The sequence below is a fragment of the Ovis aries genome, chromosome X (genome assembly GCF_016772045.2).
Source record: "Ovis aries strain OAR_USU_Benz2616 breed Rambouillet chromosome X, ARS-UI_Ramb_v3.0, whole genome shotgun sequence".
Lineage (NCBI taxonomy): Eukaryota > Metazoa > Chordata > Mammalia > Artiodactyla > Bovidae > Ovis > Ovis aries.
This window is the reverse complement of record NC_056080.1, coordinates 119,080,346-119,224,524: the sequence shown is the minus strand read 5'-3', so window position 1 is coordinate 119,224,524 and position 144,179 is coordinate 119,080,346. Positions and strand designations below refer to the sequence as shown.

General features: G+C 37.3%; 1 protein-coding gene across 3 annotated transcripts; it reads left to right on the top strand.

The window, feature by feature from the left end:
- The first annotated feature begins 35,955 nt into the window (after window positions 1-35,955).
- Window positions 35,956-136,073, top strand: PLS3 (plastin 3). 3 transcript variants are annotated; one of them, XM_012107495.5, is made up of 17 exons: window positions 35,956-36,021; window positions 84,182-84,266; window positions 87,314-87,394; window positions 103,117-103,280; window positions 109,107-109,236; window positions 109,972-110,104; window positions 112,962-113,043; window positions 113,814-113,979; window positions 115,896-116,038; window positions 123,582-123,677; window positions 127,311-127,506; window positions 129,038-129,116; window positions 130,137-130,251; window positions 130,434-130,567; window positions 131,401-131,524; window positions 131,748-131,872; window positions 134,828-136,073. In XM_012107495.5, exons 3-17 carry the CDS (start codon window positions 87,322-87,324, stop codon window positions 134,958-134,960), a joined length of 1,893 nt encoding a protein of 630 aa, XP_011962885.1. In that variant the 5' UTR covers window positions 35,956-36,021; window positions 84,182-84,266; window positions 87,314-87,321; the 3' UTR covers window positions 134,961-136,073. The 3 variants fall into 3 exon arrangements, with proteins under 3 accessions (XP_011962885.1, XP_042098405.1, XP_011962886.1); XM_042242471.2 differs by having other exon boundaries at window positions 35,956-36,036; XM_012107496.5 differs by lacking the exon at window positions 84,182-84,266.
- Window positions 136,074-144,179: the final 8,106 nt, after the last annotated feature.

Below are 144,179 nucleotides of genomic sequence, written 5' to 3'. Positions count from 1 at the left end.
AAATATTTAGCATGAGAACAAAACTGCTGGTACTTTAAAAAAAAATGCTATTTTAAGGCCTTTGTAATTATTTATAGTCTGCCCTGTGAATGCCTCACAAGTCTAAATCAGAAGACCATACTTTAAAAAAAAAAATGTTCTTTGCTTGCTCCTAATCATCTGATTTTGGAAAGTACAAAATTCTGGGGATTTTATGTGATTATTTTTGATATTACTAACACACTGTGGATGGATCTTTAATGCCAATTGACAATTAATACAATTATCTGAAATGACCCAGGCAAAAATCCATTCTTATCTGTATTTATAAAGCATTTTACTCTGCTCATCAATGCTGAAGGTGCAGTAGCAAGATGGTGTCTTAAAGTTTTGATGCTAATAAATTTGATGTTAATCTCACTATGTCTTAGAATATAAGTGTTATAAGTGGGATAGGAATAAGCATCTATTAACCACCTTATTGGGAGAGTAAGTTGGTGCAGCCCCTGTGGAAAACAGTTTGGAGGTCCCTCAGAAAACTAAAAATAGGATTACCGTATGACCAACAATCCCACTCTTGGGTATATATCCACACAACACTATAATTCAAAAAGATATATGCACCCTTATGTTCAAAGCAGCACTATTCACAATAGCCAAGACATGAAAACAACATAAATGTCCATCAGTAGATGAATAGATAAAGAAGATATGGTATATATAATGGAATATTAGTCATAAAAAAGAATGAAATAATGTCATTTTCAGCAACACAGATGGACCTAGAGAGTATCATGCTAAGTGAAGTAAGCCAGACAGAAAAAGACAAATACCATGTGATATAACTTATATGTGGAACCTAAGTATTAGTCAATTGTGTCCTTTTTGCGATCCCATGGACTGTAGCCTGCCAGGCTCCTTTGTCCATGGAATTCTCCCGGCAAGAATACTGGAGTCCCCTTCTCCAGGGGATCTTCCTGACCCAGGGATCGAACTTGGGTCTCCCGCACTGCAAGCAGATTCTTTACTGTCTGAGCCACCTGGGAAGCCCTTATGACACTAATGAACCTATCTATGAAACAGAAATAGACTGACTCATGGACATAAAGAACAGACTTGGTAGTTGCCAAAGGGGAGGGGGTTAAGGGAGAGATTGAGTGTGAGGTTGAGGTTAGCAGATGTAAGCTTTTATATATAGAGTGGATCAACAACAAGGTCCTATTGTATAGACAGGGAAATATATTCAATATTCACCATAGTGGAAAATAATATTTTTTAAAAGAATGTGTATATATAAAGTGTGTGTGTGTGTATGTGTGTGTGTGTGTATACCACCTAATTTCATAAGGGAGGAACTCAAGCCCAGAGAGGTGAAACGATGTGCTATATATCACAGAAGTAAATGCTGATACAGTGGGAATACAACTAGGTCTCCTGTTTTCCAGTGCAGTGTACTTCTGACTTCAAGAGATTGTCTCAAATTTTAATTGGTTACTGCCAAAAGTATATGATGATCTTTTTTTACAGAACTTTCTGATTTTAAAGTGATAGGAAGAGTAACAATTCACTGACCACCTGGTAGGTACCCCCTCTCTGTGCTAGTCACCTTATTAATATTTGGACGAACTGCCATCTTTGACAACATCATGTCTTCTGACCAATGAACACGGTATATCTCTCCATCTTTCATTTCAGACAATATTCAACTTCTTTTGGCAGCTAAGTAAAATCATTTCACTCTGAAAACACTGTTTTCTTGGCTTCATTTATTTCAGTTTTTCAGAACAGTTGCTAGGACATTCTGCTCTCATTTTAAGATGGAATGATAACCAGTAAGAATTCAGGGAAAATACAATGCGTTTATTCAGAGGAACACAATTGGCTCTAAATTAAGATACTTCTATGATATTCACTATAAAAGATTTTCAGGAAATAATATCATAACCTGATATTTAATTTTTAACATCTTTATTAGGATGTAATTTGACATTCCATAAACTAGATGCAATTAAATTTTAAAATTAAGTTCTGACACATGTGCATACACATGGAATCATCACCACAAACAACATAGTGGACAGGACTTCCCTCATGGCTCAGTGGTAGAGAATCTGCCTGCCAATGAAGCAGACGCGGGTTTGATACCTGGTCTGAGAAGATCACACATGCTGAGGAGCAACTAAGCCCTTGCACCACAACTACTGTGTCTTGCTCTAGAGCCTGGGAGCCACAACTACTGAGCCCAGGTGCTGCAACTACTGAAGTCTGCTCACCCTAGAGCCTATTCTCCGTAAGAGAAGCCACCACAATGAGAAGCCCGTGCACCACAACTAGAGTACCCACCAGTCACTGCAGAAGAGCCCAGGCTGCAACGAAGACCCAGCACAGCCAAAAAAATAAATATATCAAATAAATAAATAAATAACACTTTTAAAAAACATTGTTGTTGTTCAGTCTTTAGGTCATGTCTGACTCTTTGTAACCCCATGGACTGTAGCACACCAGTCTTCCCTGTCCTTCACCATCTCCTACAGTTTGCTCAGACTCATGTCCATTGAGTCAATGATGCCATCCAACCATTTCATCCTCTATCATCCCCTTCTCCTCCTGCCTTCAATCTTTCCCAGCATCAGGGTCTTTTCCAGTGAATCAGCTCTTCGTATCAGGTGGCCAAAGTATTGGAGCTTCAGCTTCAACATCAGTCCTTCCAATAATATTCAGGGTTGATTTCCCTTAGAATTGACTGGTTTGATCTCCTTGATGTCCAAAGGACTCTCAAGGGTCTTCTCCAGCACCACACAGTGGAAAAATATAGCACTCCTGAAAAGTTCTCTTGGCACCCCTTTGTAATCCTTTCCTAACGCTCAATCCCTCCTAACACTCAATCAGGCAACCACTGATCTGCTTTTGTTCACTGCAGGCTTATTTGCATATTATAATATTTTATATAAACATGGAATCATACAGTCTGAATTCATTTTTTGGCTAGCTCATTTCACTAAGCATAATTATTTTGAGTTCCATTCAAGTTTTTGCATGTATGAAAATGTCATTTCTTTTTAATACTGAGTAGTATTACATTGTAAGATATATCACTTTGTTTATCCTTTCATTTGTTGAAGTATATTTAGGATGCTTCCTGTTTGGGGCTATTTTACAGATAAATTTGTGTAAAAGAATTTTCATGGACATAATTCTTTAATTTTTCTTGAATAATTGCTTTAGAGTTTAATGGGTATATCATATGTTAAGTATATGTTTAATATTTTAAGAAGCTGCCAAACTGGTTTCCAAAGTGATTTTACATTTTGTATCCCCACAAGCAGTATATGGGCATTCAGGTTCCTCCACATCCTTGTCAAGACTTGGTATGGCCAGTCATTTTTATTCTAATACAGGCATACCCCAGAGATAATTGTGGGTTAAGTTCTAGACTACTAGGCTAATAAAGTGAATATCATAATCAAGTTAGTCACAGAAATTTTTAGTTTCCCAGTGCATATAAAAGTTGTATTTACACTATACTATAGTTTACTAAGTGTGCAACAGATTAAAATATATATTAAAAACTTAATTAAAATATTTTGTTGCCAAAAAATGCCAACCATCATCCAAGCCTTCAGTGAGTCCTAATATTTTTACTGGGAGATGATCTTGCCTTATGTTCATAGCCACTGACTGATCAGGGTGGTAGTTGCTGAAGATTGGGATGGCTGTGGAATTTTCTTTAAAAAATGATTAAATGAAGTTGGCTGAATTGACTGTTTTGTTGAAGTATAGTTGGTTTACAATGTTGTGTTCATTTCTGCTGTACAGCAAAATGATTCAGTTTTACATATATATGTATATTCTCTTTAACATTCTTTTCTATTATGGTTTATCATAGGATATTAAATATAGTTCTCTCTGCTATACAGTAGGAACTTATCGTTTTTGACTGACTGTTTCACTCAAACACTTAGAGGCCACTATAGGGTTGTTAATTGGCCTAGTTTTAATGTGGTTGTATTTCGGGGAATGAGAAGGCCCCAGGAGAAGGAGAGAGCTGGGGGAACGTCTGGTCGATGGACCAGTCAGAACACACAAAACGTTTACTGGTTAAGTTCACCATCTCATGGGCATGGTTTGTGGTGCTCCCCTCCCCCACCAAAAATTACAACCATAATATCAAAGATGACTGATCACAGATCACCATATCAAATATAAAAGTAATAAAAAATTGAAATATTTTGAGACTTAGCAAAATGACACAGACATGAACTGGAAAAGTGGCACCCTTAGACTTGCTAGACACAGGGTTATCACAAAACTTCAATTTGAAAAAGAGCGGGATCTAGAAAATGTAATAAAATGAAACACTATAAAGTGAGGTATGTCCTCACTATAAAGTGAGGATGTGTGGTGGTACCTTATTTTGTGGTTTTAATTTTCATTTCTTTGATGACTAATAATGAGTCTATTTGTCTATTTGCCATTCACATATTTTCAAATCTTACCCACATTTAAATTTGGTTGTTTGTTATTCTGCATGCAAGTCTTCATCACCTAAGTACAAAATGTTCACCCAGTCAGTGGCTTGTCTTTACATTCTTTTAACAGTGTCTTTCAAAGAGCAGAATTTAAAATTTTTGATGAAACCCATTTTATCAACTTTTGGCCTTTACGGATTATAAATACTTTTGGTGTCATATCTAAAAAATATTTTCTGAATCCAAGGATACAAAACTTTTCTCCTATGATTTCTTCTAGAAGTTTTCTATATTGAGGTTCTACATTTAGGTCTATGAACCATTTGGGGTAAAATTTCATTTATGACAAAGGTGTGGACCCGCATTAATCCTTTTTCATATATATGTTTAAATGTTTCAGCACAACTGGGGGAAAAAAACTATTCTTTCTCCACTGAACTGCATTTAATCTATTGTTGAAAGTCCACAGTATATATATGTATGGGCTTATTTCTTAACTCTCTATTCTGTTCCATTGACCTATATGTTTATAAAGATAAACTAGTGCAAAGATACTAGTACCATAAGGTTTTGATTATTATAAATTTATAATAAGTCTTGAAAACAGATACTCTTACTCCTCAAACTTTGCACTTTTTTTCAAAGTTGTTTTAGCTAGTCCTTTGTCTTTCCAGATGAACTTGAATATAACATATGGATCTTAAACATCAATTTGGAGAAAATTGACAAATGATAAAATGAGTCTTCTGGTCAATAAACACCATATATCTATTTATTTATAATTGCTTTAATTTTGTTTTGTAGTTTTCAGTATACTAGTCTTTAGCATCTTTTGTTAGATTTACACCTATGTATTTCATGTCTTTTTATGCTCTTGTCAATGGTATTGTTTTATTTAAATACAATTTCCAATTCTTAGTTACTAGAAAGGAGAAGGCAATGGCACCCCACTCCAGTACTCTTGCCTGGAAAATCCCATGGGTGGAGGAGCCTGGTAGGCTGCAGTCCATGGGGTCGCTAAGAGTCGGACACGACTGAGAGACTTCACTTTCACCTTTCACTTTCATGCATTGGAGAAGGAAATGGCAACCCACTCCAGTGTTCTTGCCTGGAGAATCCCAGGGACAGGGGAGCTTGGTGGGCTGCCGTCTATGGGGTCGCACAGATTTGGACACGACTGAAGTGACTTAGCAGCAGCAGCAGTGTATAGAAAAAAACATTGATGTTTCTATTACCTTGTATCCTGCAATGTTGTTAATGCATTTTTTATATCTAGTAGCTTTTTTTGTAGATTTAATATCTTCTATATAAATGATCATGTTATGTGTGAACAAAGACAGTCTTACTTCTTTCCTCCCAATTCAAATGCCTTTTATGTCTCAGCTTGTTATACTTATTAGAACATCCAGTATAATGTTGAATAGAAGTGGGAAGAGCAAACATCCTCTTGTTCCTGAACAATTAAGTGTGATTATATCTGCAGAGTTTTCATGGATGAGAATGCTTTCAAATTGAGAAAGTTTCTATTTCTAGTGTTCTGAGAGTTTTATAAGAAAAAAAACTTTTTGTTGTAGAATTATAAGAGATCTCAAAAATTTCTGAATACTGGACCCTTATCAGGAATGTGATTGCAAGTATTGCCTCCCATTCTATGGCTTGTCTTTTTACTCTCTTAATAATGTTCTTGGATGGAAAAATGATTTTAGTTTTGATGAAGCCCAATTTACAAATGTTTTCTTTTTTCTTTTTCTTTTTTTTTTTTTTTTTTGTGCCTTTGGTGTCATATTTAAGAAGCCATTGCCAAATCCAAACTCACAAAGACTTGGCTTATTTGTTTTCTTCTAAAAGTTCTATAGTCCTATCTTTTACATATACGTCTCTGATCCACTTTAGGTGAAGTAAGGGTCCAGTTTCATTCCTTTACCTGTGGATATCTAGTTGCCCCAGAACCATATGTTCAAATGACTATTCTTTCCTTATTGAATGTTCTTGGGGAAAAATCAGTTGATCATAAATGTGAGGTTTTATTTCTGAACTCTGTTTTCTATTCTACTATCTATATGTCGATATGTCTACTCTTATGTCTTTCAACTAATGTAGCTTTGTCAGTTCAGTTCAGTTCAGTTGCTCAGTCATGTCCGACTCTTTGCAACTTCATGAATTGCAGAACACCAGGCCTCCCTGTCCATCACCAACTCCCAGAGTTCACTCAGACTCACGTCCATCGAGTTGGTGATGCCGTCCAGCCATCTCATCCTCTGTCGTCCCCCTTTCCTCTTGCCTTCAATCCCTCCCAGCATTAGAGTCTTTTCCAATGAGTCAACTCTTCGCATGGGGTGGCCAAAGTACTGGAGTTTCAGCTTTAGCATCATTCCTTCCAAAGAACACCAAGGGCTAATCTCCATCAGAATGGACTGGTTGGATCTCCTTGCAGTCCAAGGGATTCTCAAGAGTCTTCTCCAACACCACAGTTCAAAAGCATCAATTCTTCGGCGCTCAGCTTTTTTCACAGTCCAACTCTCACATCCATACGTGGCTACTGGAGAAACCATAGCCTTGACTAGACGGACCTTTGTTGGCAAAGTAATGTCTCTGCTTTTCAATATGCTATCTAGGTTGGTCATAGCTTTACTTCAAAGGAGTAAGCATCTTTTAATTTCATGGCTGCAGTCACCATCTGCAGTGATTTTGGAGCCCAGAAAAAGAAAGTATGACACTGTTTCCACTCATTCCCCATCTATTTCACATGAAGAGATGGGACGAGATGCCATGATCTTCATTTTCTGAACGTTGAGCTTTAAGCCAACTTTTTCACTCTCCTCTGTCACTTTCATCAAGAGGCTCTTTAGTTCTTCTTCACTTTCTGCCATAAGGGTGGTATCATCTGCCTATTTGAGGTTATTGAGACTTCTCCCAGCAATCTTGATTCCAGCTTGTGCTTCATCCAGCCCAGTATTTCTCATGATGTACTCTGCATATAAGTTAAATAAGCAGGGTGACAATATACAGCCTTGACGTACTCCTTTTCCTATTTGGAACCAGTCTGTTGTTCCATGTCCAGTTCTAACTGTTGCTTCCTGACCTGTATATAGGTTTCTAAAGAAGCAGGTCAGGTGGTCTGGTATTCCCATCTCTTTAAGAATTTTCCACAGTTTATTCTGATCCACACAGTCAAAGGCTTTGGCATAGTCAATAAAGAAGAAATAGATGTTTTTCTGGAACTGTCTTGCTTTTTCCATGATCCAGCAGATGTTGGCAATTTGATCTCTGGTTCCTCTGCATTTTCTAAAACCAGCTTGAGCATCTGGAAGTTCACGGTTCACATATTGCTGAAGCCTGGCTTGGAGAATTTTGAGTATTACCTTGCTAGCGTGTGATATGAGTGCAATTGTGCGGTAGTTTGAGCATTCTTTTGCATTGCCTTTCTCTGGGATTGGAATGAACACTGACCTTTTCCAGTCCTGTGGCCATTGATGAGTTTTCCAAATTTGCTGGCATATTGAGTACAGTACTTTCACAGCATTATCTTTCAGGATTTGAAATAACTCAACTGGAATTCCGTCACCTCCACTAGCTTTGTTCGTAGTGATGCTTTCTAAGGCCCACTTGACTTTACATTCCAGCATGTCTGGCTCTAGGTGAGTGATCACACCATCATTATTATCTTGGTTGTGGAGATCTTTTTGGTACAGTTCTTCTGTGTATTCTTGCCACCTCTTCTTAATATCGTCTGCTTCTGTTAGGTCCAGACCATTTCTGTCCTTTATGGAGCCCATCTTTGCATGAAATGTTCCCTTGGTATCTCTAATTTTCTTGAAGAGATCTCTAGTCTTTCCCATTCTGTTGTTTTCCTCTATTTCTTTGCATTGATCGCTGAGGAAGGCTTTCTTATCTCTTCTTGCTATTCTTTGGAACTCTGCATTCAGATGCTTATATCTTTCCTTTTCTCCTTTGCTTTTGCTTCTCTTCACAGCTATTTGTAAGGCCTCCCCAGACAGCCATTTTGCTTTTTTGCATTTCTTCTCCATGGGGATGGTCTTGATCCCTGTCTCCTGTACAATGTCACGAACCTCAGTCCATAGTTCATCAGGCACTCTATCTATCAGATCTAGTTTCTTAAGTCTATTTCTCACTTCCGCTGTATAATCATAATGGATTTGTTTAGGTCATACCTGAATGGTCTAGTGGTTTTCCCTACTTTCTTCAACTTAAGTCTGAATTTGGCAATAAGGAGTTCATGATCTGAGCCACAGTCAGCTCCTGGTCTTGTTTTTGCTGACTGTATAGAGCTTCTCCATCTTTGGCTGCAAAGAATATAATCAATCTGATTTCGGTGTTGACCATCTGGTGATGTCCACGTGTAGAGTCTTCTCTTGTGTTGTTGGAAGAGGGAATTCTGACAGAATGTTGTCCACTGGAGAAGGGAATAGCAAACCATTTCAGTATTCTTGCCTTGAGAACCCCATGAACAGTATGAAAAGGCAAAATGATAGGATACTGAAAGAGGAACTCCCCAGCCTGGTAGGTGTCCAATATCCTACTGGAGATCAGTGAAGAAATAACTCCAGAAAGAATAAAGGGATGGAGCCAAAGCAAAAACAATACCCAGCTGTGGATGTGACTAGTGATGGAAGCAAAGTCCAATGCTGTAAGCAGCAATATTTCATAGGAACCTGGAATGTCAGGTCCATGAATCAAGGCAAGTTGGAAGTGGTCAAACAAGAGATGGCAAGGGTGAACGTTGACATTCTAGGAATCAGTGAACTAAAATGGATTGGAATGGGTGAATTTAACTCAGATGACCATTATATCTACTAATCTGGGCAGGAATCCCTTAGAAGAAATGGAGTAGCCATCATGGTCAATAAAAGAGTCCGAAATGCAGTACTTGGATGCAATCTCAAAAATGACAGAATGATCTCTGTTCATTTCCAAGGCAAACCATTCAATATCACAGTAATCCAAGTCTATGTCCCAACCAGTAATGCTGAAGAAGCTGAAGTTGAATGGTTCTATGAAGACCTACAAGACCTTTTAGAACTAACACCCAAAAGAGATGTCCTTTTCATTATAGCGGACTGGAATGCAAAAGTAGGAAATCAAGAAACAGCTGGAGTAACGTGCAAATTTGGCCTTGGAATATGGAATGAAGCAGGGCAAAGACTAATAAAGTTTTCCCAAGAGAACGCACTGGTCATGTAGCTTTGCAGTAAGTTTTAAAATCTGGAAGTGTAAGTCTTTCAACATTGTTCTTTTTCAAGATTGCTTTGACTATTTAGGACCCCTTGCAAGTTCATATGAATCTGAAAACTGGTTTTACATTTCTGGGAAAAGGCCATTGACATTTTGGTAGGGATTGCATGGAATCTGTAAATCAGTTTGCGGATAACTGCCATCTTAACAATATTGTGTTCCAAACTATGAACATAGTCTCTCTTTTCACTTATTTATAGCTCTTTGTTTTCTTTCAAAAGTATTTTGTAGTTTTATATGTATAAGTCTTTCACTTCCTTGGTTAAATTTATTCCTAAGTATTTTACTCATTTTGATGCTGTTATAAGTGGAATTGTTTTCTAAATTCCGTTTTTGAATTGTTTATTGCTAGTATATAGAAGTACAACTATCTTTGGCATGTTGATCTTATATCCTGTAAATTTGCTGAATTCATGTATTAGCTATAACTTCTTGGGGATTTTCTATATATATGATCACTTCACCTGCAAATAAAGATACCTTTACTTCTTTCTTTCTGATCTGGAAGCCTTTTGTTTCTTTTTATTGCTTAATTGTTCTGGTTAGAGCTTCCAGTGTGTTAAAATATGAGGTTCTTATGTTTGAGAATGTACATTAAGTTAAACTAAGCTAATCAAGTTTTCATTACAAAGCTCTGTCAAGACATTTTTTATTAAAAAGAATATTTTATGGTCAGTATATTAATATATAATTTATGTATATGTGTGTGTGCATATATGTGTACATGCTCAAAAGATTCTCAGAATACATGTGTTAAAGATTATGGACCTGATTTAATTTGCTTGGTAAATTTTTTAAAAAATAATAGTGAAAAGATATACTTATGGCTAACCTATAACTAACTTATCATGTATTTTGTGTTATTAGAATCTTAGTTACTGTGGTTTTATAGTACATACTTATTTAAATGCCGATATTTTTGTCAGATATATATATTTCATAGTGTGGGAAATTTTTAATTACCCTTAAAATATCTTTTTATCTGCATATAGGCATATATTTAAATTTAGTTATTATAAGTGAAGCTCCCTTGGACAAAAGACATACTGTATAATGTATATGGTACAAAGTCACATACAGAAAAATGTATTTTAGTCAACACTGAAGCTCTATCTGAAAGTATGCTTTTGCTTATGTCAGCATCTTGAGGACATGATATCTTTTCAAGCCCGTATAGTGTTTTGGGGGCTGAGCAAAAGATTTAATAATCATCATAAACAAAAGCACACCAATATTTTTTGATTAAAAAATTCCTGAGAGGGCAGATAGTATATGCAAAACTGCCTAACTCATTTCTAGAGGCAACTGAGGTACTTATCACTGTGTGTGCTTTTGAATATCACCTACTCTCTCTAAACCTCAATATTTTTCATCAGTAAAATAAAATAATATTACCTACATAGCTCAATAACTCATGGGGTTTCAAGTATAATATACAAAATTGTATGTTTTAACAAATTATATAAACAAAAGACAGGAGTATGTAACTCATTTTAAAATTAAAAGAATAAAGATTTATAAGAAATGTTTGAAAAGCAACAATTTAAACCTTGAATGTTATATTTAAGGTTATTTCATTATGAAGATTATCTGTCATAACAGAGTTGAAACATTGATAAGCTGTCTCAGGTTTCATTAGAAGGTTTTCTTATGAAACAATAAAGAAACAACTGAAAATCTCTAATATTTCTTTTCTTATAAGTTTTGATTTGCATAATTTGATGCCCCTCTGAAAATTGTTATAAACTTAGTTAACAGCCCATGTTACTGAGATTCCTTTATACTATTTTATCATACTTAGAATCTGTTTTCGGAGCTAGCCTGATGTGGAGAGGGAACTAATCTTTTTTTTGGGGGGAGGGGATAAGAAGTAATGCCAGATGCCGACATCAAGGTATTAAAATGTGAAGAGTGTATTTTTCCTTGTAAAATTATTCAGAACTAAATGCAGAACCATCAACTTTTCAGACATTTTTAAACCTTCTGATGGAAGTGTGAATTAAATGCTCATTGAAATTATTAGCACAGGTAAACTAGCTGAGTTTTAGTTGAGGAGGTGAGATGCTTTAAAATAAAGGAAAACTCCAAATGAGGTGTACATTTTGGCTCACTACATATTCATTTTGGGTACATTCCAAATTCTCAATTTAATATATTTCTACTTTTTTTGACCCAGCTCCTAGCCTCCTCCCTCCCCTGCCTCACCCCCACCTCATTCTGGTTGAGCCTTTATACTAAGAAGTATAGAATGAGGCACTTATAGTTAAGACACTTATCTAGATGATTCAACCCAGATCAACAAGTGAAGAGCAACTGGCATGACACAAAAAAGGGCTTTTGGTTCATTTTTTTTTCCAGAGGGATGCAGGGCTTTAAAATAATTCATTTATGAAATGAATAGTCTTTTTCACTGAAGATCTTTCCATTCATTCAAATAAATCTTGTATGCTGAGCAGACATGCAGAAACAGGGAAAGATGAAAACCCAGAGACTAAAAGCAAACAGGCCTCCTAAAAATTAACCAGCCCACTGGAATATTATATAATCAAGCAACACCCTCTAAATAACGTTAGAGTTGCCAAGTATGGTGTGGGTCATAATAATACTAAAAAGTTATTTTGGTATCTCAAATTCAAGTTTAACTGGGCATCCTTTAATTTTATTTACTAAATCTGGCAACCCTATTAAGGTGCTATTTTATCACATCTATGGCATTTAAAATTCAAAGTCAGGTTTTATAATTAAGCATTCTTTCAAGAGGGCAATGCAGGAGATGGGGGGTTAATCTGTGGGGGCGGGGGAGATCCCTTAGAGAATGAAATAGCAGTGCACTTCAGTATTCTTGCCTGGGAGATCCCATGGATAGAGGAGCCTGGTGGGCTACAGTCCATGGGGTTGCAAGAGTCAGACACGACTTAGTGACTAAACAACAATTCTTTGATGAACAATAAAGTGTTAAATCATTACATTGTACACCTGAAACAAATATGGTATTCTAGTCAATTCTATCTCAATAAAAATGTCATCCAAAAAAGTTATTCAATAGCATACTTGAGTTGATAATGTCTGTACAGAATATCAACTATTCATTCAGTGCTTTTGATAATTCTCTACACTTTCCTAGGAACTTGTAGTTTTGGAGAAGCTTGGCTTAATATTTAGAAGAACTAAAGAGCCTCTTGATGAAAGTAAAATAGGATAGGGAAAAAGTTGGCTTAAAACTCAACATTCAGAAAACTAAGATCATGTTATCTGGTCCCATCACTTCATGGCAAATAGATGGGGAAACAATGTAAACAGTGAGAGACTTTATTTTGGGGGGGGCTCCAAAATCACTGCAGATGGTGACTGCAGCCATGAAATTAGAAGACGCTTGCTCCTTGGAAGAAAAGGTATGACCAGCCCCAAGCATTGATGTATGGCAAAACCAATACAATATTGTAAAGTAATTAGCCTCCAATTAAAATAAATAAATTTAAATTTAAAAAATAAACTATAAAAAAAGAAAAGGTATGACCAACCTAGACAGCATATTAAAAAATAGAGGCATTACTTTGCCAACAAAGGTCTATCTAGTCAAAGCTATGGTTTTTCCAGTAGTCATGTATGGATGTGAGAGTTGGACCATAAAGAAAGCTGAGTGCCAAACAATTGATACTTTTGAACTGTGGTGTTGGCGAAGACTCTTGAGAGTCCCTTGGACTGCAAGGAGGTTCAACCAGTCCATCCTAAAGGAAATCAGTCCTGAATACTCATTGGAAGGACTGATGCTGAAGCTCAAGCTCCAATACTTTGGCTACCTGATGCGAAGAGGTGACTCATTTGAAAAGACCCTGATGCTGGGAAAGATTGAAGGCGGGAGGAGAAGGGGATGACAGAGGATGAGATTGTTGGATGGCATCACAGACTCAATGGACATGAGTTTGAGTAAACTCTGGGAGTTGGTGATGGACAGGGAGGCCTGGTGTGCTGCAGTCCCTGGGGTCACAAAGAGTTGGACACGAATGAGCGACTGAACTGAACTGAAATGACTGAAAGGGGCTTCCCAGGTGGCGCTAGTGGTAGAAAACTGTCTGCCAGTGCAGGAGACATAAGAGATATGGGTTTGATCCTTGGGTCGGGAAGATCCCCTGAAGAGGGCACAGCAACCCAAATGTTCTGGGATCCCTTTCATTATATGGTATTTATCCCTTCCAGTATTCTTGCCTGGAAAATCCCATGGACAGAGGAGCCTGGCTGGCTACAGTTCATGGGGTTGCAAAGAGTCGGACACAACTGAAGCAACTTAGCACTCACAGAAATGACTTGGGAAAAAAAAGAATAGTCAAAGAGTTCTTACACTGCTATGTGGGGAAAAAATAAGTTTTTTTTTTCCACGACTGTAAAAACAAAAAATTTGAAATCTAGCTGTTCCATTACTTTTCTAATAATTTAGGATGGTAATAATTTCATATATAGAATTCAGATTCTAAGTTCCCATGCAGTGTCAACTTCAGTGTTTTAGATTTATAAGTTTTCTGACCATCCATGGATCCTCTGCCTTCTCAGTAACGGCTCTCTATTAATACTACCCTTTCTGTTTCAGTGAACTGGGGGAAGGGGAAAACCCAGAAACACCCCTTGCTATTAGTCCTGACTCAGTGTGCACAATATGGGCTCTGTGTCTGCTTCATACTTGCTGAGCAACAGAGGGTTAAAATCTTTTACAATATCACCACTCAAATTGCTGTTTACCATGTAAAGTACAGGGTACAGAGTGAGGAGAAAGGCCACAAAGGTCATTATGCTTTGGTGGCAAAAGAGCTATCATTATTTTCATTCTATCCAGTGCCAAGAAGCCATTTATTAAAGGACAAAATTGGAAATTCTCCACTTTGCTCTTTTTGAAGACTGTTCTATTTTATTTCCACAACCTGAGGAAAAGAAAGAAAGCTTTACAAACAGAGCACTGCAATTGTCAGGGTCTTCTGGTGCCCACAGGCTGCCCTCATACAATGACACTATGCTCATTGTTGAGATAATTGAATTTCATTTTTTCCTTATATTAAATTGAAATATATTAAATCTTGTTGCTGAAGCTGGTTTCATGAGACTGTCTTACCATTTGGTCAGTCGCTGAGGGAATCTAATCACATGAGGTTTTCAGCCTGGAGGAATCTCTCCCCTCTCTGAAGATACATTCTCTTTCATTTGTATGGCATTTATCCCTTTATGCTGTGTATTATAGTTGTTTGTGGCTTATCTTCCCTATTCAATAATAAAAACTCTGTGAGATTTCAGCAGGGCCCATGTCTACTTATCCTAATCCCCTTGTCCAGAACTTTACATTGCATATTGTAAATTCTTGATAAATATTTGCTGAATGAATGAATGTGTGGACTGTTTCTATTTTGTACTAACTACAGCTATATAATGATCATACCCAGATGTGTGGGACTTCCAAGCAAATAGAAAGGACTTTCTTCCCTTTTCTTCACTCACAATAAAAGACTTTGCAGTTCTGTTATCCAAAAGTACTTGGATGCAGAAAGGAAGAGGAGAAAGATTTCGGCATTTTCCTCACTGACAAAGTCTAAAATATAAGTAATTCTCAGTAACTAGATTCCTGGGCCCTTGTGGATAAGTGGAGAGGTTTAGCTGAAGTTAGTATTGACTGTGAGTACAGGGTAGCCTAGAGTCTTAATACAGGCCTCTTATCATCCTCTAAGCCAAGTGGTGAAAGCTCCAGACTGGTTGGGATCTCATCCATAATTAAGTGGGTTTTAGGTCAGTGTGTTTTGCATCTTTGTAGGAAGGCTTGAATGTGGCTAGAAAAGGATGACAAACACTGAAGGGCTAGAAAAGTTACTCTGGAACAAGTAGGGAGAAGAATTTTTTTTTAAATCTTTGATATAATAACAGGATAAATCATGCAAAATAAGGAAGTGGCCATGAAAAAAGTAGAAAGCTAATTTAGAAAAACTTCTCTGAGTCAAAAACCAAGGGAATATATTCAATATTCAGGAAGCTAAGGAGAGAATTTTTCATCTAGAGAGAAGTGGTCCTAGATTCCAGAGCACATGAATCTTGATTCCTTAGAAATAAAGGTTGGAGGGAGAAAACATAAAAGAGAAAGAGATGGATCAAGCAAAAATGGCTAAAGTTGAGGAGGAGAATTGTGGACCCCATAGGATCGGGGTAAAGGAATATGGCTAGGCCCTCTATTAGAAAATCAGATAATTATTGAAATTTGATTAATCAGTTAAGCAAGGATACCAGTCATTGTACCAGTTTCTTTTGCTAGGTGATCTGATTTAATCCTTCACTAACTATTCAGGTAGACATTTTTTATCTCCATTTGCCAGATTCTATAGATAGTGGCTCATATACAGTCATATTCAAGATCACACAGATAGGAAGAAATTGAGAGAGAATTCCAGCTCAGGGGTAATTTAAATGGTTCCTGACACATGGGAGCCCATGCTCTTTCCACTACACTTAATGAACAGAGTTTGCATGGGCCTGGTTTAAATAACTATATCTGTATTTACTGCTATATATTCTATTTGTTGTGCTTCCCGATGGCTCAGGAGGTAAAGAATCTTCCTGCCAATGCAGGAGATACAGGAAACTCGAGTTCAGTCCCTGAGTTAGGAAGATCCCCTGGAGAAGGAAATGGCTACCCTCTCCAGTATTCTTGCCTGGAGAATCCCACGGACAGATAAGCGTGGTGGGCTACGGTCCATGGGGTCATAAAGAGTCAGACACGACTGAAGCGACTGAGCGCACACATATACATTCTATTTGTTACCCTGAGGTTTCAATATTAATAACACTGGAATGTATTTAATCTCACAATAAATAAAGGTGAATGAAATCCTTCAGAGGAGAGAAATCAAAAGAGAAATTAGACTATCTGAAGGCCTATGTCCCATTTCATGAGGTTGTGACAAGAGAAGTACGTACTTGGACTCCTGCCACTTCCCTTCATCCCCTGTAGCCCTCAATCCTCTAATTCAAGGAACAGTTTAACTTAGTCACCTCTTATAGGTGAGCCTCACCTCATACCCTGGCCCAATCCTGATTCTAAATGGGGTTGTGGGGCCAGTGTGAGGCCGGTCTCACCTTGCTGGCCTCACATCGCTCAGTGAGACCGTGACCACTGAAAGAGCCACTGGAGACTTTGTTCCTTCTCCCACGTAGGCCTGCAAATAACTTGTGCTCCTTCTTCTACTTTAGTCCTTCTAATGTTGTCCTACCTTCTGTCTCCCCTGACATCCTTGCCTCCAGCTTCAAATCCTTCCAAGGACTGGGTTTGTGGACTTTGAACTCTAATAACTCCAATGACTCACTGGTACCCAGTGCCATATCTTACAGATGCTGACCACCACCAGCACTTTCTGTGATTCTATTATTAACAATGAAATCTGTGAACTTTACAAAGCATTGTTACATTTGTTTATTTCTCCCAGTCCTCACAGTCTTGTATGCTTGGGTACAAGCATTTTCTTACCCCCATTTTAACGATAAGAAGCCCGAAGAATTTTCACTTACCCTGGGTCACAAGAATATAAAGTAGCAGAGCTCCATTTTCTGATTTTCTGACCAGTGCTCTTCAATCTCTGCCTTGTTGCATTCTGACTATCCTTTCTGTCCACTGGCTGATACACTTGTTTCAGATCTATCTTTGACCTCAAGTTCTCAAACATTTGCTTTTTTATTTTGTGTCTGTGGGTCCACTTCTTAAACTCATTTTCCTCTCTAGCCCAGAGATTCTCAAATTTTCTGGGATGCCCGTTAAAATGTGGCTTCTGAGGCCCCAAACCCAGGAGATGTGATTTAGTATGTGTGAAGGGAGAATGGAGGAATCACCATTTTAACAATTAGTCTAAGTGATTGTGATGGAAGGGAGTCAGAGACCACCCTTTGAGAAATGCTGTTTTAACTATTCTGAAATAAGGCTATAGGCAGACAATCCTCAAAGTGAAGACTGCTGGGGATGCTTGAGTTTGAGTGTTGTGTTGCCTTGAGTTACAGAGCTCTTACACAATGTGATGTGAATAATGTGGAACATTCAATCAACATAGTTGTTCACTGCAATAAAATGTCAACATTTCAAGTTGTTTTTTCAAAAGCCTTCTAAAGAATCACTCCATCTATACATGGTCCTGTTTAAAAGGAATTACAGCTGCTCCAACTTTTGTAACTAACACTTCCAAATCTGTCTATAAAATATTTAAAATGAACAAAGTATATCTACAGCTATATCTGCAGTAATGTAGAACAGATCCATTGCCTTCAAAATTATGTCTGATTAATTAAAACTAACAGAAAACTTTACTGAATAAGAATGCAATTTTTAAGCATATAAGCAATGGAACAAATCACAAATGGAAAAATCAATAGATTTGGACTACACAAAAATGGAAAAACTTAAAGCTCAAAAGCCATTATTAAATAAGAAAACCTAAAACACAAGCCACAAACTTGGAAAAATATTTGCAACAAACATTAAAAAGGGATGACAGATTTGAAATACTAAATAGCCCACAAAAATCAAAAAGGAAAATGTGTAAAACACAAGAAAAGAGATAAAAACACATGAGACAAGTTCAAGAACCTAATGGCTAGATTTCTTTTACAGGTGTTCAATATTTTAAAATACTTTTTTTTGTCAATCAAATTAGGAACTTTTAAATGATTATTTGGGAGACAGTTCAGTGTAAAGGACAGGCACATTTAAACTGTTGGTGGCTGGGTAAATTGATACAACCTTTCTTTAAGATATTTTTAAAGTTCTTATCATGTATGTTTTTTGGGAAAAAAAATTACATACTTAGACCCACTAAGTTCCTTTGTAGGACTCTAGCCTAATGAGATGATCGGAAATTCAAAGATTACAGAATTATTTTTAAGATGGAAAAATTGGGATCAAACTGAATGCCAACAATAAAAGTATGTGATTTTTAATAAACAACCCATGGTATATTCATATGACAGAATGTAATATAACTATTTAGACGGGTGTTTTCAAATACTTAACAGCACTTGAAAATATTTCAAATATAAGGATACTTTGAAGAGCCAAGACATAGCATTGTATGTATAATATAATCCGAATTTTTTAAAAAATAGTTTATATGCACTTTAAAAATATGTAAGTAACTACATCAAAATGCTAACAGCCGTTATATCTGGGTATTGAGATTTTTGCTCTTTTCTTAGTACTTTGTACTATCAATTCTCTACAATGACCATATGTTACTTTTTAAATCAGAAAATGCAACAAATGGTATTTCAAAAGTCCTTCTGAAAGCATAACATAAAGAAGGAAAAGTTGTCAACTTAATTAATTTATAGTTTGCAAGTGACAGAGAACATTCACCACTTGTTTCTGTAGCAGGCACTGGAATCCATTTATGGAATGCCAATGACCTTATATTCTCAAGACAACTGCTTATCTGTCTCCCTAATTGAAAGAGAGGGATATGGACTCAAGGCAACAGTCTCTGGGAACAGATGTCTGAAGGAAGATAAAACGATTATCAGGATAAAGAAAAAGAAAATTTTTACTAACATTCCTTGATTAACTATATTCTAATTTAGAACTCGTAGACCAAAACATTTCTTGTATAATCCACTACCCAAATTGACCAACATAACATCATAAATACTTATAAGATTTTTTTTAACAGAAAAGACTCCTTCAAGATATTTAAGTTGTAATTATAAGAGAAATGTCATATTCCATCCTTAACAGTTGGATGGTTGGGCAGGGGTTAATTTTGGTAATTAAAAGACTGAAAAGGAAGATGACACAGGCTGGGTACTTGACCCAACCCATCAAAGATCAACTTCTCAGGAGAAAATACCAAAGAATCTTAGGCATCCATATGAATTTTGTATGTATCACACTTGATAGACTGATGGGACAGTGATAATTTTGGTAAACTACTTGCTAGCTGAATACCCACCTAGAGGCCAAAATTCTTCATATGAAAATCAGCATGGAAAATGGTCTTAATTGGTTGCTGGGCGAATGAAAACAAAGCAGGGGTCACTTCAGGTAACCTGGAAGGGAGTTAGAACCAAACTTTTTATCCCAGCCCCATAAGAAGTCACTACTTGAACATTCCCAACTCATAGTAGGGAATTAGATTTGGTGAGTTTAATTCTCCATGTTTAAAAGAATAGGTTCAAAACTGAGAGATTTGGGGACTTCTATGTGGTCCAATGTAGGAGGTGCAGGTTTGATCCCTGATAGGGGAGCTAAGATCATTTATGCCTCATGGCCAAAAAAAAACTGAAGCATAAAACAGAAACTACTGTAACAAATTCAATTAAAGACTTTAAAAATGGTCTACACTAAAAAAAAAAAAATCTTTAATTAAAAAAAAAAAAAAAAAACCTGAGAGATTTTAGAGGTTGATGCACTATATCTAATTTATCACTGCTCTGCCCATGGCTAGACATGCCAATTAACACAATGTGTAGTCATTGTATACAATGTAATTTGAAAGATATTTTAAGGATTATGCATCCAAATCTCCCCTCCCCTATCTCCTCAAAACAGGTTGTCTTGAGGCTGGATATACCGCCATTCACCAAGGCATTTACTGCTTGGGAAGGATGGCAAGGAGTTACCTAATAACACATTAGCAGAGATGAGTTTATCTAACACAAACTTATCCTTTAGTACTTAGGGAAGAAAGCAGAGACTGAGAGCACACAAGGAAAGGCAGATATTGTAGGGATCTTATGAAGTGGGGGAAGAGTTACTCAAATAACAGAAAAGAATGCATGAAAGAACCCTAAAGACAATTTTGCCTTCATGAACTCAACTGACATCTGTTGAACCAGGTACTGTGTCAGCACTGCAAATACAAAGGAAGTGGCCTTCCCTTAGATTTCGTGGTATAGTGGGAACTGGGGAATATGCAAATTTGAAAGTTAGTTGATTCTCACAATCTAGTAAAAGCTCTGGCAGACAATTCAGCCTCTTCTTCATCTTTTATCACACATTTATTTGCTCTATTATGTACCTGGGACTTAGAAACTAGGGACAGGAAGCCCAATAAGGTGGCATCACTGTCCTCAAGGAGCTTCCTATACCTAGTTTGGAAACATAGACAATCAACAATGACAGCACCATGCTCCAGGAGCCAAGCATGAGATGCTATGAGAGTACAGAGATAGAACTATTAGCTCTGCCTTGTGGAAGCTGGAGAAGTGCCCTTCAAAGATATATCATTTGATGTGGGACTTGAAGGATGGTTAGGGATTTGCTAGTTTAAAAAAGAACACAAGGGACTTCCCTGTTAGTCCAGTGGTTATGACTCTGTGCTTCCATTGCAGGGAGTGTGGGTTCCATCCCTGGTTGGAGGACTAAGATCCCTCATGTCCAGAGGTGTGACCAAAACTAGGGTTATCTCAGAGAGGGACAGAGGGCACTATTTACTGATAATTTATATATACTTGATCCTTCATTTTCATTCAATAACAACTAACTGAGCACATGCTATATAATATATACCTGGCACTATGCTCAGGCGCCAATTCTCTGAATTTTCTTATGAAGATACAAGGCATATGAAGACTAAATAACTTTCCCAAAACTATACAGCGAGCAAGAGACAGATTCAAACCAAGTTCTGACTATCCTTAAATACACATGCTTTCTATTCCACTGCCAAAACTGGATTGTATAGGAACAGGCATATTTGGGAAATGATGAAATAGCCGGTTTGGTTCAAATATAAGGTAATGTGTGGGTGGGGGGAGAAGTGGCAGCAGACAATTTGTGGAATGTTTCACTAATTTGCATGTTAAAGTTTATATATCTGATCATTTAGAAAAGAGGAAATAATTCCTTTTTGGGCCTTTTCAAGAAAATTCTGGAAAAGGTATAATCAACAGACTGGTTCCAAATAGGAAAAGGAGTACATCAAGGCTGTATATTGTCACCCTGCTTATTTAACTTATATGCAGAGTACATTATGAGAAATGCTGGGTTGGAAGAAGCACAAGCTGGAATCAAGATTGCCAGGAGAAATATCAATAACCTCAGATATGCAGATGACACCACCCTTATGGCAGAAAATGAAGAGGAACTAAAAAGCCTCTTGATGAAAGTGAAAGAGGAGAGTGAAAAAGTTGGCTTTTTAAAGCTCAACATTCAGAAAACTAAGATCATGGCATCTGGTCCCATCACTTCATGGGAAATAGATGGGGAAACAGTGGAAACAGTGTCAGACTTTATTTTTTGGGGGCTCCAAAATCACTGAAGATGGTGATTACAGCCATGAAATTAAAAGACGCTTACTCCTTGGAAGGAAAGTTATGACCAACCTAGATAGCATATTCAAAAGCAAAGACATTACTTTGCCAACAAAGGTCCGTCTAGTCAAGGCTATGGTTTTTCCAGTGGTCATGTATGGATGTGAGAGTTGGACTGTGAAGAAAGCTGAGCACAGAAGAATTGATGTTTTGGAACTGTGGTGTTGGAGAAGACTCTTGAGAGTCCCTTGGACTGCAAGGAGATCCAACCAGTCAATTCTGAAGGAGATCAGCCCTGGGTGTTCTTTGGAAGGAATGATGCTAAAGCTGAAACTCCAGTACTTTGGCCACCTCATGAGAAGAGTTGACTCATTGGAAAAAAGACTCTGATGCTGGGAGGGATTGAGGGCAAGAGGAAACGGGCACGACAGAGGATGAGATGGCTGGATGGCATCACCGACTCGATAGACGTGAGTTTGAGTGAACTCTGGGCGGGTGATAGAGAGGGAGGCCTGGCGTGCTGCGATCCATGGGGTCGCAAAGAGTCGGACACAACTGAGCGACTGAACTGAACTGAAAGGTTTTAGAAACTTATGACCCCACAATATTGAGGAGGAAAATAAATGAAGAAAGAATTAAAATTTATTCTCAATGCACCCATTTTTTACTTGCAATTAAAACAGCATGAATATTTATCACCCAACTTTCCAGACAATATGCCTGAACCCAACCACAAAGGGAGCAGTTGTCTAAAGCAAATATGAGGATATCAAATAAAGATGACAACTTTCATGTTGCATCATAGCTATATTGCATTTATGTAATTTCATGTTTTCATTTTCCAAAAACCATTGTCAAATTCTGCATATATCTTGAAAATTCATTTCTTAGAAAAATAAATTTCACTAAATCATCTACAACTATATTTAACAGTGTTATAGAAGAAAGTGTTTTGCGATGTTTAAGTTGTTGAGTGGTGCAAATCACCAGTTTCATGGGTTATCTATTAAGCCTTCAAGGCAATAATTGAAATGACCAATTTTAGTTACAATGGAAAAGAATTGTCTCCTTTACTGAGAATTAAGATGTTGGTTTTAAGTTTGTAGATGTTAATAATGTTTTTCAAACCTTCAGAGGATTTTCTTTCCTCCACACAGGTGGTGCTAGTGGTAAAGAATCCACCTGCCAATGTAGGAGATACGAGAGAGGTGGGTTTGATCTCTGGGTCAGGAAGATTCCCTGGAGGAGAAAATGGCAATCCACTCCAGTATTCTTGCCTGGGAAATTCCATGGACAAAGGAGCCTGGCAGGCTACAGTCCATGGGGCCCCAAAGAGTTGGACACAACTTAACAGATATACAAATAATGGGTTGATACAAATACTAATGGAAGTATTGATTCATTTTTGAAAAATTTATATTTAACTCAAAATGGAAAGTAAGATTGAGGAAAGACCTTAATGTTCTAAATCATTTCCAGTAAAATGAATGATGCATATTACTATTTTAAATATTCCAAGATAAATTTTAAAGAAGATAGACTCCTGGATAACTGGCTCTAGTCTGGCATATCCATTCATTTTGGGCATCTTGGGAACTCCAACACATAATCATATGTCATTGAGTGGTAGGAGAGGCTGGTATTCATATCTGGATGTAAAGGAAGTACTACCAACACTTTGCAGTCTATTACCTATGCCTCTCTTCTTGGTGGTTGTTTGACTCTGTTAAAAGTTGAAACTTACACTGCTCTAGAATGACTATGTCATGCACTTGATTAAGCAGTTCCTGCTTCAATCAAGGTAACAAAGAAATTGGAACCTAGAATCTGCTTCTCAGATTTGGTGAAGAGAAAGGGCTTACTCTCCTTTAACAAAAGAGAAGGACATTTGTATACTCAAAAATAAGGAAAGGAAGAAATGAGAATAAGAAGGCAAACTAGGTGAAGACTTTCCACTGTGGGGCAGAATGACCTGTCAAGTGACCTCTTTGCAGACATTGAATTCATTCCTGTTGTGAATAATTTACTCCAGCTTCCCCAGGAATAATGTAGTGACTTTCATGCCTTTTAGAATCAGAGTAATTAATTAGCGAAGGTAAAAGTGTTAGTCACAGAACTGTCCAACTCTGCAACCCCATGGACTGTAGCCCCCCCCCCCCCCCCCCAGGCTCCTCTGTCCATGGGATTCTCCAGGCAAGAATACTGGAGTGGGCAGCCATTCCCTTCTCCAGGGGATCTTCCCTTTCCCAGGGATCAAACCTGGGTCTCCTGCATTGCACGCAGATTCTTTACCATCTGGGCCACCACGGAGAGAGCAGACTTGAAAGAGGAGTCCAAACAAGAGATCTCTGCTTTATAGGACCTGTGCAAGGCATTGTCTCAAAAAACAGCAAATCACCTCTACACTAAGCTGCTTTCGGTTTTTCCTTGCCTTCCCTTGCTTCCTTGTCAAGCCCTCATCTTGGATTGGGTCCTTAAAACTTGGATTTGCATTTCTTTTGATTGACAAGGGTTCCTGATCTAGGTCAGTCCCAGTCCTACTTTTGCTCTGTAAGTGAAAGGCTTTGGAGACCCACTTACACCCTACCTGCTATCTGACATTAGCCAGTACAGTATTGTTGTTGTCTTCTCTTCACCAGGAAACTGACAGTTGGAAGGGACTCTACCCTGCTAAATAGCTTGAGTTAAGGCACGGTCACTGGAATGCATCAATGTGTAGCATATTTGCAAAGCCACACTTAAAATTGAATTACATAGAAAGAAGACTATAATCCTCAAAATGTCACTTGGTAAGGTAACTTTAAAAGGACTTTGAACAAACCAAAATATTATGGCAAGTTGTTTTGCGCCTGTGAGCCTCTGTTTTTAGTGAGTGAAGGGGATGGTCTTTACTGTTCCTTCCAACACAAAAATTCTATGATTTTCATTATCTAGCTATTTTAGTTTGTAAATTTGATACTTCAGGAGACCCTGTATTAGACAAAATTAAAGAAAATGTCAGCCATATGCTATGAGTTTTGTTATTAACACATTTATTTTAGAATATATTTCATTTGTTTAAAACTACCTCCCTCGAACACATATTGATTTATATAACCCAGAATTCAGAGTTCATTAGGTAAGACAACTTGGGCTATAATAGTGCATTTTCTGGATAATTTGATAAATTAGGCCTCTGTCTATATCCTGCCTAGAGGGTAAACTGAAAATCTGTTATTTTGTATTTGTAATAACAACTGGTTTGACTAAGCTTTTCACTGAAATTATCCTATATTTTAATATCCCTTAGAATATAGCCTGAAAACATTCTTTGCTTATAGTCTTCACAGTCCTGAAATATCTATGTTACTAATCCTGGACATCACCTAAAATATTATTAAAGAGGAAGACAGAGTTACACTCTTTCTGTTTCCATTGGCATATATTTCTATTTCATGGATCCACTGACTTACTCTTCAAAGTTGACAGTGTCATTTAGTGGAAAGAAAGCACCATGTGTAAAATTATAAAAATAAATACATGCTACTATACACAGCTAACATTAGATTCTGCATAAGTATAATAAACATGCCTTTTTATCAATGAGATTTACCATTAGTGGACTAATCAATTTTCCATGAAATTGATGATTTTAATCGGTTGTGCTCCTATGCTTTATTTCTTGGGACAAAGTATAGTGAACATTTCCTGTAAGATCCTATGGTTCTATTTACAGGCTGTAAATGTGAATGTATTCACACAGTGTAAGATGGAGTATCTATCTCATCCCCACCCCTACACCTCCCATCTTCTGCGTTACCATCCAAATGATCTTGGGCAAACATTACTAAATTCCATAAGCCTTAGTTTTCTCATTCTAAAATGGGGATAATAACACTTCCATTCATGGAATAATCATTAGCCTTAGATGAGATAATACATATAAAGTTCTTAGTACAAGTTCTGCCACATAGAAGGAGCTCACTAAGGGATAGTTGTGCATGGGTGCTCAGTTGCCCAGTCAAGTCTGACTCTCTGTTAGTTGTCATTTTTTCCCCTTGATGGAATTCTGCCATTGTGATGACATTCAAATTTGAAAGGTGACAAAGAAATGAGAGTAGAATACAGCTATCCATCAACTGCTTGGTATTAAAGATTGTGAACACCTAAGATTTTAATGTGCAAAGGGTGCTAATTTCTGTCTTAATCTGTTTCATATCTTCAGTCACGAACCAATTCTAATGTAAATACATACACCCCTTTAAGAATACAACTCCATCTGGATACCAAGTCCACATTGGGGCAAGCACAGGAACCCAGACAGTCAGCAAACTAAGTTGTTTCAGGCCCAGCCTTGTTTTTATAAATAAAGATTTATTGGCATATCACCAAAGCCATTTGTTCATGGCCATTCTCTATGGCTGCTTCGAGTAGTTAATAAAGACTATATGGCCTGTATTCCAAAAATATTTACTATCTGGCCCTTTATAGAAAATGTTTTTGACTCCTAACCTAGAAAATTCCTAGGAGTCTGATCGCATTTCACATGATATCCTTTCCTGAAGACTCCCAAATATTTTTTTAAAAAATTTAAAGCTTAGTTTAGTTCTAGACCTACTCCATTATAGCACTAGATGAGATGTATCTTGTAACAGTGCCAGTGTGTAAAAGGGAACCCTCTCTGAATGGACAGGTTTACACTCTACTTACACCTTTGTTAGGTGACCCTATGACACTGACAAACAAACCAGTGGATATATTCTTGGTCCTGAATTATCAAAAAGATGTTTGTTGGTTCAAATGAAACTTGTCTTCAAGAAGTTTCTGTGACATTTTATAAGGAAACTCTTGGCTATTTAGACCAAATGTCAAATTATCTTTCTGATGGCAATTAGTTACAAAAACATTTGCATGATTTAATCCCTAAATCAAATATAGTCACAAGATTACTTTAACCTTTCTAAAAGTATCAGAGGAGAAATACATCATTTTTTCTTTTTTGCTATCCAGGTTCTGTTTCTGGATTATTTGATTTGTTGAAATGTTTCTGCAATGTTTAACTATCTTTTGTAGTAAATTAAAGCACTTTGTCCTTTGTCCTTCTTGTAATGACAGTGGCAGACAAGGGATCATTCTAAATAAGATTTCAAGGTCCTTTTGATTTCCGAGTTTAGTTTTGTCTCTTGCAACATAGATCTTTCCTATACTTTCCTATACTAACTATACATGTTATATCCTCACTAGTGTGGTTTTCATGTGCTTATTAAGTAGCCTAATTGTGTCAATCTCTCTTTTTTAATACCAGCTTTATTCAGCTATAACTCACAATACCATACAATTCACCTGCTTAAATGGTACAATTCAGTGGTTTTTAGTGTACAGAATTGTGCAACCATCAATTTATTTTAGAACACTTTCAAGGCCCCAAAAGGGAACCCCATTAACAGTAACTCCCCATTTTCCTTCAAATCCACTGATCCCCACCCCAGCCCCCGGCAACAGCTAATCTACTCTTGGCCTCTATGGATTTTCCCTTTTTGTACATTTCAGATAAATAGAATCATATAACATGTGGTTTTTTATAACTAGCTTCTTTCATTTAGCATCATATTACTATTTTCAAAGTTCACCTATGCTGTAACTCTGTCAATCTCTTTTTAAAGTCACATTTTGCATGTTTAGTAGACATAGACTCAAATATTTATAGCATTTAACCAATAACCTATGTGGTGAAAGCTCTTTTTTCAGTCTCTTCATCCACCCATCTTCCTGCAAATATTTATAGCATTTAAAAATACTATTATATTCTCTCTCTCATACACACACACAGATACACACACTCTAATGCACACAGAAACTTTTAAATTCACCAAAATCTGGCAAACCTATTGGAAAATCAAACAAACAAGAATAATAGGCTAGGGGCTTCCCTAATGGTCCAATAATTAAGATTCCACACTTCCACTGCAGGTGGTGAGGGTTCTAGCAAAGATCCTGCATGCCCTGTGGCATGGCAAAAAAAAAAAAAAAAAAAGAATAGGCTAGACATTACTGCCTCTTTAGGAGCCTGATTAGTGTCATGGAAAATTATGGATAATCCCTATGAATTGGGAGATTTACAATTTATTCCAAGGAGTCTCTAGTATACTTTTGCCAGGCCCTTCTCATAGGAACCTCCAATATTTGAAAGACACTCTGGTGAAGGTTTAGGTTGGGTATTTCATTCAAAAGAATGCCTTTATAACCCAGACATACAAAATGGTGAAATCAAGATATATACGTGAGCCAGTGCATTCACCTCTCTTGCCCTGTAATTTCAGGCATGTTCATTTTCCCTCTAAAATCAAAATGTGATATATTCCAATTAGTTATGTAAACCTCATGGGGGATGAGATTAATATGGCTATGTCTAAAGTAACTGAGAACTGCTGTAACTAAAACCAAGACCTTCTGTAATTCGCAGTTTAATCATTATAAAACAAGATTTGGAAGTCTGTTCAACCTCTAAGTATAACAAATATTTTATCTCTTAAATAGTTTAAATAGGTGAGATCTCAAGCAATATTCTTTCCGTTGAGGTTATCACTGGACCTTTAAGATAAGCAAATTTGAAGCTCTTTGCATATGAGGAAGCAGAAGCCCAATCCCAGAAATGCCCCAGAAGCCATCCCTTTTGTTTCTCTCCAGGAATGGAATGCCTGTCCTTTCCACTTAACCTTACCAAGTCTTATGCATCTTTTAAACACTAACTCAAGTCCTATTATACAAAAGATGCCTTCTCTAATTACTTTAGCCCAATCATTTTGATTCTTTTCAGCACTCCTACAGCATCCTTTATATATTCTATCTTGAATTATTTTCTTATTATTTCACATGTTGCTTTTGCTATTGAATCATTATTAGGCTATTAATTCCATTTGTGTTGAGACCATACTTTTTCTATGTGGCTTGTAATATTGGGTGGGCGAAAAGTTCATTTGGTTTTAAGTAAAAATTAAAGATATTTTTCATCTTTACCAAGAACTTTATTGAACAACATATTCCCCACACGAATAAACTTTTTGGTCAACCCAATATTTAATACAATGTTGAGAACATGATAGGCACTTAAAAGAATACTGTTGACTAATTATATATTTAGCAGACAGTCAAAGTTGGGGGGGGGGCATTTTAATTTTGAGGATTTCCAGTGATGATAGTGATCTTCATTGGACCTATATAATAGAAGGTTAATGTTGATCAAATATGTCTTAATCCTAGTAAAGATGTCATTAGATTTTTGTCTTTTTTGTGTATGAGTAAGTTTCTTTTTAAAATTTATTTTTAACCCTTATGGCAGAAAGTGAAGAACTAAAGAGCCTCTTCATGAAAGTGAAGAGGAGAGTGAAAAAGTTGGCTTAAAACTCAACATTTAAAAAACCAAGATCATGGCATCTGGTCCCATCACTTCATGGCAAGTAGATGGGCAAGCAATAGGAACAATGACAAACTGTTTATTTTCTTGGGCTCTAAAATCACTGCAGATGGTGACTGCAGCCACACTTACTCCTTGGAAGAAAAGCTATGACCAACCTAGACAGCATATTAAACAGCAGAGATATTACTTTACCAACAAAGGTCCGTCTAGTCAAAGCTATAGTTTTTCCAGTAGTCATGTAAGGATGTTGAGAGTTGGACTGTAAAGAAAGCTGAGCACCGAAGAATTGATGCTTTTAACTGTGGTGTTGGAGAAGACTCTTGAGAGTCCCTTGGACTGCAGGGAGATCCAACCAGTCCATCCTAAAGGAAATCAGTCCTGAATATTCATTAGAAGGACTGATGTTGAAGCTGAAACTCCAATACTATGGCCACCTGATGTGAAGAGTTGACTCATTTGAAAAAACCCTGATGCTGAGAAAGATTGAAGGCAGGAGGAGAAGGGGATGACAGAGGATGAGATGGTTGGATGGCATCACTGCCTCAATGGACATGAGTTTGAGCAAGCTCTGGGAGTTGGTGATGGACAGGGAAGCCTGGTGTGCTGCAGTCTCTGGGGTTGCAAAGAGTCAGACATGACTGAGCGACTGAACCAAACTGATAGTTGAATCACAATGTTGTGTTAATTACTGCTGTACAGCAAAGTGATTCACTTACACATATATATATATTCATTTTCATATTCTTTTCCATTATGCTTTATCATAGGACATTGAATATGGTTCCCTGTGCTATATATTAGGACCTTGCTGTTATTCTGATTTTTTTGTCTTTCTTTTTTTTTTTAAACAAGTGGAAATCTGAAATACCCTTGGACATGTAACAATTATTTATGAAAACCTGCTTGTAATATGATTGGCACGTTTTAGGAGACATTCAGATTCATAGTAACCTTTGAGGTTTGAAAAATATTTGAAAGTACATATTTAAGGAATTAATGTATGCTTATATATGTGTACATTTTGAGTTGGAAACATGAAAACACCCCTCACTTAGTAAACAATGAAGACAACTGCTCAAATTTTTATATCCTATATCAAGAATTTTCCAGGTCTACCATGATTTCCTCCATGTCTAATATTTTAACAGTAAAAAACCTTTTAAAATGCCACTTAATTTTTAAAAAATTCCATTTCACTCTATGCTGTGGGCATTAAACTGCATTTTTAATAAGACATGACATGTTGAATAAAAGGAATAACTGATGATCCATCCAAGAACCTAAATATCATAACACTGTTAGGTAGGAAGTTAGGTATGAGCAATGAGGGGTGGCTTAGCAGAAAAGGATGTAAGCCAATCTCTAAACCCCATCCCAGACACATCTAGGAATCCTCACAGATATGGTACAAAAATAACCACAGAGAGTTTTCCAACTCCTGCACATGCTCTAGGCACACAGTAGATACAAACTAACTTCTTAATGTATCAGTGCAATAGGACTGATACATTGATGACATGTGCAATAGAGCCTGTTTTTATGTAACTTGCACTTGTCAATCAACCTTGAGCCTAGCATATTTGCATTCCCTTTCCTGATTGGTGGTGGGTACAAGCCCTATTTTGCACAGGGCAGATCCAAGAGGAAGAGATGGGGAGTATAAAAAGAGAAGCCAAGAGGAATCACGGCCACTCCTTTGGGGTTAGCCCACTCCCATGTCTTGGAGGTGTAATATCTGCTGTCTGTTTAATAAAAGATCTATCTGCTTGAGCTGTAACTGAGCTGTAACCAGCCTGTTGTTTTGAATCCTTGTTATGACAAGACAGGAGCTGAGAAATCCTGCCTACTTGAGCTGTAATTAGTCCGTTATTCCAAATCTGTTATGACGAGACAAGAACTGAAGGAGATAAATAAACCAACCTGACAACATGGAAAACAATTTCATATAAACCATAAGATGAAAGAAAAATAGATTGGTTCCTGGAAATGAAATGATATGTTAAGAAGTAATTAATTTAAAAATAGATTGGTACACAATCATACATTTAGACACTGAGAAAACAGATGAATTCAAAGAAATTATTTAGTATTGAACTGAACAAGAATCCTTATTTCTTACTTATACAATGGTTGTATAGTAAAGCCACATTTTAGTAGATCATAAAAGGAGGTTTTTTTATACAAAAGAAGTGGATAAAAAGGAAAAAATATAATTTACCCTAGGAAAATTTCTGGAAAAAACTCAGACTATGTGCACATAATAAGTTGTTTACTGGGCAGAGTGTTCATCGGAGCTATAGGAAAAAGAGCAAAGAAAGGATGTGCTGGTGGAAATGAGGAAAGAAAGGTAGACTGGATAAAGATAAAACCTATGGGGAAACTTGGATCCTCCTATGATATCAAAGGAATACAGGAAGAAGAAATAATTTTTAAAATTTTGTGATGTTGCTTTTAAGTTATTACAAAGACATGAGGGGCTGACAATTGGAGATGGAAGCAAAGGGAAAACATTTACGCTATTAATTCAAAGGATCTGTGGGAGATCTAGGTATAGAGCCTTTTGTTTTTGTTTTTATAAGAATAAAAACATAAAATATCCATTAGTTCAAAACCACTTACTGAACTCCTGTGTGCTAGGTGCTATGCATGGTACTGTTAAAGGTGAGTTAGAACTCATAATATTATCTAAAAGATAAGAAACAACAAGTGTTGGAGAGGGTGTGGAAAAAAGGGCACTCCGTGCATTGTTGGTGGGAATGTAAATTGGTACAGCCACTATGGAAAATAATATAGAGGTGCCTCAAAACACTAAAAATAGACTATCATCCAATCCAGCAATTCTACTTCTGGGTATTTATCCAAAGAAAACAAAAACACTAATTTGAAAGATACATGCATTTGTATGTTTATTGCAGCATTATTTCCAATAGCCACGATATGGGAAGGAACCCAGTGAAAGCCAAAGTCGGTCAGTCATGTCTGACTCTTTATGACCCCATGGACTGTAGCCTGCCAGGCTCCTCTGTCCATGGAACTCTCCAGGCCAGAGTACTGGTGAGGGAAACCGTTCCCTTCTCCAGGGGAATCTTCTCAAACCAGTGATCAAACCCATGTCTCCTACATCTCCTGCACTGCAAGCAGATTCTTTATCGCTGAGCCACCAGGGAAGCCCACAATGGAATATTACTCATCCATGAAAAAGAATGAAATCTTACCATTTGTGGCAACATGGATCAACCTGGAGGGTATTATGCTAAGAGAAATAAGACAGATAGAGAAAAACAAATACCATATAATTTCACTTATATGTGAAATCTAAAATAACAGAACAAATAAACAAAACAGAAATAGGCTTAGAAATACAGAGAACTAGTGGTTGCTAGAATGGAGGGGCATGGGGGAATGAGTGAAACAGGTGAAGAGGAATAAGAAGTACAAGCTTCCAGCTATAAAATAAATTTCATGGGGATATTATGTACATGTATAGAATATAGTCACTATTATAACAACTTTTGATGGTAACTGGACTTGTGATCATCTCGTAATGTATAAAAGCATCAAGTCAACATGTTGTACCCCTGAAACTACTATAACTTGTTTGTTAATTATAAATCAATTTTAAAATATGAATTAGAGTCAAAAACCTGCCTTTGAGCTTCTGAAAGAGACCCGGAAGATCATCTGTGCAAGATTCTTTTATATAAATAGAAAAAACTACCAACTTTGGGTTACTTTGTGAATGATTCTCTATGTCTTAAACTGACGGTTTGAAAGATCAGAATGAAATGCAGTTTTATTAGAGCTCTGAGTCCAAGGCCCCTTTCCTAGAGCAAAACACTAACCTCTGAAAAGGACTTTTAGATTTTGGGTAACACAAAAGTAGCTTAGTTACAGCAAAATGGCCATTTTAGGAATTTTCATTAAAATGGAGTTCTACTTGGATTTTATTGTTGAGCTTGTTAAACAGGAATCTCAACCACCATCCAAATAGGGCATGTTTTATCTGTTGGAAACTACTGAGGCAGTAAGATGCAGTGCTACTGTCTGGGCACCCCATGGCTTTGAAATTATGGCCACTGGACTTCTATTAAAGTGACATTTCTTGACTACAATCTCTTGTTGAATTCTGACATCCTTAGTATTAGTAAGTAAATTAAAGCTTATGTAAAGCTCCTATGGAAGGAAATGGCAACCCACTCCAGTACTCTTGCCTGGAAAATCCCATGGATGGAGGAGCCCAGTAGGCTACAGTCCATGGGGTCGCAAAGAGTCGGACACGACTGAGTGACTTCACTTCACTTAAAGCTCCTATGTAAGTTTTTTTTTTTTTTAACAAAACAAAACAAAACAGGAAAGCCTAAATAGCATATCCTTAGGATTCTTAATATTTTGACTTATTCTAAACTCTAACACTTGAAAAATATACTAAAATAGAATACTAAGGTAAGTAATTGAGACAACTATACCTATTCTTGAAAATTTAGCTTGAGTCCCTTCATAAGATATTCTAAGTCTGTAAATTTAAGTTTTAAAGCTGCTGCTGCTGCTGCTAAGTAGCTTTAGTCGTGTCCGACTCTGTGTGACCCCATAGATGGCAGCCCACCAGGCTCCCCCATCCCTGGGATTCTCCAGGCAAGAACACTGAAGTGGGTTGCCATTTCCTTCTCCAATGCATGAAAGTGAAAAGTGAAAGTGAAGTCGCTCAGTCGTGTCCAACTCTTAGCCACCCCATGGACTGCAGCCTACCAGGCTTCTCCATCCATGGGATTTTCCAGGCAAGAGTACTGGAGTGGGGTGCCAGTGCCTTCTCCCAAGTTTTAAAGCAGGTGGACTGTAAAGCTAGGGAACTCTACTCAGTGCCCTGTGGTGACCTAAATGGGAAGGAAACCCAAAAAAGAGGGGATATACATATACGTATAGCTGATTCACTTTGCTATACAGTAGAAACTAACACAACATTGTAAAGCAACCAAGCTCTAAAAAAAAATTAATCGAGACTGGAAGCTCTTCAGGAGTGATTTACAGACAACATAAAATGTAGAAAACTAAAGTACTGTATCAGTGTATCTAGAAATTTTGTGTAAAGAATTCCAGAAACCATACCAAACCTTGGGCTGATTACTGAAAATCAGAAATCTCATTTTGGAGCCTCTTGTAAATGTGTGTGGCGATATAGTGTACAGTTCATGCAACGTGAACATGTTAAAATCGGTACTTTTATGCTGACCCTAGCCTGACCCAGTGCAAAATCTCTCACACCAGAAATTTAATGTTTCTGAAAGCCTGATGATTGCCCTCTCATTTATTTTTCACCTTTCTGTGCCTTTCATATGTGCTTCCAGCTGGTTAATCATTAATTAATATTTAACAAGGCTTTTTCACAATGCTAATTCTTTCTCTGCTAGTAGAGCCTTTAGGCAGTATGTGAACTCTCCTTCTCTGCCCATTTAAGAAGCCAGGACACTCACTATAGATTAATTTCTCTCAAGAAATCCAGAACAGTAGATAAAGGGAGGTTTCCTTGACAAGACCATTCAATGTTTCAGGCCACTCTGAATTTAGTAGATTTTCCTAGTGCATATAAAATGAGATTGAGTTGAACCAACTTAAAATTCTTCAAAAAATTTTCCAAGCACACATTGCCTGAACAAAATGGTTGCGACTGAAACGGGAAAGGGTTTAGCCTTTCCGCTTCTTGTGCCACAAGCCAGTCTCTTGATTCCAAAGATTGGAATGCAGATAAGCAGGGGAAACCTCAGCGCATGTTAATGAAAGAGGTCAGCTATGACACAGAGGCCGAGAAGAAGGAAAGGTACTCTAGGAAGCAGGAGTATGTCTCCAAGTTTTCTCTGGTGAAAGGAGATTGATGAGAATTGACATCCGTTTACAGTCAACCAACGGGAACCACGTAACTTTCACGTCCCTCCCCACCTCCACCTCTCACTCCTTTCCGTATGGACAAACAGACCACACAGGTGACTTTGGCCAACAATTTACTTGGCATGAAACCCAAAACATGAGAGCCTCGTCCTGTCCATATATCTGTTCCAGATAACTAGTTAGAAAGGGAAGATTGCTGAGGTTTTCCCTCAGCGTTGCTCCGCACCTGAGCTGATTGGAGCCGAAGAGACTACTGATGCGTACTACTAACGTCCCCTCCCACGTCCAGATTCTTTTTATGATTCTAGGTTGAAACTGTACTCTCCAGACTTAAATAGGGTCTTGGTAACATTCAAACTCTCGCTCCCACATTCTCATCTTTTCATTTATTCTACACGGTTTTTGAGAAAGTGGTACCCCAGCCAGGTTCTGAGGACTTCTTCTAGTCTCTTCGGAGCTAGGGAAGGGGAGAAAGGGAGCAGAGGACCAATCTCCGCTCCCAGCCGCAGTTACAGTTCCCATCCCTCCAGGGCGCCCATCCCTGTGCCTTTTGTCCCAAAACCCCACCCAGATGATGTGACAGGCTCGTGGCCCAATCCCTTTCCTGGTTCCCAGGCCGACTGCTAGCACCACCCGAGCCAATGGCGGCGGCCGAGGGGCGGAGGGCCTGGCAGAAGGGGCGGGAGCGCTGGCTTTAGAACCACAGCCGCAAAGATTCCGAGCGGCAGAAGTTGTCTGAGTGCGTCGGGAGGAGGCAGTTGGGCCAGATCCGGTACTCTGCGACTTTCTGTAAGTGCTCTGCAGGTACAGGAGGGCACGAGGGGAGCAGGGTCCCTGAGCGTGGGCAGGAGTGGGTCCAGAGGAGAGCATCTCCAGGAACCTCGGCGGGAACATGCCTGGCACGGGGGGCGGGGGCCTGAGAGGGAGGCTGGAGAGATTTCTGTCCCAGCCTTGGGCGCCAAAGCGACCGTTCGCAGCAGGGATGGGTGGGAGTGACCGAGTGTTCCCCATGACCGCTACCCGCTTCAGACACGTTTTCTGACGTTCACTGGGGGAGATGGTGTTTGCTCAGTCGTTGCTCTTAACTTGTTGCCAACCTTGGGCTGGAGTCCTTGACGCCAACCCTTGCCCTTCTCCCCTTTACCGGCGGCGGCCCCGAAGTAGAAACCCAGCGTCTAAACTTCCCTCGACCGTCCTTCTCCAGCTACTGCCACCCTCCTCCCCCCGCCTCCGCCGGCTCTGGACTCAGGAAATCCCGGAGCCCGCCGCCTGCTACGCCTCCAGCCCCGGCTCGCCCACCTCCGGTGACCTCTCAGGCTCACCTCGGCCCCCGGCTCCTCGGGGTGCGGTGGCCCAGGGAGAGAACGAGGCTCTGGTTGCCTGCCTTCCGCTTGCTTCCCTGGCCAGTAGCGATCGCTTAGCGATCGCACCGCGTCTCCCTATGAGTAAGCACTTTTTTCCTTTCAGTAGCAGGACATCCCCATGCCGTTAGGACAGTACCTTTCCGTTCTTCACGCTCCCGATTGCTTGCCGCCCGGTCTGCTCCTTTCTCAGCTCCTCTGGCTCCGCACCCTCGAGCGCACACGGTCCCGGCGGCTCGGGAGACAGTCGAAAGGGACGGTGGGAGAGGGGCAACATCCCCCTTCTCCCACACAGCTGCACTTGCCAGTGTTTACTTTTCCGCACCCGCAGTACTTAGCGCCCTAATGAGAGGCGGGGGGGGGGGGGGGCGGGGAACGCCGACCACCCGCGCCCTGGCTTCTCGCCAGTCCCAAAGTTGCCGCCGCCGCCGTCGCCGCTGCTGCTCCTGGCTTTAATGTGCTGGCGGCTCCGACCGCCAGGCTTCTGGGCAGAAGATCCCAGCCTGGGAGGTGGAGTGGACTTAAGGCTTTATGACACTTCCCGTACGAGACGCTTCTTGCTCCACACCCGATCTGCACGACATCCCGGTTGGTGCTCAAGGTTGAGTTTAGAATTAATTCGCGGTTTAGGATCAGATAGACAGGATGCTGGGGATGCCCGACTTGTTACCAGGGATGAGGGTGGGGACTGGGAAGAGAGCCTGGCAGGCCGCACAGTAGGTACTTAGGTGAAGTGAAAAACTACTGAGAAATAAGCAGATAGTCTGCTTTATTAGATGTCACAGTGTATTTGGGCACCTAAACTTGATCCTGAGGATGCAATTTAGAGCGAATTCCAACATACTGGCGGAAGCCCCACACATGCCAATTGGCATCACGTGCCCCAAGTCTCTGATGCCCCTGGGGTCATGGTCACATGACTTCTTTTGACTTTAAAACTGGAATGTAATGGCTGAAGTCCATTTTCCCAAAAATACTCGACCAAAAAGGGGAGAGGGTGTGAACTAGCCTCTACTCAAGGGAATTCTACTTGGATGTGGATGAGAACAGAAAGGGAATTTGGTGCTCAGATTTTATCCAGAATAAAAACAGAAGCTGTTTTTAAAATAAGGGCTTGAAATATGTTTTGCTGGGATATATGTCTCCCCTGTGGCTCTTCAATCTAGTTATGGCTTTTCTAAATTTTAAAAATATCTTACTAATTATTTCCTGGGAAAATTGTCCTTTTATTCATGCCCTGTTTCATTCTGAAGTGATTGATTTGAAGCCATATCCCATAAGATAGTGTTTTAAAAAATTAGGCTTTGTCCATGTACCTAGGTCTGGCCTATATTCCAGTTGAACTGTTCTCTATATTAGGCATCTGCTTGAAAGTGGTGGATAATCTTTTGGCTAAAATTAACCATCAGTTACTGTGGTTTGAAATTGGATCAGAAATAAGGCACAAAAACAGTGGACACTAAATTTGAGAAATAGAGCTGATTGGGTTTGTGCCTCTCAATACTTTAGCAGAATAATGAGATGCCACAGAAACAACTTCTGTAATGACCAATACCCACCCAAGTGACCCAAGTTAAGACTACTGTTGGAAAAACTTTACGGTTTTTGTGATTTAGATTATGTATTGCAGAGTACAGAAATGGGCAGCAGAACGTCTGAGGTCAAGAGTTTAAAAGCTTTACTTATTTACAAAAATGGATCCAGTTGACACATATTCAGTCTTGAAAACAACTAGGGCAGCTAAAAATGAAACTGGGAACAGTTAAGAGATTTTGGCTTTGTATGCTTTAGCCAGAAACCCTTTGTCTACGTACTGCAGCAACCTCTGAATGACTTGAGCACTCCATTTTTATGCTGTGCATGGGTTTCTGAGCCTAAAAACTAGAACAACTTTAAAGCACATAGCTCTGACTGCCAGGCTTAACCTGGCAGCGCAGATTAGCTGGAAGCGGACTCAAGCTGCACCTGAGTTAATTGGGAGTTAAGGACACACTGCTAGATAGACCCCCCTAGTGGAAGTGAGGTGATAATATAAACTAATAAATATTTAACCTTAAAAAAGGAAAGAGTACAACTATCCAACTAGGTTAAAGTGATAGGGAGTTAAGTTCTTTTTAAAATAATATTAACTCATGTCAAAACAGGATCCTCACTAGGCTCTCTGTCCACAGTCTTTTGTCTCAGAGGTGTCCACTTGTTTAAAACTACTGACTTCATTTTTCAGTGGTATGATCTAATGAACCCAGGCTTTCATCAAAATTAGAGGATTACGAGTCTAATACTTAATTTCTATTGTTAGATCTAGAAAGTGATCAAACTCTTTGTCTGGGGTGGGAGAGCCAAATAAATTATGCTTTGCCTCCATGGGGTCGCAAAAGAGTGGGACACTCACTACTTAGCGACTAAACAACAACTTGATTTTACACAGATAATTAACACTCAGGTCGAAGGAATCCAATCTGATGGCATCATTTAGGGTCAATTGCTAAAAATGTCTAGGCTTAATACATTTTGGGTAAAAGGATTATTACAACTAGTGAGTAATATTTGGGTTGAGATTAAGTTTCTTCTACAAATGGTTACAAGTACATTAGACTTAACTGTGACTATTTCTACTGGCAGAATGTCAGTATCCAGGGCACTATCAGGAACTACATGGACATTTTTGTTGTTCTTAAGTCATGTCCGACTCTTTGCGACCCCATGGACGGTGGCAAGTCAGGCTTCCCTGCCCTTCACTGTCTCCTGGAGTTTGCTCAAATTCATGTCCACTGAGTCGATGTCTCTCCAAGGTAAACAGTGTGACTGTTACTGAAAAGAAGTGGGTAGTAGCTTCACCACGGTGTTTGAGGACTAAGGAGATTCTTTTTGGTGAAACTGACAGAGAAAAGGAAGGAAATCCACTTGCAATTTTTCCATATTCTGTTTTAGGCATTTCTGCTTGCCTATCCAAAAAATATACTGACATAATAATATTCTTGGCACATATGATAAATTTGTGAATTTGGTACTGTGTGACTAATGTTATTTCTTTAAAATATGGACCATTTCTGTCATTCCTTATCAGAATTTATCATAATCTAGGTGGAATGTATATGCCAAACTGTTTGTTTTTGCTGTTTAGTACAGATTCCAGAAGTAGCAGATATAAAATTGAAAACAAACATCTAACATCTATCAATACATGACGACTTGGCTATCTGTTTTTGGAATCACTTTGTAATTGCTCGTGCTGTTTTGGTGAAAAGTAATCTGGGGAGAAAGTTTGATGTCTGAAAATAATAAAACTCAGTTTAGAAGAAAACAGCTAGATCACATTTTGAGTCTGTATAATTATTCTAGGGAATGACATACCATATAATGTATGTTCAATGTGTTGGAGGTTTCAAAAGTTTTTTGGATACATTATACTGTTGGAAGGTCTTTTAGATACCAGTGGTCACGACTCGCTGTTTTTAGTTATGAGAGAGCTTTGGTTAAAATTATGGTCTAGAAATATTCAAAACAGTCTAATCATGAAATGTCAGTCTCAGGAAAAGATCTGATAATACTTGGGCCAACTGGTAGTTATGGAGGTGACAGTTTCCAAAATTTTAATAAGTTTAATAACATTGAATTTGCCTTATTCTTAGCACTTGAAAGACAAATATTGCTGAGTATAAACTGTTTTAGGGCTGAAAAAGCATTGCTGTTAAATGAAAATTATAATGGTAAGGGGGAAGTATGTTGGACTTCCTTCAGAAGAACTAGATTCTAGACATGGTTCTGCCACTGACTCATAATTTGACCTTGAGAAAGTCACTAAAGATTATTACATTATTATATAACATTGAGTACATACATGTGCCAGACACCACACATTTTCTCATTTATAAACAGAGGGCATGGCTCAAGGACGTTGTTGTGTCTTTTATATAGAAATAGTATTGCTTATTTCCATTTTATTTATCGGTTGATTTGTTTACCAATTGTAATGCGACTATATTGCATGCTAAGTCGCTTCAGTCATGTCCAACTCTTTGCTACCCTATGGACTATAGGGTGCCAGGTTCTTCTGTCCATGAGATTGTCCAGGGAAGAATACTGGAGTGGTTGCCATGTACTCCTCCAGGGGATCTTCCCGACGCAGGGATTGAACCCTAGTTTCTTATGTCTCCTGCATTGGCAGGTGGGTTCTTACCACTAGCACCACCTGAGACGCAACTGTATTTAAGCTAAATACCTTGTTGGAAAATTGGTAACTATACAGGAAGATGATCACTGGTGGCTTACGCAGTGACTAATGTTATTTCTTTAAAATATAGACCATTTCTGTCATTCCTTATCAGAGATTTTTGGCACATTAAACTTTCTGATTTTATATTATAAGAAAGCTTAATTTTTCTTAGCAGTCTAGAAATTGGTTTGATGATAAGGAGGTAGTATTGTTTACTGGAAAAAAATCCAGGGTCTTTTAATCCTCTACAGTTTGCACAGATAGGCCATCTTAAGTAAATTATGGAAGTTCTCTGTGTTCATATCTGGATTTTACTTTATTTGTAAACCATCTGTTTCTGATCTACGTATTTCACAGGGATGCTGAAAGGATAAATGAGCTATGTAAGCCTTGGCTCTTCAGCAGACAGGTGGTATATAAATTCAAAGCACTGTAGTAGTATATCATAGAAGCACCAAAGTTTTAACAAGAGTTTACAGAAATAGAGTTCTCATCACTTAAGTCTTGCCACATTTTTACTTGTCTGTAATAGTCTCCAACCATCCACTTTTACAAGCTAAGGAGAAGTAAAGCCAGACATAATATAATGAAAAATAAGAGAAATGGTTGATAACAAGAGCATTAAGCCCTATACATGTAATACTTTGTTATATTTTTTCCCCTCAAATATTTTGCCAAGTAGCCGTTAAAGCCATTAATGTGGTGTGGGTTTTTTTTCTTACTTTTCCCAAGCAACTATCGAGCAGTATTTTGGTGTTCATTGCTAAAGCTTACAAAGTACTTTGGCTTATCATACTTCATTCTTAGTTTTGTGATTGCCTGTTATAGGAGGTTTTGTGTAAAGTTGTGCATGAAAAATCAAATGTTTCTCTGTGTAATTGCACTCTAAATTGCATATGTGAAGTATGGAAAAGTGTATAATGAAGGAGATAATCTGTATGTTTAAGTGTCATGCCATCATTAACACAGAAAAGTGAGAAGTGAATGTAGATTTTCTTTTGAAAAAACAAACCTTGTGCTAGGTAAACTTCTGAGGGGTCATTTTCAACCCCCACCCTCAAAATTGTTAACTTGGAATTAATTTTCAATGTCTGTTGTCATCTTGCCAATTACATAATGGTTCTTTAACTCTGTCATTCTTTGCATTATCATATGTTTTATTTTATTAAAATTATGTTTGATAACATTTGTTAAAATATCATTTGTGAAGTAACAGTACCTAATGAAAATGAAATAAGCAGAAAGCCCTGAGTTAAAGAACTTTTTGAAATTACCTGGTATCGTGTGGCTAGTTCTGAAGAAAAGGTTCTTTTTGCTAAAATAAATCGTTTTCTTTTGTAAAATCTGATCTCATTTCTACCATCTCTGGTTTAAAAAATAGCAAATCATTTTTTGTAACCTTGTAACCTAGTCATTGAAAATAATATTTTGATTCTCTTAAGCTGTTTTTACTTTATATGTGTATATATATTTATATAAAATATAAATACTTTCTATAAAATAGAATTTGTGAGGACAGTAAAATAGCTTTGAATATTCATATTATTGCATTCTACCTTATATGCTCTAATTACATAGTGTTGTGCTCAGATTGACATTCTGCTATTGACACTGAATTATAATACTAATACATTGTCCTTTATAGATTAATGTAATTTTTAAGCATTTTTTCTGTATTTATTTACTTGCTTATATGTCCCTGTTTTTGCCATTTCTTTATGTCTTTTTGACATTTTGGAGCTTGTATTTCAGTGAGGGAGAATTTCCCTTTCAGACTGCTTTCTCAGAGGTAAAAGTGACAAGAGATGATTCCTTCAGTATATCTTATTGCTATAATAGTCAATAGGTATATTTAGCTAATCTGCTGGAAAAGTGTCTTAAGTAGTGTGTACTTCAGATGTTTTTAATCACTTTGCATTGGATTAAAAAATACAAGGCCATTGTAAAAGTATTAAAGCAAAAATTTTTATAAAGAATAAAAGTAAAGATTACTCGTAATCATGCCACTTGTTCATATTTTTTTAATCTGTTTCCTGTATAGAAAGTTAAATATTTTTTAAAATTTGGATCATGTTGTATATGCAGTTTGTATCTCTTTTTTTTCACTTATTATACTGTGAAAATGTTTTCACATAATAAGATATTTTTGAAAATATTTAAAATTACTGCATGAGATTTCATAATTCATTTCATTAATTCCAGGTTGTTGGAAAATTTTTTTCTTTCCATATGTTATAGATAATACTTCAGTGAACATCCTGGGGCAAAAAGCATTTTGTGACTCTGAGTATTTCTTTGGGATAGGTATTTAGAAGAAAAATTGCAAAGATTTTTGTTTTTAAAGATGAATTCCTTTGACAATCTTTGAAGTTTAAACACTGGCTTACCCAAAAAGAGCCCTGATTTCAAAGAACAGCACTCAGGAAAACAACAAGCCATTCTTTATATAGTGTTTTGTATGTGACTAAACTGGAGCTGGTTTAGGTAAATAATATGTCTTAGAAATATTGTGGTTTCCTCTGATCTAGTTAGCAGGTGCAAAGCAGGATGAAGTAGAATCCTGTGGGGTGCACAATCCTAGGAAGTTCTATTTTTTGAAATGGAACTGTTAATGGGGGAAGGGAGACAGGTTTGTATTTAATTAGCCTTTAGATTTCAGATTGCTGTAAAACTCTGTTCAAGTATGGAAACCTTATTTGTGACCAGAAACTTTCAGTATCCTAAAGAAACTTTTCATCATGAAGTTGATTAAATGGCTGTGTTTGGAGGTTCTTTTGGTTTATTAATTTATTCTTACTGAAGTATAGTTGATTTACAATGTTGTTAGTTTCTGGTGTGTAGCAAAGTGATACAATTTTATACATATGTATTCTTTTTCAGTTTCTTTTCCATTATAGGTTATTACAAGAGAGTGAGTGTAGTTCCCTGTGCTATATAGTAGTCCTTGTTTTATATTTTATATATAGCAGTATGCATATGTTAATCTCAAACTTATTCCCCCTTCCCCTTTAGTAACCATAAACTACCATATGATCCAGCAATCCCACTCCTGGGCATATATCTGGAAAAGATGAAAACTCTAATTTGGAAATATACGCATACTCTGATGTTCATAGTAGCACTGTTTACAATAGCTGCTGCTGCTGCTGCTAAGCCGCTTCAGTCGTTTCCGACTCTGTGTGACCCCATAGACGGCAGCCCACCAGGCTCCGCCATCCCTGGGATTCTCCAGGCAAGAACAGTGGAGTGGGTTGCCATTTCCTTCTCCAATGCATGAAAGTGAAAAGTGAAAGTGAAGTTGCTCAGTCGTGTCCGACCCTCAGCGACCCCAGGGACTGCAGCCTACCAGGCTCCTCTGTCCATGGGATTTTCCAGGCAAGAGCACTGGAGTGGGGTGCCATTGCCTTCTCCATTACAATAGCTAAGAAATGGAAACAACCTAGATGTCCATTGACAGATGAATGAATATGTGCTGTGTATGTGTGTATATATGTGATGGACTATTACTCAACCATAAAAGGAATGAAATAATGTCATTTGCCACAACATCGATGGACCTAGAGACGATCATACTAAGTGAAGTAGTCAGACAGAGAAAGACGAATATCATCAAATATGTGATATCACTTATACATGGAATCTAAAATATGATATAAATGAGCTTATTTACAAAACAGAAATAGACTCACAGACATACAAATGTCTCTGTCAAAAGGCTTTTTTTATCTCAGGTTGTGCAATTGCAGCTCAGTGATACATCAGTTACATCCAGACTACCACCATAATGTGAGTCACACCAATTTTTTTGACTTCCTAGCACATATAAAAGTCATGTATACAATAATGTAGTCTATTAAGTGTGCAATAGCATTACGTCTTTAAAAAGTACATAATTAAAAATACTTTATTGTTTAAAAAATACCAGTTAATCATCTGAGGCTTCAGTGTATCCTAGTAACATTGAAGATCACTGATCACCAATCACTATAACAAGTATAATGATAATGACAGATTGTGAAATATGGTGAGAGTTCCCAAAATGTGACACAAAATGAGAAAATGCTACTGGGAAAAAGATGCCAATAGATTCCTCACTTGATGCAGACTTGCCACAAACCTTCAATTTGTAAAAAGTGAAATATCTGGAACGTGCAATAAAATGAGGTGTGCCTGTACTTTGACACTACTCAATAAACTCAGTTATATATTTCATTCAACTTGCTTAAATAGCTAAACTGAGATCAAATAGTGGTAAAATTTCTGGTGCCATCAGTTAATTTGTGCCTAGATTCCATGTATAGTGAATCCCCCAATTACAACACATAATAAATATTTTGTATATTTAAATGTCTCATTGCACACTGCATCTCTCTCTCTAAACTTATCCCATGCTGCTACATAGACCCTTCCCGGATGTTTGTTTCCTTCCCCCAGTTCATTGGTGGCACTAAGGACCATGTTGTTCTGGACATCATCTGATGACCCAGAAGTGATGTGGAAAATTTCTGACCAGACAACTCGTTCTCATCACCTCTCTTTTTTGTTCTCAGAGGTATAATGTACATGCTATATTTCATAGTCAGACTGGAGTTTAGTATAAAATGTGGGTTCCCATGGTTTTGCTGTTTTATATCTCTGTGATATTGGGGAAGTTCTGTAACTCCTCCAAACCTCAATTTTACTATCTATAAAATGGGGATGGTATGACTTGTTTTAGTGTTGTCCTTAAAATTAAAGGAGAACATTTGTAAAGAAAATAGTGGGGACTTCCCTGGCGGTGCAATGGATAGGAATCCATGCTTTCACTGCTGAGAGCAGGGGTTGGATTCTTGGTCAGGGAATTAAGATCCCACAAGCCATGTGGCATGCCAATTTATAGGTCAATTAATGTTGCCTTAGGTGATCTTTATCAGGTGTCTGTAGCTACCTCTTCATTTTCCTCTGATTTACTCTTTTTTCCCTTAAGTATCACCACTGAAGATAAATAAGATAGGTGGTTTTTTTGTTTGTTTTATTTAATGGTATTGTGAAAATATGACTTCCTAATGCTTTGCATTACACATGTGGAGGATTTTAACAATGTTCCAGGTTGAAGAAGCCTCTTGACTTAGCTTAGAAACCCTTTTACCATTTGCCTTTTTATGAGGATATGCCATCCAGCAGCCTAAATTCACCCTCAAACGAAAATTGGAAATGATACTCTTTTAATATATTACAGACACCACTATAAACTCATTGCTACTAACAAATTTAGCTTAGATCAGGATGGAAGGTAATATAGGTAATGTTGATGCTTATTTGGGAGGATAGGAAAAAAAAGCTTCAAGTTCTTAAGTGTTTGTTTCTACAATAGTAGAAATAGTATAAACATGAGTGTTTAAAAGTTTGCCTTTGAAAAATAGGAGAAAAGAGAAATTAAATTAGTCAAAACTTAAAATGCTGGGGAAGGCAGAGAGTTATAAATTAAATCAGAATCTTAGTCATGGGTGAATCCAAAACATATTCGTTTTAAATTTACGATGCCTATTATTTCCTCTAGTGGAAGTTTTCAAAAGCTAAAACCAGGAAATGATGAAGGACATTGACACATTCAACAAATATTTTGAGCAGTTTGTGGCTCTCCAGTTTAAAGCTACAGTTGAATAGCTTTTGTAAGTGGTTATGAATAATTAAAAATTTATATTTTGTCTTATAATAATTAAAAACCAATATAGCCAAATTAATATTAAGTATAGATAGCCAAAAAGTAATACTGATAGAATAACATGTATAAAGATATAACCCAATCCATACATTTGGTATCTTTTCCTAAATCAAAGTTTTCTGGCATTAGTTGCCCCCCCTCCTGAAATGAAAACAAACTAGAATATATTTATAGGAGCAAGCAGATCATGGCAAACTTCCCTCTCTAGAGAGGGTTTGTGTAAAGATGAAGGGAATATTGCTATGTCAAGTACTTCAAAATGTGTAAGGATTATATAAAAGCAGGCCTATAAGGCATTTACAAAGAGATGTAAAACTCAGGGAAACTTTAAAATATGCCCAGAGTTCTAAGGTATATATTGCTGATAGTACAAACTACAGATGGAGTAAGAGTTAGCCAAATATAGTAACATGGACAATGCCTTAATTAGTCTATTTGTGGAATTCTTTCATCATTCAACTGAAATAAGTTTAATGAAAGCTGCTAAGTGCTAGGGCTACAAAGATGGTAAGATACTCCTGCAGTCTAGAAGAAAAGACATAATACTGGATTTCATAAAACCTAAAAATATTCTTACATGTAGAAAAGGAACTTAAATATGGCCTTTTTTCTCAACATAAAATAATTTCTAAATTTAAACCTTGTGTGAACAAAGACATTCATGTATAACCCAATATAATCAAATCTAAACTAAGAACAAATCAAGTTTAAACATTGTTATTTCTTTGCAATAATTATTGCATCCTAGAAAAAGTGCCCACCATGAGTTAATTTTACTTAAATAGAACATTGCTCAGCCTATAAATGAAGGTCAGCAGACACCAGTGTCTTGGAATAAAATAGCCCTTTGGCAAGAAAGTGAGCCACTCCCCATTTAGTTTTTACAAAAATAAAATTCTTTCCAGCTTTACTAAATTGTAGATGTTGTGCACAGCATGTACTTCTGCAGTAGTTGGTTCTGCAGCTGTGGAAATATCCATGTATGCAGAAGCCTTAAAAAACACTGATTCACCATTACTTCCACATGCAGCTCTCATACTTTCTATGGTACAGCATTCTGTTAAGTTTTATCTGAGTCAAGGATAATAGCCAGTAACTACAAGTAGAATGGGGCTTCCTTGGTGTCCTAGCCGATAAAGAATCCACCCACAATGCTGGAGACCTGGGTTTGATCCTGGGTCGGGAAAAGGTGTAGCAGACGCTTACTCCCAAAGCAGAGACATTACTTTGCCAACAAAGGTGTATCTAGTCAAGGCTATGGTTTTTCCAGTAGTCATGTATGCATGTGAGAGTTGGACTATGAAGAAGGCTGAGGGCCGAAGAATTGATGCTTTTGAACTGTGGTGCTGGAGAAGACTCTTGAGAGTCCCTTGGACTGCAAGGAGATCCAACCAGTCCATTCTAAAGGAGATCAGCCCTGGGTGTTCTTTGGAAGGAATGATGCTAAAGCTGAAACTCCAGTACTTTGGCCACCTCATGTGAAGAGTTGACTCATTGGAAAAGACTCTGATGCTGGGAGGGATTGGGGGCAGGAAGAAAAGGGGACGACAGAGGATGAGATGGCTGGATGGCATCACTGACTCGATGGATGTGAGTTTGAGTGAACTCCGGGAGTTGGTGATGGACAGGGAGGCCTGGCGTGCTGCAATTCATGGGGTCACAGAGAGTCGGACACGACTGAGCGACTGAACTGAATTGAATGGGCTACAGTGCATGGGGTCGGAAAGAGTCAATGCAACTGAGCAGAGCACATGTGCACAGGTATAAAATTGTTAGTGACTCAGTCATGTCTGACTTTTTGCGACACCATGGACTGTAGCCTGCCAGGCTCCTCTGTCCATGGAATTCTTCAGGCAAGAATACTGGAATGGGTAGCCATTTCCTTCTCTAGGGAATCTTCCCGGCCCAGGGATTGAACCTGGGTCTCCTGCATTTGCAGGCAGATTCTTTATCATCTGAGCCACCATGGAAGCCCTATACACAGGTATAACCGACACCTTCATTTTCTGCCTTGAACTTCTTGATTGTCCCAGACTTTGAAATGACCCAGGATTCCAAATGTGGTCATTGTTCTGTTTGATGGGAGAGAATCAAATGGATGCAGTGTATCTGGATATACTGTGTCCTGTGTATATGGTTTGCTTCAAAGATAGCACTAAATTCCTGCCATATACAATGGAAAACACTGTTCTAGGGAGAAAGGAAAATAAACCCATTCTCCTGATTCTTTCACAGTACACCTGGCACATAGTAGGTCTCCATAAATACATTTGAAAGAGGACTTTGCTAATAAAGATTAAATTGTGAAAATCTAATCAGCAAATCGATAGCTTATGAATCATAATTGAATAAAATACATCATGATGTGAACCTATCTGAAGACTAAGCAAAGGGCTTCTTTGGTTTTCTTCCTCTCACTTGTTTTAATTGGTCAGGAATGAATGTTACAGATAGCGCTTTCATTATGAGAACTGCTTAACTTTAGGATCAAAAAGGAAATTGTGACATATTAATATTTTTCATTTTTAAAGCAGTTTTACTGAGATAGAATTCACATTCTCTACCACTCATGTAAACTGTATAGTTGAGTGGATTTTAGTATATACACAGATGTGTACGACCATCACCAGTAATTGAATCTTCTCGTCACCTCAGAAAGAAACCCCATACTTTTAAGCTATCCCTCTCCCCAGCCACCTATCTCTCCAACCCCAAGCAGTCATTAATCTACTTTCTGTCTCTACAGGTTTCCCAGTTCTGGACTTTCATATGTAAATGGAACATGTAGTCTTTTTTGACTGACTTCTTTCACCTAGAATATTGTTTCAAGGTTCATTGAAGTTGTAGCATGTATCAACACTTCATTGCTTTTTATGACTGAATAATAGTCCATTGTATGGATATATGACATCTTGTTTATCTATTCATCCATTGATAAGACATTTGGGTTGTTTCCACTGTTTGGCTGTTATGAATAATGGGACATATTAATATTAAATGTCTAACTACAGGTCAGCTGATGGATTAGAAGTGGTACTGACAAGATAATATTTCATGTATCACTACTCTGTTGTTAATGCACATCCTTGCTTTCACTCTGAGCAGTACTGATTTCTATATTTAAGTGAAGCTATTTTTTCCTGTTTCCTGAAGCTTAGTAGCTTATTATCAACTTGTTCCCAATACTAACTTTTTCCTTAATATTTTTACTTGAATAATGGAAAGTCTGTGAAAGTTGTATAGTCACATTTTTAAAAACTTTTTATATAATAGATTTGTCCAATATGCCTTGTTTCAACACATTTATTAAACACCTAGTATAAGGATCAAAAGTAAGCAGTATTAAGTATTGCAGAAGTAAATGGAAAATGCTTTGAAATACAGTGGTTTTCAGTCAGCCTAAAGCATTATTGAGCATATATATTTATTTTTTAAAATTATTCTTTAAATATGAAATATAAACACAGAACAAAATTCAAATGCTATAAAGGGACATAAAGAAAAGAAATGTGCCTCTGACCTGATCCCCATTTCCCTTCACAGGTGACCATTAGTACTAGTCTCTTGTGTATCTACCCAGAAATAATACTGAATACATTTGACACTTGACATTTTCAGAAGAGCTTGGTGTTTTACATTTAGAAAGTGCAGCATTACATTTGAAGGAGGCTTTACCTTTTGACTCTTTAGGGATGAACATGAGAATGAGGGATTATCATCCAAGGATGATGGAAAAGAATCACCTTCAGTTACAGAGTTTTTCTTGTAAGAACCCTTCTGGTCAAAATAGCTAATGATGCCTAGAACCAATCTCAGCCATTATCTTCTATATTCAACCCACAGAGAATTTCCTGGGCCTAGTTTCCTTCTTCTTCTGGGCAGCTAGCACCTTGCAAACCCACTAGGAAAGGATAGGCCTCCCTGAGAGAGAAGGGCTGTAGTTCAGTCAAGAAAAGATATAATTTCCAGGAGACCCATTTAGAACTTCCTGTTGAACTTCCTATTTAATTGCTTGGGGCTTCTCACGCGGCACTAGTGGTAAAGAACCTGCCTGCCAATGCAGGAGATGTGAAGAGATGTGGGTCGCTCCCTGAGTCGGGAAGATCCCCTGGAGAAGGAAAGGGCAACCCATTCCAGTATTCTTGCCTGAATAATCCCATGGACAGAGGAGCCTGGCAGGCTGCAGTCCATAGACTCGCAAAGAGTCAGACATGACTGAAGGGACTTAGCATGCACATATGCATTTCATTACTTAATTCATTTGTTTTGTGTTTAGCCGCTCAGTTGTGTCCCATTCTTTGCGATCCTGTGGACTGCAGCCCACCAGACTCCTTCATCCATGGGGGTTCTTCAGGCAAGAATATTGGAGTGGGTTGACATTTCCTACTCCTACTTAATTCATTTAACAGGGCTTTATTAATGATCAGCAGTGTGCTAGGCACTGTTATCACTAAGATAAATAAAATAATGTGCCATTATTTGAAGAGCTCAGAGTCTAATCCAGCCACTGATTTTTGCAAATGAGGCAACAGAGAAATTGATTTTGACTTGCCACATCATGAAGTGGTAGAGCGGTGGTGGGGGACAGAGTCTCCTGATACCTAATCCGTCACGCTTCTCACCATAAATTTAGACATCACATCCAGAGTCCAACTTTGTCTACTAGGAATGCCTCTTCCTCTTCCTCCATGAATCAATTTATACTAACTGGAGTTTTCTTTCAGATGTTAACAAAATGAGGAATGCCGTGTCATTAAAAATTAACATAATTCTCTGAAACTCACTTCACCTATGACTTAAGCAGCATTATTTAACTTGACCAACTCTTCCATAGCTAATGAGAATTCATTGGTTATAACTTTAAAGTGGTAAATTATTTTCTAGGTTATATCTTCAACCAAGGCATTCTTATACTTACAAAGCTGCAGTCCTAATCACTGATCTTAGAGTTTCCTACATAGTATTGAATCCAGAGAATTTTGAAAACTCTAATGCAAATATATTGGATATACATTGAAGGATTTATCACTCATATTTCTCCCAAAATAGTTGTAGTTATGTCTATAGTGTTTTGGAAAACTTTGTGGAAAAAATGTTTAAAATAAGATATGGAACTTTCTTCTTTTATCCCCATCAATTTAATGATACTATATTCTGTGTTTAATTCTGATAGTTTTTTTAGCTGAACTTTTCACTTAGCAGAAATTGTAGACATGTACTTGTAAGAAATAACACAGAGAGATCTGTACCATTTACCCAGTTTCCCCGAATAATAACCTTTTGCAGGACCTTGGTACAGTACTAAAGCCAATGTTGACATTGATATAGACAAGATGCATAACAGTTCTTTCACTGCTAGAAGCCCTTTTGTTACTCTTTTGTAATAGCACACACTTCCTCCCTCCCCTGCACCTGCCCCATTTCTTTCTACCTCTGGAAACCGCTAATCTGTTCCCCTATTCTATAATTTTGTCATTTCAAAAATATATAAACAGAATCAGAATTATATGCAATCTTTTGGCTTTTTTTCATTCAGCATAATTGTCTAGAGTTCATTCAAGTAGTGTGTAATGATTCTTTCTTTCTTTTTATTGCTGAGTAGTATTCCATGGTGTAAATGTACCATAGTTTATTTAATCAATCACACATTGAACAACATTTTAGCCATTTCTAGTTTGGACTGCTACAAATATTGATATTTGTGTACAGGTTTTTCTGTGACTGTAAATTTTCATTTCTCTGAGATTAATGCCCAAAGAATACAAATCTCTGGGTCATATAAGAGTACCTATTTAAATTTATAAATCCTAAAATGTTTTTCCATAGTAAATGTACCATTTAATCTCTTACCATCAATATATGAATGGTCCAGTTTTTCCACATCCTTGATATCATTTGGTTTTGTCACTTTTTTATTTAGTGTAGAGATAACTCAATTTTGTTTCATTTTGCATTTCCCTGTGGTTAATGATGCTGAGCATCTTTTTATGTATTCATTTCCCATCTGTTTATCCTCCTTGGTGAAGTATCTTTTCATATCTTTTGCCTATTTTCTAATTGGGTTGTTTTTTTAATACTGAGTTTTGAGAGGTCATGAAATTAAAAGACACTTACTCCTTGGAAGGAAAGTTATGACCGAACTAGATAGCATATTGAAAAGCAGAGACATTACTTTACCAACAAAGGTCCATTTAGTGAAGGCTATGGTTTTTCCAGTGGTCATGTATGGATGTGAGAGTTGGATTGTGAAGAAAGCTGAGTGCTGAAGAATTGATGCTTTTGAACTGTGGTGTTGAGAGTCCCTTGGACTGCAAGGAGATCCAACCAGTCCATTCTAAAGATCAGCCCTGGGTGTTCTTTGGAAGGAATGAGGCTAAAGCTGAAGCTTCAGTACTTTGGCCACCTCATGCGAAGAGTTGACTCATTGGAAAAGACTCTGATGCTGGGAGGGATTGGGAGCAGGAGGAGAAGGGGAAGACAGAGGATGAGATGGCTGGGTGGCATCACTGACTCGATGGACATGAATTTGGGTGAACTCTGGGAGTTGGTGATGGACAGGGAGGCCTGGCATTCTGCAGTTTATGGGGTCGCAAAGAGTCGGACACTACTGAGTGACTGAACTGAACTATATATTCTAGATAACAATCCTTTATCAGATAAGTGGTGTACAAATCTTTTCTCCTAGTCTGTAGCTAGTCTTTCTGTTCTCTGAACAAGGTCTTTCACAGAACAAAAGTCTTTATTTTGACAAGGCCCAAATTGATCTATGTTTCCTTTTATAGACTGTCTTTTTGGAGTCACATCTAAGGTCCCTTCACCAAACATGCTTCCTGATGAATTTTTCAATTTTTTTCTAAAGTTTTTTTGGCATTATGTCTCACATTTAAATCTATGGCTCATTTTGAGTTCATTTTTTGTGTAAATCTTTACACAAAATTATAAAAAATGAGGTCTAGGTCAAAGTTCTTATTTTTTTTCTCTCTTATGGGTGTCCAGTTCCTGTAGCACCATTCCTCCACTGATGTGCTTTTGCACCCTTGTCAAAAATCAGTTGAGCATTATTTGTGTAGGCCTATTTCTGAGTCCTCTGATCTGTTGCATTGATCTGCATGTGTTGCTCTGTAACCACATTATCCCGACTGCTGTAGCTGTAAGAAATGATTTAACACCAGGCAGAGAGAGCCCACCCATTTTAATTTTTAAATATCTTTTACCTGTTCTAAGACCTCTTCCTTTCCACAAAACATTTTTAGAATAAGCTGGACTGTGACCACAAAAAAACTCTGCTGTTGATAGAAATTGCATTAATAATGAATAAATTAGAATTTTGAGATTGCATATGTAATATTAATTTAGTTAAAACTGGTAATGACATTCTTAAAGAAGACAATTTAATTTCTTTTGTAGCCTCATTCTAGGTCTTATTTTCTAAAGTGATGGCCATGTTTATGATTTTTAAATCACTGAACAAATATTAATTGGTCATTTTTCTTCAGATATAACTTGGACATCTTTTTTTTCATTGCCAAAATTGAAACTTCTTTTCCATAGGAATAACACATTCTTGATTTTGGTGTATAACTTTCAAGTTCTAAATCATTGTTATGGTTTTGAATTTTAAAATTATTTGAAGAGTTCTTTGTAGAATTTTAAAAGACCCTCCCCCATTAGATTTCTCTTTACAAGACTCCTAAACTTACTGCCTTAAGGAAAGTATGGTTTACCTCTTCTGTCGTTTTAAACAAATACCTTTCCCCAAAGAGCAAAATAGAACATGCCTCCAAATCTTTGGGGTTTAGGTTATTGGAGCTCAGGATGTGTTTGTTAGTCATAAATAGCAAAGGAAAAGTTTTTAAATGAGAACTTTTGTGCATTCTCATGCTTTGATCTTTGATTCTGAAAACTAAAATCTTAAAAATTACAAAAAGAATCTGGTAAACCTCTTAATTTTAAAAAAAGCACTTGAAAACTTACTATTAGGGATTTTAAAAAAGAGAAGAGGACTGTTAAACTGATGAGAGGAAGAGAAAATGTCACCTTGTTGCTTTTGGGTGTGGGAAAAGGGAATGAGATCATGCTTTCATTTCTGTCTTGCTTTCTCAAGATAAGCTTTTCCACCCTTCTTTCTGCTTCATGTTTCAGGGTGGAAGCACCAAAAAAAAAAAAAAAATGCAACCTGGCTCTCTTTCCCATCCTGTTTATATTCTAAATTGGCTTTTATTGTTTTAATAAATATATCACTGGCAGCCTATAAACATAAGTGGTTACACTCAGAAAGTAGGAATTTGAAAATCACAGTCCAGTTATACTACCTTAAACACAATTAACACGATTACTTCTCAATAAGGAAAACTTATCTATATCATAGAAATGTAGCTCATAGTTTTAATATAATTATTGCAGTGAAATTTACTACTACTAAGTATTGTCTTCAGAGTTCTGAAAGGATAAAAGTGTGATCCAAGAGTAGTAAGCCAAGACATCATTTAAACATAAAGGTATTAGGCAGTTCCTGAAAATATAAAAGAACTAATACAAAAGAGAAATACTTGAAAGTGAAATTCAGCCAATTGAAAAATAGGGCAATATTAAGATTTTAAGAATTGAGAAGTCTTGGTAAAAGGATGTGTGATGATCATTCAAACTATTGAAATACAGAATTAATACTGAAAAAAGTTAGTACTACTAATATCAGTGATTTTTTCTTTCTCACCTGCTCCTTTGTTTAGGTAATAGTCACACTATAGCAAAAACTATTCTCTGATGGAAAGAAAGTGTAATTTAAGGAAAAATGCAGTATAATGGTACTACTCACCATAAACAGATACTCCAACTTCTTTCTTCCCATATAGCTTATCAACATTTTTAAAATTTTGTCTAATAAGAGACTCTTTAATGCTCATTCTCTAAAGCCAAGAACTCTCAGAGCCAGTGAGCCTACTATAGTCTACCCCATCAAAAGAACCCTGCTAATGGCTTTAGCCAATTTCTGAGGTAACAGTACCTAGGAGGGGGATAAACTGGGAGAAGTAAGAAGTTACTTTGTATGGACGACTTTTTGCTAACAATGAGTTTTAACAGGCAAGGACCACAAAAGCCATTTGATTTATGGCAGAATTAATTAGAATGAGATTTTTTAGCTGGACCAGGGTTACCAGACTGCCAAATAAAATACTGAGCAAGCAAGACTGGTCAGTTACAATTCAGTCTCTAGAAATCTGAGCCAGCAGTAGTGTTATGTTTATGGATTCAGCTTCATCTTTGAAATACAGTTGGGGTATCTCAGCAAAAAAAAAAAGTTACGGGCTATCTCCCAGACATTTGAATAGCAAGGGCATATAACACTGTGTAAGACTGTGGTTATTTTTGCAGCCAATCTTAAGGATAAATCTACATTGTATTCAGGATACTGTGTTGAGCCAAACTTAACAATAGCTATTATGTGTAGAAAATAGCAACCATTGTTGTTGTCCTAAGCTTTCTCTGGAGATTAAAAAACATTTTTAATTAACCTAATAAAACCCTATGGAACAACAGACTGGTTCCAAATAGGAAAAGGAGTATGTCAAGGCTGTATATTGTCACCCTGCTTATTTAACTTACATGCAGAGTGCATCTTGAGAAACGCTGGACTGGAAGAAGCACAAGCTGGAATCAAGATTGCCAGGAGAAATATCAATAACCTCAGATATGCAGATGACACCACCCTTATGGCAGAAAGTGAAGAGGAGCTAAAAAGCCTCTTGATGAAAGTGAAAGAGGAGAGTGAAAAAGCTGGCTTAAAGCTCAACATTCAGAAAATGAAGATCATGGCATCTGGCCCCATCACTTCATGGGAAATAGATGGGGAAACAGTGGAAACAGTGTCAGACTTTTTATTTTTGGGGGGCTCCAAAATCACTGTAGATGGTGATTGCAGCCATGAAATTAAAAGACGTTTACTCCTTGGAAGAAAAGTTGTGACCAACCTAGATAGCATATTGAAAAGCAGAGACATTATTTTGCCAACAAAGGTCTGTCCAGTCAAGGCTATGGTTTTTCCTGTGGTCATGTATGGATGTGAGAGTTGGACTGTGAAGAAGGCTGAGCGCTGAAGAATTGATGCTTTTGAACTGTGGAGTTGGAGTAGACTCTTGAGAGTCCCTTGGACTGCAAGGAGATCCAACCAGTCCATCCTAAAGGAGATCAGTCCTGGGTGTTCATTGGAAGGAATGAGGCTAAAGCTGAAACTCCAATACTTTGGCCACCTCATGCGAAGAGTTGACTCATTGGAAAAGACTCTGATGCCAGGAAGGTTGGGGGCAGGAGGAGAAGGGGACGACAGAGGATGAGATGGCTGGATGGCATCACTGACTCGATGGATATGAGTTTGGGTGAACTCCGGGAGTTGGTGATGGACAGGAAGGCCTGGCATGCTGCATTTCATGGGGTCGCAGGGTCGGACACAACTGAGTGACTGAACTGAACTGAACTGAACAAAACCCTAATAGCAACATAACCAAAGAAATTAACATAACCAGAGAAGAGTGGATAGAAGCAGAAAACCTAATGCAATTGTTGAGTTATCCTGGCAAAGGACCCCAAAGTATGTGAAGCCAGTGACTGTTTCCTTATCTAAAAAGGCAATTTCAAAACTATAAACACACACACACGTTTGGATTTTTCTGATAGATCTGTAAGGTGGCTGTTTCGTGACAAGCTCCCAAAGAAATGGAATTTATCTGTGGTGTGTTTTGAAAGTGTATATGTATGTGTTTGCAAGAATAAAAGAAAGAATTAGACTGACAGAGTGCCTAGTGGTCGTTGAAGTGACCATTAGCTACTTTAAAGACTTTTGTTAGACAACAAGGCAACAATTTTCCTCTGGAAACAGGTCTCCACAATAATAGCAGAAGTCAGAAAGTATTCCACATGCTCCACATTCCATATTTATGTCTGAACCTCTTTGTGAATGTATTTAACACTTTGAAGTGATAGCTTCATCGGGTAACAAGTATAAACCAGCATCTTATAAACTCTGGCTTCACATTACCACTTATCTGAATTAGTCATTTAAGGGGGTTTTATAAGTCTTCCTAAGAACTGGCAAGGTTAATCTTGGGCTAGGGCAGGCAGGCAGGAAATGCTGAAGCAGCTCTTCCCTTTGAAGGTTTTGTGATTGCTTGTGAGGTCAAAAAGTAGTTGTTTTAAAGTTAAAGCTAAAGCATTGAGATCATGACAGCAAAATGAGACTTTTTTTTCTTTGTATGGCAACTTTGAAGAAAAACTTGATAAAATTCAGAGTTCTTTATACATTCTATTCCACTTTTATCTGAAATGCCTTTATTTTCTAAAGTGGAGAATTAAAAAATCATTTCAGCTGCCAAATATGATAATGGATTCAGTGCCACTAGAAAGATGTAACGTACCATTTCTTTGGCTGGATTAGCTCTAAAGAATCATTCTGTTTTGTAGTTTACCCAATGGGAGTAGATGTCTTTTATGTTTATTTATATGATTTGCATTAAAAGTGCTACACGTTTGTTCTTGATTATGCAAAACCACACAGCCAATGACAGTGAATTTAATTCCTTTAGGATGCAATGTTACTATCACATATAATTTAACATAATTTTTTTTCATTTGAAAGTAAATATTTATTCCTGAATTTTTTCTTCCATTTTGTTGAGACATAATTAACATACAGCATTGTTTAAGTTGAAGGTGTATAGCATAATGATTTGGCTTACATACCTCATGAAATGATGATCACAGTATGTTTAGTGAACATCTATTATCTCATATAGATAAATATAAAAGAGAAAGGAAAAAATTTTTTCGTTGTGAAGAGGACTGTTATGATTTGTTCTCTTAACAACTTTCGTATATAACACACAGCAGTGTTAATTTCTCATATTGTACATTACATCCCTAGTACTTATTTATTTTAGAGCTGGAAGTTTGTACCTTTTGATTACTTTCATCCAATCTTTCCTCCCCCACCCTCCTTAACAGACACTTATTGAGTGCCTACTGTGTGTTAGGCACTACTCAATACCAGAGATAGATTGGTGAAAAGACAAATCACTGCCCTCATAGAGCTTAATAAATATTAAAGATGAAATAGAGAATTTTTAAATCCTTTAATCTGTCACTCAGATTTTGAACACATACATTGAATGAGTTTTGAGAACTCTTGCACATTTTGCCTGAAGTTTGAACAGGGAAAATTTGCTGGAATATATGGCAATAAGCTGGAAGATGATAATTAAAGCAAATTATTTTTTTGATTCTTGCTTTTATTTTTTATTTATCATTGTTACAATTAGACTCCTTGAGTAACTGAGGAATGTTACTGATTTAACTTGTGAATTTCTTCTTTAGGATGGTCTTAATTTATACAAGGGGATGTGAATAAACATAGTAATCTTGAAAATTAAAATACGGCATTTATAAACACCATCTTCACTCATTGGAAGAATTATAGAATACTTAATATATTTAATGTTCACCATGGAAAGTGGATGTATTACTCAGTTATTTTTGCCTATGTGAGTAGTACAAGAGCTGACTCAAAGGAGATGACATGATGGTTCCTGTCCTGAAGTGAAATAAGATGATGGGGTTGTGGTGGAAAAATGATGTGGTCATGCCCATATTTGCTCACATCTCTTGTTCATTTCCTTTTATAGAGGAAAACCAAAGAGAGTCTCATTTCTTTTTTTTTTTAAGTTTCCTTTTTGTATTTTCTTTTCATGCCATTTTCCTTTTTTCCCCTTAAAACTGCATTATCATAATTTGCAATTCATTGGGTCAAGTTGTGCTTTGAAATACTGTAAGCACCCCTTAGAATGGTCACAGTAGAAACATTATACCCACTTTAGGCAATCGATTACATATATGGACATAGACATCCTGAGCTCCTTGGGTGTAAAATGCAGGTTTCATAAATCTTTCTATTTCCTGATGCCAAATAGTACAGTGCCTTTTATGGAGTGGATGTTCATTCAGTGTTTGTGCAATGAATGAATATGAGCCAGGAATTTTAGTTTTGTTTTCCAAAATACCAAATACTTTATTAGCTCAAGGAATTTTTAAACTACTTATTATTATGGAAAATTTTAAACATACAAAATAAAATAGCATAAGGAACCCCCTCAGTTTTAATAGTTTATCAATATCTGATGTCTTATATTTCATCCTTTCTCTCCCCTTCTTTTATTTAGTGATTTTAAAAAATATTTTCTTTATTTGACTGCATCGGGTCTTAGCTGTGGCATGTGGTATCTTAGATCTTCATTGTGCCATGTGGGAACATTTAGTTGCAGCATGCAGAATCTAGTTGCGGCATTTGGAATCTTTAGTTGAGACATGAGTACACTTAGATGTCACATGAGGGATCTAATTACCTGACCAGGGATCAAGCCCAGGTCCCCTCCTTTGGGAGCCTGGACTCCTAGCCACTGGACCTCCAGGGAAGTCCCTCCCCTTCGTCTTTATTGTTGTTTGGAATTTGCTTTAAAATAACCTACTTATTACTTCACACATAAATACTATAGTGTTCTTCATTTTTTAATATTTTAAAGTAGTAATAATTTCTGCATTTCATACAGAGTTTAACTTTCAAACCCTTTCTTTTCTAGTGTATGTGCCAGAGAAGGAGATTCCTATTGATTATAAGAAGAAAAATCCATTTGCTACATACAAGCTGGATATTTTTAAGTAGTTTTGTAACAAATATATTGCCTTTCTTAATCTTTTAAAAAACATATTAAAAGTTTGTTAAAACTACATTATTGTGATAAGCCCCTGTCTCAGGGACATGAACCTGATTCTGCAAAATGTTCAGAATTGATATTAATGAATTAGTTTTTCTTTTAACAATTAAACAGCACAGAACACGTGTTAAAACTTATTCTGGTTATTGCATTCTCAGTTTTGAAAAGTCTTGTTAAAAACCTATGGATTTTATGTTTTATTGTTTCTCTAAAATTGGATGACTCCATCATAAATATTAGTAAATAAAGCACTAGTTATCAATAAAGAAGTATGCCACAGAGTCCCTAGGAGATCTAACTTACTTGTTTAGTAACACTAAGATGTTCTTTGCTTTTTCAGTGTACTGACAAAAGCAATAGTGTGTAAAACTGCTGGTGCCTTAGCATTCAAGGCAGTGGCCCCACACTGTATTAGTAGTCTTTGTATTCAACACCATACCCATCCTGTTAGAAAAAGACAGACACCATGTAGTTCATTAATGAATGTTCTTGATTAAGAAGGAAAAATTGATTTTATTAAATCTCAACTCTTGGGTATACATCTTTTCAATAGTGTGTTTGATGAAATGGGAATACATAAAAAAATTTCTGCTGCATGTGGATGTACAGTGATTGCCCTGAGGAAAAGCACTTGTGCAGTTGTTTGAATTGCAAGCTAAACTAGCCGCATTTTTTACAAAAAACAGAAAATGAATTTTTCTTAAAAGAGTGGATGATGCATTAACTGATTATTCAGAGCTGAATATTTGGCAGATATATTATCAAAAATGAATCGTGTGCTAGTCACTGAAAGGGAGATGACTGAGGGTATTTGTTGCCAATGATAAACATTTCAAACAAAAATTCAAATTCTTGAAAACTTGCATCAGCCATCATGCATCAATACTTTGACTTTTCTAATGAGGTTGGGGGTATTTTTAATGAAAGTGACTTGTTAGATATTGTGAAATGAAGTGTGACAACATTTGGATGATCTGTATTAGTTCCATATGATCCGTGCATGATGTGAAATCAAGCATTTAAAATCAATCAATCAAGTAAAAGGTCCATTTAAACTACAAGACAAACCAATGGGTTTTAGTGTAACAGTACGAAAAAGTCATTGATTTGGTATCAGATTCCACACTGCAACTAACATTTAAGAAACTATAGCTGCCCCAATTTTGGCGTGATATTAAGAAGAATATCTATAGTTATCCGGAAAGACTCCTAAAACACTTCCTTTTTCCAAACAATATATCTGTAGGAGGCCACATTTTCTTCCTGTACTTGAATCAAAACAACATTGCAACAGGTGAATGCAGAAGCAGATACGAAAATCCAGCCTAAATTAAACAAAAATGTAAACAATATCCTCTTCTCACTTTTTTTTTTCCTGCAAAATCTTTATTTCTTTTTGGTTCAGGGTTTGGGTGAGGTCCCCAGGATGGTTAAAAAAAAACTGCCTAGTGGCTGCAGGGAGTGGTTCAGGCAGCAGCCCTGACTTCAGGGGGATGCAGAGGCGCCCCTCAAAGACCACTGGGCTCTAGAGACTCCAGTTGTATTTGAGGGTGAGTCCTTGGAAGAACTACTGGTTCAGCTTCACATCCCCCCACCCCGCCCCAGTCTATGGGGGTTGGGGATGAGGCTGATCAGGTGGTTGTAATCTACTTGACGAGTTTCATTTACTCCTCCAGGAAACAGCTCTCTAGGAAGTCACAGGGATTGTGGTCTGTGCAGCCAGAACCCAGGGCATGCAGGTCCACAGGGTCTGGCTCAGGTTCTTCTCCAGGGCCGTGGCAGTTTCCTTATTGTCCAGAGTTTTATTCCATTCATCTTGAGGACTGCTTCTGCACGTCCTAGAAGAGAGCATGGGATACTGTGCTGGTTTTGCATTTTCAAGAGACGCTGTGCACCCTTGCCCTTTGCACAGTGGACTCATGGGAGAAGTGGTACACGCCCTCCAGAGCCACATCTTCATGGTGGAAACAGAAGCCCAGAGGGAGGTAGGTGTAGGGGGACCCAGATGCAGGATGACCTAGTGGTTGACTGCAGCTTTCATCTCAGTGAAATAATTCTGACCAAACTGGGAGCTCATGGTTGATGAGCACTAAGGAGCAAAACCTCAAAAAAAAGAAAAAAAAAAAAAAAAGGTGTTGATTGATTCCAGAGGTCAAGGATGGCAGAGAGGTTGGTTCCTAAGATTATGACTGGGAAAGAGGTTGAGGGTGACCAGAGTCTGGGAAAGGGGGCGTCCCTGGATCTGTTGCATCCAAACACTGTTGAAGCAAGAAACATCTACAGGAGTGCCACATGCACTGCCTCCCCCCACTGATTTTTTAAGGTAGTTTTCATTTTTCAATGTTATTTATATTCAGATGCAGCAGGTTTATCGTTGTTTTTAAATAAATATCTTTTAAATTTCCTAGTTGTAATTTCTAACATGATAATAAACACTGATTTAACCCACATATTCAAAAGCTCTTTGAGATCCTCAGGTCCTGAGGCCAAAAAGTTTAGGAGATGGTTTTTTTTGGTTTGTTCCCTGTCCTTTCCTGTTTCCTTTCCTTCCCTACCCTTGTTTTGAATGAGAGACCCTCAGAACAGGAAGATCTGGAGCACCTGACTTATTTCTTTATATGATTTTAATAGCTATGAACAGAACACAGATGTCTTTCCCCCATTTCATTGAGATATAATTGACATATAAAATTGTATTAGTTTAAGGTGTACAGTGAGATGATTTAATGTATGTATGTATTGTGAAATGTTTCCTACAGGTCTAGTTAACATCCACCACACAGTTTCACTTTTTTTCCCCTGTGATGAGAACTTTTAAGATATACTTGCTTAGCAACTTTGAAATACACAATTCAGTATTGTTAACTGTGTATAGTCACCACAGATGTCTTCCAAATCAGTTCCTTATCCCATGTGTAGTTCAGTTGATAATCTGGAGGACCCGTGCTTTAAATCCTTTTATTTATTTCAGCCTTTTGTTTTAGGACATTAAGATAAGGTATATAATTTAATATGTAGTAAGACATCCTGTTTTTAAATGCTGATTACTTTGTTATGCAAATACAGAGCCAACAAATATTTTCTGTTGGAGAGATACCTCTTGGAATATTGAAATTAAGAAGTTCTTATGGCTTATTTCTCCCTCAAATCATCACGTAAACCAGATCTACTTGATTGCTAAAACTGACACATCCACTCGACAGGAAGTTTGTGTACCTAAGACTGTTCTTAGTATAAATTTCCTAAACATTCTGATATAGCCCAAAATTACAGTAGCAATAGCCTGCATCTTACTTTGATACCTGTTTTATGTTAGATCCCTTTGCATTATTTGTTTGTTTGTTTTATAACTCATGAAGATGGGTACAGTCCTATTCCATTAAAGAACAATAGATGAGTGTTATTGAGGTGTGGCATTAAGTACAGTGGGAGAGGCCTCCATTGTATGTGTCAGACATGGAAAGAATATGCCCAGTACTGGGTGTGGTGGAGAGAGGATGACGTTTGAATGAAAGTAGGAAGGGACTTTAAAAATACTACATCTAGGTCTTGTGTCCTAACTGTGGATTACACCAACCCAACTATGAAACTCATGAACATTTGGGTGTGCCTCTTTCCTTCCTTTCCACCCAGGAGGGTGTGTAGGTCCACAGGTGCATGTGTGTGAACTTTTAACTTTATGGATTTGTTGGTAACATCTGAGAGAGAGCGTGAGCTTTATGTGTACAGATAAAACACGGGTTGGTTTCCATTGGCTTTCCCCAGCATTCATCATGATGGATTTGGAATGAAGTATAAAAGTTGTTTCATTCTGTGGCCTGCCTATAAAAATGTGAAATGTATTACACAACGCTTGCCACCATCGTCTATTTCCAAACCAGTTATCATTACCCATAGTAAAAATAAATGCTGTTCACACGTATAGTCACACACATGCACAAACACAAACACTGATACCATCCCTCCATCAGCCCTGCACACCTGTGCATAACTCTTATGATGAGACATTTAGAAAATTACTGAAACTGGCTGAACTACTGATGGGATACAACAGTCTTAGGAAATGTCCTGGTATTTTACCAAGAAGTGCGTACTCAGATTTGCTCAGTTGTGTCCGACTCTTCCTACTCCAGGGGATCTTCCTGACCCAGGGATCAAACCCACTTTTCCTGCATTGACAGGCAGATTCTTTACTGCTGCGCTATCTGGGAAGCCCCTAGGTAGAAGACAATCGTTTTTTAAAAGGAGTATCCATTCCTAGAACTTTTGTCGCAATATTTTGCTGTTGAAATGAATTCTATTATGTTATGATACTGCTGCTGCTGCTAAGTCACTTCAGTCTTGTCCGACTCTGTGCAACCCCATAGACAGCAGCCCTCCAGGCTCCCCCGTCCCTGGGATTCTCCAGGCAAGAACACCGGAGTGGGGTGCCATTTCCTTCTCCAGTGCATGAAAGTGAAAAATGAAAGTGAAGTCGTTCAGTTGTGTCCAACTCTTTGAGACCCCGTGGACTGCAGCCTACCAGGCTTCTCCATCCATGGGATTTTCCAGGCAAAAGTACTGGAGTGGGGTGCCATTGCCTTCTCCGATGAATAGACTGTAAAATCAGTGCTTGAGTGTTGACAGATTTCACTGTGATCAAAGATTAGCCTTAGAGTTCAGAAAGCTAGAAAGCATATACATTTCAGATGACCATGAAAGCAAAAGGCAAGGGATCTGTTTCTGGGTAGCATGATCATTGAAGTTCATAGTACTTGGGACAGTGTTGTAAAGTGATAAGTGTAGCCAAAGAAAAGGTAAGGCAGGGAAAACCCAACATTTCTGGCCTGACACTGATACCGTTTTTTTAGTGGAGGCAATTACCTGTGCCCCAGTTTTCCCTGGAAAAGCCTGATTATATACACGTATGCCCTTTATTCTAGTTAGCTCAAGGCACTTGAGCGTAGCTTACTACCCCACATAATCCCTGACTGGCCATAGGCAGCTAGAGCTATCCTTGTTTCACAGACGGTGAAACTGAGACCGGGAAAGCTGGAGAGGCTTCCTTTAGTGAGTCAGCAATGAAAACAGATGGAAAAACACGTCCTCTGGCTCTGACGCACTATGCCTTCTGTTTTGGATTGTGTTGTCTTTTGATATTTCATGCAGTTTTTGTGATTGGTGAAATAAAGTGCTTGCATTAAGGAGACAGAGTATAATCCAATATCTACTAACGGTGGTTAATGATGAGAATAGGAGTACACTCTTGCCTCCTAATGTGGTGTGTCCCTATCCTTTTTATAAGCGAGTGTAACACGAATTGTCTCCTTATTCTGAGAATTCAATATGTTATCTTAAAATGCTTCACCTTGTTTTATATTATTTACAAAGGACTGGCGGATCTATTATCTCAATTTCATACTTGTTAAGTAGATAGAGCAGATGGTATTATGCATATAATATACCAGATAGATGATAACAGTGGCTGCCACTTGCTTAGCACCTTGCTGGAACCAGCCCCTGTTATGTACTTATCTCATTTAATCATCATCAACACCCTTTGAAGTACGTGGAATTAGCTCCACTTTTATAAATATGAACCTGGGGCTTGGAGAAGCTAAGTTGTGTGATCAAGGTCACACAGATTTCAAGTCTGTCTGATTCCTAAGACCCAGATGCTCCCATTGCACTCCATTTCCTTTCAAGTGACTGACTTGCTCTATGTCCGTCTTAGACATGGTCACCGGAACCTAAATCAGTACTCGTATTGATTTATTGTTGTCTCCCATAAAGGGCAAGAACTCACAACTCACCAGTTTCTTCACTGAGCAAATAACTGATTAGAATTGCTAGACCAGTTAAAACATTTTCAATAATAAGCATATAGCAGTCACCACATACCTAATGCTTACCATGTGCCAGGCTATGATCTAAAATTTAAACACAGATTAAATCATTTAAGCATCACAACAATGTACAAAAGTTATTATTAAGTGACATAGTTACTATTATCATCCCTGGATGAGAAAACAGGCACAAGAGCTTAAGCAGTTTGCCCAAAGACAATGTAGAAAATTGTGGAGACAAGATTTGAACCAGTCTGGCTCAAAAACGCTGAGCTACTCAACAGTACTGCCTCTCAATAGAAAATTCAGTTCAGCAAGTGCTAGCTTAGTTCCTATATGCTGTGCTGTGCTTAGTCACTCAGTCAGGTCTGACTCTTTGTGACCCCATGGACTGTAGCCCACCAGGCTCCTCTGTCCATGGATTCTCCAGGCAAGAATACTGGAGTGGGTTGCCATGCCCTTCTCCAGGGGATCTTCCAGACCCAAGGATTGAACCCATGTCTCCTGCATTGCAGGTGTATTCTTTACCCTCTGAGCCACCAGGGAAATCACTTCCTATATGCTGCTGCTGCTAAGTTGCTTCAGTTGTGTCCAACTCTGTGTGACCCCATAGACGGCAGCCCACCAGGCTCCCCCGTCCCTGGGATTCTCCAGGCAAGAACACTGGAGTGGGTTGCCAATTCCTTCTCCAACGCATGAAAGTGAAAAGTGAAAGTGAAGTCGCTCAGTCATGTCTCTTTGCGACCCCATGGACTGCAGCCCACCAGGCTCCTCTGTCCATGGGATTTTCCAGGCAAGAGTACTGGAGTGGGGTGCCATTGCCTTCTCCGTTCCTATATGCTAGGCTGGTAGAAAATACCATTCTTATGCTTAATAGGTTACATTTTCAACAGCAAACAAGATGTAGATAATCACAGTAAATGCTCTGACATCTAGCATGTGGCATGTAAGCCTTGTATGAAGACACGAATAAGTATGGCTCGAGATGAATAATGGAACGTTAAATGGTCTGGGACAGTGAATTTGCCTTTCTAATGTACTTTCCTAAGGACGACTGACTTGGCCTCTGGGGGAGAAGTTGGTTCCTTGTGTTCTAAAATAAGCAGGTTACTTGGCTAATGTTTAAACTTTAAATAGGTATGTGGGTTGCAGCTATTTGACCTGAACCAACTTAAAATTCCTTTGTGTTTTTTGCATGATTTCAGCAGAGCTGAAAAAATTAATTCACTTTTCTCTAAATGTTGTGAAGTTCAAATTTATTAATACTTGGCAAAATACTGTAAGGCTGACAGGAAGGGGATTCATAAGTATTGTATCATTCCTTTGTCAGGGTATTCTTTCTCTAGCAGGAAGTGTTATGACTTGCTCTGTAAAGTTGCAGTTGTAAGAAGAATGTTGGGTTTCCAGATTGGCAGTTCTGGGCGTGGGAGGTTCCTTCTATTAGTACTGTGAGAAACAGGCTTGCTCTCGTCCCAGAACGGGAACTATTTTAATATTTCATTAGGCTCTAACTTTTATAGTATGGAATATTTAAGCAGAAATTGAACAATCTCAAAATCCATATTATGTGTTTGGGTAGTTATACATTTGGAGATGCTTTCTAAATCTTATGTATTCAAATAGAAGCAAATTTGTTCTAAAAGAAAATTTTGAAGTTTAGAATCTGACATTTTCTAAATATATATGTATATTCTGTATTTTCTTTATTTGGGGAATATTTTAGGGACTTTTACTTTTTAAAAATTGATTTTGTAGGCACTTCACTAGCAATCCAGTGGTTAGGACTTTGTCTTCTAATGCCAGGGAGGTACTGGTTCGATCCTTTTCTGGGGAGCTAAACCCCACGTGTCTCATGGCCAAAAAACCAAAACATAAAACAGAGGCAATATTGTAACAAATTCAATACATGCTTTAAAAATGTTTTTAAAAGTTGGTTTTGTAACCCTAATTATATAGCTGTATCTATCTAGTCAGATGCTCAAAGGTTTAAATGACAGATCCTTACTGTATATCTTGGAGGTGGGGCAACAGGGAATGGAATTACAAATGCCTTTGAGCCCTGTTAAATGGTTTTTCAAATATCTGTGACCTAGAAGTTGAGGGCAGCTATCATGACAGAATACGACAGCAGTTGATCTAGTGTTTATTCATACTTTCCAAAATACATTGAAAACCATTGGTGATAAGATTTTGGTGGTGTTAAATAACATGGTAATGATACTGATTTCTGATGCTCACAGACTCCACCAGGGTTTTCTATCACATAGTGGTCGTATAAGCTTTATTTCTCTTATTTCAGAATAGTTGGTTCTATAAATCTTGACTCTGAATCAAGGGTAACCTCTTAGTTGTTCTTACTACAACTCAAATGAAGTAAAAAGTGAAGAAACAAAAGAATCTAGCTTTCTTGATTAATAGGTACCTTATTTGAGAACATATAAGCAAAGTATGTTATACTACAGGAGGCAATTTCAATGACTAATAGAATAAACTTTCAGCTTAGCTCAAAGTCTAAGCTTAAATTTTATCTCTAGTGATTCTGAGCTGTACTCACAATATTTTGTTTTGAGTTAACTAGTCTGATCTTGCCTTGTGAGAGATATATATCTAAAGGTTGCCCTTGGCTGCAGTGTTAATTTTCATAGGAGAATGGAAATACTCCTCAGGTACGCAGGTTAGTTAATTTCATTAGAAGCAGATATGATTTTTTCATAAATCATTCAGATATTTTTGGAAAGTGTCAAAGTTTACTTAGGCAATGAGGAAAGGATTGGACCTTTTTAAAAAAGAATATGCTATTTCAATCCAAGGATTTAATAATTCTTAGCTTTGTAAAAATGGAGGAGAGGTATAACTTTGTTGTATCTTTGGGTTTGATACAGTATTCTTCATAACAAGAAATGGGGGCTTTTTTAAAAATTTGGCATAGATATTTTATTTTTTGTTATGAAGAGCTAGGAAATAAAACACATTTAGAATATGAAATGGGAGAAAGATTCATTGTAAATGGAATAAATATGATGTGAGTTTATGTTTAAGATGTACATTAAATGAGTACAACACTCTTGTCTGGCAAGAATTTAAAGAATGTCTTCAATATGACTATTGATTTGACTGTTTCTGTTGGGAAAATTATTAACTTATTTTTAAATAGTCATTGCTTAAACATCTTAGAAAGGAAACTTTTACTTAAAATGGAAGTATTTGATATTCCTCCAGGAAATGACACAGGATTGGGCACTCTTTGGGGTTTAAGTGACTCATAGATATCGGTACTTGAAAAAAAAAAAAAAAGATCAATTAGAATCTAGCTTATGCTAGATTCTAGAATAGAAGAAAGTTTATTTCCAGAGTGAACTCATTTAATAGCTACGTAGGGTGAAATCATTCACTAGATGTCTGGCGTTTGCTTTAAAATAATTCATGGAAAAGAGAGGGGGTGAGAGAGAGGGAGAGGGAGAGCACACAGCTGAAGAGAGGACAGGTAAAGAGAATCAATGGGAAAATCCTGATAAATGTAGAATGTCGATAATAGGATTGTGGGTGATGTACAATTTTCTCTTCTGTATATCATAATAAAAAATCTAAGTATAGCTTTAGTTTGCAGCAATTTACATCTATTTCTAAACGATACTTTTATCTGTAAATTGCAGGTTTGTCAAAACATGATGTGTATTATTGTAAAGGTGAAATGTGCTGCTTGATTGTCAAAATTGTTGCCAAGCAAAAACTGTTTCTGAAAGAAAAAAAAAAACTTTCTGTTTGACTTTCAGTTAAATTCAAAGGACAGGTTGCAAACATCTTGAAGAGTTTTGTAGTATCCTGAAGTATTAAATAGGAGTAGACAGTTAAACCATGCTAACAGGCCAAGTGCATGTGAAGAATGTGGGCGCACTATTATGTCTGAAGTGTTTTGTTCCCGGCCTTCTTTACAGAGTGTGCATTTTTGAAACCACGCGAGACAGCTATTTAGCCTGCATTATGTTTGTTCCCTTTCCCTACTTGCCAACATCAATTTATTCAACAAACATTTTGTAAGGGCTTATTGTGAGCCAAGATACAAAGTCAAATAAGATACCAGCCCTGCTTTCAAGGAACTCACAGCCTAGCAGAGGAGATAGAGAAGCAGATGGTTATCACACACTGAGGAGGGTACCAGAATGGGGGAAGGGGAGTCAGTGGTCAGCAACCAGAACCCTATGCTGTGTCTCCTTTAAAATAACACAGACACAACAGTTGAGGTGGTTTAATTGATTGTAGGTATTGGAGAAATAGGGAGAAGACTAAGATGGCTCAGTTTAAGTCTGTGTGCCCCTGCCCCCATGTGTCACTGTGCAAATAACAGCCTCCTTGGCTCCCCTGCCCTTCTTAATAAACCTTCACCCTTCTCTCCTGCATCCCCGGGCCTTGGTGGAGCAGCATACATGCAGAAGATAGCAATCTCTTCTTCACATCAACTAGTAAGCTAATGTTTAAGTGTCCTTGATGTTTTGGGATCCAACCAAGACAAAATTGCAGCTATATGCAGGCAGTTACTTGGCGCTGGATACAAGGGAGAGTTAGCCTTCAGTCTCTGATAGAACCTTCCAAAGTTCATTGCTCAATTGATTTGGAATTTGAAATGTATTTGTCATGTAAATAGTAGGTAAGTTTTTTTTAAGGTCACTTTACAAATGTCCCTGAAATGGTATGCTATGTCACCAAAATGAGGTTTTCAGGTTTGTATTATTAGGATCTAAAGGAATTGTAGAAACATCGTTGCTAAATGTATCCAAATCAGCCAGGTGCTTTATTCTCTAGTTCCGACTCTTGTACAGCCTAACAGCATATAAGTGTATGTGTGCGTGTGTGTGCACGCTCAGTTGCTTATTCATGTCTGACGCTTTGGGACACAAAGGACTGTAGCCCACCTGGTTCCTCTCACCATGGAATTTCCCAGGCAAGAATACTGAAGTGGGTTGTCATTTCCTTCTCCAAGGGAACTTCCTGACCCAGGGATTGAACCTGTATCTCCTGCATTGGCAGGCAGATTCTTTAGCACTGTGTTACTAGGAAAGTCCATATATAACAGTGCTTCATGGGAAAATACTATCTGTTTTATTGGGAGTTATCTTGCAATGTCCTCTTGTGTACTTTTACCAATTTGTGGCTGAAATGTCAAGTAGAATTACCAGAGGATGTAGGCAAAAAAGCAACCTAGCTAGGCAAAATATGCTCTACTTGTTGAATTTTGCTTTCATCCTAGAAGCTTGTTCTCTACTTGACTGTAGTGAGCAATTTTTAATAATGCTGGAATAAATGCTGGAATAATAAACAGTAACATATTTCACCACTTATTCTGTCTGCTTTCACCTTTCCTAAACTTTCAGGGCTAGGAACCTGTGACTCAAAACAGGGAACCTGTGACACAGGTGAGACCATTTAGAGAGTAACTCATTTGTGACTTTCAGAGCAACAGATGATTGAGAAAGATCATATTAACTCTGAAACTGCTATAGCTATTCCCTTACCAAGATTCCACTAAAGTTTTCTAAAAGGAAGCAAAGAAAACTCCAAGCTGCAGTCACCTGGAGAAAATAAGCTATAAGGTTAAAAACTAATCACTAAAAAAAAAAGAAAGAAAGAAAGAAACTATGGGTACCACAGTGATGGCTCTTGTGTGTTTAAAAAAAAAAATCATATACTCAAATCACACTGATACTTGAGTGTGTGCTTATATTTATACTAAATTATTAGCACTGATACAATGAGAATAGTTGTTTATAATAGTTAGCATATAAGAGGCTGAAATTAAGCGATATTAAATACAGGGTAATCCAAGTCTATGCCCCAACCAGTAATGCTGAAGAAGCTGAAGTTGAACAGTTCTATGAAGACCTACAAGACCTTGTAGAACTAACACCCCAAAAAGATGTCCTTTTCATTATAGGGGACTGGAATGCAAAAGTGGGAAGTCAAGAAACACCAGGAGTAACAGGCAAATTTGGCCTTGGAATGCAGAATGAAGCAGGGCAAAGACTAATAGAGTTTTGCCAAGAAAATGCACTGGTCAGAGCAAACACCCTCTTCCAACAACACAAGAGAAGATGCTACACATGGACATCACCAGATGGTCAACACTGACATCAGACTGATTATATTCTTTGCAGTCAAAGATGGAGAAGCTCAATACAGTCAACAAAAACAAGACCAGGAGCTGACTGTGGCTCAGATCATGAACTCCATATTACCAAATTCAGACTTAAGTTGAAGAAAGTAGGGAAAACCGCTAGACCATTCAGGTATGCCTAAATCAAATCCCTTATGATTATACAGTGGAAGTGAGAAATAGATTTAAGGGCCTAGATCTGATAGATAGAGTGCCTGATGAACTATGGAATGAGGTTCGTGACATTGTACAGGAGACAGGGATCAAGACCATCCCCATGGAAAAGAAATGCAAAAAAGCACAATGGCTGTCTGGGGAGGCCTTACAAATAGCTGTGAAAAGAAGAGAAGTGAAAAGGAAAGGAGAAAAGGAAAGATATAAGCATCTGAATGCAGAGTTCCAAAGAATAGCAAGAAGAGATAAGAAAGCCTTCTTCAGAGATCAATGCAAAGAAATAGAGGAAAAGAACAGAATGGGAAAGACTAGAGATCTCTTCAAGAAAATTAGAGATACCAAGGGAACATTTCATGCAAAGATGGGCTTGATAAAGGACAGAAATGGTATGGACCTAACAGAAGCAGAAGATATTAAGAAGAGGTGGCAAGAATACACAGAAGAACTGTACAAAAAAGATGTTCACGACCAGGATAATCACGATGGTGTGATCACTCATCTAGAGCCAGATATCCTGGAATGTGAAGTCAAGTGGGCCTTAGAAAGCATCACTACGAACAAAGCTAGTGGAGATGATGGAATTCCAATTGAGCTATTTCAAATCCTGAAAGATGATGCTGTGAAAGTGCTACACTCAATATGGCAGCAAGTTTGCAAAACTCAACAGTGGCCACAGGACTGGAAAAGTTCAGTTTTCATTCCAATCCCAAAGAAAGGCAATGCCAAAGAATGCTCAAACTACCGCACAATTGCACTCATGTCACATGCTAGTAAGGTAATGCTCAAAATTCTACAAGCCAGGCTTCAGCAATATGTGAACCGTGAACTTCCAGATGTTCAAGCTGGTTTTAGAAAAGTCAGAGGAAACAGAGATCAAATTGCCAACATCCGCTGGATCATGGAAAAAGCAAGAGAGTTCCAGAAAAACATCTATTTCTGCTTTACTGACTATGCCAAAGCCTTTGACTGTGTGGATCACAATAAACTGTGGAAAATTCTGAAAGAGATGGGAATACCAGACCACCTAACCTGCCTCTTGAGAAACCTGTATGCAGGTCAGGAAGCAACAGTTAGAACTGGACATGGAACAACAGACTTGTTCCAAATAGGAAAAGGAGTATGTCAAGGCTGTATATGGTCACCCTGCTTATTTAACTTCTATGCAGAGTACATCATGAGAAATGCTGGACTGGAAGAAGCACAAGCTGGAATCAAGATTGCATGGAGAAATATCAATAACCTCAGATATGCAGATGACACCACCCTTATGGCAGAAAGTGAAGAGGAACTAAAAAGCTTCTTGATGAAAGTAAAAGAGGAGAGTGAAAAATTTGGCTTAAAGCTCAACATTCAGAAAACGAAGATCATGGCATCTGGTCCCATCACTTCATGGGAAATAGATGGGGAAACAGTGGAAACAGTGTCAGACTTTCTTTTTCTGGGCTCCAAAATCACTGCAGATGGTGACTGCAGCCATGAAATTAAAAGAAGCTTAATCCTTGGAAGAAAAGTTATGACCAACCTAGATAGCATATTCAAAAGCAGAGACATTACATTGCCAACTAAGGTCCGTCTAGTCAAGGCTACGGTTTTTCCAGTGGTCATGTATGGATGTGAGAGTTGGACTGTGAAGAAAGCTGAGTGCCGAAGAATTGATGCTTTTGAACTGTGGTGTTGGAGAAGACTCTTGAGAGTCCCTTGGACTGCAAGGAGATCCAACCAGTCCATTCTGAAGGAGATCAGCCTTTGGTGTTCTTTGGAAGGAATGATGCTAAAGCTGAAACTCCAGTACTTTGGCCACCTCATGCAAAGAGTTGACTCACTGGAAAAGACTCTGATGCTGGGAGGGATTGTGGGCAGGAGGAGAAGGGGACGACAGAGAATGAGATGGCTGGATGGCATCACGGACTCGATGGACGTGAGTCTGAGTGAACTCTGGGAGTTGGTGATGGACAGGGAGGCCTGGTGTGCTGTGATTCATGGGGTCACAAAGAGTTGGATACGACTGAGCGACTGAACTGAACTGAAATACAGGGAAGCAGAAACGTGTCATATATAGGAATGAATGTGCCACAAGAGAAGATCAGCATTCTTGTCCTTATTTTTAAAAAGTCTGACCTGTTTTTTTGGTCAGTACCCACTTAACACCAATGTTTGGGAAAAAGAACGTTTAGAACGCTTTCATATATAGTCCTTACTGTACCTGTTGCTGATAATCTGTATTTTACACAGTTACAGTTTTGGTGATTTCAGTTCAAGGCTTAATTGAATCCCTTCTTTAAATAATGAAAATCAATTAGCATTAGCTAGAAGGGTCCCTATGTTCATTTCCTGGCAACTTTTTATATTTTTCAATATCGTGGTCACATTTGTTAAAAGTTGTGTTTTTTGGCTGCACCTGGCAGCATGTGGGATCTTAGTTCCCTAACCATGAATCAAACCTATGCCCCCTGCAGTGGAAGCACAGGGTCCCAACCACTGGACAGCCAGTGAATTCCTGGTTAGTAATTTTATAATTATCTTCTATAGGATATAATAGGCATGTGCCTTCTTTCCATAAAGCACTGTGTAGCCTCTACGTTTTCATTTTTATGGTAAGAGTAGTTAATTACCTTCTCTCTCACATGCTCTTTACTTTATTGTTTTTTTTACATTTACTGCACAGCTCTGTTTTGGGCAAAGTCACTTAACTACCCTAAGTTTTTGTTTCTTCCCTAATTTCAGTAATCATTGGATATTGGGAATACTGGGAATTAACACCACACTCAAAACTTTGCAGTCGGTTGGAACATGTTTTGAGACATACTTCTGTACCCAGCGTCCAGCAAAAGATTATCATTGTGGGAATATCCGAGAGGAAGATGAAGTTTAGATTCTGCTCTTGAGAAACAAACAATCTTGAAATAAGACATCAGAACAAGTAATTAGACAAGTATTTGTGTGCTGATGGTGAAAGAATGGTTGTCTTTGATGGGGGAAGATTATTCTCTTTGACCAAGTTTGAGGATCTGTGTGGAGGAGGCAGATGAACTGAATCTAGTAGGATAATGGATGTCCCAGCCAGACTGTCCTCACCCACTTATATAACTATAGGAGGATGTCTGTGATTAAATTGCCAAATTTTGTGGTGACATTCTAAATCCTGTGGGAGTTGAAGAGAAAGATCAGCAGGGGTGTGTAGTCATTGGAAAACATGGTTTGAGAGAGGATGAGGCTTCTGCTGAAACTTGAAGGATGAGTAGAATTTGGATAAGGAGATAAGAGGAATAAAGCAGAGGGCATTTTAAGTCTGAAAGATAGAAACAGAGGGAGTTCTTACTAGGAGGGAGACATAGAGGTAGTGGGGTCAGGATAAAACAGAAGGTACTGATGTAGGAGTTAGTAGGACATGTTCAGGAGGATAGTGCATGCTTGTGTGTGCTTAGTCGCTTCAGTTGTGTCCAACCCTCTGCGACCGTATGGACCATAGCCTGCCAGGCTCCTCTGTCCATGGGATTCTCCAGGTAAGAATACTGGAGTGGGTTGACATTTCCTTCTCCACAGGAGGGTGGTACTGATCAAAAAGCTAATTTTGAGTGTTGTTGAAAGGTTAAACTGGTTAGATGTGACTAGTAGGAATGCCAGAAGACCCAGAATACCCAGCAAAGTTTAGACAAGCCATTTCAACATAATAATTATAGCTTCCTGAAATGAGACTGACATGATCAAAATGGTTGTGAATCCTAGATGTGGACCTTTTTACTGAGAGGGTCCTACTGTATATAGCAAAAGGAACTCTGCTCAGTGTTTCATGGCAGCCTGGGTGGGAGAAGAGTTTGGGGGAGAATGGATACATGTAAATGTATGTCTGGGTCCCTTTGCTGTCCACCTGAAACTATCACACTAGTTAAATTGGCTATGAATGAGTGAGGTCGCTCAGTTGTGTCCGACTCTTTGTGACCCCATGGACTGTAGCCTAACCAGGTTCCTCCGTCCATGGGATTTTCCAGGTAAGAATATTGGAGTGGGTTGCCATTTCCTTCTCCAGGAAATCTTCCCGACCCAGGGATTGAACCCAGGTCTCCTGCATTTTAGGCAGACGCTTTACCGTCAGAGCCACCAGGGAAGATACATCAATACAAAATAAAAAGTTTAAAAAGAAAATAAAATATTTATTGAGAATACACTTGTGTCCCTGTGTTGTGCTAAGTGCTGTGGTGAATACAGAGATGAGTAAGGTGTGTTACTATTTAAATAAGTTTATAGTCTTGTTGGGGAAATAAATTCATTCACTAAACTGTGATTGAGAAAGCTATAATATAGTATAACAATTGAGAATGCTGACTTTGGTGTTAGGTGGAGTTGGGTTGAGACCTAGGTCTCCCTCTCTTGAGCCATGTGACTGGGCAAGTTATTCAACTTCTGTAAGCCTGTTTGCTTTACTGTAAAATGGAAATAACAATATTACGTGGTTCACAGAGTTTTTCTGAGAAGTAACTTTACATAATGTATAGCACAGTTCATTTATATAATAAATCCTCCATTACTGTTAACTGTTATAAGCTTACAATGATATATTATTATATTATCTTAATTATGATTATTACCTACTCTGTAGCCACTGTGAGAGGGGCTGGAAATATGAGGATGATGGAGAAGCAGTCCCTTCCATCAAAAAGCTTTTGTATAATAGTATTAAATATTATCCTTTTGTGACTGTATTTTCCCTTTCAAAAATTGGTACATATGATCTGACAGTAAGATATTTAAAATTAGAGCTACCTGAAAGGATTCATGCTGGCTGTAATAGAAGAAAACATACAGTTCTATGAGAGTCCTGGGAAAAGAGAATTTTTCCCTCATGTGGAGACCATCCAAAGAGGCTTTCTCAAAGATTCTTCTGAAGAGTAGATGGGAGAGTAGATGCCCTGATAGGGGCAGAGGTTATCTTTATAGAGTGTGATTCCAGGGTGTGCAGTGCATGTAATGGGAAGAAACATTGGAAAGATAGGTATCAATACATAAAAGTGTGTAGGGTTCTTGGGTGTTGTGCCGAAAAGTTAGGACTTGCTTTCATAGGGAGTATACCTTAGATCTGCTCTTCAGGAAGTTAGTAGCATAAAGATTACTTAAGAGGGAGATAGGACTGTAGATAAACTAAAAGGTCTTTAGAAAAAGCTAGACATGAAGTGATAAAGGGCTATGATAATCCAAAGGGCTTAGTGATTTACCTCAATCTCCCTTTGTTTCTTGTGACCAAACTTCTTGAATTTATAAACCTGGAGATTGAGGAAAGTTGAAAAAGAGACTGAATTTGACAGCAGGGGTGTTCGAAAAGGGGAGAAATAACATGGAAAGTTCAAATGTAGACACTTAGACTTTCCCGACTGGGGTTTTCTTCTCTGACCTTCCTTCTCCCTTGGCCGGAAGGTCAAGTCCAGATTTTGAGTCTCAGCCTTCTAAATTAGACCCTGACTTTCTGCTCCAACTGTGTTTGTCACAAACCCTAGGCACAGTGCTCCAACCACACTATCTTTCTCTAGCGCCAGAATATCATCTTCTCTGTGCCTAGAGTGCTTTTACCAGTGATATCTGTCTGAGGATGTCCTCCTTATGTTTTAAGATGAAGTTCAAAAGTCACCTTCCCTGGAAAACTTCCTGAAGCCCATCACTGTCACCCTACCACTCAGTGACTAGCATGATGGCATTAATACTATGTCTTTGTTTTCCATCTTTGTCCCCTCTGGACAGTAAAGTCTTTGAGAGGATACTTTGGATCCTAAATCTCTATATATGCAGTACCCAACACGGTGCCTGGTACATACTAAACATTCACTTCAGGTTGAATAGAAATGAATAAGTTGGGTGAGTATGATAGACATTCAAGCTGAAATCTTCTCAAGTCGTTTGGAAACATGTCACTAGAGCTTGAGTAATCAGAGTGAGAGTGGGTGAGCTTTAACTCATAGGGTTGCATGCCCATCTGACCTGGAGACTAGTGCTGTTGACTTACCAGTTAGGGAGGAGGCAGGGTGGCAGTTTCTGTTGGTACAGTTAGGTATGTGAAGTGTGGGTGTTCTGAAGCATTGCCTGTTTTGGACAGAGGAAGGTGACAAATACACAAATACAAATAATGTATTCTTCCATGTTTTATCCACCTTCTCTTCATGATTTGAATTTATCAGCTTAACTGTGTGTGTGTGACCAAATCGCTGATTTTAAGTCATCAGCCTCACTTGCCCAATTCTGTTTACCTGCTAGTGGCTGATGAATAGCTCCTGCTTTTATCTTTAGTTCCTTTCAATGTCAAGAAAAAAATATAAAATTCATAATCAACTCTTGATTATCCATGGTTGATTTTCCCACTGTGTGTGCCCTGCTGCCTGAGCCATGGTTGGTCGTGATTGACACAGATTAGTAAATTTAGTCTTCTGCATTCCTAAAGTGAATCGCTTTAGGGGATAAAAACAGGCACTGTCTCCCACCCCCAACCCCTGCCGCCTCCACCCCCCACCCCCCCCCATCAAATGCTTTTCAGAATTTGAGTAATTGTTTCAGGTAGTTAGTTGTAGGTACACCTTTCTCAGCAAAGATTTGTATTCAGGGTTTAAGTATAGTTAAATGAGCCAGTGGAGTGGTTTCGTAATTGCTGTATTGTTAGTCAAACGCTGTAATTAGGGATGACTTCATAGGCATAAGATTCTTCTATGGGTGACGCCCTGAATTCAGATTCAGTTGTATACCATATCCTTTTATGAAAAAACAAACAAACAAAGTTTTGTTTGCTTTTGTTTCATTCCCTTATTTAAAAATCTGTTTTCCTGTCTCTTGATGTTTAAGGAGAGAGAAGGTTTGCTTTTTTTTCCTGCTGTTTTCCCTTTATAGAAAAGGTCAGCACTGGAGCTAGGGAGGAAAACAGAATTTGGGACAAAGTGCTCTGCCAATGACGGAATTCAGCAAAATGGAGAGACCCTGGAAGCTTTTATTTTTGTTTGGTATTTCATTTGGCTAAATTGAAATGGAGGGAAAATATATAAATATATTTCTTTATTTTTTTTTAATATCAGTGCCTGCTCTCTCTCCATATAAATAAAGTTCTTTTTTTTTTTTTTTGTGGGAAGGTAGACTGGGGAAAAGGACACATTTCAACATATTTCAACAGTCAGACTTTCTTTTTGCCTACCGGTCACATACTGTGAAATTTTATTCAGCGATAATATTTACCTTTTACCTCTTCACATTTCATTTTTCATTGCTCACAGGAAAAAAAACACTGCAAAGTAGGAAGAATGTGACAGTATTGACAAGCTGTTAACTATTTTTTAAGTGGTCCTAATAATAAAGTAAAAATTGGATTAAAAAAAAAAAACTCTCCTGGCCATTCTTCAAGCTGTGTTTAGAAACTGACCTTATGCAGGAGCCAAATTGACTCATGGGTAAAAAGTGGCTGACAAATTTTCATTAGTCCCAGCCTTCTTAAATTACTTTGACTTAAAGGCTTATAGTTTTTATATATGAAGGAGATCTGTCATACTCTGCAGTTGATAATTATAGGGCAAAAGACATAACTTTTCATATATTTTATTTAAAAGGTTCTTAGTAGACCTCATGCCTTATATTTATATATAGCCTCTTAATTACTTAGGAATTGGTTTGTTTCTCTTTTTCTTTCATTAAGGATTTGAAGTTGCTGTATAATGCTTAATGGTTTAGAGTGTGCCTTCACATGCCATCTTTAATCTTCATCAGGACCCTAGGGAAGTAGTTATTATGGCTGTTTTCAAAGGAGGAAACTGAGGCTTAGAAAGATTAAATAAACTCACTCATAGACACACTGCTAGGAGGTCATGGAGCCGGGACACTGATTGATGTCTTCTGATTCCACATCTCTCAGTCTTCCTGTGTTAACATACTACATCCTTGGGTGTGGAACAACAGTTTGCTGTAAGTATTCAGGATTCAATCAAGGTATTTATTGGGCAATAATCATCTGTTTTGCTTCCTAAACCCCAATCTGGGATGTTTTACTTATTTTGAGAGAGTACAGTGAATGTCCTATAAAGAGGGTAGAGCTTTCAGTAATTTTAATTTGTACAGTTTCTAAAAATCTGATGTTCCTGGCAGTCTTCCCTAAATTATTTAAATGTGATATTTTCTTCTAGGATAGTACTTAATTGCTGGATCAATTACCCAAGTACCCATAAGTAATCTTAAGGACAAACCTTTTTTAATTCATAGTGGGAAAAAATCTGCATTAAATAGTTTAAATATTATGATTTTTGTCAACTGAGGTATATATTGTGAGGCTTTTAAACTTTACATTGATTTCTTAGTTTTAGTTCAGGTGCTTTAGGGTAGCATTTATTTATTTACTTTTAAATAATCATAAATAAACAAAATGGAGTTTAAGTGGGAGACTCCTAAATTAAACTATGTTGTTATCCTGAACTAAACAAATATACTTTGGGTAATATATACATGTTACAGTTCTTTTAATTCTTAGTTGTGCCTCTTCTTATCTCTTGTAGCTGAAAAATCTGAGCTATCAGTGTAAAAGGGGTCACTTTAGGCTTTCATGATGGTATTTAGACAAGAATAAGAAATTAGGAAACTTGAAAGTGTATTTTGGGGTTTTTTAAATGATGTGTTTTATTAATTTTTTTAAGTAAGCATGTGCCTTGAAATCATTTCTATGAGATATATGTATATCCTAATTTTGCAGAATGAACAAAAGTGCTACTTTCTTGGCCTGCTTGAGATGAATTTAATAATCCTTAAAGTCTTCAGAGTCTTTCCCCCATTTCTACCTTTTACTGCAACCACTAATTCATTTTGTGTCAAATTATAATTATCTACATATTTGTCTTTCCCAGATTATAAATACTTTGAGGGCAGGGACTAGACATATAACAGAGACCTGGGTAAAACTGTGTGAGGATAGAAGTGCATTTGTGTTAAGGGAGGGGTATAAAGAAGAGGGAAGAGATTTCTACCCTGTTAGCCCTGCTGCCTGCAAAGGGGAGAACTGGGAGAGAAGGACTGATTCAGAACCCACTGATTAGCCAGAATGAAAGGTGCTGCAGGTTGGGGTTGGGGGTGAATATGGGGTGGGTGGGAGGTATATATGTCCAGAACCACTTTTGCCTAATTTTCTCTTTTATAGAAGTGATATAACAGTATAAGAATAATATATTCTTTTTTTTTAATTCTTTGGAACTCTGCATTTAGATGGGTATATCTTTCCATTTCTCCTTTGCCTTTTGCTTCTCTTCTTTTTTTTTTTTTAATTTAAATTTTTTTTTAATTGGAGGCTAATTATTTTACAATATTGTACTGGTTCTGCCACACATCAACATGAATCCACCATGGGTGTACACGTGTTCCCCATGCTGAACCCCCTTCTCACCTCCCTCCCCGTACCATCCCTCTGGGTCATCCCAGTGCACCAGCCCCAAGCATCCTGTATCGAACCTGGACTGGCGATTCATTCCTTATATGATATTATGCATGTTTCCATGACATTCCCCAAAATCATCCCACCCTCTCCCTCTCCCACAGAGTCCAAAAGACTGTTCTACACATCTGTGTCTCTTTCACTGTCTCCCATGCAGGGTTATTGTTACCATCTTTCTAAGTTCCATATATATGCGTTAGGATACTGTATTTGGTGTTTTTCTTTCTGGCTAACTTCACTCTGCATAATAGGCTCCAGTTTCATCCACCTCATTAGAACTGATTCAAATGTGTTCTTTTTAATGGCTGAGTAATACTCCATTGTGTACATGTACCACAGCTTTCTTATCCATTCATCTGCTGATGGACATCTAGGTTGCTTCCATGTCCTGGCTATTATAAACAGTGCTGCAATGAACATTGGGGTACATGTGTCTCTTTCAATTCTGGTTTCCTTGGTGTGTATGCCCAGCAGTGGGACTTCTGGGTCATAAGGCAGTTCTATTTCCAGTTTTTTAAGGAATCCCCACACTGTTCCATAGTGGCTGTACTAGTTTGCATTCCCACCAACAGTGTAGGAGGGTTCCCTTTTCTCCACACCCTCTCCAGCATTTATTGCTTGTAGACTTTTGGATTGCAGCCATTCTGACTGGCTTGAAATGTGGTTTTGTGGCTTTGATTTGCATTTCTCTGATAATGAGTGATGTTGAACACTTTTCATGTGTTTGTTAGCCATCTGTGTGTCTTCTTTGGAGAAAATGCCTGTTTAGTTCTTTGGCCCATTTTTTGATTGGATCATTTATTTTTCTGGAATTGAGCTGCAGGAGTTGCTTGTATATTTTTGAGATTAGTTGTTTGTCAGTTGCTTCATTTGCTATTATTTTCTCCCATTCTGAAGGCTGTCTTTTCACCTTGCTTATAGTTTCCTCTACATCAGTTCCGTTCAGTTCAGTCACTCAGTCGTGTCTGACTCTCTCCTCTGCATAGAAAACCCTAAAATCTCCACCAGAAAATTACTAAAGCTAATCAATGAATACAGTAAAGTTGCAGGATATAAAATCAACAGACAGAAATCCCTTGCATTCTTATACACTAATAATGAGAAAATAGAAAGAGAAATTAAGAAACAATTCCATTCACCATTGCAACGAAAAGAATAAAATACTTAGGAATGTATCTACCTAAAGAAACTAAAGACCTATATATAGAAAACTGTAAAACACTGGTGAAAGAAATCAAAGAGGACACTAATAGATGGAGAAATAGACCATGTTCATGGGTCGGAAGAATCAATATAGTGAAAATGAGTGTACTACCCAAAGCAATCTACACATTCAGTGCAATCCCTATCAAGCTACCAATGGTATTTTTCACAGAGCTAGAACAAATAATCTCACAATTTGTATGGAAATACAAAAAACCTCGAATAGCCAAAGCAGTCTTGAGAAAGAAGAATGGAACTGGAGGAATCAACCTGCCTGACTTCAGGTTATACTACAAAGCCACAGTCATCAAGACAGTATGGTACTGGCACAAAGACAGAAATATAGATCAATGGAACAAAATAGAAAGCCCAGAGATAAATCCACACACCTATGGACCCCTTAGGAGGCAAGAATATAAAATGGATTAAAGACAATCTCTTTAACAAGTGGTGCTGGGAAAACTGGTCAACCACTTGTAAAAGGATGAAACTAGAACACTTTCTAACACCATACACAAAAATAAACTCAAAATGGATTAAAGATCTAAATGTAAGAACAGAAACTATAAAACTCTTAGAGGAGAACGTAGGCAAAACACTCTCCAGCATAAATCACAGCAGTTTCCTCTATGACCCACCTCCCAGAATATTGGAAATGAAAGCAAAAATATGCAAATGGGACCTAATTAAAATTAAAAGCTTCTGCACAACAAAGAATAATATGTTCTTAAAAAAACATATATTTTAGATTAGTATTGACTCACAAATTGCCCAAACTAGATAGAAAATTTAGAAATGAAGGAGAGGCCACGTGTTTTCAATTTTCTGAGAAAGTCTCACTTTCAAACTTTCTGTGCCATTGTTCTGTGTGATGTCATTACTAAAGAGGGGCAATTATTTCACATTGAAAACATGATTACTTAAAATATGTGTAAAGAAAATTAGAGTGAAACCTGTAGAGTATTTTGGTAATCAGAAATGTTGAACATCATATTAGTAAAGTATAGAATATTTTTAAAAGTACCATCAGCAGGTTGCAGGCTAACTTAGGCAAAATCATTTTTTACTCTCCAAATCTTGAAAATGACTGCCTTCGTATACAACTGAAGATCTTTCTTTACCCTATAGATCCTGAGACTGCTCTGAAAGGTGTTTTTTACACAGCTTATCTACTGAGAAGTTGTCCATCTTTAGTGACATTTTAACACTAGAGGTAAGAAAAGTTTTATGAACAGACAAGTTTTTGAAAAGTCTGCTTTTATTTAATTTTTAAAAATATGAGTCATTATAAATGTGTGTTGTATTAGGGTGGAAACATAGCGAATAGTATCATATGATCATTTTAAATCTTTGCAGGGATTTGAGAAACCTGAGTTTGAATTCTAAAAGGAGTAAGAATATTTACCTCAAAAGGCTGTTATGAGGGTTCAGAGAATTAGTAGGAATATGAATTTATCTGATGTAGGGCTTGGTACAAAGTTGTTGAATGGATGAATTTATGAAAGTACTATTTTGTTGAGTCCCTTACTACATGACTGGGACTGTGGTTAGTTCTAGAAGTGACAATGATGGGTATGCAAAAGACAGATGTGGTTCACTCTCTTTTGAGCTCTTCTGTATTAAATATTAGGCATCATGGCAGACAGAAGAGTTGGCAAGTAATTTTTTAACTTTTAATAAAAATGTTTAAAAGAGATAAATATAAGATCTCAAATTTGCTTTTCATATAGTTTTTGAACTTTAACAAACAACACATTTAGGGTAGTGAAACTATCCTGTATGGTACTATAATGGTATCCATTTTGTATATACAAAGTGCATAGTATGTACAACACAAAAGTGAGCCTAATGTAAACTGTTGACTTAGGTGACAATGATGTGTCAAAGAAGGTTCATCAGTTTTAACAGATGTATCACTGATGAAGGATGTTCATAATGAGGGAGGCTGTGAGAGTGTTAGGGCAGGGGGTATATGGAAACTAAATTCTCTGCTTTTTGCTCAGTTCTGCTAAAAAGTAAATTTCTTTGAAAAGATTGTGTATGTGAAAGTCGCTCAGTCATCTCCAACTCTTTGCGACCTCATAGACTGTAGCTTGCCAGGCTCCTCTGTCCATGGAATTCTCTGGGCAAGAATACTGGAGTGGGTTGCCATTTCCTTCTCCAGGAGTTAAAAAGATTAAATGAGAGAAAAAAAAAAAAGACAAGAAATAATCATGTGCATTTCTTTCTGTCTAAAAGTTGTTAATAGGTTTGTATGTGGGGATTTTCCATTGTAGTACAGACCTCCTTTCTCTACTGCAGGAATCAATCAAGATTTTCTGTAAAGGTCCACTCATAAATATTGTATGCCAAGAGGCAAATACGAATATTATATTATTAATGTGAAGGATTTAAATATTGTTTCCACAATTTTTTACTGACAAAATTCAAAAAATAATAACTATTTGAGTACTTTTTTTGGTATTACAACTGTACTGATGAGAAAAAATGGAATTCTTTTTTTTTTTTTTCCTGGGATAACATTTCATTTTATTGAAGTTCAAACATTTGACAGCAGATGTTTATCTGAAAAAACCATACAGATGGTTGGGGCCATACAGAAATAAGCAGTGGTCCAGATTGGGCCTACAGAGCATAGTTTGCCAAGCCCTGTTTGTTGGTTAAATAGGTAAAATAGGGCCAAAGCAGGAAGAGTATAAACTCAAATAATATTAATAACTTGTGTACACAAAGATGTGTTGATAAGCATGCTCTTATGTGTGTTTCTGTATCAAACCCCAAAATAATTTGTTTTAGTTGATTCATTCTTTAATGGGGATGATTGGTAGCTGTTAGTATGCTCCTATTTGAACATAAGGTTTTCCACAGTGAATGACTCTTAAATGACTTAAGGGGAAAAAATAGTTTACTATGTGTGGTGATAGATGTGTTAACTCACCTTATTGTGGTTAAGTAACTATATATTTCACAATATACGTATATATCAAGTTGTTATGGTGTACAGCTTAAACTTACACAATATTATGTCACATATCTCGGTAAAGATGGGAAAAAATGGAACTAGCCAGTAAGATAGATAGATGTTAATTGAAAAAGTTATTTTTTAAACATTTATTTATTTATTGGCCATGCCATGTGGCATACAGGATCTTAGTTCCCCCTCCAGGGATTGAACCTGTGCCCTTTGCAGTGGAAGCACAGAGACCTAACCACTGGACCACCAGGGAAGTCCTAAAAAAGTTATATTTTACTTGAATCTTTAGTCACATAATTTTGACTTCATTTTGGCTCATATAACCAAGAATCTATCATTGCTTGCTACCTTGCCCCTCTTTGCATTCTTTGAATGCAGCATAAGACTTTGTTCTTGAAAGGAAAATTGAGAAGTATTTTTGTCTGAGAAGCTTTTGACCAATGATAATTTCTCATTTGTTTTCTTCATTATGACTGTAGCTAGAAATATGGGAACCTATTCAGATAGTTCTAGTAGTTTGCATTTCTGTCTAAGTTATCCCTAAAATGAGAGTTTACAGAATTGCTTATAATATATTCATCACAAATTTTTTGTCTTAAAATTTTTTTCTTCCAGTTTTATAGATACAATTGACATACAGCATTGTAGAAGTTTAAGGTGAACAGCAAAATGATTTATATACATCATGAAAGGATTATCACAATAAGTTTATTAAACATGCATTATCTCATATAGATACAAAATAAAAGAAAAACTTGTTTTTCCTTTTGATGAGAACTCTTAGGATTTGCTCTCTTAACAACTTTCACATTATAGTTATCATGTTGTACATTACATCCCTATTACTTACTTATAACTGGGAGTTTATACCTTTTAACTGCCTTCATCCAATTCCCTATCCTCTGGTAACCCCCTGTGTCTTGTAACCATCAATCTCATCTCTTTTTCTGTCAGTTTGTTTTTGAAGTATAATTGACCCACAACACTGTTAGTTCTTGTTACTTAACATAGTGATTTGATATTTCTGTACATTCCAAACTGATCACCAGGATAAGTCTAGTTTTAATTATGTCACCACACAAAGATATTAGTTACTTACTATATTTCCCATACTGTACATTTCATACCTGTGACTCAGTTATTTCTCAATTTATAATTGGAAGTTTGTACCTCTTCACCTTCCTCACTTCTTACCTCCCCCTCTCCCCTCCCGTCCTGCATCTACCTGTTTGTTCTCCTTATCTGTGACTGTTTTCAAGTCTTAACCCTTTTTGGTTTCTCTTTAGATCTTTAAATGGATGAGATGGCTACCACTCAGATTTCCAAAGATGAGCTTGATGAACTCAAAGAGGCCTTTGCAAAAGTTGGTGAGTTGTTTTTTTGTAGGGTAACTATGGTAAAGCAGTGTTTATTTGGCACTAATGAAAGTTATTTCTCTGAAAAATTATGTGAATGGTTAATCAGGAAACTAGTTAAAATCTATGGAATGAAGTTCTAGAAGCCACACTTTAAACTGTGTCATTGCTAATTATAGCTAGTATCTAATATGGTGAAAGGTTTTTAGTCCAAGGTCCCAGTCTGACTGGGGGCTGCTGTGGCTCCTGAAATTTGTAGACAAATTTTGCTTTACCATATTTTTCTGAGGAGAGGATTTGAAGCTTTCACTATATTCTCAAAGAGCCAACTGACCCCCAAAATGTTAAGAACCATTAGATGATGTTGTGTGTGTGTGTGTGTATGCATGCACGAATGTGTGCGTGTGCATGCTCAGTCATGCAGTCATGTGTGACTCTTTGCAACCCCATGGACTATGGCCCACCAGGCTCCTCTGCCCATGTAATTTTCCAGGCAATAATACTGGTGTGGATTGTCATTTCCTACTCCAAGTGATCTTCCTGACCCACCTGGGAAGCCGGGATGATAGTTTACTTGTAATTAACATGGCTTTGCTGCCTTTTTCATGGATGTATTGTGCTTTTGGATAATGCACACTGTTCTACCTTCTTGAATTAGCATATGTATAAGATGGAAAGAATTAGCATACCATTTGGCTTATCCTTTACCATCATATAACATGTCTTCAAATTTAGCAGCTATGGAAGTGATTTATAGTATTTACCTTCCATTATTTCAGTGCTCAGGTCAAGTCAGTAAAGACAATGAGAAAACAGGGTAAGACCTGACTATTGATGTGTGTACTCAACAGGAGCTTTCAGAGGGAGAGTATTACTGTTTGATATCTTCTTGATATGAAGTTAAATCATAATAATTTGTTATTTAAACCAGAATCTACTCTTTGACCTGTGTTGGAAACCCCATTAGTGAAAAGTGAGGAAATACACATCTCTTGTTGTTCAGTCATGTCCAACTCTTTGTTGACCCCATGGACTGCATCATGCCAGGCTTCCTTGTCCTTCACTATCTCCTGGAATGTGCTCAAACTCATGTCCATTGAATCGGTGATGCCATCCAACCATCTCGTCCTCTGTCACCCCCTTCTCCCCTTGCCTTCAATCTTTCCCAGCATCATGGCCTTTTCCAATGAGTCAGCTCTTTGCATCAGGTGGCCAAAGTATTGGAGCTTCAACTTCAGCATCAGTCCTTCCAATGACTATTCAGGGTTGATTTCCTTTAGGGCTGACTGGTTTGATCTCCTTGCTATATTCCAATATATTTGTGAGTATGTTTATGAAGGCATTTGGTAATAACAACATGCCTTGGGAAAGGTGATGACAGCCCCCCACTCCAACAGCCAGAGTGACTATTCATAATCCCATCAGAATTCTAACTAGGAAAAAATAGTCCTGAATTGTTAACATGACTATGTGTCTGTATGAAAAAAAAGACAGTTAACTTGCCATAGATACCACTTATTGGACTACTCAATGTACTACTCAGTTTAATATTAGATTGATTATGGAAAACAGCAGGTGGATTCTTGGCTGCAAGACTGTTTAAATCACATTATTCTGTAGAAATTGTTTTTTTTTAATCATTGTTTCCTTTGAACTTTCTGTTTTATTTTTATTCATCTTAGTGTTGGAGACAGCCTAATTTTTTTGTTTGTTTATCCATTTTATTTTTTGAATTTATTTTTAATTGGAGGATAATTGCTTTACAATGTTGTATTGGTTTCTGCCTTATTTGCTTTTTTATTGTTAGAATTTTGGTGTGGATACCTTATTATTGCTATTACTTAATCTTCAAGGCCTCACCTCCTCAAATCTATGTTTACTGTTGAATACAGGTTTTGTTCTTACGTGCAGCATCTTAGAAATATTTGTGTGAAATATTTTAAAAAATTAAAGTTAATTCATATATTATTTACCTGATGGAACTGGAATAGTTTTGTCAGTAAAAGAGCTTAATTGCTCTTTTAAAGCTTAATGATATAAAAAAGGGTTGACCAATTATCTCCAAGGAAGAAATGAGGCTAAATTGGGCTAATGAGAAATCAACTAGAACTTGGACTGCAAGAAAGGGTCATTGTGGAACTACTGTCTTACTTTAAATCATATATTTTGGAGGGTTTAGGGTAGGCAAAGACCTTCTCAAAGCTGAAAGACTGGACCATGTGTGTTACTGAAGCCCTACCAGGCATATATTCCTGTGATATGTAGACTCTTATCACTCTGTATTCTATAAACAGGAATTCTGGAGTCCAAAATTTCTACCTGATCCACATAGTAGTCTTTGTATTTCCCCTCAGTATCTAGCTCACTGTTGTACATGTTTAGTTTTCAATACATAAATAATTGCATTCTAAGGAATTATACATAGTCTTTTCATGTCCTAGGACTTTGTCACAAAGGGTCTTTGTTATGAAGATTTTCATCATGGTAGAATTTATTGCCGAAGGATTTGGCCATTACAGTGTAAAACATAAAATTTGTATTTTTCAGCATATTAGAAGCTGTGTATAGTCTTTCAGAAAAGTGTTTAAAGACCCAACTGAATCTAGATTTTCTTTTAAAATCTTTGTAGTTTTTAGTTATTCTTATTTACAGAGCCCTTAGGCAATTATCAAAGGTATTATGGAAATCCCTTTTTTTTCTTCCTTCAGGGAAACTTGTTTTTAAAAACATAACTTATTTTCCTGACAAGGACAATTCTTTTTTATGGGGAAGGAAGGGAAGACTACTTTATCTCTGTTCAATTGTGACAAAATATGGAAATCATTATATGATTTTTCCCATCTATTAACAATAATAGCCTTGATTATCTCTTTAGAAATTCAGCAAAATCATAGTGTATGGAGGAAATCTCTGTAATTACCACTAATCATGGGTTTTGTTCAATCAATTAATAGTGCTTTAAAATTCCCTTTATTAGCAATAAAAATCGAGTACTAAGACTTAAAGTTCTCCTTTCACTCACTTTCTGCACCTGCTTAATGTTAAGTTCCAAGCAGTATATTTTCATCTAATTATTTTCATTTTCTCAATATTTGTTTCCAGTATTTCTCAATGGGATAACAGAAGCCTTGGCTCTCATTTTTGTCTTACATCATGATGTTTCTGTTTTAATTTAAATGCTGTAAGGCTACATAAATTCATTCTAAAGAAGAATATATCGAGATTTTCAGAACACTTAGGAAGTAAATATTTTACCAAGTATAAAATGTCTTTTACATTATGAAACTTTGATTTTGTTAGGGAAGCTAGAGGTCATTTGAAAGATTCCTTGTCATAAAGGTAAATTCATGTAATGTAGAAATTCTCAGATTGGCTTTAGTCCTGCAAACACTTACATCTGACTTTTTTCTCTCCTAAGCAGTAGCCACTCTGCTTTACAGAACAAAACAAAATAGGAATTCTACACTTTTGAAGTTAAAGAATAATGGGGCTTCATAAGTGACTAGGAATACTGTGGGTATATTCCTTTGAGGCTGCCCACCAAACTAAGCCAAAATTTTTTGTTTATGGTGATTGTAGCTGTACCAGATTTTCTCATCTAAGGAAGTTAAGTGATTTCAAATTACTTGATATTCTCTAGTATATAAAAATCACATCCAGATGATGTGACAAAAACTACAGTGGTTTCATTTACTTTTAGTATTCAATAAAATGACACCAGTGCATATTTGTTTAATTACGGCTTCAAACATAAAAACTGGCCAGAAGGGAATGGCAGGACATACTTAAAGTGATGAAAGAGAAAAGCCTACAACTCAGATTACTGTACCCAGCAAGGATCACATTGAAATATGAAGGAGAAATCAAAAGCTTTACGGACAAGCAAAAGCTGAGAGATTTCAGCACCACCAAACCAGCTCTTCAACAAATTCTAAAGGATCTTCTCTCGACAGGAAACACAGAGAGGGAGTATAAACTTGAACGCAAAACAACAAACTAAATGGAAACGGAATCATACTTATCAATAATTGCCTTAAATGTAAATGGGTTGAATGCCCCAATCGAAAGACAAAGACTGGCTGAATGGATACAAAACCAAGACCCCTATATATGTTGTCTACAAGAGACCCACCTCAAAATAAGGGACACATATAGACTAAAAGTGAAGGGCTGGAAAAAAGATATTCAACACAAAGAGACCAAAAGAAAGCAGGAATAACAATACTCATATTACATAAAATAGACTTTAAAACAAAGGCTGTGAAAAGAGACAAAGAAGGACACTACATAATAATCAAAGAATCAATCCAAGAAGAAGATATAACAGTTATAAATATATATATGCACTCAACATAGGAGCACTGTAATATGTAAGGCAAATGATAACAAGTATGAAAGGGGAATTTAACAATAACACAGTAATAGTGGGAGACCTTAATACTGCACTCACACCTATGGATAGATCAACTAAACAGAAAACTAACTAGGAAACACAAACTTTAAATGATACAACAGACCACTTAGACCTAATTGATATCTATAGGACATTTCACCCTAAAACAAGGAATTTCACCTTTTACTCAAGTGCACATGGAACCTTCTCCAGGATAGATCACATTCTGGGCCGTAAATCTAGCCTTGGCAAATTCAAAAAAATTGAAATCACTCCAACCATCTTTTCTGACCACAATACAGTAAGATTAGATGTCAATTACATGAGAAAAAATATTAAAAATTCCACAGTATGGAGGCTGAATAACATGCTGCTTAATAACCAAAAAATCACAGAATGAATCAAAAAAGAAATCAAAATCTGCATAGAAATGAATGAAAATGAAAACACAACAACCCCAAACCTATGGGACACTGTAAAAGCAGTGCTAAGGGGAAGGTTTATAGCAATACAGGCTTACCTCAAGAAACAAGGAAAAAGTCAACTAAATAACCTAACTCTACACGTAAAGCAACTAGAAGGAAGAAATGAAGAACCCCAGGGTTAGTAGAAGGAAAGAAATCTTAAAAATTAGGGTAGAAATAAATGCAAAAGAAACAAAAGAGACCATAGCAAAAATCAAGAAACCTAAAAGCTGGTTCTTTGAGAAAATAAAAAAAAAATTGAAAAGCCATTAGCCAGACTCATCAAGAAACAAAGGGAGGAGAATCATATCAACAAAATTAGAAAGGAAAATGGAGAAATCACAACAGACAACAGAAATACAAAGGATCATAAGAGACTACTATCAGCAACTATATGCCAATAAAATGGACAACTTGGAAGAAATGGACAAATTCTTAGAAAACTACAACTTTCCGAAACTAAGCCAGGAAGAAACAAAATCTTTTTTTTTTTTTTTTGCATGTTATTTGTTTGATCTTTATTTTTTTTATTTTTATTTTTTTACTTTACAATACTGTATTGGTTTTCCCATACATAAACATGAATCCACCACGGGTGTACATAAATTCCCACTCCTGAACCCCCCTCCCACCTCCCTCCCCATACCAGCCCTCTGGGTTATCCCAGTGCACCAACCCCAAGCATCCTGTATCCTACATCAAACCTAGACTGGTGATTCGTTTCTTATATGATATTATACATGTTTCAATGCCATTCTCCCAAATCATCCCACCCTCTCTCTCTCCCACAGAGTCAAAAAGTGTGTTCTGTACATCTGCATCTCTTTTGCTGTCTCGCATACAGGGTTATCGTTACCATCTTTCTAAATTCCATATATATGTGTCAGTATATTGTATTGGTGTTTTTCTTTCTGGCTTACTTCATTCTGTGTAATAGGCTCCAGTTTCATCCACCTCATTAGAACTGATTCAAATGTATTCTTTTTGATGGCTGAATAATACTCCATTGTGTATATGTACCACAGGTTTCTTATCCATTCATCTGCTGATGGACATCTGGACAGACCCCATCACAAGCATGGAAATTGAATCTGTAATCAGAAATCTTACAGCAAACAAAAGTCCAGTACCAGATGGCTTCACAGTTGAATTCTACCAAAAATTTAGAGAAGAGCTATGAAATTAAAAGACACTTAGGCTGTCTTTTTTTTTTTTTTTACTTTATTTTACTTTACAATACTGTATTGGTTTTAATAAAAGACACTCAAGGCTGTCTTTTCCCCTTGCTTAGAGTGTCCTTTGTTGTGCAAAAGCTTTTAAGTTTAATTAGGCCCCATTTGTTTATTTTTGCCTTTATTTCCATTACTCTGGAGGTGGGTCATAGAGGATACTGCTGTGATTTATGTCAGAGAGGGTTTTGCCTATGTTTTCCTCTAGGAGTTTTATAGTTTCTGGTCTTACATTTAGATCTTTAATCTATTTTGAGTTTATTTTTTGTATGGTGTTAGAAAGCGTTCTAGTTTTATTCTTTTACAAGTGATTGACCAGTTTTCCCAGCACCACTTGTTAAAGAGATTGTCTTTTCTCCATTGTATATTCTTGCCTCTTTTGTTGAGGATAAGGTGTCCATAGATGCATGGATTTATCTCTGGGCTTTCTACTTTGTTTCATTAATCTATATTTCTGTCTTTATGCCAGTACCATACTGTCTTGATGACTGTAGCTTTGTAGTAGAGCCTGAAGTTAGGCAGGTTGATTCCTCCAGTTCCATTCCTCTTTCTCAAGATTTCTTTGGCTATTCAAGGTTTTTTGTATTTCCCATACAAATTATTTGTTCTAGTTCTGTGGAAAATACCCTTGGTAGCTTGATAGGGATTGCACTGAATCTATAGATTGCTTTGGGTAGTATATTCACTTTCACTACATTGATTCTTTCAATCCATTAACATGGTATATTTCTCCATCTATTTGTGTCCTCTTTGATTTCTTTCACCAGTGTTTTATAGTTTTCTATATATAGGTCTTTAGTTTCTTTAGGTAGATATATTCCTAAGTATTTTATTCTTTCTGTTGCAATGGTGAATGGAATTGTTTCCTTAATTTCTCTTTCTGTTTCCTCATTGTTAGTATATAGGAATGCAAGGGATTTCTGTGTGTTAATTTTATATCCTGCAAATTTACTATATTCATTGATTAGCTCTAGTAATTTTCTGGTGGAGTCTTTAGGGTTTTCTATGTAGAGAATCATGTCATCTGCAAACAGTGAGAGCTTTACTTCTTCTTTTCCAATCTGGATTCCTATTATTTCTTTTTCTGCTCTGATCACTGTGGCCCAAACTTCCAAAACTGTGTTGAATAGTAGTGGTGAGAGTGGGCACCCTTGTCTTGTTCCTGACTGTAGGGGAAATGCTTTCAATTTCTCCCCATTGAGGATAATGTTTGCTGTGGGTTTGTCATATATAGCGTTTATTATGTTGAGGTATGTTCCTTCTATTCCTGCTCTCTAGATGGTTTTTATCATCAATGGATATTGAATTTTGTCAAAGGCTTTCTCTGCATCTATTGAGATAATCATATGGTTTTTATCTGTCAATTTGTTAATGTGGTGAATTACATTGATTGATTTGGGGATATTAAGGAATCCTTGCATCCCTGGGATAAAGCCCACTTGGTCATGATGTATGATCTTTTTAATATGTTGTTGGATTCTGATTGCTAAAATTTTGTTAAGGATTTTTGCATCTATGTTCATCAGTGATACTGGCTTATAGTTTTGTTTTGTTTTGGCATATTTGCCTGCTTTTGGTATTAGGGTGATGGTGGCCTCATAAAATGAGTTTGGAAGTTTACCTTCCTCTGCAATTTTCTGGAAGAGTTTGAGTAGGATAGGTGTTCAGTTCAGTTACTCAGTCATGTCTGAAGCAACTGACCAAGAATTAATGTCAAAGATATTCAAGCAACTCTTGCAGCTCAATTTCAGAAAAATAAACAACCCAATCAAAAAATGGGCCAAAGACCTAAACAGACTTTTCTCCAAAGAACACATACAGATGGCTAATAAATACATGAAAAGATGTTCAACATCACTCTTTATCAGAGAAATGCAAATCAAAACCACAATGAGGTACCATTTCACGCCAGTCAGAATGGCTACTATCTAAAAGTTTACAAGCAATAAATGCTGGAGAGGGTTTGGAGCAAGGGGAACCCTCTTATACTGTTGGTGGGAATGCAAACTAGTACAGCCACTATGGAGAACAGTGTGGAGATTCCTTAACAAACTGGAAATAGAACTGCCATATGACCCAGCAATCCCACTGCTGGGCATAGACACCGAGGAAACCAGAATTGAAAGAGACACGTGTACCCCAATGTACATCACAGCACTGTTTCTAATAGCCAGGACATGGAAGCAACCTAGATGTCCATTGGCAGAGGAATGGATTAGAAAGCAGTGGTACATATACACAATGGAGTATTACTCAGCCATTAGAAAGAATACATTTGAATCAGTTCTAATGAGGTGGATGAAACTGGAGCCTATTATAGAGTGAAGTAAGCCAGAAAGAAAAACACCAATACAGTATACTAATATGTTTATATGGAATCTAGAAAGATGGTAATGATAACCCTATATGTGTAACAGCTAAGAGACACAGATGTATAGAACAGTCTTTTGGACTCTGGTGCAGAGGGCTAGGGTGGGATGATTTGGGAAAATGGCACTGAAACATGTATATTATCATATGTGAAATGGATCACCAGTCCAGGTTCGATGAATGAGACAAGGTGCTCGGGGCTGGTGCACTGGGATGATCTAGAGGAATGGGATGAGGAGGGAGGTGGGAGGTGTGTTCAGGATGGGGAACACACGTACACCTGTGATGGATCCATGTCAATGTATGGCAAAACCACTACAATATTGTAAAGTAATTAGCCTCCAATTAAAATAAATAAATTTATATTGAAAAATTAAAAACTACAGCCCAACCAAATAAATACATAAATAAATAAATAAACAGACCAGTGCTCTTTCACTGTGCTGTCTGGTTAATTATCCAAAATCACTGCAGATGGTGACTGCAGCCATGAAATTAAAAGACGCTTACTCCTTGGAAGGAAAGATATGACCAACCTCGATAGCATATTTAAAAGCAGAGACATTATTTTGCCAACAACGTTCCATCTAGTCAAGGCTATGGTTTTTCCAGTGGTCATGTATGGATGTGAGAGTTGGACTGTGAAGAAAGCTGAGTGCCAAAGAATTGATGCTTTTGAAGTGTGGTGTTGGAGAAGACTCTAGAGAGTCCCTTGGACTGCAAGGAGATCCAACCAGTCCATTCTGAAGGAGATCAGCCCTGGGATTTCTTTGGAGGGAATGATGCTGAAGCTGAAACTCCAGTACTTTGGCCACCTCATGCGAAGAGTTGACTCATTGGAAAAGACTCCTGCTGGGAGGGATTGGGGGCAGGAGGAGAAGGGGACGACAGAGGATGAGATGGCTGGATGGCATCACTGATTCGATGGACGTGAGTCTGAGTCAACTCCAGGAGTTGGTGATGGACAGGGGGGCCTGGTGTGCTGCAATTCATGGGGTCGCAAAGAGTCAGACATGACTGAGTGACTGAAGTAAACTGAACTGATTGGAAATTAAGTTCTCAGGATAGTCTGATAGCCATGTTTTGACTGTGTAGAAGATAGGTGTACAGATTATAGGTGTGTTGGGTAAGAGCAGGAGCATACATATGTGTGTGTGTGTTCTTGTGTGTGTGTGTATATATATTTTAAGTGTTCCCACTTAAACGTGTTAAGTGTTCCCAGTGGCAGCAGGTGGGAAATCATGGCCAATTTTGAGTTGAAAATTTTGAGTTGGGAAACAGTTGATAGACAACATTCTTGATTGCCTGGTCTCTAGCCCTCTAATCTTGTCCAGCCTTCAGCTGTACTTGACCTCCACCTTTGGGGATCCATTATTAGGATGAAATCTTTGGTAGCCACCTCTATTCTACTGTTAGCTGGGACTCATTAAACGGCCTCTTTTATGTATTTGCTGGAATGAGCTACCTCAAAAGGTATAAGTTGGGAAAGACAAAACCCGTGTTTATCTAAGCATCTGGAGATGTTTAGCATCTCCCTTTTCTAAAGTTTTAATGGCAAATGAAAGCTCAACTTTATTGCTTAGACCTGAGGATGGAATATAATCTAAATTCTTCTGCACAAATTTCTTGGCTGAGTCTTAAATTAATATTTTGTGTGCTTTCACAGGAGGTCAGGATCGTGTGTGTGTGTGTAAATCCATTATTGCTAGATACATCGATTCCTTTTGTCATTTTTTAGTGCAAAAAAATTGTGGAGTTTATTGGTTAAACTAAATGGAACTTTTAAACACAGCATTTTGTAAAGGATGTGCATCTGCACTTGATTGGTTTTCTTGTTTAAGTCCTAATGAGCACTGTCCGCAGTGGGTTAGTAAAGAAGTTGCATATGTATCGCAGATGAGGACACAGACATGTGACCTGTTTATAAAGAAAGACACTACATTTAGACAGAATCAAGGCTGGATAAAGCAACACACAGACATACAGACACACACACACACACACACAAAACCTAAGAGTCAAGGGAAATCCCGGTTTTTCTCACTGTCAGATTTATAAGACAAAGTAGCACCCCAAAAGATGCATTTGAAGTGATAGATTGCACCACATTCCACCTGGACATGGGCAGTGTAAAACAGCAGCTAAAATCAAAACCACTTGAATTCTGGCTCAGCTTTCTCCAGACAAGTACTTAAAATAGCTTAAATAACAGGATGCAAGGGGAGGGAAAACATTTCCTTTTAAGGATATGCATTCTTGGTGTGATTCAAACTTCTGCAGGAACATGGCTGTATAATAAGTTTATTTACTTTAAGGTTACTTGGGGGGAGGGTTTGGGGCGAGTTAACTGACATCTAAAATAATACTTCTTAAGAGCATAGTAAGGTTTTGTGGTTTTTTTTGTTTGTTTTTTTAAGTGCAGATGTGAATCTACATGTGTCATCATAGACAGACAGACAGACAGAATCTGTTGATAAAAACATTTGATTCCTTTCTGATGAATTTAGCAGCCAGTATAAAAGACAGAGGCCTCTCTGGTACACCCTTGGGAGCATCTTTGTGTGTGTGTGTGTGTGTGTGTGTGTTTTTAAGTATAGCAATTTTTCTTTAAAAATAGAACACTTGATTCATTTCTTGAAATTTAGCTCTGGACTCTATGTGGGAACTTTGTTCAATAGGTAGGTGGAGTTTCTTCTCCCCTCCTCTCTCTAGCCCGTCAGTGTCTACCCACACTGACCATATTTTCTGAACCAAAAAGTTGAGACCCATGCTTACAGAAACATTGAAAATGCTCTAGATAATATAGGCTGTATGATAATGTCTATGTTATCAGGTGGTCAAAAATACAATGCTGGAACAGAAGAGTGTTCGAAATGCAAAACTTGTTCCACCCCATGCCAATGAGTAGTTAATGAAGAAGGGGCAAATGAGCCAGAAAGGGCCTCCAGAATATTGACAGCTTTAATGAGAAAATAAGGGACTACCATTACGCCAGGAGGTTGTGATTTCCAGTTGTTAAAACTGTTTTGTGTGTGTTTTGGCTGGAGATTGGGAATAAAATTAGCCTAAAACTCTTTTAAAGTAATTGCACCCTATTTTGTCTTTCAAGTACTTTAGCAGCTGGGAGATTTTCTAAAATTAATCTCAAGCTGCCTTTTAAGGCTCCCTCTGCCTTCTTATTGAAATTAAAATTGTTTTCTTCAAAAGGTATGATTTAGAGACAGAAAGCCTTGCAGTAATTTACTAGTACTAACACTAAAATGCCTTTGATCTCAGGAGGTAGTACACGCTTGCTCTGCTTTTAAAATATGGAGAAACAGAGTAGGTAAAAGGTAAAACTTTACAAATATGTAGAAGAAGATGACACATGGTCAACTATTCTTTTGCCATACCAGGAAAGATACAGGAGAGAGATTCCAAGTAACTCCAGACTTTATAAGGATTTTGAAGCCACAGTTTCAAGTAAGAACCAGACGTTCTGTCTGGTTAATTCTGTATCTTTGGTGTCTAGCCCTGTGCCTGCCACAGAATAGGTACTTGATTTGCTCTGGAGGTTGATTCATGCTATGCAAGTGAACAGTTTTTCTTAATAAAGTCAAAGCACGTTTCTACATTTAGAATGAGAGAGAGGTCCTGACCTGCCAGCCATCACTGGTAGTCTACTTGGATACTCCTTGGTGGGTGTGTTCACTTAGAAAACCAAATTACAGATCTGAAGGCTGCTGGGTGGGGACAGAATTAGAACAAAGGGAATGAGATTGAATGTTATTTAAGGGATATTTTTGTCCTCAGGGTTTCCTGATGGAGTGCCATTCAGTCTATCAGTGCTATTTCTTCATTTTTTGCTCATTGTTGTTGGCTTATTTATGTTTTTAAATTGCTCATTAGATTAGAGCATTATTTTCCTGGTTTAATACTTGAGGATCCTAATAAGAACCTACTGTATAGCACAGAGAACGCTCAATATTCTGTAATGACTTACATGGGAATAGAATCTAAAAAAGAGTAGGTATATGTATATGTATAACTGATTGATTCACTTTGCTGTACAGCAGAAACCAACAACATTGTAAATCAAGTATACTCCAATAAAAATTAATTTAAAAATACTTCAGGATCACTGGTTCAACAAAAATAATTTTTCACTCTGCTTATTCTGTGCAAGAAACTGTGCTACATACTGGGGTTGGAGAAAGATTTAGGAGAATCTTTATCAAGAGATTTTTACAATCTCATAAGATTGTCAGGTAATGACAAATTCATATTCCTCCAGACCCCCTTTAAAACATTTCTGTCCATTGCTAAAAGCATCTGTTATTACTTCTCTTACTTCAAAATGGTATTTCCACATGTGGTTATTTTATGCTAGTTATATTTTAGGGTGGCTATTTCCTGGCATCTTTTAATCACATCAGTGAGCTTCTAATTAATGCTCAAGAGAGGTTATTTCAGAGAGGGTGCACACAAGTGGTAGTTCCCCCATTGCCTGCACCTCTCTTCTACCTAAAGCAAAGAAACTGCCGGATAGACTAGACTCAGTGCCTCTGTCAGTTTCATGTAGTTTTGAATTCATTATAGTTCTCCAGCATAATAGATAAAAAAATAAACATCTCTGCCTTCCACTTCTATTATATCACTGAGAATACAAAAAGAACAACATGCTAGGTCCAAGGTGGAGTAAGTAACACAATTAAATTATGTTCTGATATGTCATTTCAGAAGTCAGAGGAAAATAGAGTATGTTTTAAAATATCTTTCTATCAGAAACTGCTTGTGTGGACAAAGTTTCAATAGTCAAAAGGAATATGCCGTCTCCTTCTCTATAGATATAATAAAATGAAGGAATATGGTGGTTGGATACTGAGGTTTAATAATGATCAGAATGTTATTACTCTATATTTGTTTTTCATATGTATGATGGTTTTTTATCTCCAGTTTTTTAGAGCTAAAAGGGGATCTTCCCTAAGATCAAATGAAGCCCCCCTTTTACAGATGAGAAAACTATGATCTGGAGAGATGACTTAGGCAAATTAAATGTAGTTAGAGCTTGTGTCACATTACTCCCTCTTGTGTATGCTGTGTATCTTTTGCTTTGTCACACTCCCTAGAACTGAGTGGTCTTTTTGCTTTTTAAATAAAATGGGAGAAACAGATTGGTATGTGCATGGGGAAAGGTGTATTTAAACCCAAGAATTTCATTCATCAGAAGTTGCTAAAATCCTACCACAGTGCCATGTGGATTACTTTGTTCTTTTTAGCAAATGCAGATGTCGTCGCTGGATTGATTTCTGCATATAAACACTTACTAATAAAGTGTTTGATGTATGGCCTTTTATACGTTCAAAGCAAAAACAGTGAAGATGTGCCCTAAGAGGAATCAAGTACTTTACCTTGAAGGAACTATTAGTGAACTATTTTCAGAAGTGTTGGGTACTTTGGTGATGATGCTTTAAAAGTATAAATATTTTAATTGATAGATTTAAAATATGGTAATCTATGCTTAAGAATATTTGACTCTAGAATCATATACTTCATTAAAACTAAACATAACAATTTCATCAGCTTTCAGTTTATTAGGGAAATGGTTTCACACAGGGGATTTAATATTTTAATATTTGGCCTACATTGGCTAATATCAATTTTGCTTCACAATCACACTTAGAAGAAAATCCAGAGTGTGTACCATGCCCTATAAGAGCTTCCATGATCAGTTCCCTGACCTCATCTCTCATTTTGTCCTTTGCTCACTCTGCTCAAGTCATACTGGATCTTTGCTGTCCCCAAAACACGTCAGGCACATTTCCACATCACAGACTGCATTTGCTCTTTCCTTTACCTAAAATCTGCCCCCCACAAATAGCCACATGATTCACTTTCTTACCTCAGGTTAAGTCTTCATTCAAATATTACCTCGTCAAAGTGGCCATCCTTGATGATTCTCTCTAAATAGCACTCCCACCATCACCCATATCCCCACCTGTCACTATAACCCAGGGTTCTTCAACTTCAGCGTTACTGAAATGTTGAGCTGCACAATTCTGTGTTGCAGCATAGGAGTGGGAGTGGGGGTCATATGCACTGGAGGATTTTTAGTAGCATTCTTGGCCTTTATGCACTGAATGTTCCCTGGAGGGCAAAATAGCCCCCATTCTAACCCCTTACCCCTCTTTTATTTTTCTTCATAGCATTTATGCTATATGTTACTTGCTTATTGTCATGAGAAGGTGAGCTTTTGTCTAGCAAGACTTTATTTCATTGGTTGCAGTATCTCCAATCTTAGGAACAGTATTTGGTGCAATTTTGTTTTATTTTTTGTTTTGGTACAGTTTTTAAGTAATATATCAAATAGATTAACTTCATAGTATATCTTCTTAAATGGTGTTGGCATCATCTTGAGTCATTTCTCTATTCAGATTGTTTCCCTCTATTATAATTAAATTTATATATGAAAATCAGTGTAGGAGCTAAGGAATCAAAAGCATTTCTGAACATTTAAGTTTATGAAATAGCTGGTCAAAGTCCAACAGTCTTTACTAAAAAATTACACCTTAGGAAATTAGCCCTCTTTTCCAATAAATTAACTTTTAGTCATTGATCTTTTTTTTTCTATTTTTAATTGTTTCAGAATAAGCATTATCAGCACTTAGATACCCTGTTAAAATTATGAAAGCACAAAAATTTTAAAATTATTTGTAGACTTCATTTAAACATTTGCATTACTTATGACTGCATTTATTTTTATGAACTCTGTATTTGTTTTGTATTAACATTTATTTACATTAACTCTTGAAACAATTGGCACTCAAGAGGATAGCATATTTCAGGTGTTCTATATAATATAATTAGCATTAATCACAAACTGTTATCTTTGACAAAGGGGAGAATAAGGGGCATAAAACTCCTAAATAGCTACAGTAAGAATTGTTTTATAGCATGGCAGTGTTTTATTGGTGTATAATCTATTCTGAAGTCTGTCAGCTTTATGATTTAATGATAATTTTATTAGATAACTGTGCTTTCCTAATATGAGGAATGCTATTTTTAAGCAAAGCTACTTATACAGTTCAAAATACAAGAAACATGATACAAGCCATGCCCTTTCAGTTAAAATTTGCATTTCCCTTTCAGACCTCTTTAGGTAGCAAACAATAAGAAAGGATAATATTGTATTTAGGCGAGCTAATAAACTTTAAGCTTTAAGAAATGAGTCTAAAATGAAGAAAAATATTCTGTAGGTTAATTTATTTCCTTTTTTGCTTGTTTTCCCTTATCAAAAAGACCTCAACAGCAATGGATTCATTTGTGACTATGAACTTCATGAGCTTTTCAAGGAAGCTAATATGCCATTACCTGGATATAAAGTGAGAGAAATTATTCAAAAACTCATGCTGGATGGTGACAGGAATAAAGATGGGAAGATAAGTTTTGACGAATTTGTTTATGTAAGTATGTGAAAACCTACCATTTATTAGAAGTAGTGATTGCTTCTTTGTCTTGTGGGTTTTTTTAGTAATAAGTCCTATTAAGTTCCTAAATATATCATAGTAGTATTGTTATAACTAATAAAATTTCTCTCATCTCACCCACTATATTTAGCTCATTCCTATAGCCATTAGAATATCTTAACAAAAAAACTGATAAAAAAACACTGACAGAATAAAAGATATAACACTCTGCTTGCTGTGTAAGGTGAACAGTCTCCTTAGGGGGAGGCGTAATTAAAGAACATTTTTCAAGGTGTGAAATCACATCCTTTAAGTGCTCTTTCTATAGGTGAACAGCGTGGTCCCAAACGTTAATGATACACCCTGGCTCACAGTCTTGGAAGCTTCCTGAGTTCAACTTTCTGATTAAAAACATGTTTGCTAATCTTGTGGCAGTAGTAGTTAACTGTATCATTTTCCCGAGGATGATGATTTTGATAATTAAAAGTTAGAAACATATCTTTTTAATCCATTGGAAGAAGCAGTTAAAATTCTTGTTTTCTTTTCTAGTATCATCAAATACTCTTCAAGGTTAGGGGCTGATTTCTTAATTCTACTCCCAAGCACCTAGTGTTCCATACTCCGTGCTTAGCAGAGTGTGTGTGTGGTACTCATTATTGAAATTTAATGCTTTTAGCTGCTAGCTAGTGGGGTCAAAATTTTTCTGGACATAGGACATTTTCCATCCATATTCATTGACAAAGTATTTGAGATAGATATTAAAGAATAGCTGTTTCCTCAAATAAGAACACTCTTAAGATTTCATCATTTTATTATTGATTTAAGACTGAGTTTGACTAGATCTTATTTGGCATTCCTTATGTGTATTACAGATAGTAATTAGTGCCTAATATTATCACAAACTTCCTAGCACTCCTATCTTTTCTAAGGTTTGTTTTTGCCCCAAGACACCTGAAATGATAACATATACTCCCATCAGTAACCACAGCTCAATATAGCAAGTGAAATTCTGATATATTTTCTCCTATTAGAATTAGCCCCTTTAGAACACCTAGAGAGTTCCAGAAGCAAATTTGACTAAGTAATGATGTTTGCTCTTCTGATAGATAGCATTTGCCTGGGGGTGGGGCAGGGAGGAAGGGAGCATTACTGTTTTAAAATGCACAAGGGCCAGAATTATAATGTTATTATAGTTCTTGCTATCTTCTTTTGCAATACTGATTTCCTCCCCACCATTTTTTTGCCTCCAGTTATTGCCAAAGCCTTTTGTTTTAAATCCTGTGTTCAATAGTAAGTTGCAATTGACTTGCAATGTGAGCACTTGCATGTCCTCTGATGTATAACTTGCCCCTCTTGTAACTGCATGTTTAATTGTGAATTTAAAGCAGCTTAGAGTGGTGGTGAACTACGATTGCTTACTTTTGATATAGTTTGCTGCTCAGAATTTTAAGATGTGCAGTGTGCCCGTATTTTTAAGGAGATGGTTATGAAACTGTCTTTGAAAAAAATCATCTTAGGGAAATATCTAATTTTGTATATTTTGAAATGTTGCTGATTCCACACAGCTGTTTGTGGCTGTGACTAACCTCATATTTTCTTTAAAAGTGAATAATAAGCTTCATAATTTTGGCATCACCCGGGACTTTTTAAAAAACAAAATACTAATGAGAACCTTGTTGGTTAAAACATAGATGTTTTAGAATTGGAAGAAATCAATATGTTTATACTACTTCATTTCTCAAATTAAAAAAAAAAAAAGCCTGAGTTTCTCAAAAAGGAAGTGAATTGCCCAACATTACACAGGGAACTAATGGCTTTGTCAGTTACCCCTCTTTGTTCAAAAATTTGGAAAGGAAGACAGTAAAATAACTCACCTGAAGTTTCAGAATGACACCACCATGACTGTACTGAAAGAAAGATGGGTGTATGATTAACCAAGCAGACATCTGCCCATTCCCATCTGCCTTGTCATCAATGAAACCTCTTACAAATCATTAGGCAAAATATGGTAGATCCTAGTTATCTGAGAAAAAGGAAGTGTTGCAGGAAGGGGGACCCCTTCCAGGCCCCGAAACTGGGCTCTTGTCTAATACTCAGAAATGAATTGTCCGAGGAGACCCATGTGCTGACAAAGCAAGAGATTTTATTGGGAAAGGGCACCTGGGTGGAGAGCAGTAGGGTAAGGGAACCCAGGAGGACAGTTCTGCCACCTGGCTCGAAGTCTTGGGTTTTATGGTGATGGGATTAGTTTCCAGGTTGTCTTTGGCCAATCATTCTGACTCAGAGTCCCTCCTGGTGGTGCACACCTTGTTCAGCCAAGATGGATGCCAGAGAGAAGGATTCTGCGAGGTGGTCGGACATGTGCTATCTCCTTTTGACCTTTTCTGAACTCTTCCGGTTGGTGGTGGCTTATTAGTTCCCTGTTCCTTACCAGGACCTCCTATCATAAAACAACTCATGCAAATGGTTATTATGGTGCCTGGCCAGGGTGGGCGGTTTCAGTCAGTGTGCTTCCCCTAACAGAAGCACATTATTCCTATCAGGGATTAACATAAGGAAATAGAAATAAACATGTTCTTGCATGTTAGATTTTTGGTTTTTATTTAAATTGCTGCTTAAAAGGTATTAATTGCAAACCAGGCTACCAACAAAATGTCTATATTAATTTTGGAGAAGGATATATATATATATATATATATATATATATATATGGCAGAAAAGAGTCCCCAAATTATATGTAAACTTCACACATTAAAATTAAATATATATTAGCTGATCTTGTTTCTCTTGAGTATTTCAAAACTAAGTTACTAGATTTTTATACTTCTTAGATTGTAGTAAGGTATTTTCCTACATCTATAAAAAGACCAGTATATCATAGAGATAATAACTTCATATAAGCCAAGTGCTTAGAACTGTGCCTGGTATATAGCAAATACTATAGAAGTATTAGTTGTTGGTAGTTATTTCTCTTTATTAAACAGGCAATGTCCTCTTCCTATTATTACTAAGTTTAGGCCTACAACAGATTTCCAAAAAGTAAAACTTCAAACCTACTATATTGGAAACAAACCTCAAACACTGGAAGCCAGTCATATTTTTTTGCAATTCTTTCTGAAATCTTTCTTTCTTAAACTCTTATGTCTCTGCGTTGCTTTGGTTTGACCACTAGTGTTCATCTAGGAAGGTGATGACACTTTCAAAAGGAGTATAGGACATATATGTTTCATAAAAGAGACTGGAAAAGATGTATAGAACCAGAGAGAGCAGTATACACCAGGAGTTTGTTCATACATGATAAAGCAAGTCCCTCCTCCTGGAGGGAAAACAGCGTGAAACAGTGAGCTCATTAGTATCACAACAGGCAGCTTTGAATAGATTCATTGACAACTCTCCAGCACAGTAGCTGGCCTGGTGTTTTCTCTGATTTCAGAGATTTTTGTTAAGCCAAGGCTTATACTGAAATTGTCTTATCATCCACTGGAGAGATTTCTTTACTAAAGTAGAAAATAAAGTGTTCATTCTCACATGGTGAATCCATTGAACAAATACGTAAATCTTCAGTCATCTCCTATCTTTTAACATTTGTTTAAAATACAAAGAACAGATGAAAATACTGTGAAACTGTAAATTTGCACTTGGCTGGAAGAATTTGTTTAAAGATATTTAGAAAAGCAAGGTCATGTAAATTTTGTAAGACAATTGAAAATGTAACTAATTTAATTGCATCTTTGCATTCAACATGTCATTCTCAAGCATCAGGGGTTTAAGTAGAGCTATGTAATTGTATTAGAATATTGTAGAGATTCTTTTTTTTAATGATTATTATTTGTTACTCCTCTTTTGCATGATATATGCAAATTTGGATTTTTTCAGCTGAAATTGTGATCACGGAAGCAACCTAATTTTAGAAGGTAATGATCCTTAAGACAAAAATAATTGTAATAAGAAAATTAACTTTTCATATGTTATTCTGAGGCAGTAACTCCAAGGCAGTCACTTTGGGAGCTTTTTTTTGTCATTCCAGTGATTTATAGTATCTCAGTCTTGAGGAAAAGACTTAGATTTTGGATTTTAATTTACTAGACACTGTTCTACTAAATGAAGTAGAGTTCAGAATGAGGTGGGATAGTGAATATTGCTTTTTCACTGAGCATATGGATAGTTACCAAAAAGAGACCTGTTTGAACAAAATGTATCACAATGAAAACTGCTATATTCCCAAGCAACCATTTTGTTGTATAACCTTGGCTTGGATGGTACAGGGAAATAAAGGAAATTCCAGTTGAAATCAGAGTGTGAGTAAAAATGATTTTAATAATTTGAAAATTACCCAGAGTACATGAATCAGCTCCACACTATTGATACTTAATAGGAGTCAGTATAATGGCCAGAGAGAAGGAAGAGTGATATCATTGGTAGTCAGTGTATGTGTGTCTATATATTATACATAATAGATGGAGGCGTGCACACACACAGACACACACACCCATTCTTAAAGTCCACCTCTGAAATTATAGGCATAGCATAAAATCACAGCTATAGAAAGTAAATAAGCTTGATTTTGTAAAACTTCGTGCTTACCATTTTCCTAAATAAAATAATTGTGTTTATAAGTCCAAGGAAGACCAGGATTTAAGGATGGTAACAGGAAAAGATGACTTTGTGACAGGGTTACAGCAACTTTCCTACTGGTTACAAAAGTCACTCTCTTGGTCAATTAATTACAAAAAGGTGTCCTCCTGGAAAGACTAAATGTGAAAAGGCACTCGTGTTTCTGCCTGCCACAGTCTTGCACAAGACCCCAGGCCTGCTTAGGGAAGTGTGGGCTGTATTTCATGCCTGCTGATGCCTGCTGTCACAGACAGAGCCTGAACTGCTAAGTACCACAACTCTGTTTTGTGACCTTCACATATAGGCTACCCCTCCTGAGGTGTGTGTATGAGTATGTACTTGTCAATAATGCTAAAGGCCTTTGAGTTATCTTCTATTTGCTTAGTGACTTTTCCATTAGGGTTCTAAGTTTCCTTCAATAAGCCTGGTGTGTTCCAAACAACTTTTAAAAGAGTTTTTATCAAAATACTACATCTTGCTCTTGTTTTTCTGGTGGTGGCTAATTTAGCCACGCACATTGATAGCTCAGGAACACACTGGAGGTTAGGTAATTCCAGTATTTCAGACTTAGATAGGCAAACCTTTGAAATGTCCAGTCATTCAGTCAATCGGTTAGAGTAGGGTGTGAAATTTGCTTTGTTCCATCCTGGTATTGTGCCTTCTTGTGAAGAGAAAATCACTGAAAAGCCTCTTTTCTGGGTTTATTCATCACCTGCTGCCAACTAAGCATATTTTCCCCCTTATTATTCTGTTCTAGCTGTTACCAAGCTACTCCAGGATAAGAAATAGTTTTTTTTTTGGTTGAACTATAAAATTTCCATATTTCTTTGCACTGTGTATCGTGCTTAAAGAAGGGGGAAATCCTTCAGTCTTTGCAGGAAAAGAACAGAGTCTTTCTTGTTCTAGGAAATTTATAGATTTACCTATGCCTTTGAACTATGCTAGTTTTTGGCTTAAAGCAGATTCCAATGCATGTGGCATTTAATGTTTTTGACAAGTGTGTACAGTTGATTTCTGGTACTTCATTTTTGGTAGCAGTATTGAAGTATTTGTTTAGCATTTTAAAAATTCAAGCTTAGTTTTGCCTTATCTTTTAACACTCATCACCTGTGGGGGGAATGTAGGTTACCAGCATATAAAAGAAGATCAATATGCTTATGGTTGTGCCAGATTGAAAATTATGAATCAGCAACATGTTTTCATTAATAGATTTTCCAAGAGGTAAAAAGCAGTGATATAGCCAAAACCTTCCGCAAAGCCATCAACAGGAAAGAAGGGATTTGTGCTCTGGGAGGAACTTCAGAGCTGTCCAGTGAAGGAACGCAGCATTCTTACTCAGGTAATGGTTAACACAGTGAACTACATAAGGTGCCTGCAACACTGTCAAGGAGAGGCTCTAGAAAAACCCTGCCTCCTAGGTAAGAATACAGTTGAAGTTGTTGTGGTCTGTATTTGGACTGGGGCTAATACTTGCCATAAAAGCATTACAGGTATTTATTATATAGCTTTGTTAGCTTGTAAGAGCCATGATACAATATGTGCACAATACTGATATGATACAACACATGATACAATAATAGGCTTTATTATAGCACTGTGTGCTAAGTCGCTTTAGTCGTGTCCAACTCTTTTATGACCATATAGACTGTAGCTCCCCTAGCCATGGGATTCTCCAGGCAAGAATGCTGGAGTGGGTTGCCATGCCCTCCTCCAGGGGATCTTCCTGACCCAGGGATGGAACCCATGTCTCTTTTGTCTCCTGCATCAGCAGGTGGGTTCTTTATCACTAGCACCAGCTTTGGTAATATAAATAGAATTTTTAAAGAATTTTGTAACTAACTTGTAAGAATTTTGTAATTTCTGTAAAGATCAGTTAACCTTGCTCTAGTTCTTTGTTAATTTTATAGCTCCTAAGAGCTATTGTGTTGCATTCAATTGTTTGGGTTTCCAAAGAGGATAACACAGGCTTATGACACACTAACTGCTGTGCTCATGAACAGCTATTTCAGGCTTTAGAAGTCAAATATTTAACCTAAAGTATAAACTAATGTCTTCTTATTCCACATAATTTTAGAGGAAGAAAAATATGCTTTTGTTAACTGGATAAACAAAGCTTTGGAAAATGATCCAGATTGCCGGCATGTCATACCAATGAACCCAAATACCGATGACCTGTTCAAAGCTGTTGGTGATGGAATTGTGCTTTGGTAAGATTTCCAAGAGTAGTCTTCCATGTAATTGATACAGTCGTTTCTGGATGCCTGACAGATTCTTCTTGGGGAAAAACTAGAATTGAAAGTTGTCTAGGTTCTGTCCATTTCATCTTCAGGTCTGTCTGTGAAAGTGCCACCAAAGGTGAATCTAAAACTCAGTCATTCAGATTGGACACCTCTTTCTAGAGGAGCTTTCAGCTTCCAGTTTCTTCTCATCACTGAGCAAGCTAAGCATTTCAACTTTGTTAAGCCTTTTATGTCAGTATCTCTTTATTCTCAAGTACCATAAATTCCAAAAGAGAAAAACAGGCCACTTGTCACTTTTCAATCTCCAATTACTTATTTCTGAAAAATATGTTTGTCACTGCTGCCGCCTTAGACCCAACAGTGTCTCAGCCAAAAAGGTGAAAGATTATCAACAGCTTGTCAGTAGATTTACCTCTTTTTTGAGGTAGTGGAGCACAGTGGTTAACAGCATGCTCTACAGTCAGTCTGCCTGGTTCCTTTTCAGGCTATGCCTCTCAGTATCTGTATAACTGTAATCAAGACACTGACCCCTTTGAACTCTCCTACACTATTGGTGGGAATGTAAATTGGTGCAGCCACTATAGGAAAAAGTATGGAAGTTCCTTAAAAAACTACAAATAGAGTTACCATATGATCCAGCAATCCCACTCTCGGGCATATGTCTGGAGAAAACTAAAAGAGATACATGCACCCCAGTGTTCATAGCAGCACTGTTTTACAATAGCCAAGACACAGAAATGACCTAAATGTCAGTCTACGGGGAATGGATAAAGAAGATGAATGGAGCACTACTCAGCCATAAAAAGAATGAAATTATGCCATTTGCAGCAACATGAATGGACCTAGAGATTATCATACTAAGTGAAGTCAGAGAAAGTCAAGTACTACATGATATCATTTATATGTGAAATTTTAAAAAATGAACTTTTTCATAAAACTAACAGACTCAAGGACATAGAAAACAAGCTTATGATTACCAAAGGGGAAAAGGGGGATGGTAAATTAGGAGTTTTGCATTAGCAGACACACACTATATATAAAGTACACTATACACTATATGTAAAACACTATAGTGTTTTATAGTGTATATAGACATACACTATATATAAAATAAACAAGGTCCTAGTATATATCACCAGTTCAGTTTAGTTCAGTCGCTTAGTCGTGTCCGACTCTTTGCGACCCCATGAATCGCAGCACACCAGGCCTCCCTGTCCATCACCATCTCCCAGAGTTCACTCAGACTCACGTTCATCAAGTCCGTGATGCCATCCAGCCATCTCATCCTCGGTCATCCCCTTCTCCTCCTGCCCCCAATCCCTCCAAGCATCAGAGTCTTTTCCAGTGAGTCAACTCTTCGCATGAGGTGGCCAAAGTACTGGAGTTTCAGCTTTAGCATCATTCCTTCCAAAGAAATCCCAGGGTTGATCTCCTTCAGAATGGACTGGTTGGATCTCCTTGCAGTCCAAGGGACTCTCAAGAGTCTTCTCCAACACCACAGTTCAAAGTCAATTATTCGGCGCTCAGCCTTCTTCACAGTCCAACTCTCACATCCATACATGACTACTGGAAAAACCATAGCCTTGACTAGACGGACCTTAGTTGGCAAAGTAATGTCTCTGCTTTTGAATATACTATCTAGGTTGTATATCATAGGGAACCATATTTAATATCCTGTAATAAACCATGTGTGTGTGTTCATTTGCATCTGACTCTGTGACCCCGTGGACTGTAGCCTACCAGGTTCCTCTGTCCATGAAATTCTCCAGGCAAGAATACTGGAGTGGGTTGCCATTTCCTTCTCTAGTAATAAACCATAGCAGGGAAGAATTATTAAAAAAAAAAAAAAAAAGGTACTTGACTGCTTTGCATTTCAGGATCCATCCATTATGATCCCCATATTATTGTGCTTGCTCAGAAAGTTGTTGTGAGCATTAAGTAAGTACATGTTGGAACACTTAGAACAGTGCAGTGGGTATATTTCTGATGACAGTGTACAATATATAAAATTCATTTTTTTTTTCCAATACGGTCATTTTGGTTGTTTAAAAAGATGATTTCTAAAAATGTGAGATATGCTTTTACTTGCCACTTATAGGCTGTAAAGAAATAATTGCCCAAATATTTTAATAGAGAGACTCATATGATACTATTTATTTAATATTTAAATTTTGCATGGAAATAAGTATGGTTTTCTCTAAAAATAACTTGTTTTAGGGAAGTAGTATAAACATCTAAAATGTTAGAGTCTAACTCCAAATTTTATCAAATGAGGTTGTTCTAAGTCAGATCCTGCCCTAATTAATACTTTTCTTTCTATTGATATTATCTCTGTATTTCTAGCACCAAATATAGTACCTGTGTGTCATCTAGTTACTCAATAAATATTTGGTGAATGAAAGAATCTCATGCTTAACTAATTTTCACTCTTTGTAGATGAAATCATTTTAATTATACATTATATAATCTAACAGAGATATTCAGCTTCAATGTGGGATGTTAGCAGTTTTTAACACTTACTCAACAAAGTTTTTAATATCTAAGTAATTTGTTCTTGTAAAAGAATGTGAAAAGTACAAACATTAAATAAGAAAATATGCCCTAATCCCCAACTCAGAAATATTCAACTACTATAAACACTTTGGTCTTTCCTTTATTTGCATTTTTATATGCATGTGTTTTTTTGACCAACCTGACTAAAGTCATACATTGCTTTTTTTTTTTCAGATTACATGAGATATGTGTTATAATAAGCCTTAAAATATTTGTGAATATTTATGGATTATTTAAAAAATAAGTCAATATTTTAAAATTTCTGTTTCAGTAAAATGATCAACCTTTCAGTTCCTGATACAATTGATGAGAGAGCAATCAACAAGAAGAAACTTACACCATTCATCATTCAGGTATGCACTCTTCTCCTCTCCTTCCATGAAACTATTATTTGAGGACCTGTTTTACAGACTGAAGGCTCTGCAGTTTGCATCTTCTCATTTAATTCTTACAACAGCTCTGAGTAGAGGATTATTTTCCAGATTTCATAGAAGCTGAGATGCAGAAAGATTTCAGAGCTATACCAAGGTTAATAATGCTGGAACTAAAGTCCAAATCCAGGTCTAACTGCAGAGCCCTATATTCTTTTCATTACATTTTGCGTTCAAACATACAGAAATAAGCAAGCACGTTTAAGCTCTTAAGTTAATTATCATGCTTAAAGAATAGAAAGCTTTTATTTTCCATCTAGTATTAGGGTGTTATATAGCAGTATTTCCTTATGCAAGACAATATCTTGGGATGAGGAGATTCAGAACTGATAGAACTCTCATGTGTGTTCAGTAGACCTCTCATTTAGGCATTTTAAGAAATTTAACACATAACCCACATGGATATACTTACTCTAGTAACTCAGCCTTTTCCTTTAGGGTCGGTATCTTTTAATAGGGACTAACTAAAAATGCTTTTAACTTGCCTTGGAAATCTGAAAAAGACTATAAAAATGAGCCTAGATTTGTTTTAGCTATGCTTTTAACACCAAAGCTTGGATATTGCTTTCTGTGGATCATGTATGGGTAAACTTAATACATAATTTCATTACTGTTATTTCAGTGAAGGGAGAAAAAGACTAAAAAAAACAGAAAGGTCAAGAAGCAAGCATTATAAATTGGCTGTCTTGCAGGAAAACTTGAACTTGGCACTGAACTCGGCTTCTGCCATTGGATGTCATGTTGTGAACATTGGTGCAGAGGATTTGAGGGCTGGGAAACCTCACCTGGTTTTGGGACTGCTGTGGCAGATCATTAAGATCGGTTTGTTTGCTGACATTGAATTAAGCAGGAATGAAGGTAATGAAACACAGTCATGATCTTGAAAATTGTTTATTGGTTATTTTTTTCTAGTCATGCAGACTGTCATGCTTTCACCTAATTGAGGTGATTAGATGATAACTAGAATTAACAGAAGGTAATGTTATAGTGTTATTCAGGAAAACAGCCTAATCATAACTTTCTTCTTTAGTAGTAATTAACATTTGTCTGGCTCTTTAGAATTCATTTCACAATAAAGACACGAAAACCCAGAGAGTTTAAGGAATTTGTGCAACGTTCTTTTCTGCTCTACTCACATAGCCCCTACCCCATTACCACCCTCAGGCACACTATCTCCTATTAATTTTAATACCTTTTCTATTCTATTATAGATTTAGGGCTCTTCAAAAATATTCTAACCTGCCCCTTGATGGTCTCATATTTCCTGAATTAGCAGAAGCACCGTTTTTATAGCATAGGTTTTGATATCACATCATAGACTTGTAGAATGTATAAGCATATGTGATACAATTGTCCTAAGGTCCTAGGAAGTGCTACATTGTCCTCTCCTTTTGAAGTTTAAAATATTAAGCATCACTCCAAATATTCACATTTTCTTCCAGAAATCACCATATCAATCTTCAGTTACTTTGGGGAAGAATATAAATTGGGAGTTCTCAGTATTTCTGGGTCTCACAATACCTGTCAGCAGTTCTATTCTGCACATTTATCCAAGACTTTATGACACTTACAATTTTAAGTCCACTCAAAGTGGCCTGTATTTGAACAAATAAAAATTTTCTAGTTGCTGGTCTCTTCAGAGCAGTATTTATCTTGTTAGAGTTAAAGTCCATTGAACAAGGAAAGAAGACAACAAAATTAAACTACATTGGCTCATGTAATAAGTTAAATGATTTATCTCTGACAAGGTCTCAGGTGCAGAGAGGTCAGGCTGTTTAATCCTTTCCAGCCTTTTGACTTGGAGATGGAGAGCATGTGAAGGTTTCTGTACAAGTGACAATGTTGCCTCTGCCCTAACTTAAATCCCTCAGTGCCAGCATGACATGGTGTGAAGTGGAGTCTATGAAAGATGAAACTTGCCCATTATAGATATTACTTAGACCTCTTTGGAAGTCAGGCAGTTTTAGTCTTCTTGTTCAGTGTAAATCTCCTTTTATCTTATGCGAGGTAATTATTGCATAAGGACTATACAACTTCTCCATGAAAACATTGCCTAAATTTATATAGTTCTCTGTACAGATGCTCAAGCTTCTACCTCTTACCTCTGGAGGTATTTACCCAAAACCCCTTGGATTCTTCTGCATATTCAATTCAACAACAAAAAATTGTAAAAGAGCCTTTACATGTTAGGTGCTATAGGAAATGTAATGTTGAATTATTTTTCTTTAAAAACAGGTATGGCAAAAACCACTACAATATTGTAAAGTAATTAACCTCCAATTAAAATAAATTAATTAATTTAAAAAAACAGGTTTAACACTTCAAGAGTTAGTTATGCTTAAATATAAATACCAGAGGGTTTGAATACCCTTTTAATCAAAAGGCTCCAAAGTTTTAAACATACTCCCCCAAGCCTCTGATTTTAATATTATTTAAGAACAGTTTATGTAAATATATGACATAATGTGACAATGTTCAACTTAAAAGCTAGAACTTACTTGGTATTTGGAATGTGAAGAATAATCAGGATGTTAAAATATGTAATGCTGTGTATTCTCGTAATTAAGTGTTTCTATCAGTATAATCTTATAACTAATTATATATTTTTATTTATCTTTATTATTAGACTATAAGTACCTGAAAACCAAGAACTAGGTCACAGTACTTTTTGTACCTCTGTTACTTACTTAACAGAGTGTCAAAAGACTCAATAAACATGTAATGACTGTTAGCATGTAATATATCGGTTGGGTTTTTCTTTTTAACCTTTATAGCCTTGGCTGCTTTACTTCGAGATGGTGAGACTTTGGAGGAGCTTATGAAATTATCTCCAGAGGAGCTTCTGCTTAGATGGGCAAACTTTCATTTGGAAAACTCAGGCTGGCAGAAAATCAACAATTTTAGTGCTGACATCAAGGTAATTGTTTAGTTAAATACTTCAATTCAATTCAGTTCAGTTCAGCTCAGTCACTCAGTCATGTCCGACTCCTTGCGACCGCATGAACCGCAGCATGCCAGGCCTCCCTGTCTATCACCAATTCCCGGAGTCTACCCAAACCCATGTCCATTGAGTCAGTGATGCCATCCAACCATCTCATCCTCTGTTGTCCCCTTCTCCTCCTGCCCTCAATCTTTCCCAGCATCAGGGTCTTTTGAACTGAGTCAGCTCTTTGCATCAGGTAGCCAAAGTATTGGAGTTTCAGCTTCAACATCAGCCCTTCCAAAGATAACCGAGGACTGATTTCCTTTAGGATGGGCTAGTTGGATCTCCTTGCAGTCCAAGGGACTCTTAAGAGTCTTCTTCAACACCACAGTTCAAAAGCATCAATTCCTCAGTGCTCAGCTTTCTTTATAGTTCAACACTCACATCCATACATGACCACTGGAAAACCATAGCCTTGACTAGACGGACCTTTGTCGACAAAGTAATGTCTCTGCTTTTCAATATGCTATCTAGGTTGGTCATAACTTTCCTTCCAAGGAGTAAGTGTCTTTTAATTTCATGGCTGCAATCACCATCTGCGGTGATTTTGGAGCCCCCCAAAATAAAGTCAATTACTGTTTCCACTGTTTCCCCATCTATTTGCCATGAAGTGATGGGACCAGATGCCATGATCTTAGTTTTCTGAAAGTTGAGTTTTAAGCCAACATTTTCACTCTCCACTTTCACTCTCATCAAGAGGCTTTTAGTTCCTCTTCACTTTCTGCCATAAGTGTCATGTAATATGCATATCTGAGATTCTTGATATTTCTCCCCACAATCTTGATTCCAGCTTGTGCTTCCTCCAGCCCAGCGTTTCTCATTGTGTACTCTGCATAGAAGTTAAATAAGCAGGGTGACAATATACAGCCTTACTTCAGGGGGACATAATAACATGGAGACTTCAGGCCAGCTTAAAGGAAGGAATATCCTAAGAGTTTATTACCCAGCCTTGTTGCCTCTAGCCCCTGATGGAAGATTTCAGTAGAGAGACTGAGCCAAGTAAGAGCACCAGCACTAAGTCCAGCTTTCATTTTGTGGAAAGGGGTTTAAGTATTATAGCGCTAGCATTTTCTATTCTGCCTACCATTCAACATACTGTACAAAAAGATAGGCAGTCATGACTTCTGTTCCTAACGCCTTTCCCAGGCCTCAGTGTACCTGTGTTAGTAAAGGCCTAGAAGAGAAAGGGCCTCAGGATTCCCCATCCCCTTTCTTATTTGGCAATGCTTCTGTCATGTGCTGCCTCCTTCAGGCATTCAGTTCTTGGAGGTGGTTATATACTCTTATGTATGTCTGTATCTCCCACCTCAGCCCTGCCCCTATTTTAAAAATTTAAACATATTTAAAATAATTTTACAATGTTGTATTTGTTTCTGCCATACTACAACACAAATCAGCCATGCATTCCCCTCCCTCTCTAGCCTCCTACCCCTCTCCCCATCCCATCCCTCCAGATCGTCACAGAGCACCAGACTGGGCTCCCTGTGCTATACTGCACCTTCTCACCAGCTATCCATCTTACACTTGATAGTGTATATATGTAGATGCTACTCTCTCCATTCGTCCCACTCTTTCCCTCCCCCACTGTGTCCATAAGTCCATTCTTTACATCTGTGTCTCCATTCCTAGGTTCATCAGTGTCATTTTTCTAGATTCCATATATATGTATTAATCTACTATATTTGTTTCTCTCTGACTGACTTCAGTCTGTATAACAGGCTCTAGATCATCCACCTCACTAGAACTGACTCAAATTCATTCTTTTTAATGGCTGAGTAATATTCCATGGTGTATATGTATCACATCTTCTTTTTCCATTCATCTGTTGATGAACATGTAGGTTGCTCCCATGTCATGGCTGTTGTAAACATTGCTGCTATGAATATTCAGCTTCCCACGTAGCTCAGTCAGTAGAGTCTGACTGCAGTGCAGGAAACTTGGGTTCAATCCCTGGGTTGGGAAGATCCCCTGGAGAAGGAAATGGCAACCCACTCCAATATTCTTGTCTGGAGAATCCCATGGACAGAGGAGCCTGGCTGGCTACATTCTATGGGGTCACAAGAGTCAGACACGGCTGAGTGACTAAACACATGTGAATATTGGGGTACATGGGTCTTTTTCAGTTATTATTTTCTCAGGGTATATGTCCAGTAGTGAAGTTGCTGGGTCATATGGTAGATTTATTCCTGGTTTTTTAAGCAATCTCCATACTGTTTTCCATAATGGCTGTATCAGTTTACATTCCCACCAACAGTATAGGAGGGTTTGCTTTTCTTTACATTCTTTCCAGCATTTATTGTTTGTAGAATTTTTGATGATGGCTATTCTGAATGGTATGAGGTGATAGCTCATTGTAGTTTTGATTTGCATTTCTCTAAGGATTAATGATGTTGATCATCTTTTCATGTGTTGCTTGGCCATCTGTATGTCTTCTTTGGAGAAATGTCTGTTTAGGTCTTTTGCCCATTTTTTGATTGGGCTGTTTGTTTTCCTAATATTGAGCTATATGAGCTACTTACATAATCTGGAGATTAATCCTTTGTCAGTTGTTTCATTTGCAATTATTTTCTCCCTTTCTGAGGGTTATCTTTTAGTCTTGTTTATTGTTTCCTTTGCTGTGCAAAAGCTTTTAAGTTTAATTAGGTCTCATTTGTTTATTTTCATTTTTATTTCCATTACTCTAGGAGGTGGGTCACAGAGGATCTTGCTGTGATTTATGTCAAGGAGCAGGCTACCTATATTTTCCTCTAAGCTTTATAGTTTCTGACCTGATATTTAAGTCTTTAATCCATTTTGAGTTTATTTTTGTCTATGGTGTTAGGAAGTGTTCTAGTTTCATTCTTTTGTGGCTGTCCTGTTTTCCCAGCACCACCTCTTGAAGAGGCTGTCTTTTCTCCATTGTATATTGTTGCTTCTTTTGTCAAAGATAAGGTCCCTGTAGGTGTGTGTAAGTTTATCTCTGGACTTTCTATCTTGTTTCATTGGTCTGTATTTCTGTTTTTATGCCAGTGCCATACTGTCTTGATGACTATAAATTTGTAGTATAGTCTGAAGTCAGGAATGTTGATTCCTTCAGCTCTGATTTTCTTTATCAAGATCGCTTTGGCTTTTCAGGGTATTTTGTGTTTCCATAAAAGTTGTAACTTTTTTTGGTTCTATTTCTGTGAAAAATATCATTGGTAGTTTGATAGGGATTACATTGAATCTGTAGATTGCTTTGAGTAGTATAGTCATTTTCACAATATTTCTCCCAATCCAAGAACATGGTATATCTCTCCATCTGTGTCATCTTTGATTTGTTTCATCAGTGTCTTATAATTTTCTGCATACAGGTCTTTTGTCCCTTTAGGTAAGTTTATTCCTAGGTATTTTATTCTCTTTTTTTGCAATGGTGAATGGAATTGTTTCCTTAACTTTTCTTTCTGATTTTTCATTGTTAGTGTATAGGAATGCAAGGGATTTCTGTGTATTAGTTTTGTATCCTACAACTATACCATATTCATTGATTAATTCTAGTAATTTTCTGGTGGAATCTTTAGGATTTTCTATGTTATCATGTCATCTGCAAATAGAGTTTTACTTCTTCTTTTCCAATCTGGATTCCTTTTATTTCTTTTTCTTTCTTCTCTGATTGCCATGGCTAGGACTTCCAAATCTAGATTGAATAATAGTGGCAAGAGTGGGCACCCTTGTCTTGTTCCTAATTTTAGAAGAAATGCTTTCAATTTTTCACTATTTAGAATAATGTTTGTTGTGGGTTTGTCGTATATGGCCTTTATTATGTTGAGGTAGGTTCCTTCTGTGCCTACTTTTTGGAGCTTTTTTTAATCATGAATGGGTGTTGTACTTTGTCAAAAGCTTTCTCTGCATCTATTTATACAATCATATGACTTTTATCTTTCAGTTTATTGATATGGTTAATCACACTGATTGATCTGCATATGTTGAAAAATCCTTGCATCCCTGGGATAAATCACACTTGTTTATGATGTATGATCCTTTAATGTGTTGTTGGATTCTGTTTGCTAAAATTTTGTTGAGGATTTTTGCATCTATATTCATCGATGATATTAGCCTGTAATTTTCTTTTTTGGTGGTATCTTTGTTTGGTTTTGCTCTCAAGGTGATGGTGGCCTTGTAGAACGAGTTTGGGAGTTCTCCTTCCTCTGAAATTTTCTGGAAGAGTTTGAGCACAATAGGTGTTAGCTCTTCTCTAAACTTCTGATAGAATTCACCTGTGAAGCCATCTGGCCATGGGCCTTTGTTTGCTGAAAGATTTTTAAATCACAGTTTCAATGTTGGTGCTTGTGATTGGTCCGTTTGTGATTTCTAATTCTTCCTGGTTCAGTTTTGGAAGGTTGTACTTTTCTAAGAACTTATCCATTTCTTTCAGGTTGTTCATTTTATTGGCATATGGTTGCTCACAGTAGTCTTCTATGATCCTTTGTATTTCTGTATTCTGTAGTAACTTCTCCTTTTTTGTTTCTAATTTTATTGATTTGAGTCTTCTCCCTTTTCTTCTTGATGAGTCTGGCTAGTGGGTTGTCAATTTTATCTTCTCAAAGAACGAGCTTTTAGTTTTATTGATCTTTGCTATTGTTTCCTTCATGTATTTTTCATTTATATCTTTACTATTTTTGTCCTACTAACTTTGTGGGTTTTTTTTGTTTTTGTTTGTTTGTTTTGTTCTTCTTTTTCTATTTGCTTTAGGTGTAAAGTCTGGTTGTTTATGATGTTTTTCTCATTTCTTGAGGTAGGCTTGTATTGCTATAAACTTCCCTCTTTTGCTATAAACTTCCCTCTTTTGCTGTGTCCCATAGGTTTTGGGTCGTCATGTTTTCATTGTCATTTGTTAATTTCCTTTTTGATGCCTTCAGTGACCTGTTGGTTATTTAGAAGCAGGTCATTTAGCCTCCATGTGTTTTTATTTTTTAGTTTTTTTTTTTTCCTGTAATTCATATCTAGTCTCATAGCATTGTAGTTTAGAAAAAATGCTTGATACAATTTCAATTTTCTTAAATTTCCTGATGATTGTGACCGAAGATGTGATCTATCCTGGAGAGTGTTCCGTGTGCACTTGAGAAAAAAGTGTATTCTGATGTTTTGGAAAGGGAATCTTATTTTTAAATGAATATTTTAAAAACTCTCCTTTGATATATTTTTTTAAAACATATTCTGCTTTTAATATTTTTAAAAAGCAGAGGATTGATGGGTAATGTGAAAAGGAACTTCCAATTTATGTTCGAGTTCAAATTTTCACCTAAAGCCCCTTTTCAGGGTAGTAAGTTACAGGCTCTTTGGGGTCTACTCTTTACCTGTCTTCTCAAGTGCATAGGGAGAAGGCACATACAAATTCTTTTTGTACCTTTAGTAGGTAGTTGTAAGTGAAAGCACTTTCACAACTGTAATGCACTACTCCTTAGGAGATAACCCCTGTGCCACTAATGGTAAGATCTGGGTTTGCATTCCATGAATTGCTCTGCAGTGGCTTTCACTCTCAACTGATTCTCCCCATTCTTAGAATAATTTCTGGCAAGTGTATCAAATGTACATAGTTGGCTCATTGAAGATACAGCTTTCTAGGCTTCTCCCAGAGATCTGTACTTGGCAGGTCAGAGCTTACATCTGGCCATCTCCATATTAAGCAACTTCTGGGGGATTAGGATATACACAATCCATAGGAGTTATCATGAGAAACATTCCTTTATAATCTGTTTGGACTGTCAAGGCCCAGTAATAGAAAACTTCCAAAGATGGGAAGGTGATCTTTGGATATAACATTGATCTCAGGTGGCCTTGGCCTATAGCAGCTTGAAGCAGGGATTCTGTTCCCAGCCAGAGACTGAGGTCAGGCTACAGCAGTGAGAGAACTGGATCCTAGCCACTAGGCCACCAGGGACGAGTGGGACCAAGGCCCTGGCCCATCAGCTGTGTAGAAGTGAATTTCCACATAGAGATTGAGATGAGTAAAACAAGTGTTTATTAGCAGGAAAATGTATATGTGAATAGACTCACATGGGTGGGCTCAGAGAGACAGTTGCACCCTCATGGTGGTTTAAATCACTTTCATGGAGCATTTCTTCTGGGTTTCCTTTGGCCAGTCATCTTGCTTTGTCTGGTTCCGAGTCCGTATTTGGTTTATCTCAGGATCCTCCTATGTGTGCATGTATATCTCTTAGCCAGGATGGATTCTAGTGAAGAGGCCTATGGGTAGGTTGACATCACTTACTATGAGCTTGAGACAGGAGATACATGGGTCCAGGCTGAAGAGTTTCTCCCCTGTGGACAGAAATTCTATAATAGCAGAAGCTCCATAAAAGCTGGATGATGGAGGAGGCTGGGCCTTGCCCAGATAAGAGATAAAAGAACATGTATTCCGCATTCTTGAAGTCAAGGAGACGTTCCCGACTACACAGGCACAGAAAGGCTCAATGGAGGTCAAAAGGGAGGTCGCCTCAATTTCTGGCTGGAAACCAAAGCCCTGCTTCAAGGCACTGTGGACTGAGGCTACCCAAAATCACCGTGATGCTACCTCTTCTATCTCTTATCTGGGCAGGGCCCAGCCTGCTCCATCATCCAGCTTTTATGGAGTTTCTGCTATTAATATTATGGAGTTTCTGTCCACAGGGGAGAAACTGTTCAGCCTGGGGCCCATGTATGTCCTGCCTCAACATGATAAAGAAACTCCACTCCAGTTCCTGTCCTCTGGTATTCCAGAGAGGCAGAATTGTACTTGACATGTGTGTTGAAGACCCTCATTAAATGTTTACAGTAATACAGTGGTTTTCAGGTTTTGTTCTGTGTAGCATCCACATAGCCTGAATTCGCCCAGCCCACATCCCATATGAGCAATGCCATATTTGTTTTAGGTATTGGGATTCCAAGTAAAAGTGTTCAAGTGTTGAAAGTGGTCAAGGGCTTAAAGAGAAGCTCATTTGGGTAAATATATTCAGATGATTAAGGGTTTACTGTTATTTTACCACCTCAAGTAGAACTCATTTCAAAATTTTTGTCATTTCAATTTATAATTTAATACATTGTTAACTAATCTCTTCTCCATAGGTTATGGTATATACATATTATGCTTTGTCATGATATAACCTGTTTATTTTCTCTTTCCCTATGCTTCCTGGATTTCTCCTATCCTACTTGTTTCTCGTACTTGTTTTATCTGTCAAGCTTATTGACTTCAGTAACTCAGTGAAGGTACAGAACTAGTTATATGTTTTCTAGCATTATTGTATTGATGATTTCAATAAATTGTAAAGTCTTGACAAAATCCAGTTCATCCATATTCAAGGCAGACATAAGGCCAGATAGGTGGACTTTTCTGGGAAAAGGAACTGTTAATTAGAAGATAGAGGTTTGTGTCACATTCTTACAAAATCCAATTCAAATATCCTTCCACACATGGGACAATAGGATACATTCATTCTTTGTAAATGTGATCTCACTGATATTTGCAATTCATTTTTAGGATTCCAAAGCCTATTTTCATCTTCTCAATCAAATTGCACCAAAAGGACAAAAGGAAGGTGAACCACGGATAGATATTAACATGTCAGGTTTCAATGTAAGTATAGATGTTCTTGTGAATTCTACAAGCTTACAAAATTGTCAATTTCTTATAAATAACAAGAATGCTTATAATTGCATGTTATGATGTTGGCAGTTTTAAGTATGATCTTAAATTTTATTACTGTAGATATAATTTGTAGACAGAAAGACTAGCTTTGATTTATGTTAATAGTTTATTAGTGAGTTCTGTAGTTATGGTGGTGTTGGTTTTTATGGATGGCATAAAATATTCAGATTAAATGTGGGGAAATAAGCACTAGAAAGGCTAACCTTTTCTGAGTTTTTGGATTATAATCACAATGATAAATTTAATGAAAACATATTCATATATGCATCTGTAATATTCTTATATTGAGAGTAATGTGAATGTGTTTACAAACTCCTGATCCCTGAAATCCAGTTTGGTGAATTACTGTCACGGACCATGTTCCCTTGTTATGTCACTTATTTGCTCAATGACCTTGGACAAATTCCTTTGTTCATACATGAAGTAACAAGTTGGCCTAGACTACTGAGTCTCAACTTTCTAGGATCCTGTTGTTCTTTGTACTCATTAGATATGGAATGGATTCTACTGATTTTTAAAAAATGCACATTTCTAGCATATTTCATATCCACTTCAGATTGAGTGGATTACACTTGCTAAACCTTTTATGCTGCCCTTACCAGAACTGAATTTGTCACTGACTTGTAGTACTTATATTTCTGTCTGTTTTTAAATGTGAAATTCTTCAGTTCAGGTCACTCTTGGCACAAATGAGGGACCCTCCTGTGCATGAAGGAAGGTCTCTGGGATGGCTAGTCAGGTGATCTTATGCCTAGGTAGATAACACCAGTGTACTGATTCTGATTATGATACACCTCTTCTCCAGTCACTTCTCCCTGGTTGATCTTAAAGCACTCCCTTCATTGTCTCTATCCTCCTCAGAATCCTTTAAGGATTCCCCATTGACTCAAGAGTTCAGTCTGAAATGTTCTGCTGAGCATGTGAAGGCCTGCTACACCATCTTGCTCCATCTCTTCTAGCCAGGGCAATTTCCTACTGCTCTGTCCACACACTCATTTTACTGTTGAGTCTTTCATCATGCTTTTCCCCTGTTTTTCAGTGTCCTTTATCTTTGTCAGTCTTATACCTTATTTAGGGATATATATCTCCATCATAACATCCAGTTTCCTCATGATCCTTTGTGATCCCTCTCTGCCCCCATACTCCTGCATCCTAGGCAACCACTGATTTGCTTTCTTTCAATTTAGTTTGAATTTTTGAGAATTTTATGGAATCATATAACAGATGCTCTTTTTTTTAAATCAAGCTTCTTTCAGCATTATTATTTTGAGACTCATCTGTGTTGTTACATAAATCAGAAATTCATTCCTTTTTTATTGCTGAATAAAAGTCCAGTGGATGGATATGCTGTAATTTGTTATCCATTCACTACGATGAACATTTGGATTGTTTCCAGTTTGGGGCTATTACAAATATAGCTGCTCTGAACATTCATATACAAGTTTTTGTGTGAGTTTAGGCATTCATTTATCTTTGGTAAATACCTAAGAGTGGAATGGCTGGGTAATGGTATCTGTGCATTTAACTTTTCTAAGCAGCTGCCAAGTTGTTTTCCAAAATGGCTATACCATTGCACATTGCTACCAGTAGCACATGAAGGTTCCAGTTCATCCACATGTTCACTGACACTTTAATGTGGTTAGTTTAAACATTAAGAATTTTAACAGTGGTAGAGGTGTCTCATTGTGATTTTAATTTGCATTTCCCTAATGACAAATGATGTTGAACATCTTTTCATGTAGTTATTTGCTGTCTATACATCTTTGTTTAAACACTTTACCCATTTTAATTGCATTGTTTGCTTTCTTATCAAGTTTTGAGTGTTTTATATATTTTGGATATAAGTCCTTGATTAGGTATATGATTTGCAGACATTTAGTCCCAGTGTTTTTCCCAGAACAGACATTGTTTAATTTGGACAAAGTCAGATTTAGTCTTTTTTTTTTCCTTTGGCAAATCATGCTTTTGATGTTGTATCTAAGAAATTTTAGCCTAACACAAGGTCACAGACATTTCTTCTTATGTCTCCTCTTAGAGGTTTTATAGTTGGGGTTTTATATTTAGCTTTATATTTATAGTTTTGAGTTCATACATTTACATGTGTGTATGTATTGAAGGTTAATTTTGAATATGATGTGAGGTATGGGCTGAAGTTGTTTTGGGCATATATATATTTTCATTTGTTTTTTTTTGTTTCATTATTCTGTATCTTAATTTTTAAAAATTGTTGCGATTTCAGTGTTTCCTTCTACTCCAATATTATCAGTGCTTTTTGTTTAAGAATGCCAAGATGATTTTAAAAATACAGGATTTAAAAATAAAGATAATAAAAAGCACGAACCAGAAGCATTAAAGTAACAAGTGACAGATTGAAAGAAATAGAATAAGCTCTATGAGATGAACTCACTAGGCTCATGGAGAATCCCAAAGGCTGAATCCCAGTCAATTGCCTAATCTGCTGGTGGTTACTGATTGCTCTGCAATGGTAACAGTGAAGGGTAACACAGTAAATACCCATTCTTCTGGAGACCTAGATGATCGAGGCACCTCACTGGAGATGAAAAAAGTAAAGATAGACAGAGTTAAGACTCTCAAATTATAGAATCCGAACTATGTTGGTTTATAAGTAACATTTCCCAAATTTCCTTTATCTGTTATTTCCCCCTTATTATAAAAATCCCTTCTTACCTGACACTGTTTTCCAGAAGAGCTACATTTACCCTGGGGCATACTGGGGTGGCCATGTCTATAGCAGCTGCCGAGAGAAGTCTGGAGGGGGCAGGTCACTAGAAACAAATAATCCAAAAGCAATTGTTCCTCCTGCAGCTTCAGGTTTTTGACTTCTATTGTTGGGAGGTGGGAATGGTGAGCACTTGAGAAACTATTTTTAATTTTGTCTGAAATTATAAGATCTATAATTTATAATCCTCACCAAACTGTATGTTAGTCAAGAAATCAGCATGCATCTTTCCAAAAGGAAAGAAGTTGGGGTGGGGAGAAGACAAAACGAAGAAGTTAGGAGTCCTAGGAATTAGTTGAAAGTAAGTATTTTACACTGAAATAGACAACTTTGCTTCCTGGATGGAAAAGTAAAAACAAAAAATAGTTTAAGAAAAAGATGATAATTTGAAATATGCAATTTAAACCTCAAAATTATTGGAGCCTGGTATCCTTGATTATTATTTTTTAAAAAAATTTCCCCATAATTCCTTCATCTTTTTCAGCCTTACTCCCTCTTTAGGGCTTAAATTTAAAATCTGAACAGATTTCACTTTTTTCTTAATGAATTTTGGCATGAGAGAAGTAATCTCAGTTGAGTAAAAGCTATTCTGTCCTTAGATACATGATCTGGTGCCATCTAGGGTATTCTCAAGGTACTGCATATTAAGCACAGCCAACTTTTTTTTTTTTTTTTTTTTTGTATTCAAAACAGTAACATAAATGCCATGTGTTGGCTAAGAGAAAATAGAATTGTATACCCAGCCTATCATTGTAGGGCAAAGTTTCTATATTTTTAGTATGACCTTTTAAAAAAAAAGTCTTCTTATTTTACTTCAACAGGAAACAGATGATTTGAAGAGAGCTGAGAGTATGCTTCAGCAAGCAGACAAATTAGGTTGCAGACAGTTTGTTACCCCAGCTGATGTCGTCAGTGGGAACCCTAAACTGAACTTAGCCTTTGTGGCTAACCTGTTTAATAAATACCCAGCACTCACTAAGCCAGAGAACCAAGATATTGATTGGACCCTATTAGAAGGTAACTGAAGGTTTCTTAAATTATGTTTGGGGCTACACAGTGGAAATACATAGGCCACGATGATTTAATAATCTTGATTTAATAACTTTCCTTATCCATTTAGCAACTGTCTACTAGAAGTAGTCCCAAGGGCTGAGAAATAAGTGACACCTGATAGAAAGGGATGATAACAAGGGAACTTTCATTTTAATTTACTTATTTTTGGCTGCTCTGGGTCTTTGTTGCTGCATGCCAGCTTTCTCTAGTTGCTGCACCCAAGGGCTACTCTTTGTTGTGGTGCTCAGCCTTCTCATTGGGGTGGTTTCTCTTGTTGAGGAGTTGGGCTTCATTGCCCCATGGCATATGGGATCTTCCTAGACCAGGAATCGAACCTGTGTCCCCTGCTTTGGCAGGAGGACTTTTATCCATTGTACCACCAAGGAAGTGTGGGAACTTTTAAAGTAAGCTAGCCTAGGATCACTTAGTATAAGGCCACTTAGTAAACCAATGTTTTATTTTAATATTTTATATTTAGGTCACTTATTTTTAAACCTCCCTCCAAAAAAATGTACATATGCATAAAATTTGACTTATATAAATCTGCAGTATTTGTTTCATTCTTCCATAGTCAGACTAACTGAAACTGCTCTCAGTTCCTTTCACCTTTAACCTACTCAAAAAAAAAAAATAATGCATGTAAATATTCATTTAAATTGGGAAAAGCAGAGTATACCTTTGCCAGATTATATATTTATGAAGTATAGTACTTAAAAATTAACAAATGTAATTAGTAGCTCATTACATATCCACTAGCATTATTATGAAATCAGATGGTAAAGAATCTGCCTGCAGTGCAGGAGACCTGGGTTCAATCCCTGGGTTGGGAAGATCCCCTGGAGAAGGAAATGGCTACCCACTCCAGTATTCTTGCCTGAGAAATCCATGGACAGAGGAGCCTGGCAGGCTACAGTCCATGGGGTCGCAAAGAGCAGGACACAACTTAGCAACTAATACTTTGAACTCTCAATTAGCAGCTCATTGTATATATACTAGGATTACTATAAAATCTTTAAATTTTATGCTTTTGAAGTTTCAAATAATTTGTTGCTTTAATATAGGCATGTAAAAAAGTACATATATGTAACTTAGAATCAATATTTTTAAATGGGTAGAGAGAAGATGTAAATTAATGTGAGTATAGAGGTTTGTATGACCATGGCAGATTTTTCTAATAAAAACTAAACTGATAATATCAGTTACTTTAGAAGTATGGGGATTTGGGGAGATACTGGAGAAGGATGAGATGGAGAAGAAATTATAAAAAGTTCATATACCTCTTAGCTGATTATAATAAGGTTATATTTTTACTTTTAAAATAAAGTCATCCAATTTAAAAAACAAGAGAGAGTATTCAGAGAGACTGCTTGGAGATTCATATTTGAGAAAGCCTCTAGATCTGAAAAAAATAAACTAATCTAATTGTGGGTTGATGTTATATGCACATATGCAAGATGTTTAATGATTATATAAACACTGTGAATATTTTTAATAGGAGAAACTCGTGAAGAAAGAACCTTCCGTAACTGGATGAACTCTCTTGGTGTTAATCCCCATGTAAACCATCTCTATGCGTAAGCCTTCCAATGCTATTGTAAAGTTTTGAACATCATGAATGGATGCTGCATAAATAATTATAGCTCTAAACCTTTTCTAAATGTTAGTTTGTAGTCATTACTTTATTGGAAAATGTGGTGACTTCCATTATCATTTCCCAAATACCCAAAAGCCCAGATTATTTCTTTACATGGTCATTAAGTGAAAGAATGTGTAAATATCTTTCTAACACCCTAGGGAACAGAGACTTTATATTTTGAAATGGAGACCGGAAAGTACATTAAGTAGACCATCCATGATTCCTTGAGGTCTTTGTGCTCACTGTTCTCTCAGCCTGGAATGTTCTTTTCCACATCAAATGCGTTATTCCCTTGCTACATTCAAGCCGCTGGTTCAGATTCTAACCACCGCCACTTACCACTCCCTAACTCCTAACCTTGTTCTTTTTATTTTTCATAGCAATTAAATACATTCCCCTAACCCATTTATGGAGAAGGCAATGGCACCACACTCCAGTACTCTTGCCTGGAAAATCCCATGGACGGAGGAGCCTGGAAGGCTGCAGTCCATGGGGTCGCTGAGGGTCGGACATGACTGAGTGACTTCACTTTCACTTTTCGCTTTCATGCATTGGAGAAGGAAATGGCAACCCACTCCAGTGTTCTTGCCTGGAGAATCCCAGGGATGGCGGAGCCTGGTGGACTGCTGTCTATGGGGTCGCACAGAGTCGGACACGACTGAAGTGACTTAGCAGCAGCAGCAGCAGCAACCCATTTATCCATATACTTGTTTATTCTCTTTCTTTCTCTGACTCTAAAGGACTGGGATTTTTTTTCCTACGAGCCCAGCCTTTAGAACAGTTCTTTGCAAACAATAAGCTCTCAATAACTACTTTTAAGTGAATTGGATGGTGTTAGCTCTATTTTTAGCACAGATTAATAAAATGCATGCATCTTTTGACAGTGTAGTGTCCTTGTTTTTAAGGAAACAGGTCCTGCTCTCAGAAAACACTGATCAAACTCTTTTTAAATCATCAGTGACCTGCAAGATGCCCTGGTAATCTTACAGCTATATGAACGAATTAAAGTTCCTGTTGACTGGAGTAAGGTGAATAAACCTCCATACCCGAAACTTGGAGCCAACATGAAAAAGGTAGCAAATTAAGTTGCTGCGCATATTTGTTACAGACTGTTTTTATTTTCAATTTGTTTTTGTTTAGGAAACTCTGACTCTGAGCTTCTTGAGGACAGAAACTGTGTCTTACTTTGTGCGCACCTGCATGTACAGATTAAACAAGTGAAAATCTTTAAACATTTGCTTTTGTTTGTTTGCAGCTAGAAAACTGCAACTATGCTGTTGAATTAGGGAAGCATCCTGCCAAATTCTCCCTGGTCGGCATTGGAGGGCAAGACCTGAATGATGGAAATCAAACCCTGACTTTAGCTTTGGTCTGGCAGCTGATGAGAAGGTATGGTACACAATTTTAACTGCTTAAACTTCACTATCATACACATCTGTGATCTAGTCTTTACTATTTCTAAGGAAACGTATCAATGACTACCTTTGAAATTTTTGTGTTCAGACTATGAAGTGAGCTTAAGTAATGAATATATGTTGGATGGTCAATGGGAAATGCCTTCTTGAAAGTGAGGCAGCAGAACTGTGAATATTTCCCTTTTTTCATAATATGCCTGACATAGACTTAGTGTTCGTGACAGATTTAGTGTTCATGAATAAAAACAGCAAAAATTATGAACATGTATACATTTGAGAAAGAAGATCTCTTAACTGTAATGCTGAAAAGCAATTCATTATAACTGGGTACCAGCCAAAGCACAGCTTACTTTAAGTTGTTACCATTGGTTGGCCTAGTACACAGTGAGCCTGCAGTAGACTTGTGGACTTACTCTTTAGAGCACTGAAAATCTTCCTTCCACTACTACTTGAAATTTTTTTTCCATATAGTGTGAATGTCTTATCGTGAAATCTTTTCTTTAATCTCTCAAACCTAAGGAAAAGAAATGAAAGATAAAGCATCTTTCTAATATTTGTATTTTTTCTAATAAACTAGAACAGAAACTGTTCTGGTTTTTTTAAATTAATTTTTATTGGTGTTTAGTTGCTTTACAATGTTATGTTAGTTTCTGCAATACAGCAAAGTGAATCAGCTATATGTTTAAATATATCCCATCTTTTTCAGATTTCCTTCTGATTTAGATCACCACAGAGCATTGAGTAGAGTTCCCTATGCTATACAGTAGCTTCTCATTAGTTACCTGTTTCTTCTGCTGATTCATTTAGATATACCCTCAATGTCCTGGAAGATCTTGGTGATGGTCAGAAAGCTAATGATGACATCATTGTAAGCTGGGTGAACAGAACATTGAATGAAGCTGGAAAGTCAACCTCCATTCAGAGTTTTAAGGTAAGAATTTCATTTTTGACTATTAAATGTTATGTTTGCCATAGAAAGTATCTATAGTTTGGAAGGCTAGGCTTTGGTTTCTTTGTGAGTGAGATTGTTGTGGGGTTAATGACATGATTCTTTTTTAATTCCCTAGACTTTGTTTTTGACAGCTTTATATAAGTGATCATGCATTAATTTGTACACATGGAAATTCTCAAATGTATTGGTCCTTTTACTCTAGGATAAGACAATCAGCTCCAGTTTGGCAGTTGTGGATTTGATTGACGCCATCCAGCCAGGCTGCATAAACTACGACCTTGTTAAGAGTGGCACTCTGACAGAAGATGACAAGCACAATAATGCCAAGTAAGGGATGCTGCCTAATATCCTGATAAGAGCATAGGCATTATAGGCAGGCAGATCTGCATTATCATTCAGGTTCTGCCACTTAAGAATGGTGTCAGTGGGGGGAAACGTCTTCTAGCCTCAGATTCCTCATCCACAAAATGGGAGCAATAATACTTACCTTGGAGATTTTGAAATGAGTAAAATACGTAAGAGCCTAGCATTGTTGCACCTGACCTAGTAGGTAGGTGCTCAGTCAGCCATTGGTTTGTAGGTTATAGAAATACTGTATGTGTTAAAGCAACTTAGCTGCAAACTTAAAACAAGGGGAAAATGGGCAAAGGATAAGCATGCCTTTGATAGGGTTTTCTTTTGTCGCACTCTTTTTAAACATTTTTAAAACTTACTGTGCATAGCCCACCTTACTACGTATGTTGAGTTTATTATATTGGTCCCTTAAGTGGGCAGGATGCTAAACCCTCAGCTGAAACCATGCCTTGAAAGTTTCCTGCATTTCGACAATATTGAGAAGATCTTTTCCACCTGCCTCTTCCCTTCTTCTCTAAAGACCTAGGCTGTGATCTGGTTTCATGGGCAACTCATGAAAGCTATCCTAGTATACACTGAAAATCAGCTCCCAACAGGGCTTCAGAAAATAGATAAGAAGCGTTACTGCAAAACTTCATTTTGGCATCATATACGTGTCAAATCATTTCTTCCCTCCTTAAAAAAAATATTTGCAGCATAATATGTGAGGTCAGGTGGTCCTTAGAAAGCATCACTATGAACAAAGCTAGCGTAGGTGATGGAATTCCAGTTGAGCGCTTTCAAGTCCTGAAAGATGATGCTGTGAAAATGCTGCACTCAATATGCCAGCAAATTTGCAAAACTCAGCAGTGGCCAAAGGACTGGAAAAGGTCAGTTTTCATCCAATCCCAAAGAAAGGCAATGCCAAAGAATGCTCAAACTACCACACAATTGCACTCATCTCACACACTAGTAAAGTAATGCTCAAAATTCTCCAAGCCAGGCTTCAGCAGTACATGAACCGTGAACTTCCAGATGTTCTGGTTTTAGAAAAGGCAGAGGAACCAGAGATCAAATTGGCAACATCCACTGGATCATGGAAAAAGCAAGAGAGTTCCAGAAAAACATCTATTTCTGCTTTATTGACTATGCCAAAGCCTTTGACTGTGTGGATCACAATAAACTGTGGAAAATTCTGAAAGAGATGGGAATACCAGACCACCTGACCTGCCTCTTGAGAAACCTGTATGCAGGTCAGGAAGCAACAGGTAGAACTGGACATGGAACAACAGACTGGTTCCAAATAGGAAAAGGAGTGCGTCAAGGCTGTATATTGTCACCCCGCTTATTTAACTTCTATGCAGAGTACATCATGAGAAACGCTGGACTGGAAGAAGCACAAGCTAGAATCAAGATTGCCAGGAGAAATATCAATAACCTCAGATATGAAGATGACACCACCCTTATGGCAGAAAATGAAGAGGAACTAAAAAGCCTCTTGATAAGAGTGAAAAGTGGAGAGTGAAAATGTTGGCTTAAAGCTCAACTTTCAGAAAACTAAGATCATGGCATCTGGTCCCATCACTTCATGGGAAATGGACAGGGAAACAGTGGAAACAGTGTCAGACTTTTATTTTGGGGGCTCCAAAATCACTGCAGATGGTGATTGCAGCCATGAAATTAAAAGACGCTTAGTCCTTGGAAGAAAAGTTATGACCAACCTAGATAGCATATTGAAAAGCAGAGACATTACTTTGCCAACAAAGGTCCGTCTAGTCAAGGCTATAGTTTTTCCAGTGGTCATGTATGGTTGTGAGAGTTGGACTATGAAGAAAGCTGAATGCCAAAGAATTGATGCTTTTGAACTGTGGTGTTGGAGAAGACTCTTGAGAGTCCTTTGGACTGCAAGGAGATCCAACCAGTCCATTCTAAAGGAGATCAGCCCTGGGATTTCTTTGGAAGGAATGATGCTAAAGCTGAAACTCCAGCACTTTGGCCACCTCTTGCGAAGAGTTGACTCATTGGAAAAGACTCTGATGCTGGGAGGGATTGGGGGCAGGAGGAGAAGGGGATGACAGAGGATGAGATGGCTGGATGGCATCACTGACTCGATGGACGTGAGTTTGAGTGAACTCCCGGAGCTGGTGATGGACAGGGAGGCCTGGCGTGCTGTGATTCATGGGGTCACAAAGGGTCAGACACGACTGAGCGACTGATCTGATCTGATGATAAAGATTTATAGAGAACTCTTTAAACTTATTTTTCCAGAAACTTGATCATATTTAAAGATTCCTGTTACAGAACACCTAGAAATACCTTGCATATTAATTGAAGAGTGCTCCTACAAATTTCCTCAGCTGGACATGTCAGTTCTTAACTCCTTTCCTTTCTCTACCCTTTTCTTTCCTTGCTTCAGCCACTCTGGCATGTACCAGATAGACTCTGTCTCTTCCCTTGAATATTTGGAAGTATTCACTGTATCTATGAAATTGTATTTTGCATATGGTACAGTTTTCCACTGTCTCTAAGATCTCGTGATAGCCAGTGTTATCTTATTACATGCTCAATGAGAATATCAACATCTGAGTATATATACATATTTTCAACATCTGGGTGTGTATACACACACACACACATACACACACATATTCTGGAAAAATGTTTTTTTCATATCAGTGCTCCTAAATTGTTCTCATTTTACATTGTAGAAAAGGAGCGGATAAATATTATCAGCCCCAAATAGTAGAGTTTAAAAATCTGGTATCACTTATGAGTGACCTTACAAAATAAAAGAGAAAACAATGAAAAATGAAGTCATTCTGATTTGAACTCTTGCTGTAGAAGTTTTGTATCCCAGACAATTGAGTATATGAGAGGAAATAGATGCCTCATGTTGTGCCCTTGACTAACGGGAATTGAACCTCAATTTTTGTTTCCTCCAAAAAATAGGTACGCAGTGTCGATGGCTAGAAGAATTGGAGCCAGGGTGTACGCTCTACCAGAAGACCTTGTGGAAGTAAAGCCCAAGATGGTCATGACTGTGTTTGCATGCTTGATGGGCAGGGGTATGAAGAGAGTGTAAAATAACCAATTTGAATAAAAAACAACCTTGCTCCCAGGTGCATGATTAGCAGTACAGCAATTTCTGGCTGAAGTGCTCATGGCTTAAGAAACTTTTGGTTATTGAAAGGACTTTTTAGTTTTAACAAGACTAAGCTCATCATGGGAGCCCTCAGGTGAAAGAGTTTTAGTAACAACAGTTCCTCTTTCCCATAGTCAAGGTGGATTTGTCAGGCCCACCTGAAATGTGCCCATAGTCAAATCATTTACTCGCTCCTAGATCGCTGCCCATGACGTTTCCCATTGCTGTACCTATTTCTATGTATCTGTTTTTTTCTTAGAATGTCCACCTCCTGGGACTTGCTTAGATGATTGAATATGAATATTATTGGTATTAGACAATAATTTGCTTTCCATCCAGTATGCTAGTTCTTATTCAAGAACTGTGGTCAGAGGGTATTTGTATATGAGTATCCTTTGCTTATCTTTCTAGTACTGAAACTTGACAGAAGTAACTGGCTGTGCAGAATGTAATAGAAGCTTTTCATATTCTTTTATTCTTAAAATCAGTATCTTTTTACAGTATTCTTTCTACATGATCCTTTTTTGTACATTTAAGAATATTTTGATTACATTAAATAAGACTGCTGATTTTGCTACTTTTTTTAAGGGGTCTTCAAGTAAGTAAAAAACATACATTATAGGTAGAGGGAAATGTACCTTAAATTTCCATCTTCCCTCCCACACTAAAGCTGTAAACACTTGACATATTTTGTCCTGAAACACTTGGTTCAATATATGCTTCTTTGTTTTAAAACATATACCATCAAACTCTCTCTTTAGATTTAAAATGCTGTTGAATATGACACTTTTGAGGAGAGAGTGGGCTCAGAATTTAGGAAGGATATGGTAGGCCAAGTATGCTAAGTGTATATTAAATTTTCTAATTTTACACCTAAGATAAGGAGATGCGGTCACTAAAAAATAAACATGTATGTAGGACTTAATGTACTCTAATGTACTCTGCTTTGTCAAGCTGTTTGCTATAGTTTTTAAGATCATAATGTTACTCTAACTCTGAAAAGTGATGTAATCTGGTAGCAATGTATTAGTTCAAATAAAGGCATTTACATAATTAGTCTCTTCACGCCTCTGTCCCTTCATAGTATGCCTATAATGTTTGCCAGGTTTTTCCCTCCAATATTCTAACTCATTTTCTGATGTACTTTATAAAATGATGTTTGTTAAATTTATGCTTTTGGAGCTGAATTACACGGATGGACAGATTAAGGTTATAATCATCAATGAGGTAAGGTAGTTTTCTCCAACCTACTAAAATTTCCTTATCCAGTTTCTCCCTTTTTCTTTCTTTTTCATGTCACTCAATCTTTTCAGTGTTCAGTAATGACATGGTATGTGTTTGCGTGTGTGCTAAGTCACTTCAGTCTTGTCCAACTCTTTGCGATCCTATAGACTATAGCCTGCCAGGCTCCTCTGACCGTGGGATTCTCCAGGCAAGAATGCTGGAGTGGGCATCTCCAGGGGATCTTTCTGACACAGGTGTAGAACCTGCATCTCCTGCAACTCCTGCATTGCAGGTGATTCTTTACTGCTGAGCCACCAGGGAAGCCTGTTCTGTGATACACAGAAGGTCAAAACAATGCAGATCCAAACAACCAGGGAGGAGAGGTGGTTTATGACCGGTTTTCCTAGCCTCATCACTATTGACATTTTGGGCTAGATAATTCTTTGTTGCAGGTGGGAGGGAGCTGTCCTGTGTATTATTGCAGGGCATTTAGCTGTGTCCCTGGCCTCTATCCACTAGATTTCAGTAGCATACCCCCAGTGTGTAGACCAAATATGTCTCCAGAACTAGCCGAATGTTCCAAGATGGGGGCAAAATCATCTCTAGTTGACAAACTGTTGTTTATGGTAACATTTTAACATTTTGTGTGAATGAGTAATATGAAATGCAGTCCTTTAAGGAACTACATGGTGATAACTGTAAAATACTTTTTATTTATAGCCTAGGAATAAGAAAAACCTTTATTAATATGATATGAACCCCAGAGACATAAAAGAAAGACAAATGTGACAATTCTGCTTTTGCAATAAATGAGTAAGCAAAGTCAGAATATAGATGACTAAGAAAAAAAGTTTGGTCCCATTGTCTTAGTCCATTCAGGCCTCTGTAACATGGTATCATAGACTGGGTGATTTATAAATACCAAATTTATTTATTTTAGGCAGTCTGGAAGTCCAAGATCAAGGCACTTGCAGGTTTGCTGTCTGGTGACAGCACACTTCCTAGTTCATAGATGGCTGTCTTTTAGCTGTAACCTCACATTGTGATAGGGACAAGGAAGCTCTGGAGTCTCTTTAATAAGGGCACTAACCCCACTCACGACTTCACCTTTATAACTTAATGTCCCACCTCCTAATACCATCACACTGGGAGATTATGTTTCAACATACAAATTTTGGAGGAGCCTGAAACATTTAGTCTATAGTACCCATATGATGGATTTTCTTAATATAAGGCTAAAAGATGAGTATCTGCAAATATATACCAGGGTAACTGATAAGACAGGACAGTTGTATCTTATGACATGTCTCCTACTTTGTATTTCCTATGCTTATCTACATTTGTTTCCTTCCAGGTACAAAAATTCACTGTAAGTAATGCCTTGAAGTGCTTTGAATCAAGATAGTAATAAAAAGACTTATTCCATCTTGCCCTTTATTCAAAACAGGAGCTAGTTTCTTGGGTAGTTCACTGTACAGAGCCCACCATCTGTAGGAATGCACCTTTGGTTACTTAAGTGTTCACATGAAACAGTTGGCCTGAACACACCATTTCTTCTTTCCTCCAAATAAAGGGCTAAAATCACTAATATATTAAGAAATCTAACAAATCTATAAAAGAGAAAGTTCCATTAGAAAAATGAGCAAAGGAGATCAATATCCAATTCAAAGCCTATAATTAAACAAAGGACATTAAAAGGGAATGCTGATTCTCAAAAAGTAACAAGGATTATGTAGTTTCAACCAACAAAGAGCTGCCTTTTTTAGTAGACTTTATTTTTAGATCAATTTTAGGTTCACAGTGACATTGAGTAAAATGAACAAAGATTTTCCATATACCTCCAGCCCACACACATGCATGAGCCTCCCTCACTAACAACATCCCCCACCAGAGTGGTACATTTGTTATAGTTGATGAACCTACATAGACACATCCATAATCACCTGAAGTCCATAGCTTCCCTTTTATATTCTATGGATTTTTACAAATGTGTAATGACATAAATCTACATTTATAGTATAATATATAGGATTTTCACTACCCTAGAATCTTCTATTCTCTGCCTTGCCATCCCTCCCTATTCCCTAACCCTTGGAAACCACTGATCTTTTTATGATCTCCATAGTTTTGCATTTTCCAGAATGTCAGAATCATACACTATAGCCTTTTGAGATTGTTTTCTTTCACTGAGTAATAGGCATTTAATAGAACTGCCTGTTTTATGAACTGCCTGCCATTGATTTTTTTGAAATGTAATTGATAAAGTATTTGATGCTGATGAAGGTATGAGCATACAAGCATCCTCTGACACCACAGATAGAAGAGTGATCAGTTTATAGATTGTTGAAGGCAATTTGGTAATTATAGAGAAACCAAAAACTAACATATCCTTCAGCTCTGCAGCCATCAGTACAGCAGTGTGCCATGATACATCTTGTAATACAATAAAGGGCTGGTGAGATGAATGTGGTCCATCTACACAGCGCAATATTTATGTAGTTATTAAAAAGATGGCTATGGCTCAGAGAACCGGCTTTGAGTGTCCTGCTTCATGCACAGAACTTGCACTGGTCATCTATTTTACATATGGTAATATACATTCAATGCTATTCTCTCAAATCATCCCACCCTCACCTTCTCCCACTTAGTCCAAAAGTCTGTTCTTTATGTGGAATCTGAAAAAAAGGCGGGGTACAAATATTTACAAACCAGAAGTAGAGTCGTGAATATAGAAAACAAATTTTTGGTTACTGCAAGGAAGTTCAGTTCAGTTCAGTTCAGTTCAGTCGCTCAGTCGTGTCCGACTCTTTGTGACCCCATGAATCGCAGCATGCCAGGCCTCCCTGTCCATCACCAACTCCCGAAGGAAAGGAGGGGATTGACATATACATACTACTATATATAAAATTGGCATTTACACACTGCTATATGTATAAAATAGATAACTAATAACAACCTACGGTGTAGCACAGGGAGCTCTCCTCAATACTCTGTGCTGACTTGTATGGGCAAAGAATCTAAAAAAGAACGGATATATGTATAACTGATAGGCTTTGCTGTACAGCAGAAACTAACACAATATTGTAAGTCAACTATTCTCCAATAAAAATTTAAAAAATAAAAAAAGATGGCTGTGGCTCTATAATGACAAGGAAAGATGCCCTGTGTTAATCCCATTTTAGAAAAATAAATGATAGTGTATATATAAGTGTAGATAGATAGATAAAAGTGTTAGAAATTCCATAAATATATTTGTATAGTTATACTTGGAGAGATGGAGTGTGATACCAAGGGGTTTTTACTTTTTATATTACATATTTCTATAATATCAGAAGGTTAAGATTAAAATACACTATTATCATAATCAGTCAAGTAACAGAACTTTTTTAACTTACAATGAAGTTAAGAGTGTTACAGTGAACATGTATATATTCTTTACCTATATTCCTCAGTTGTTAGCATTTTGACATAGTTGTTTTATATCTGTGTGGTTTTTTGCTGAGCCATTTGAAAGTAAGTTGTAGATATTGTGACATTTTACTCTCAAATATTTCATCATAAATCTGAGAATAAGGACATTTTCCCACATGCTACAACAACATTGTCATGATATCTCCAAAATATAACATAGATATGTCTAATACAAAGTCTAAATTAAAACTTTCCAGATGATTCCAAAAGTATCTTTTAAAAAGTTTTTCTCGGTGGATAGTCAATTTTCAATGTTGTATTTGTTTCAGGTGTACAGCAAAGTGATTCAGTTATACATATATTCATTCTTTTTCTATTCTTTGCTCATATAGGTTATCACAGAATATTGAAGAATAGAGTTCCCTTTGCTATCAAGTATGTCCTTCTTGGTTATCTATCTTATATATAGTAGTGTGTATGTGTTCATCCCAAGCTTCTGATTTATCCCTCCCTGCCACGATTCTGTTTTGGTAACCATAAGTTTGTTTTCAATATCTGTAAGTCTGTTTCTATTTTGTAAACAAGTTCATTTGTATCTTTTTAAAAATTAGATTCCACATATGAGTGATATCATATGATATTTGTTTTTCTCTGTCTGGCTTGTATGATAATCTCTAGGTCCATCCATGTTGCTACAAACGGCATTAAGTCATTGTTTTTTATGGCTGAGTAGTATTCCATTGTATACGTATACCATATCTTCTTTATCCATTCCTCTGTCAATGGGCATTTAGTGTAGCTTATCTCTTCATTTAGTTAGGTATTCTTTATTTAATTAGCATTTAAAATTTTTTAGTATACAGATTCTGTACATTTTTTAAAGTTTATACTTAAGTATTTCATTTTATTTGGAGTTTTTGGCTAAGTTCTTTGGGATTTTCTCCAAAGACAAATCATGTCATCAGCAAAAATTTGTTAAGATGGTAGATCTCATGTTAAGTGTTCCTAAAGATAAAAACAAATCATTGCTAAATTAATGGGAAGTGGTCCTCTGTCCTTCATATACTTTCCCAGAAACACTGCATGGGAAGGTTTATTTCAAGGATCAGCAAGATGGGGATGACAGTCACTTACTGGAAAGCAAATAATATTGGTAAAAGGTTTTTAAGTAAAACCATTAAACACTAGGTAAAGGAACTTGCAGCAACTCATGAGAAATTTATCAGATTTTGTCCACTTTGTGAAATGTCCCTCAGGGAAGAACTTAGGACTTCAGTCTTCCTCTTCTGTCACCTTTTATTCAACATACTTCCTATGCCTAGAGAAGTTCTCCAAGTTACATTTTACTTTGAGTCTTCTGTTAAAATATTTTTCATAAACGGTCAGTTAAACAATACTGAGCAACTGCTTAATTTCAGGCTTTTGTCTAAGGCCTGAATAAGATGAATGAGACCCGTTCTTTTCCTTGAGCTTAACAGTTGCAGATCTGGGATATGAACACTTACCACTAAGTTAAAGTGTGACTGTGGAAGTTTGTATCCAGAGCACAAAGTCAAAAAGGGTAAATTTGGACAGGGGTAAACAATGTGTGTGGCTTGGAGTCATGGTACTTGGCAAAATCCCCAAAGCAAAGTGCTGATTTAGCTGCTGATTTATTTCTTGCAAATTTGATGGGAGATAAAGGGTCCCAGATAGGTTTTTCGAAATCCTACAGGCTTCTTGAGGTTCAGATTTGACCTATATTTAATTCTTGGGTTTCAAAATCTTAATTTGAAAACTGCTACAACTTGCTGGATTTTATGGAAGGAGCTCCTTGTAAGGCTTGACAGCCGAGACTTAAAATACAGATAAGACAGTCCTCTCAGAGTCTGTGTCACCGATGAGAAAGAGGAAAATAGCCCCTGGCCTATGGGAGCTGGCCTAGCATTCACGGCTCAGTCTGTTCTCTCGTGAGCATGGAGAAACTCATGTGCCAACATCCGACAAGGCCCCTCTGAGGTGGTGACAAAGTGAGACCAAGATAAGACCACTGGGTAATCTTGTCTGAACACAGACAAAACATGAATGTCCTCTAAGTCTCAGTAATGAACAAACATCCCCTCCTCGCTGATAGGAGGTACTGATGCTATCTTTTCTCTAATACAGCTTTAGCCTTGGTAAAATCTAGTGTGGTTTTATGGTGTTGATTATAAATCTTTCTTGTCTTTAGATACTTAGGACTTACACTTTGTCTTCTCTGACAACTAGCCTTGATTTTGCCTTTCTCAAGTCCAGGCTCCAAATTCAGAATCATAAAATTACTAACACATCTTTTATGCCTAAAAAATCTTTGGTTGTCCTGAAGTGGCCACTAGAGAATATGAAGATTTGAGTCTCAATTCTATATAAGAATAAATTTTTCTACCATTTAATCAAGTCCAAACCGTAAAAAAAAAAAATAGTGATGATAAACTTGACAAATTAAGAGTTTATATTCCTATATTAATTTTGTATAAAGTATGGTAGTTATATCTTTCAATGATTGAATATATTTCAAGTTAAAAGAAACATACATTTAAGTACAAGAATGATGCACTGACTCTGCCAATTATTTTTGCAGCATTCTGGATTCACTGATTATTTTTCTTTTTTTGTTCAAAATATTTGTGGGTAGGCACTGGGGGTACTGACTCAGTTACATAGGATTTGTAAAAAGTCTATTTTTTAGATTCAATAACCAAGATATACCCACTTTGCAAGGTGTAACAGCAACAACAAAATATGTGAAAACTTCAATAACTTAGTTCTAAAGTCTTCACTAAATGTAATGGCTCTAGTGCTGTATACACTCTTCCATGAAAGAAAAGCGTTCACCACCTTTCAGCTAGTCACCTAAGAAATATTGCAATATTTCAGAGCTAGTCACATGCCTTCCTTCACCTGAAAAGGAAAACCCCTATGGTTGCTTATAGCTTTTAGGAGATTGTCTATGTGCCCTGGACAGACCTCATAGAGACTCAAAGAACTGTGATGCAGTTGTATTTGTTAATGGGTCAACAGAAAAAGTAAAACCAAAAAATTGCTACATAAGATATGCTATTCAGTTCAGTTCAGTCACTCAGTTGTGTCCTACTCTTCGTGACCCCATGAACTGCAGCATGTCAGGCCTCCCTGTCCATCACCAACTCCCGGAGTCCACCCAAACCCATATCCATTGACTTGGTGATGCCATCCAACCATCTCATCCTCTGCCGTCCCCTCCTCCTCCTGTCCTCAATCCTTCCCAGCACCAGGGTCTTTTCCAGTGAATCAGCTCTTCACATCAAGTGGCCAAAGTATTGGAGTTCCAGCTTTAGCATCAGTCCTTCCAATGAACACCCAGGACTGATCTCCTTTAGAATGGACTGGTTGGATCTCCTTGCAGTCCAAGGGAATCTAAACACCACAGTTCAAAAGCATCAATTCTTCGGCGCTCAGCTTTCTTCACAAGTCCAACTCTCACATCCATACATGTCCACTGGAAAAGCCATAGCCTTGACTAGACGGACCTTTGTTGGCAAAGTAATGTCTGCTTTTTAATATGCTATCTAGGTTGGTCGTAATTTTCCTTCCAAGGAGTAAGCGTCTTTTAATTTCATGGCTGTAATCACCATCTGCAGTGATTTTGGAGCCCAGAAAAATAAAGTCAGCCACTGTTGCCACTGTTTCCCTAATCTATTTCCCATGAAGTGATGGGACCAGATGCCATGATCTTAGTTTTCTGAATGTTGAGCTTTAAGCCAACTTTTTCGCTCTCCTCTTTCACTTTCATCAAGAGGCTCTTTAGTTCTTCTTCACTTTCTGCCATAAGGGTGGTGTCATCTGCATATCTGAGGTTATTGATATTTCTCCCGGCAATTTTGATTCCAGCTTGTGAAGCCCAGCATTTCTCATGATGTACTCTGTATATAAGTTAAATAAGTAGGGTGACAATATACAGCCTTGACATACTCCTTTTCCTATTTGCTATTACAGATTTAAATATCCTCTTGAAATGTTGAAAACTTCTCATAGAAATTAAATTAGTTCTTATGGCTCAATTAATTGTCTGTGCTCAGACTAACCAACAAAATGTTTAAGAGGATATTTTATATTGATAGTAAACAGGTGATTTTAGGTTAATTACATGATGTCTACATGGTGTAGAAACAAAGATTTCCTGACCTCTCCAGGAACCCCTATAAAATTAACAATGACTTAACAGACCTTGAGATACTTGGCCATTATCTAACAAGATAACCTTGATAAAAACAGATTTTAGCAAAAATACTTCATGGTATCACATTGAGTAGCAGAGCTAGTTTGACCACAACATTGAACTAACAGGGAAATGGTCAGAAGTATTGCTGAGGGTGTTTTCAGGGCATGTCCTACCTGCAATTTCACAAATCCTGAAAGTCTGTAAATGTAGGAAATAGGAACCAAAGCTTCAAGGTCCCTTTTAAACATCTCCAAGTGGGCAGTGACTGGGTTCTGGTTACTGTATATTCTTGGGGTGGGTTGAAG

Excerpts from the sequence above, each read along its gene's own strand:
- PLS3 (XM_012107496.5), top strand. The coding sequence starts at position 87,322 with ATGGATGAGATGGCTACCACTCAGATTTCCAAAGATGAGCTTGATGAA. Across the intron at positions 130,252-130,433 it reads TTGGAGCCAACATGAAAAAG|CTAGAAAACTGCAACTATGC; the intron begins GTAGCAAATTAA and ends GTTTGTTTGCAG. Across the intron at positions 131,525-131,747 it reads CCTCCATTCAGAGTTTTAAG|GATAAGACAATCAGCTCCAG; the intron begins GTAAGAATTTCA and ends CTTTTACTCTAG.